General features: G+C 40.6%; 4 protein-coding genes across 5 annotated transcripts; 3 read left to right on the top strand and 1 right to left on the bottom strand.

Annotated features, from left to right (window-relative positions):
• The first annotated feature begins 18308 nt into the window (after window positions 1-18308).
• dharma lies at window positions 18309-20175 on the top strand. Its single transcript, XM_084716334.1, has 3 exons — window positions 18309-18651; window positions 18914-19122; window positions 19909-20175. Exons 1-3 carry the CDS (start codon window positions 18339-18341, stop codon window positions 20026-20028), a joined length of 642 nt encoding a protein of 213 aa, XP_084572460.1. The 5' UTR covers window positions 18309-18338; the 3' UTR covers window positions 20029-20175.
• An 8356-nt stretch (window positions 20176-28531) lies between these two features.
• On the bottom strand, window positions 28532-58170 carry clip3 (CAP-GLY domain containing linker protein 3). Of its 2 annotated transcripts, XM_084716891.1 has the most exons (15): window positions 58054-58170; window positions 48589-49038; window positions 46044-46183; window positions 39762-39855; window positions 38665-38826; window positions 38322-38440; window positions 36870-37106; window positions 35478-35528; window positions 35168-35303; window positions 33441-33596; window positions 33176-33307; window positions 32737-32860; window positions 31847-31914; window positions 31611-31683; window positions 28532-29207 (listed from the first exon to the last, which is right to left on the bottom strand). In XM_084716891.1, the coding sequence occupies exons 2-15, from the start codon at window positions 49013-49015 to the stop codon at window positions 29153-29155; spliced, it is 1974 nt and encodes a 657-aa protein (XP_084573017.1). In that variant the 5' UTR covers window positions 49016-49038; window positions 58054-58170; the 3' UTR covers window positions 28532-29152. The 2 variants fall into 2 exon arrangements, with proteins under 2 accessions (XP_084573017.1, XP_084573018.1); XM_084716892.1 differs by lacking the exon at window positions 35478-35528.
• A 5098-nt stretch (window positions 58171-63268) lies between these two features.
• timm50 (translocase of inner mitochondrial membrane 50 homolog (S. cerevisiae)) lies at window positions 63269-114695 on the top strand. The gene is made up of 11 exons (XM_084716890.1): window positions 63269-63522; window positions 66142-66298; window positions 71217-71248; window positions 78348-78369; window positions 97053-97111; window positions 98498-98617; window positions 103491-103595; window positions 105785-105883; window positions 112736-112892; window positions 113579-113685; window positions 113770-114695. The coding sequence occupies exons 1-11, from the start codon at window positions 63310-63312 to the stop codon at window positions 113866-113868; spliced, it is 1170 nt and encodes a 389-aa protein (XP_084573016.1). The 5' UTR covers window positions 63269-63309; the 3' UTR covers window positions 113869-114695.
• A 12921-nt stretch (window positions 114696-127616) lies between these two features.
• On the top strand, window positions 127617-143552 carry dlc (deltaC). The gene is made up of 10 exons (XM_084716889.1): window positions 127617-127910; window positions 128362-128607; window positions 128951-129011; window positions 129481-129738; window positions 130820-131011; window positions 132961-133130; window positions 133398-133614; window positions 140102-140843; window positions 141053-141167; window positions 142462-143552. The coding sequence occupies exons 1-10, from the start codon at window positions 127860-127862 to the stop codon at window positions 142465-142467; spliced, it is 2058 nt and encodes a 685-aa protein (XP_084573015.1). The 5' UTR covers window positions 127617-127859; the 3' UTR covers window positions 142468-143552.
• Window positions 143553-144179: the final 627 nt, after the last annotated feature.

Below are 144179 nucleotides of genomic sequence, written 5' to 3'. Positions count from 1 at the left end.
AACACAAATTCTTAGACTTACTCAAAGCAGACTATTTTATCTTTAAACATTAAAGCCACTAGAAGGAGGTTTTAACTGTTTCTAAATCAGTGTCTACATGACCTGTCTCAGTATGACCTAAATTAGACCCTCTGTGAGAAGAAACTGAAACTGAAATCAGATGAAACAAGTCTGTTTTCATGGTTAAATCACCTACACTTTTACCCACAGGTGCCTCTAAAATCAAATAAAAACAGTTTTTATAGTTGATCACATGTCAAAGTAAACATCTGAAATAACTGTAGGTCTAGAGTGTAAGTGTAAACCTCTCTGTTGAATCACCACAGAGATTAAGATCAGCAGATGAATCTGTAATAGACCCTAGTCCCCGACGATCTCTGGAAAGTTTACAAGATCTGTATGTTAGTTGTTTTTTCTGCACTTTGCCAATAGTTTTTGTCATTCATTTTTCATGGTATCCTGAGGATGAACCTCAGTTGGCTCATTGCCTTCCTTTGGGTTTTCTTTGCCGTGCCGTGAAGCAGCAGGCCTTCTCAGATAGTGGATGGTTGATTAACCTCATTTGGTTCTAAGTAGCTAAAGAGCTAAGTGGACACACTTGTGATGCGATGCTCTCTTTGCTCTCTCAGTAGCTTACTTCAGTGGATTTGCTTTAAGCAGCCATTGAGCTAAATAGAAGCAGTTCTCAGATGGGGAGAAGATGTGTTGGAGTCATTGTGGAGCTGCAGAGGATTAGCAGTCTGATGACAGATGCATCTCTTGGATTCACTGAAGATATTTTGCATGGTTCACTGAGCTAAGACCACTGAGGCTCAGGAGCACCTACGATAGCATTAGCATCACAGCTTGCTCTGGAGCTGGCTGAGTTAAACCTCAGTGGGTGGAGCTACACAACAACAGTTTTCTTCTGGATAAAGGCAGTTACAAGATGCACAATTTCTTTAGTCTGGATTTGGTTGAGTTAAACTTGAACTTGAATTGAACTTGTAGACTTTGCACACAAAGAAAGTTTCCACTTGCAGTGGAAATTATAAAAGTCTTACAAATAAAGCTACATGGTGGTGGTGGCATATTTTTTTGTCATCTCTCAAAAATGTGAAACACAAAAGCACATATGTGGTTAGTGGATTAAACTCTGTCTTCAGCTGCTCTAACATAAGCTTCAAACATTAGCATGTGTGGCTAACTAATGCTAGCTTACTATCTGCAGTAACTTTACCTCCAGACAACCTTGTTAGATCCACTGCATCTGCATTTGTTCTATGGGGGTTTGAGGAGGAGAGTATAGATAAACCTGTAGATATACCTGTTGAATTTCACCATCCAACTAGTTTTTGCTGAGATGTGAGCTAGCTTTAGCCTCTGTCTTTTAGCAGATCTCTACAGCCATCAGCACTGGAGAAATGTCCACCTCTACAAAGTATCATTCTACCCATAGTGCTGGGTGGGAATTTGTTTTGATGGAACATTTGCACGTAGGGAGGTGAATCCTGACATTGAAATGGTCAAACCTCTGCAAAAGAAAAATTAAGAGTAGCTCGCTTCCTTATGTTAGCATACCGTTAATTACCAGGTCGTAAATTGGCGTTAATTGACTTCCCTACCACATCAAAGCCATGATATGTGTTCTTCTGAACCTGAAACAAGGCAGTGATTCTGGTCCTTCAAAGAACGTTATGTCTGCTGACTTACAGAAACATGTATATCACTCAATCACAGCCGTGGCTCTGTGGTGCAGTGGGTAGTGCATCTAAACAAACAGGGCTGAAATGATTCAAAGGTTGTGGGTTTGAGTCCCACCAGAGTCGTTTAAAGGGAATATGGATGAAAAATCAATAAGTAATGCCAATACATGAGAAATAAACTCCAGACTTACAAGTTCTTTACCAAGTCAAAACAATCAAACATTGCAGAAGAACAATTCTACAACTGAAAATCTGCACAACAAACAACAACAAAAAGAAATCCTAGACAGCACCTTGGATTTCTGAAGAGACGCAGGAGAAGTGAATCGACAGTGGGTTCTGGTTCCACCACCCTTCAGCTCTTTAGGTTTACATGATTATTATAGCACAGACATCAAGGCATACCAAGCATTCAGAAAATAGTCTGAGATTAAGGTCAGCCCGACCCAGCAGGCAGGATTCACCCTTAAAAAGGTGACCAAAACCTTTTTCACTCTGTGAGCCAAACTGTCAAGTCAAGGATCAACAGGAGACTTTCTGCAAGCTTGTAGGAAGCCTGTGTTTTAATTCTGTCAGATTCAGATGTTTATTGAACATTCAGAGATAAAAACTTTTGTTTTTTCATCTTTCCATAGATCACAGAAAGCTAAGTAATATTTGATCAATCAATCAGTCCTCGGCTCGTTTGTAAGGAAATAACAGTGAAAAAAAAAAAAGGCTTTATGACCAGAAAATGTTCCAAAATATCCAGAGTCGTGCCACAAAACCACAAAATAAAAGTTTTAAATATTTTATATAGAAATCCCAATTTTTAATACACAGAATAATATTTTTCCAACATGCTGCAGAAAACAACACAATGGATTACACACACACACACACACACACACACACACTCTGACCTCCTCACCTTTCCGCCTCGATGCCTAAACAGCCTTTTGTTCTCTAAACTGACCAATGACAGCTATTGTCCAGCTGTCAGCCAATCACAGCTCCTATTGTGATACAAACCAGCCAGTCAGAGCGATGTATATGCCTACAAACTGACCAATCAGCTGGCAGTACCCCTTACCATCATTATGACACGCCCACTTCTTTCTTTAACACACACACACACACACACACACACACACACACACACACACACACACACTCTGCATAATTAAACTTGAACTCTCCACTCTTCATTCTTTCTTGTATTTAAATACACACTCATACCCGAGCTGCACACTGTGTGGACTCTCTCTCTCTCTCTCTCTCTCTCTCTCTCTCTCTCTCTCTCTCTCTGTGTGTGTGTGTGTGTGTGTTCATGTATTTCTGTATGTATTTTCTGACCTTTTCTGCAGTTCCGACCTTGTTAAATGCAGTGAGTGGGAGCGTTAACTTTAATGTGACACACTAAGGAGAGAGAAACAACAGAAACAGGGTCAGACGTTGTGTTGTGTTGTGTTGTGTTGTGTTGTGTTGTGTTGTGTTGTGTTGTGTTGTGTTGTGTTGTGTTTGTGTTGTGTTGTGTTGTGTTTGTGTTTGTGTTGTGTTTGTGTTATGTTTGTGTTGTGTTGTGTTGTGTTGTGTTTTGTTTGTGTTGTGTTGTGTTTTGTTTGTGTTGTGTTGTGTTGTGTTTGTGTTGTGTTTTGTTTGTGTTGTGTTGTGTTGTGTTTGTGTTGTGTTGTGTTGTGTTGTGTTGTGTTGTGTTGTGTTGTGTTGTGTTTGTGTTGTGTTTGTGTTGTGTTGTGTTGTGTTGTGTTTGTGTTGTGTTGTGTTTGTGTTGTGTTGTGTTGTGTTTGTGTTGTGTTGTGTTGTGTTTGTGTTGTGTTGTGTTGTGTTGTGTTGTGTTTGTGTTTGTGTTGTGTTGTGTTGTGTTGTGTTTGTGTTGTGTTGTGTTGTGTTGTGTTGTGTTTGTGTTGTGTTGTGTTGTGTTGTGTTGTGTTGTGTTGTGTTGTGTTGTGTTTGTGTTGTGTTGTGTTGTGTTTGTGTTGTGTTGTGTTGTGTTTGTGTTGTGTTTGTGTTGTGTTGTGTTGTGTTGTGTTTGTGTTGTGTTGTGTTGTGTTTGTGTTGTGTTGTGTTGTGTTGTGTTTGTGTTGTGTTGTGTTGTGTTGTGTTTGTGTTGTGTTTGTGTTGTGTTGTGTTTGTGTTGTGTTGTGTTGTGTTGTGTTGTGTTGTGTTGTGTTTGTGTTGTGTTGTGTTGTGTTTGTGTTGTGTTGTGTTGTGTTTGTGTTGTGTTTGTGTTGTGTTGTGTTGTGTTGTGTTTGTGTTGTGTTGTGTTGTGTTGTGTTTGTGTTGTGTTGTGTTGTGTTGTGTTGTGTTGTGTTGTGTTGTGTTGTGTTTGTGTTGTGTTGTGTTGTGTTTGTGTTGTGTTGTGTTGTGTTTGTGTTGTGTTGTGTTGTGTTTGTGTTGTGTTGTGTTGTGTTGTGTTTGTGTTGTGTTGTGTTGTGTTGTGTTTGTGTTGTGTTGTGTTGTCCCTGTTCATTACAGGTGACATTTTCTCATGTTGTCACTGATCAGACAGTGAAACAGGGAACCAAAACCACCAAACAAACTTCTCCAAACCTCAGACTGCCTTCAACCAAAGACAGTAAAAAGATTCAGCTGATAAAAGATGGAAGAAAATACTTGTCCTTCATAATCTTTAGAAAATGTTGTAATTTGATGTTCGTGTTTCTGCTGTGTGGGAAAAAATAGAGAGGAAAAATCTATCTAGCATCTGTCAACTGTATCCTCACAGCACTTCCACAAGGGTTTCTCACCAAAACTCTGATAGGTTTACTTTTTACTGCTGACTGCAACAGACTTCTAGTCAAAAACAGGAGATGTGAGTCAAAGGTTGTGTGATGGTTAGTGATGTCATGTACCCCTGCCTGGTTATTAGAATAATACTCTGAAGAAACACAATATGGCAATAATCATCCACAAAAAAAGCATTTTTATATTATTTTGAATGTTGTCCAGGGCTGAGTATCATCAAAATAAATTAGGATACCAGTTCACCCAAAAAAAAAAAAGTATATTCAGTCATGATCTGCTGAGCCTCATGCTGATTGAGGGCCGGGTTTACTTTGTTAGTCCATAAAACACCGCTGGACTTTCACAGGAAGACAGAATCTCCCAAACAAGGGAAGTGAATGGTGACCAGTTTTCAAAAACAGCAGAATAAAAAGCTTAAAGTGCATCCAAACCACTGGGTGAAGCAATATTTACTGAAAGTAGACTCTCCTGTTTGTGTAATGTTTGTAAAATACTACAATGAGCAGCTGTTTTTGGAAATGACTGCTCCTTTCATAAAAATGAAACTTTAACTGAAGATTTGTCTTCAGCAATAACCAATGAGCTTTGAGCTTTGAGACGAACTAACACATTTCTTTTTGACTATTTTACTGGATTTATTATGTAACAATAATTTAAATTAATACAGAATAACACCAGCTCTACACTTTAAAAGCTGTTAATAAAGGTCTGTCTGAATGTGGTGCTGAACAGTGAAAACTCATAACATGATGTTCAAAAATACTTTGGTTCTTCATTCACCTCTGTAGAACCTGAGGGTGCGTTTGATTCGTCAGAAGCAGTAAAGACGGGCTGAGCTATCTGAGCCCCGTGCAGGAGGAAGAATCCTGCAGAGCTGAGTTAAATCAAGCGCGCCTGAAGAGAGATCACATTATTCAGAGAAAGACTTTCTGTAACGCCTCAGGTGACAAACAGCGTGTGTGTGTGTGTGTGTGTGTGTGTGTGTGTATCTGTGTGTGTGTGTGTGTGTGTGTGTGTGTGTGTGTGTGTGTGTGTGTGTGTGTGTGTGTATCTGTGTGTGTGTGTGTATATATCTCTCTCTCTCTCTCTGTGTGTGTGTGTGTGTGTGTGTGTGTGTGTGTGTGTGTGTGTGTATCTATGTGTGTGTGTGTGTGTGTGTGTGTGTGTTTCAGTTGATGTTAAACGATGATGTCACAGGTGGAAACAGGTGTGAGTATGAATGAAGATCAGAGAGAATCAGACTGGAGAACAGACAGCATGGTTCCATAATGTTCTTCCTCTCTGGTCTGTTCTGTCTGCAGAGCCTCCTGCTGGTCAGACATCAAACTGCAGCTCTGAATATTCAATCAGGCTCATTATTATGTGAGTGGGCTGATAAACAGAGAGAGTGAGAGAGAGCTCAGCCTGCATGAAGTCATGTGATATACCAGGAAGAGGAGAACAGAAGAAGGTGGGGAGGGTGTGTTTAAAATGAAAACAGTGCACACTGTTCACTTTCTTTCATTTAAGATTATGAAATGTGATACATTTTCATTTAACTGTTGCCTAACTTGGCAGGAATGTAGAAGAAATATTTCTAAAAATACCATGATAATTTATATATGGCTAATTTAGGATTATAAGAATGTGATGAATAACAAGAATTTTGTGAAAGGGCAGCGACCAAAGGGATACATGTGCAATACATGTCTTACCATATTACTACATTCATATACCAGCCTGTGTGTCAACCAGCCCCACTCACGTTTGATCCACTTTTAGAATTAATTTATGTTAAACATCACTCATCACACACTTTAAAATCTTATATCAAAATGTAGGTGATTCCTATGTCTTTACCTGGAAATAAGACGTTTACAGAATCTAAAGTTAACACTTTTTAACTCTCAGATCTGTTAAACTCTGTGGTATATTAGCTTTTGAACAATATGTACAATATGTAATAGTCAAAGCCTTTAACATGACTCAAGACAACAAAAACCAACAAAAGTCACATCACATGTGAAGAACGTGGAGAACAGATGGAGAACATGGAGAACAGATGGAGAACATGTGGCTCTCTGACAGTGCATTGGACTTCTAGTTAAACACAGGAGAAGTGGTAAAAAGGTTGTGGGTTCGAGTTCCACCAGAGTCTATCTTTATAAGTTGGTCATAAACAAAAATACCTGTGATTTTTCCTCCTGCCTGACTTTTACATTTTTTTGGTCCAAATGCCTCTTTTGACTCCAGGTTGCAGACTGCTGCATTACACGATGACATCATTCCTTCATCTGTAGACGACACAGATGCAGAAACATGCTGGACAAAAGTTAATGTCTATTAATGCATGTATGCATATTCAGGTTCAGGTCAGACTATTTTGAAATGTAGTCAGTTACCAAATACAAATTGCATGACAATTTTTGTAATTAGTCATATGATCCATCTTTCTTTTTTTTTTAAGTAATCTAATTTGTATCATTTTGGATTAATTTAAAAATTAAACACAGAAAATGTTGTATCTGATAGTAAAGAAATAAACGCACATACAAAGATTTGAGTTCAACAAAGTCTTTTTTTCCCTCTAAAACAATCGAAAACATTTTCAGTGCACATAAAAATGAATTTTTGTAGAGGAGTCCCAGCAGGTCTGCTATAAACTGGACTCCATGTGTCACGTGCTTTTCATGAGTATAAAAACAGGTCACTGGTCATCATGAGAAAAGTGTAATCATTTTAAAATTGTCATATTTTAAAGATATCATGAAAAATATAAGCAAGTAACTCTTGACAACTATGACAACTATATCTATGTATTTGATTGTAGTTACTTAGTTTTTGTAATCAGATTACACAATCCAAACGACCTGTAATCTGTAACCACCAAGCCCTGTGCATATCAATGTTTTGCTCTTATGATATGAGTAATATTAGGTTAGTTATATTAGGTTAGGTTATTAGTTAGAAAAGTCATTTATTAAAATTAACCTTGATAACAAGTCAGGTAAAGACATTTTAGTGTTTTTTTAGGGGATGTACTGATGCAGCAACAAGTCTGAGACAAAATCCCGTTATAATATAAAGCTTCAAACTGTTTCAACAACATGAATCTTCAGTTGGACGCTGGTCTCAGCCAGTCATCACCCAGATAATACAAGTGAAACAACGACAACCACAACCTTCGCAGCATCAGGGCTGTTTCCACATTATGACTCAAAAGCTAATTAACACACTGAATTCAGAAGAACAACTCAGAAAATGGGACCATCCAAGGAGCAAGTGAATGCAACATTAAACCTGTCAAACTAGGCCAGTTTGAAAGATCTGAAGTGAAGCCTGAGCTCAGCATGTTCTCGTTTTAATAAAAAGAGATCCTGCTGTCAGTCAGTGAGCTCTTTAACTCTTTGTGCTCATCACAGATATCGCTGATGATTCTGAGACAGAAAACATTATAAAACCAAAACATGGAGCCTTAAATCTGCAGCTAATTAATTCTGAAAACCGTTCAGCTCCTCCAGAGTCATTATTTCCAAACGGACGTGTTCCTGCAGCAGCGAGCGGTGAGATGACTCATCATCCAGCACAGACCCAGAGAGGGTTTTCAGAGTGATGCCAGCAGCCGTTTCGTCAGACGTGTCATTCACAAACTGAACTCCTCTAATAGTTTCAGAGAGCAGAGCAGAATAATCTTCATCTTCATCATCTTCACTGAGATCTGATCAGCTGATCTGATAGGAGGGACAGCGAGATGTACAGAGGATGACAGGAGAGACAGAAAGAGGTTCACTTCTCTCTTTTTATCCACTCATCTTTATCAATAAATCATTTTTGTTACTCTGAATATTATCCCCTCTGTCCCTCTGTCTGTCTGTGTCTGTCTGCTGTCCTCAGAGCGTTCAGGTCATCACTGGGTCACAGACACAAACATCAGTCTGGATGAGACTCAAACCTCCAGCTCTCTTCTCTTTTTTCTCCTCCTCCTTTTTCAGGTCTGATCACAACCTGGAGGACTGAAATATCTTTGATCTGATGAAATGTGCTTCAGACATTCATGTTCCCCTCAGGCAGAACTGTAATAACTTCAGTGATCCTCTGACTTTTCATCAGATCATCAGTGCAAATTTGTAATTTGTTCAATTATTATAACCAAATACCTCCAGAGCTGATGACATTTCCATCAGCCTAAGCTGGACTTTGTGTTGATAATTAGCATCCTTAAAATCCAGTCTCATGGGATGGTAAATAGGTGGCACAACACTTATTTCATATAGATATTACATGTGTCATGTAGCTGCTTAGTTTGATCATTTGATCAGTTTTGGACATGGTAACAGTAGCCAGGTGACCATTGTCATGGTGATTTTCATTGTGATTAATGTTGTGAACTGGTCACAGTTTGGTTTAACCAGAAACAGCTGATTTATTGATCTCAGACTCTTTTCGATCATCAGCTTTTCAAACTTTCAAACTGTTTTTTCTTGCCACTGTTCCACTAAACACCAACTTAATTAACAGTGTAAAGGAACGAGCAGCGCAGGTGATGCTGGACAGCAGCTGGAGAGGTTTATATACTGGATCGTTGCTGATGAGCTGCAGCTGTGAGACCAGGTGAGTGGAGTGGCGTGATGAGGTGGGACTGGGAGTGTTTTAAACCAAACTAAAAACAGGTGTCTTATTGCAGAAAGATATTTTTTCTCTGTAAAAACTTGACTTACACCATCAGTATGACTCAGTGTTTCTGCTGAAAAAGACTGTAACCTCCTGGGTACTGAAGACCTGGTCATTGTTACAGAAATTATTGTAGCAATTTAAAATTGGGCAAAATCTCTGGTACAACAGCTCCACTGAGTTTATTGTTTAATCACATTTATGTGCAATAAAAGTGTCAGAAAGCTATAGGTTGTTTATTTAATCTATAACAGTCTTGTTTGGGAGCACTGCAGTAAATGTACAGTACTGTGAATAAAATAATTCATAAAAGTGTAAATGTGATCAACATTTATATGACATTTCATGAGTGTCAATATTAAAAGAAAGATTAGTTTAATCACCATTTATTACTTAGTGTCAGGTCAAAATGTTTGAATGTGTATGATCAGATTTATTCTCCTCTTATCTCACTAATGTCTCAGTGACTTGAGCATTTTGTTAAACTGTCAAACTAATGAAGCGGTTTCTGAAGCACCAGAGATATTTAAATTGTCAGATATCATTAATCATAATCCTCATTTGACTAAAGCTCTGACGTGATGTGCTGAAGACAAGAGATGGGACCAAGTCATTGTTTTTCAGGTCCCAAGTCCTAAATGTTTTGAAGTTCTGAATACTTAACAAGTCAGAAAACATGTTTTTAACAACAGAGCCTTGACTCAGAGGTCTTTGAACACCTCAGATGTTGAATGAAGTTGGAATTTGATGCATCTCTGTTAATTTAACAGATTTTTAGTAACGCAGCATTAGTTCTTCATGGTTCTCTGCTGTCTGACTGGTTCAAACAAAGTGGATCTGATGAATTTAGTGTTGACTTGCTGAGAATTAACCTTAGTTGATGACTGATTAGCGTATGGTAAACAGCAGAGTGTGCTTGGCTCTTCCGTGGGTCAGACGCTTCTGTCTGTCCTCGTCTCTGTCCCCCAAAGATCCCCGGCTCTCGGCAGCTGTCTGCTGGCTCTGTGCCTCGCTCCAGGTCCTCTCCACATTTGTATTTTCATAGCAGTAAAATATTACTTTCCCTAATTGAGTCTACCAGTAACTTAGCTTCAGGCTGCAGACGTGCTGGATTCTGCCATCGCTCAGCTGTTACAGGTGTTTCTTTGGTAATGCCCATTCACAAATTTGGGGGCGGAGCTTCTGAAGGAGCACTGAAGGGTGGGGTAATGTATGTTACATATGCTATGTATATTGTGTAACTTGATATTTTCTTAAACCTTCCTAAGTATTTTTCTTTATTTTGAAAATCTTAGTATTTTTATTGCTTGACTGAGGAGACTGATGCTGAAGGGGAACACTGGTCATTACCGGTTTAAGTGTCCAAAGACACACAGTGTCACACTGAAACCAGCCAACAGTGACTCAACAGTACTGAAACCCAGCCAGTAAACAGAGTATTAAGATCAGGCCCAAAGGCCAGTGAAATGTCTTAAAGGCAGAGCAGAGCAGACACAGTTTCGAAACGCTGCCAAAAGACACACTGACTGGACAGGAGTATGGACACCCCACCAACATGGAGGGAGAGACGAACTCGTCCAAAAAGCTCTGTGAGCGAAGTCCTGCAGTGTTTACTAATCAGACAGACCGAGGCAGAGCGAGCCAGACAGACAGTGAAGAGCCAGACAGAGAGAGAGAGAGAGAGAGAGACACTGACACACAGCAGAGACAGAGAGAGAGAGAGAGAGAGAGAGAGAGAGAGAGAGAGAGAGAGAGAGAGAGAGAGAGAGAGAGAGAGACACTGACACACAGCAGAGACACACAGAGGGAGAGAGAGAGGGAGAGAGAGAGGGAGAAAGAGAGAGACTGACACACAGCAGAGACACACACACACACACACACACACACACACACACAGAGACACTGACACACAGCAGAGACACACACAGAGAGAGAGAGAGACACTGACACACAGCAGAGACACACAGAGGGAGAGAGAGAGAGAGACTGACACACAGCAGAGACACACACACACACACACACACACACACACACACAGAGAGAGAGAGAGAGAGAGAGAAAGAGAGAGAGAGACACACATCAGAGACACACACACACACACACACACACACACAGAGAGTCTGCTGGATGTCTGCAGCTCAGTCTGGAGCTGCTCTGTGACGTTTTGCTGATTCATGCTGAGAGAGACGAGTCAGCTAGAGACGAAACACACACACACACACACTCTCTCACACACACAGCTGATGTGACACACTCAGCAGCTGGAGGAGGAATAAATACAAACACAATGTCTCAGTGAATGTGTTAAAATCATCCAATCACTGAATAGCATGTAAACAACAACAACAACAACATGACAGGGAGGGAGACGTTCAGCTGATCTTTCACCTGTTTGACTTTTATTCCGTCCTGGATGGTTTTTTTGTTGATTTAGTAACCCCCCCCCCCCCCCAGTATAAGATCACTGTGACTGTAAACTATGTGTGTCAGTCAGCTGTTACAACGTTCTAGTAACAGTTATAACAGGAGTCCACAGGTGTCTCATTCACATCACATGTGCATGTGTGTTATGGCTACAAAATGATCTGCATGAACATAATCTCAAAGTCTAGTCACATAGTCTCAAAAATGAAAGCATGGACATTCAGTCTCTGAAGACGTCCAAGCTGAAGACAGTCTTATACAGACAGTTTTATAGAGAGAGCTCTACTGCAGGAACATGTCGACCTACACAAAGTAGCTAGCATGCTAATGTTAGTGTGCAGGAAAATGTTTGTGTTGCCTGGCAACAGTCCAGTCCAGTGGTAGAACAGTTTAGGACACTGCGCTGGTCTGGCAGAGGTCCATTTAGCTAAAGTTAGCTGTCACGGCTAACGTTAGCTAGCAACAACAGCAGATGGACCTGGATTTCCAGGTGGAGTCGCTCTGTCGTCGCTCTGTGTGCAGCCATGTCACAGTCAGTCGGAGCCAGAACTGGTTTCACTGCCAACACAACTTTTTACAGTCCAGGGTTTCAAAGCCAATGTTTCTGTTTCAGCTCAGTTTTTATATTCAATGCCAAAATTTAAAGTCGCTATTCAGGATTCACTTCCTGCCACAGTTCAGCTGAACTGAACTTCATGTTCTCCAGTGTCCTGTCAGTCAGACAGAGACGGTAAGAACCACCTGTCAGTCATTATTTATATTCTTGTTAATACAAGTGCTGACAAAATAATAAAAGCAGGAGGACGACAAAAAGGAAAAAAAAACATGTAAGACTTACATCAGAAGAAGGAAGCAGCCTGCTGCACTGAAGAGAAGTGATAGAAGTTAATGATAGAAGTGTTTCATAAGAAAATACTTTTTACAGACTGAGTCTTACAGTCAGACACCTGACAACACGAAAGGATCAACAGATATGAGAATAAAATGTTCAGTATAATAAATAAAAATAAATACATACAAATTCAGGATTTAGTCGATGTTTACTCTGGACTTAAATGATATTTCCTTAAAGTAAATTCTTATTTTCCCCCAAATTATCACCAAGATCTTTCCAATTAATGTTCAATGAAATGATGAGGATATTTATTTTTATTTACTCATAAAATATATTTTTACCAAATACTCTTTACTATGTAAAGTGACGTCTGACCATCAGACTGTTTGTATAGTTTACATTTTGATCCTTCATTCATATTTAAATGTCTAAACGTTGGGTATCTGTTGTTCTCGCTGCTCTTTGATCTTCAGTCTGAGGATCTTTGATAATCTGTCATTTCATTTTATTCCTTTCATGACTGTTAACGATCGATCAGATCACAGACGGTTCAAAGAGAGGACACTGACTGATCTGTTATTGATCACTGATTGATCCTTCACACTGTGCTGACATCACATCATCACATCAAGAGAAACTGAATTAACACAAGATCACATTTATTTTGAATGCTTTTTATTTTTTTCTTCTATCTTTACACAGTTCTGTTTTAAAATTCTCTTCTTTTCTTTGTTTTAATTCCAGTGAACATTTAACATCATAAAAACACACATTTGCACAATAAAATGAAAGTTTTAGTCCAGCCAGAATATATAAATAGACAACATATGTAGTTATTTATATACATATACACCCAGGAAATAATGATGTAATGCACAATGAAAATAAATAAATAAATACATAAATAAAATCTTAAATTAAAATTTAAAAAATAAAATAAATACAACAGCAAAGGTCAATAAAACGTAATGATTTACCAAATCAAACCAGTAATATCTGTGTGATTTCTTAATATAAAACAAACTGTAAAATATTAAAAATCTCAGTGAAGTGAAAATGATAGTAGATAAGCAAATATTGTTATTTAGTTTCTTTTCAGGATCTGATGATTGTGTTCATACAGAGTGAAACAGACTTCAGTGTCACTGACATCACTGATGCAGCTGTATGATAGTAATAAGTCACATTAACAAAATATTATTGACATAATACAGTTTAATTTATGATTTAGTTTGCAGATAGTTTCAGGTTTTCAGACAGAAAAAAATGTGATAACAGCACGTTGACTTTAGTCATTTACAGGTTTGATCTTTAACAAGCTGACAGATCCTCTGCTGCGGATCAAAGCTGCATCACTTCTGATTCTCAGGAAACACACTGTGTCTGCGCTGGTTTCATAGATTTTATCTTATCAGAACAATAAGCTGCTTCACTTCCAAGAAAACATCATCACCTCCTCAAAAACTCAAACTTCATTTATCTAGTTTAGTTAATCCATCTAATTACACTTAATATGAGATACAATTACCTGACAGGTAACAATATCACTGATGTGGTTTTAGACTATTTTAACCGCATAAAAAAAAAACTTATTAACAAAAAACCCTTTTTATTTAGTTTTGAACTTATTTTTGAAGTGTAATTTTTTTCCAGTGTAACAGCCTGTTATTTTTGTCTTCATGCTGTTTGTGCAGGTTTCTGTTCAGTGCAGCAAACAGCAACGGTGACACCTGCAGGACACCAACACATACTGCAGGTTCTCCTGCTCCTGTGAGAACCTGCAGGGAACATTTCATGTCTGAATAGAAACATTTCACAGAATACAAGAAATAATTAAAGCTGCAAGCAGCTGTGACCGGGCCCGAGCACCACTGCGCCACTCGGGGGGGCCGGCCACCGCCGCCCGCCGGCCGGACCCGCCCCGGGCGGAGAGGCCACGCGTCGCCGCGACCGTCCGACGTCGCCCCGAAGCCACGGTCCGCCCCGAAAGCCAAACGGCTCTCGACACCCACTCACCCCCGTGCCGATGCAGGGACGGGTGAAGACCTCAAGTGCGCACAAATAACCCACAAACTGTCTCCGTACCGCTCCTGCGGTGTGATTTAAGTGTCTGTAAGAGGTGACAGTAAAACGTAACCCAAAAAGACACCATTTACACCGTGTTTTCAGCCTCATTGTCAACTGTAGCCTCTGAGACTGGAAATGCATGCACACAGCTGTACTGGAGATCTTCATCCCTCCTCACATCAGCACAGGAATGAGTAGATATTGAGTGAAATTTCATTCTTAGGTGAACTACTTTTGAAAGGAATTCACTGTCATTTCCTGCTCCCAGTATTATGTAGATGTGTTCAGGGCATGCCTCTTATCACACATGTTAAGTTTGATGCAGATTAGACAATTTACACTAAACTTATAGCAATTTCCTGTTTCATGGCGAAACGCCAAAATTCGCCGCCACGCTGCAGCCACAGCGTTTAACGCTGACCAAATCTTTTAATAAGTTTTAATCACACACTTGTCTAGATGGTCCACTCAAGTTTTCAAGTCAATTGAAACATTTCTGTAGGAGAAATTAGTTAAAATAGGACATGTGAAAAACGCCAAAATTGAGGACGAAATTCAAAATTGCCGACTTCCTGTTGACTTTAGCCTATGGGTCCAAGAGACTTTTTTGTTCATCTCCATGTGATACATATGTGTACCAATTTTTGTAAACATCGGCGAAACTCACTATTTGCGGCGCCGCACGTCAAAGGGCGTGGTCAAGCCATTTGGCCACGCCCATGGACAAAACTCATATCACATGTTCAGACTGGGACTGTTAATGAACATGTAAAGTTTCAGGCAGTTTTGACCAAGTACAGGGAGGCTAAAGCCACTTCCTGTGTTTTGGCGAAACGCATTAATGGGCGTGGCCACGCCATTTGGCCACGGACATGGACGAAACTCATACCATATGTTCAGACCAGGAATGTTAATAAACATGTCAAGGTTCAGGTAGATCAGAGCACGTACAGTGCAATTATAGCAACTTCTTGTGTGTTGGCGAAACATGGACCTTCGCCACGCCGCCAGGGCCACGCCGTTTCACGAGACGCCCTGATCTTCATGATGTAGCATCATCATGGTCTTAAGGCTTTTCAGACCAGATTGGAGTTTGATATGGTCAACGTGGTGGGAGCAGGACCTCAAACAGTAAAACAAGTCATTTCCTGTCACCAACAGGGGGCGCTATGAGAATTATTGAATATTTTCATATAGATGTGTTCAGGGCCAGACTATTATCAGACATGTGAAGTGTGGTGCAAATTGAACTATTTATACAGAAGTTATAGCAAAAAATTAAAAAATTGAATTTATGGCGAAACGCCAACATTCGCCGGCCCACTATGGCCACGCCCTTCAACTTGAGGAATATCTTTCAGTAACTTTTGATGAGAGTGTAGTGCAGAAGGTAGCCAGCGAATTTGAAGCCGTTCTGATCCTTCCTCTAGGAGGAGTTTGTTAAAATGCGCGACAAGTGAAACGCCAAACCTAACAGGAAATTCAAAATGGCGGACTTCCTGTGGGGTTTGGCCTATGGGTCCAAGAGACTTTTTTGTGCGTCTGGGTGTGATAGACGTGTGTACCAAGTTTCATGCACGTCGGTCAAACGTGGCGGGGGGGCTGATGTTTAAAGGGCGTGGTTAAGCCGTTTGGCCACGCCCATCGACGAAATTAATATCATACATTCAGGCCGGGACCTGTCACGCACACATGAAATTTCATGCCGATGTGAACTTGCACACAAAAGTTATTGATAAATATGTCGTTTTTTCGGGCCGTGGTCCTTCGCCGCTCTCTAGCGTCGACACCCTTCGCCGGACCGCCACGCCCTTCAAAATGTAGCATCACCCACTTGTTAAGGTCATCTTCACCAAATTTGAGCTAAAAATAATGAATGCATTTGGAGCAGCATGTCAAAACCCGGAAAAAGTCATTTTCTGTCACCACCAGGGGCCGCTATGACAGTTATGGAATATTTTCATATATTTGTGTTTAGGCCCGTACACTGATCATACACATGAAGTTTGGTGCAGATCTGACCATGTACCCCAAAATTATAGCCATTTCCTGTTTCATGGCGAGACATCAAAATTCGCCGCCACCTGGAGCGCAGGCCCTTTATCCAAAACGTAAACCTTCAATAACTTTTGATCACAATGTTGTCTAGATGGTACACAGCGATTTTGAAGTCGATACGACGAATCGTGTGGGACGAGTTCGTTCAAATACGACACGTGCGAAACGCCAAAATCGGCCGCGCCGTCCAAAATGGCCGACTTCCTGTAGGGTTTAGCCCATGGCTCCAAGAGGATTTTTTGTGCGTCCCGATGTGTTCTATCTGCGTTCCAAGTTTCGTGCACGTTGGACAAACATGCCGTCGGGGCTCGTCTATAGATGGCGCTATTGAGCCAATTCGCCGCGCCCATTTTCGAGACCCTTAAAATACGTAATTTTTCGCCGGGACTGACGCGCCCGCCAAATTTGGCGGCCCTACCTATATGGCAAGTCCCCCAAAAATGCGATTAAGTATTGTGAACGAGAATAATAATAATAATAATAATAATAATAATAATAATTCTTGCGATTCCAATAGGGTCCTCGCACCGGTTCGGTGCTCGGGCCCTAATAAAAAGCAGGAAGGAAAGACAAAACTGTGAAGTTTGTGTTTTTGGCATCAGTCAAAGAGAAAGTCTATAAAGAGAAGATAAAGTCTGTATTCATTCATGCATTAATATAAATTTGAGCACTTTTAAAATAAAGTTTCTGTTTTTGTTCCATTATGGAAGATGAACTCACAACTCTCATTATTTTTGAAGACAAATTTAATTTGTACAACACGATTGATGTATTTTCTTTTGTCTCCTGTTGGCAAAATTACACACTGGCTCTGAAAAACAAAATAAACATTAAAAAACATCATAAAAACAAGTGAAACTGCAGAGGAAATATAAAGAAATTACATTTGTTCTGACACAAGTTTGCAGACAAGAACCACATGACCGAATGACAAAATAAAATCACTAATTTTCTTTATTTTTTTCCCCGTTTTATTTCAAAATGGAAAAACATTAAACATTTTGTTTACATGACACAACTACATCTACATTAATTCACCGAGGCAATAATCACATACACACATGAACAACACAGGGTTGGACAAAGGTTGGATTTAACCTTAATTATTTTTTCATATGGTTATTCTTTACATTTTATTTATTTTATTTACAAATATATTTTATTCCATGTGACAGTGGTCTGGAATTTAATAAATTAATAGTTAAATAAATAAATACAGTGTGAATAATACAGAGAAATAATGTGAACCCAGGAGATTCCAATAGAAGCACACTGAAGTGTTAGACCCAAACCAAAACTTTTTAATTAAATTTAACTGATCAATAAAATGATTTATAACAAGATAAGATATGTAATATTTTCTGTAAAAGTGAATCTGTTTTCATATCTCTGTTTGTCTATTTTCTTGTTGTTCTTTATGTTTGTATATTTTTATTCTTGTTAAAGTACAGTTTCCCTCCAAGGATCAATAATGTGTTAAAAAAAATTAAATAATTCAGACACCAACAAAGATTTAACATATGAAAAATATTAAATTGTATAAACTGAATTCGAAGTAAACAGATACCCAATAAAATAAAAGTATTTTGAATAAATAAAATGTGAACAGACTGAGGCTGTTTGAAGAAGAGTTTTCAGTCACATCATCATCGTTCAGTTCAAAGAATCAAAGAGTTCAGGAGATCAAATCAAAGTTTCATTTCTGACTGAACTTCAGACGCTCATTAACGAGGCTCGTTAACATATTAACGAGCTGTCAGCTGTTTGATGGAGGCTGCTGTTTATAACTGGACTCTGGAGAACCCAGAGTCCAGTTCAGCTCAGAGGCCTCAGCAGCAGCTTTCTGGAACTTTTCGGATCATTCAGGTCGGATCATGGAGGGCAGCAGAGTGTCGGACTTCAGCATCGAGCGCATCCTCGGACACAAGCCGCCGCAGGTGATGGACTTCTCACCTGACGGGTATCTGCAGGGGCTCCCCGGGGGGTTCAGTCTGGACTCTGGGAGCCACATCAGACCTCCCGCACCAGTCCCAGTCCCGGTGCCGGTGCCAGGCTACCTGCAGTACCGAGGGATGGGCTTTGGAGAGGCGTTTTACCCGTACGGACCCGCGTTCCACCACGCAGACTTCAGCAGCATTTATCCAAACCCCGGAGTTTATGTGCGCCTCAGCAGCCACGAGTCTGCAGGTACTTTTAATATTTTCACTAAACGTTTTGTTTAAATTCGGATGTTTTTGTTTTAAACGAGGAAATTTTCATCAGTGTCAACCATCAGGAACTTTTTCATTTAATTTACAATGAAATAAAAAACAGATCAGTAATCTGGAAAACTATCGATTACTGTTACAAACGGTTCAAAAGTTCTGTTACAATAATAATAAAAAAACATCAGTATTTTATGTTTGCGCATTTCTTCTTACTCAACTGTTTTTCTTTCTTTTTTTTCCAGATGCTCAGCAGTTGTCAGGTTACCATAGTTACCATCAGGCCGGGCTGCCCGCGCAGTCGCAGCTACGTCAGAGGTCCCGGATGAGGACGGTGTTCACCGACAGTCAGACGAAGCGACTCGAGGCGCTGTTCGAGCTCACCGACTATCCGGCGGTGGAGGCGCGCGCTGAGGTGGCGAGGAGCACCGGGCTGAGCGAGGAGACAGTCAGGGTGAGTCCCACGTGATCATGTGATGTCAGGGTTCTTCTGGCCAGAGACAGTCGAACTGCGGCTATGTGCGTAAAACTTCTCCAGGATGCGTAAAATGTTTCCAGGTTTAAATTTACGCACTGATTTACGAAGGAACGTTTTTTTCGTTTATGTGACAAATCAAGTTTGTCGTCTTAAGGATAAATTATCATTAATGTTAAATAATTTGTATTCTTAAAAGTATACAAACTCATGCGCAAAACCAGGTAGTATTCAAACACACAAGTCAGTGAGTCTGTCTGTGCTTAGAAAACAGCGACTCTGTCACGACAGATATTTAGAGAAACTTTGTGGCTTCACGTGCAAAAAAAAATCTCTTCAAGTTGTATTTTTGAGAGCAGTGGTTCAAAGTCAACACAGAAGTTTTGCGTGTTTGTGCGTAAAACTCTTCATGCTCCTGCTGGTGTCCAGTTTGTTTATGTTTGTGTTTGAATTAAGTTTTCACTCATTACTTTTGGTATCTTACAATAATTACACACTTTGATTTGTTCTCTCTAAAAAACAAAGAATTTCTCTTTTAAAAGAGAAAAAATGCTTATTTGCTTTGAAATAAAATCAAATTTGACTCAGTGCAATAAAAGAATCCTTGTTGTGGGCAACTGTCATCACTGAGATAAAACCTTTTTTTCTTAAATGTGGAGATTTATATTATTCCTGTACTTGACAGATGACAGTGGACTTGGTTTTTGTTGTATTGCTGCTCAGAGAACCTGTAGTTAAACATCTCCTGTCTCTTTCTGTTTGTAGGTGTGGTTTAAGAACCGCAGAGCCCGCAGGAAGCGCCAGCGTAGTGGCTCAAAGGTCAAATCTCCCTCTCCTCCCCACAGCACCGGAGCAGAGAGGAAAACCTTCACCTCCTTCCTCTGAACCAACAGGGGCTCCACCCACTGCTCAGAGATCAGCCTTGTCCTGTGCAGGGACTCTCACCTTCAGAGGTCAAAGGTCAGCCAACTGCATCCTGCTCAGTGACACCTCAGCAGGGTGGATGCTGCTGCTGACTCCAGCTGATGACCCAACAACTGTGGTGATGCATTCAGGAAGTGTGGGGACATTTAATGATGAAATGTTAAAGGAGAGCTGTTTGACTCACACTCTGCAGTTAATTCTCTACAGTTTTCTAGTTTTAAGTTATTTTCTTATATTTCTATGTAATTTATTGAAACAGTGTATTAAAGCTGGTGTGTAGGCACATTTTCTAACCTTGAGTGGTTTCATGAAGAAATAAATGTATGATGATATGAATTCAGTCCTGAGTTGCTTTTTATTTTTATTTGTGTGTTTATTAAAACTTTAATCCTTCCACCTGGGGTACCTGCAGACCACAGAGGTAAACCTGTCATAAAATTCTATCATTCCAATTTTTTACAATCAATTTCTTCCTAATGACTTCATATTATTCTTTTCTGTTTTACTTTTAAAAATAACAATGAACTGGGGTCATGGGAGAACCCAATCAAAAGCACCAAATTCTGACCTTCTGATGTGGCTGCAACAGATGGAAATATTTGTTGAGTTCATATTTTCCAGGGGTTTTAACACACATTATCAGCAGAGCAGAAGCTCTCTGGTGTCATTTTGAAGACGACAGACTCAGATCGAGCAAAGTTTTCTTCATATCTTCCATCATCAATCCTAAATTCTGCTCCTCCTGAGGTCAGAAATACAATAAAGATTTCACAATAAAATGTTTTGTGACACTAAAATTAAATGTTTATGTTCTAAAAGTCTAAATTTAAATTGCATTCATTCAACCTTCATTGATGTCACATCACATGGCTTAATCTGATGCTACACATTTAATCAGGATTTTCTGCAAAGTACAAAAATTCCACTTTAGAGTGACAATCGCTACACAGTATTTTCTGTTTTCTCTGATTCTCACCGTCTTACTAACTCGCGCGAGACTTCTCTCTGACTCTACCCGTGCAGACGCTGCTTCTATTGTGCCACTGACACCTGCTGGTGATTTACTGATACTGCACCTTAGCCATGACACTGACCATAAATAACACTGTACCCTAGATTCTAACAGAAATGAACTCTTTCCCCATAAACACCTATAAAACACATGAGAAATGTATAATACTCACTCTTAACTTACATTACAGCAAGAAATAATTCTGTTTAATAAGGTACACAGGGCTTATTACTGAAGAAAATCTGAAAATCGACAAGTGGGTGTCACTGTTAAAAATAATCAGTTTTCTTTTTCAAGGCTTTAAACCAGCAGTAGTGGAATAAACATTTACAAAAAAAACCCTCAACCTTCAAAATGTCTTCAGTGACTCAAAGCAAAAGACTGGAGAGGTAGAAAAACATCAAATTCTTTATTATATTCATAGAGTTGTCACTGTTATTATTAGAAGCACTTCCATGCTGATGAGAAGAAGAAGAAGATACACATGTTGAAAAACTCAAATCATAAAATACTGAGAGAGAAAGTTACAGAGAGACAGAGCATGCAGCGAGTATCTGTTAGGATGAGGACGTCCGATGCTCCTTCTCCCCTGTTTCCCTTTTAACGTCCATCAGCTTCACACACTTTAAAACAGGAGTTACTCACACACATGGACTGTAACCGAGCTCAAAGTAACACACACACACTACAAAACTGGAGAACATAAAGTACACTTAGTGAAGTTATCAAAATATAGGCTATATACTGTATATTCTGAAGACGTATTAATGTTAAAACAACCAGTGCTGAGTTAGTTTCTATGAGAATGAGTTCAACATTATATTCTCAGACACATACACCGATCGATTATAGAGGATTTAAAGGACAAACCCTGTGATTCTCAGTGTTTTAGCTGATCAACTACAAATCAAAACCATTCCTTATGATCATATTTCAAATCATCCATCTGGTTTTGATTGATTTGAAAATCAATGTACAGAGGTCGGAAACCAACTGCAGAAAGACAATCCAAATTTAATCAACCTCTGGTTGATGTTATGTGACTATCAGGTGGAAACCAGTAACCATTTTCAAAAATCTTCTTTGTGACAAGCAATATTCAAGAGCTGGCTGCTAATGAAGGGGGAAACAAAACTTTAAGATGCAACTGCGCTGAAAATGTTTATTTCATTTGATGCTCCCATGTATGAAGTTAAATTAAAAAAAATGATGATCAAATGAGTCACGATATAAACGGTTTCACTGCCGTAATTATTAACACTAAAGCAGTGTCTGTTTGAAACTGGATGATTACTGAAGCTCCTGGTGTTTCTGCTTGAAGGGGTTATTGGTTAGATGTTAGATGATGATGCTGCAGCGCCACCTGTTGTCACTCTGGGATCACATCCTCACATGTTCACCAAGTGTGGCTACAGTGCCACCATGTGGCCAAATTTTCAGCAAATTAAACACGGCAATCCCTTGGGTCCTCAGCAATATGAGCAGTTCTCAAGAAAAGGACGTTCATACAGACAGAGAGATTTAAAATGACCACTTTTATCTTGTGGAGAGTAACAAAAATATCATCTGCTGGGATAACCCGCGGCTCTAGAGACGTCTGACTGATGTGCAGGTAACTCTACCTCGATCAGAGCTAAAGAAAAATTGCTAATATTGAAAAAAAAACTATATGTTTCTATAAACTGTAAATAATGTTGTTAATTGTTTGTGCCATGTTACTAATTTGTGTGCACACCAATGACTTTCACAAACACCACAACCCTGGACATTTCTCCTAAACCAGGGATTGTGATTTTCAAATCTCCGATACCTGTTTTCTTACAAGTTAGCTCTGGTTCTTGAACTGTCTCCGTTCCAGATTCTTGGAACTTCTATCTATGGTGAACCAGCCCACATTTCCACCAGTCTTGTGCAGAACCAGTGTAATCAAGGATGCATCATCAATTTGTGGGCAATGCACAACAGCCTGTAAAACACAATACAGAAACTTCAATTTGCAGTTCAGGCCAAAGAAAACCTGGTCTTTTTTTTTTTTTTGGTCCAGCTGGGATCCAACATTTCCGGTCCTGAACCAATTTATTTTCGGTCCAAATGTTCAGAGGGGTTCAAAATGTGCAAAGCAGAACGGAACAAGTTCTATGTTGGTGGAAAAAGGGTTGGAGTGGAGTGTAGTTGAACTACTGTAGTCAGTGCAGGTGAATGGTTGTCACTTACAGATGAATTAAAAAGTTTGTATTGATGTGAGTGTAAACCGAGGTTTGTGCAGCAAATACTATAGATATCAAACCAGCCTTGTTTTTATTGATTCATCTTGCTGCAATACTTCTGCTGTAAAAGGTTGATTCTGTGTCAAGAAGTCTGTTTTTAAAGGTAGTATGGTACGATAAACTGTTTTGATTTCTGAAACTATAGCAGCCAGCTAACAGTTCTAAGACACTGTCTTAGAATTCTTAAATATACTACCAGGTGGAGACAAATAAAATAAAACTAAATTATGACACAGATGCAAAGGTTCTGCAGTGGGTTTCATATAGAGTTTCTCAGAAATGACCAGAAACTGAAGGCTGTCTGGAAATGATGAAATTAATCTGAGAAAAACTGGCTACAATTCAGCAGAAAATATGTGTATAAACAGGAATTTGTAGTTCAAGAGCTAAAACAGGCAAAACCAGTGTAGTCCTTTAAATGGAGCAAAACAAGTAGAGAATATGTAATGAGAAATCTTATGTAACATCTTGTTTGTAGTGAGATGATTATCCAGTGAGTCACTAATGACACGTAGTGGCCAAACCAGAGAAAGCTCCACATTACACAGCAGTAAGAACACTATGTTCAACCCGACAGAGGCTTCACTGGGACATATTGACTGTACTGTACGTTTACTGTACAAAAACAAACCTCACCATCACTGTGGTCCACTGACATCTATGTTCACCTAGGATGAAGGAGTCAGCAGGTCCTGACTCTGTGGAGCTTTAGCAATGAACAGCGTGCTGTAGCAGCAAAACATTTCCTCTATTTGAAATTATGAACAGATGTAAACTACGACATGTCGAGTTACTTTAGTTCATCAGGCTCTTTTGTTCAGGATTAGATGGGACAGCAGGAGAAAGTAGCTAACAGCTTCTGTGCTGGAAGGTAAAGCAGTGAGTCATCTGCATATCATGTGACTTCATTCTGACTTTTTCAAGAAAACTGTCTTCAGAACATTTTAAACGGAGTTTCAACGACCCAGAGTCAATGCTGTGTTTCAGAAGTCTGACTTCAGTTCAACAGACGTGGAGAATCTGGACATCTTGGTCTAATAACAGCGGACATTAAGTTTGTTTAGTACTCTCAATAAACTGTGAACTCAACAAGAATGCTCAAATCCACAGTGTGTACAAATTTGCAGAGACATCTTAAAACTAAGGGTGCTCCCATCATCGATTACTGATTGTTATCGGCTGATATTTGTTCTTAATAGTTTGATTGGTGGCTTATGTATAACAATACATTTTGGGCAATTGTGAGGTCATAGCAACCTGACTGGAATTTGTTGCATATTCCACGTAATTCTGGTCATTTCTGTCATTTTTAAAGAAACCTAGAAAGTTTGCTTTCTGAATTCTAGTTTTTCCAAGAAAGGTAGGAACCCCTGATTTGTTAACCCGTCATGCCTTTTATCCAATTATTTTCCATTTCTGTTGAACTGCAGTGTCAGGCCAAAAAACACCTTCAGGTAAGTGCTACTAGATCAGGAGTTTGTGAACTGATCAGTGCTCTGTCCACTTGTCAGGACATCACACAAAACTCAAACCACAACTCACAGCAAAGCTTAAGAGTTGGTGAAGTACAACTTGCACCACTCGACCTTTCGCTGTCTCATTTAGCTGCAACACTCAGAGCCAAGCCTCGGGTTTAAGCAAGAATTGAAAGCTTTGAGCCCCGGTTAAGCTAAACTGAACACCTGATGAGTGTAAGCACTGTAGTTATCATTAGTATAATGTTGAAGCTGATTCCACGGTCACAAAAAGAACAATTATCAACAGCGGTGTGCAGGAGCAACCACAAAGTGTTTCCTGTAGCCGAGGCTGCAGAACTCAAAGACCAACTGAGAGAAATACTCAACAAACCAACAACAAAGTTCAGTTTGCTGGTTCTTTACTGTCAGTCTGAACTATGTGAATCCACACAGACACAACCAGAAACTTCACAGGGTGGTGGATTTCAAAATTCAAGAACAGATTTGTATGAAGGTAAAATTCAGGGATGTACAGATTTATCGGCCAATATTCACTGTTTTGACTGCAATCAGACTATCAGCAAATAAAATGACATTCAGCACTGGCAGTGGCCATGTTTACCTCATTAAATGTTGTGTTGGTTATTTGTGGTCAGACTCAGAGAAAGGTGGTGAGGACACTGCTGCTGTTTTGGAGTGTGACGTAAGAGGACAACATGCCGTGTTTTATATAATGAACAAAAACAAAATGAACAATCACAAAAAACAATTGTGCCTAAACTGTTATTTCAAACATTGGTGTCATCCCTCATAACATAAAAAAAGAAGCAGGAAGACATGAAATTTACCAAATGTATAAAAACCAAACCAACTAAAACCAAACATAACCTGACATTATGAAATTATGAAATCAAAACCAAAAATCCTGTCAAAAGGATTTTAACTGGTACAATTCCAGTTAAAATCCTGCAAATCACAGTTTACACTGACACAGACCACCGTGGATAGAGATTTACAAATCAGGTAATATGCAGTTCCATCTGCATAAAAAAATACAAAATTCAAGTAAAGTCAAGTCCTTCTGGAGTTGTAAAACAAAGTCAGTCTGACTGAGTAAATGTAACCTGAGGATTTGACCTATAAAACATGCAGACAACAACTTTTTATTTCCACAGTTGGATTTACCTAGTAGTTTGTGACAGTATTTTTACTTGGGGACAGTCTGCAGAAAGAAAAAGTAAAAATCCCACATGCTCTTGAACATTTGAATCCACCGTTCACTTTAAAGTGTAACTTTGACTTTTCTGGTCATTTTCTGAGCCTGAAAGCATCAGAATGTTTGCCTGTTTGTTAGTCTGCAGTGTGTCGTGTGCTGCAGCCTCGGCCATCAGAGTGTGAGTGCATTCATCTCTCTGTATTCGTGTGCTTACAGAGTGTAAAGAAACATTAACACAGGAACCATGTCCACACAGAGATAGGTACACTGTTTACATATTGCTGTTTTCAGTGATGCACATACTCAGAGAGATTTGAACATTAAAGCACACACGTTAAGTTTAGATTAGTTGTGTTTTTGTTTTGTCTTTTTGCAGATGCTCACATTCACAAAACGTACTGAAGTCTTATTCAAATGGAGAAAGAAGGATGAGAGAAGAGGGGGAGAGAAATAGAGAGGAAAACTTTTACAAAGAGTTTATCCAGGGTTTAGATTTCTATGTTTGGAAATTAAAAACCTCATGATGGACAAGATGACTGTTTGATGGAGGAACACAGAGCTGTACAACTGGTCATCGTTAACAAATCAACTACAAAATGATTCAATATGGTTGTAAAGCTCAAGTTAACTTTGAATTAAGCTTATTTTCAGACGGCAGAAACACAAAACAATAAAATCACATGTAGCGGGGCTGAAAACACTTTTTCTTTTTTTTTTTTAAGATTTAAGTTGCATCAAATAAAGTTATCGTTTTGGGTCTGTTAGCACTTTTGGTTAACAACAGATTACAACTGCAGCTCTTTATAAGATTTTTATAATATATGTATGTATTTTAACTCTAACTAGATGGACTAATGTTTGTATTGGGAAAAAGATTGAAGGCATTCAGTCACTATAATATCTAACTACAGTACTTCATCTATTAAAGACTAAATTAACTGGATCACTTTCAATGTAATGAAGGAAAAAGTCAAATCTAGCTGTTTTTCCTGCAGGTTCAGAGAGGGCGACAATTTAAAGCAAAACTTTATCAGAAGCTTACAGCTACATCAAATCCAACTTGCTGTAAGAAAATTTCAGCAGCGATGTGTTCCATTCCCTACGTGACTGTAGATATTCCACAGAGACCAAGAACCATTTTTGTTATCTCACAGTTAAGTAATACCAGCTTCATCCATCTGAAAGATAAAAAAATATAACTGACTGTAACACTGTGGTAAAATACAGTAAATTCAGTAGTTGGTTGACCCTGTTTTCAGTTTGACATCTGAGATTAAAGCATGCAGGTGATAAAAGTTCTTCACACACAGTTTAAAGTTACTAAGTGTTCTTGGATTGAGATTGGGTCAAACGTATGGACGTTTACACTTCCTGTTACATGTGTAACCCTGGTCCTCTGAGTGTAGAAACTATCTCTTGGGCTCCAGGTTGCTCAGAAACCTTCAGATCAAAGTTAATCACAGGCCATGCAAGCATGGCTCTTACAACCACCGTTGATTTGTCTTATGGAGTGTCTATGTCTCTTGTCTCAACAGGATCAGTGCTGTACTGGGTGAAGAGACAGTCTCAACACAAGAGAGAACAGTAGGCATCAAATGAAGTTCTTGGTCTCAGATGATTTTTGAGGAAGCAGCAGCCAGATCTGGGTCCTTGATATCCGAAAGGTTTTCTACAGAGGTATGCAAACGCTTTGAGCAGAATCAGTGGCCCTGTTTACACCTGGCATTAACATGTGTCTCAGGGGATCAGACCACAAGTGGAGCTGATTACTTGCTGAAGTGTTAGGGATTTACTTTGCGAGGCAACTGGATCCTTGAGATTACGTGAGAATCCCGTCTTGCCAGGCTCCAATTTATCTGTTTGTGTCTGCACCAATCAGTGTCCTAGGAGGGACTACTGGCAGCTGTGGGTGTGGTTTTAGCATCAGTTCCAACCAGGTTTGGTTCATTGGGTTGATCTGTTTGGTTCAAGTTATCCTGTGTTAGATGCGACAGATGGTTCATCCAGTCACCTGACAAGTGTTATTTGAAAGGGCTCACCCTTTTCCAAACAGTTTCTTTGGATGGCTTCCCAGATGTTTTTGTGTAACAAACCATTTGGCATATCAGGTTAGTCTGGGATGCATTTGACCACAGATCTTTTGTTGTGTAAGCACTAAGGTATCCTGGGCCACATTGAAGGAACGCCTACATAACTGATAACGCACTCGCAACAACGGTCTCATATCCTTGTGTGCAACAACAAGGTGTAGCTGGATCACCCAACATGCCTGTTAATGCCAGGTCGGAACAGGGTCAGTGTCTTTGTTGTGTTTAGAAACTGTCACTTGAAATTCTCAATGAAAGTGTGAGATGCAGTTTGAAGTGTAGCAGGTACTAAGAAGACTAATTCTTCCCGTGGCTCTGTCACAACTGTCATGGCTGCCCAGTTTGATGAGTCTCGGCCGTTTTGCCCCCCACAGGACTCAGACTAATGTATAATCAAGCCATCCGGCAAATACCTTTGCTGTTTTTGTTCGTGTACTTATGCAGAATATACTACAGAATTTCATGATACATTTATGAGCCGAGTCAAAACGAGTTAAAACATTAGCATTGTTTCCTAAGTTTATGCTAGCTCGTGCCACATCGCTGTTCATATCAAAGTTTGGTGAGACCCAAATCGAGTAGCAGCAAAAACAAAACATGTAGCAGCACAAACTAAAGTTAGATGGTTTTGTTATCGAGAAACTGAACAGCAGTTTTTCTGCCCCAAATAAAGACAACATGGAAAAACACCAAGCGGGGACAATGGGATGAGAAGTTATTAAAACAAAATGAAAAGACCAAAGAGAATATTTGGGGGGAATTGCTTTAGCAGAGCTAGATTCTCAGTTTCATTAAAGGAATGCAGGACATTTTGATCAGATACAAGGCACTATAGATTTTGCTATAGAACGGCTAAATTAGAGGGATTTGGGCTGAGAGTAAGAGAGAAAAGAAGGGACGGGGTTTCACCACAAGTAGTTTGACTGATGACAGTGAATGTCTCAAGAGACGAAGAGAGAGGGAAAAGCAAAAGAAAAAGATGAAGAGAAAGTAGAGCGGAGAGATCATTCTGGTGAAGAAGTAGAGGAGGAAGAAGGAGGGCGTGGTTAGGACTGCATCTCAGCACGCAGCATCCATGGAAACCAACAGCAGAACAGCAACCTGGAGGACGAGGAGGAGGAGGAGGAGGAGGAGGAGGAGGAGGAGGAGGTCGTAGAGTGAAGAAGAAGAGGAAGACACATGAGCGTAGAGAAGAACAAAGAAAATAATTGGGAAGGAGGAGAAAAAGAAGAAAAGCAGGAAGAGAAGAGTAAGGGTAGTTTTAGTAAAACATAAACTCCATCTAGGGCTTTTCACACTGCATATTGTTACTCCAGGGCTGTGATAACTTATAACCCCAGACTCAACTGGTTTGGTAGAACATCACATACTTTAAACGTTCATGAATCTAAACATGGAAATGCTGCATTCATGTCACGCTGAAGTTACTGTAATTATTCCTTTCCGACTTGTACATTCAAACAGTATCTACAACCAAGTTATAACTGACCCTTCACTGTGGTGGGACTCAGAGAGGGTCAGTTATTCCCAGTTTACATGTTAAATCTGCTGTCGTTATCACTGTATACTGCATAAATGCAGTACGAGGATGGAAAGTTTGGCAGGCATAGCAACAGTAACTAAGGAGGGCGGAGTTTAACAAAGGGTCAAATATGACTTGGAAATATATACAGAAGTCACAATAAAGGTGGTGTGTTATTAATATGAGATTTGGTTTGAGTCGGCAGGTCGTGACTTTGCTCTCCTGTGAAAAAAACACTTGTAACCCAGTGTGAAATATCAGTGCCTACTAAATGTCTGTTTTCAGGATCAAACATCACATTTTATTGTGACCTGTGCAATAATCCTGCTGTTTTATCTGCTTCTCTATTTGCCACAACGGTCAGGTGGATGGATTATCAAAGGTGAAGAGCTCACTAACATTGGGCCTCATTTACCAACACCTTTGTTAGTTTTTTCTCAAATTTCTTCATAAGATTATTTATTTTAAAGAGTATAATCCTTTGTGAAATATTAACAATAACTATTACAAATCTTAAATTATCATTATAAATATATATATAATATACTAGGGCTGTAATGATTCACTCATGCATCCAGTGGATCAGACTTTAATGTGTAAGATATGAGTGCATCGGTTCAGTCGGCCTTTATCAGTAAAAGGATGAAGATAAATCAGAAACAAATCGATGCAGCACTAACGTATCGATACGTCTCATTAGGACGTTCATATGTTTCATTTTTGGCATCAAGGAGCTGCAGCTGTAACTTTCCTCTGTCTTCTCTGTCCTCCTGTCTCTGCCTGCACCACTCTCACTGGACACCCGCTGCCGCAGTAACACAAAACAAGCGCTCCCTCCTCTCTCTCCTGTGTCTCCTCTTCATTTCCTCTAAACAGACGGCGTTGAAAACAGCCACAGAAGTGACATTGTGCTGCGTCGCACCACCAAACTTTCATAACGCTCAAGTGTAGAATAAGTTTGTGTTTTATGAGAAAGATGAGAAACTCTGCTGCAGATCATTGATGTAAAACATGTCTGACAGCAGAGAACAGAGACACGAGTCTGTGCACAGAGACGTCATGTGACTGTGAGAGCAGGTACACTAAACTTAACATCACTGTAGTGTCTCCTCCTCTCTGTCTCTACTGTTACTATATTTAGTCAAACTATCAGGATTTATTTTTGACACTAACATCACTCTACAGATGGAGCGTTAATTGAATCAAAATGTAAAGATTCACACGCTGCATTGTCTTGTATTGCATCATATCGTATCACGACAGAGCTGAATCATATCGAACTGAATCATTGATCATTTAAAAGTTTTAAGATATATTGTATTATTGAACATGTATCAGGATACGAATTGAGTCAGTCTCAGTCAGTGAGATACACAGCCCTATAATATACATTATGATATATAAAAATTCAAAAAATATATTTGTGATTTAGATCCTATAATATTTTTCAACCATAAGAATTGAAGAAAATGCAATTACAAATTATTTTGCAGTATGTTAGCGAACGACTGTGCCTGTGTGTTTTTAGATTCTGTTCTTACCTGAGAATAAATCCCACATAAGAAAACAGGCAGATGTCAGAATCTTTGTTTAACATGAAATCTCTTCTTAAGAACTGTTGGTAAATGAAGCCCATAGATTCTAAGAAATTTGTGAATAAAATTTGTGAGAAATAATCATTTTGTGTGCACAGAAAAAGTCTTATACTGTGTTACCATTATATTTTTGTTGGGTTCCTTTTGAAGTTTTGAAGTGGCATGAAATAGAAATACTCTGGTAAAGTACACATATCTCAATATTCGAGTAAATATACTTAGTTACGTTCCACCACTGCCAACTCTGTAAACGTCCAGCCTTCTTAAACTGTGAAATGACCTTCATCCCCCTGACATAAGTATAAACGCACACTGAAGGTCCTAACAGGATGTGAACGCAGCCTGACAGGTGATCAGTCTACCTGCCAGGTGTCTCTCTGTTCTCACCTGGATATGGAGCTCTCAGAGGTCAGGTCTTTAGGAGAACGCATTGTGTTGAAGTTACGTTTGGGCTGTGACACTGCAGGACAGATAAATGACAGTCTGTTAATGATGTTAATACAAGGAGGACATCACTGATAATTATTGATTTAGGGGTAAATATGATTTATCTCCGTGGAAGCTGTGAGTCTCATACATGTTCCTGTAAATCAGCCTGATCCAACACTGAAGGACAGACTTACTGGTGACTTGGTGGACTTTCTTCACCATGGATTTGTCGTTCTGTGAGCCGTCTTTAGGGCCTCCGATTCTGACAGAACAACAACAGTGAAAACAGTCACTTTACTGGTGACTTTAAGAATTCCTTACATCAAACAGAAGGTGTTGCTGTAGAGGAAGAAAATTTGATTGAAATAAATATATTTATTTATAATGGACCACCACAAAACTGCATGCTCGAGATATTTTGACTCTTTCCCCGCCATTGATGACATGTCCTGTTATTTAAAACACACTGCTTCCCCACCAATGACGAGATAGTCTGTCAGTGGCTGTTTTCACTGTGACGCATCATCTGACACAGAGTGCAGAGACCACTCCAGCCGCCGGGCCTCAAGGACAGCGTTTCAGGTTGGGGTGGGACACACACACACACCTAATGTTAACACACAGTGATGTCACATACATTATTTAAACTGATTTAAAAAAATAAATAAATACAATAAAAATAAAATCATGAAGTTGATATTCTGCTTAAAAATGTCTCTTTCACAGAAACAGTTTTCTCCATTTTTTTTGCCTGAAAAGTGGATTTTTTGATGAAACCAACCAACATTCAAGAGGTTATAAAAAAAAAAGAATGAATGAACTTTTGAAACAAAACTTTTGTGTCTGAAACTAAAAGATCTTTTGGTATATTTCATGGTAATGTATTTATGGAACTGAATATTCTGTGCGTGCTGAAAAATCAGTGAATTTTGTCAAATGCTGGTTCTGGCTGGCTGGTGGGGATAACACGCTGTAAACCATCAGTCTGCTTCATGCACCAACATTACATTAGTAAACAGTAACCAAACCAATGATCGGTAAATAAAACAGCAACGTTTTTGTGGTGTCTTAAACACAGTCTCACCTCTGGACGCGGGAGGGCGGAGCAAACACTCCATATTTGGGCAGGCAGCTGAAGTAGCGGACTCCAAACACCGAGCCGTCGTGTTTTCCTGTCGGCTGGTCCAACTCGATACCAAACCAGTAACCTGCAGGGACACACACAAAATGCAATAACACTCATCAGTTTTCACTTGGCTGAAGTCATGTTCAGATCAGCCAAACATGATAAGTAAAAGATGAGTTACTTCAGAAACAAAAGAAGTCAGAGAGGAGAGGAATTTTAGACAAATCTGTGGAATAAAGTTGCCTTTGAAAACTGGCATCAGAAACATCTTGATAGATTTGTGTTGAATTTTGAATTTGACTTTAATTAAAGACTGTCACATGTCACTAACAAGCCTATGGAGCCTCCAGTGTGCAGTAAACACTGTAGAGAATGAGCTGAGGACCAGCAGACGGACCTGGAGCGAAGTCGGTCTTTCCGTAGAAGCGAACAATGCCGTTTTTCTGTCCGGCCACCAGAACCTGATCTCCAACCTCTACGTTCAGTCCCTCTGGATCCAGGCTGGCTACTGACGCCTTCTTCCTCTGAGCTGATGATGCACAGTACACACAAAACAACGTCTCAATGACACTGTCTACACAGACCCACACAAACACACTGTACTATTCCAAATGTAATGGGTCCAGTTTGAAGACATTTAGACAGCATTACAGCTGAGTTACCTTTCTCTCGCTCCTTCTCCTTCTTTTCTTTCTCCTTCTTGGTCTTTCCAGCGAGGCGGGAGGCCAGGTCAATGCGGGGCGTTCGGGGGGTAGAGGTGACGGATGAAGGCGTCTGATCCACAGCTTTGGAAATCTTTGACACTGGAGCAAAAATCCCTGCAGGACAGATAAGACAAACACACTAAAACCTCAAAGCCAGCAGAGAAACACGAACATCCCACTGGAGGTGAATCTGTGTCCATCTGATGGGTCTAAGTCCAATATTCACCGTCCAATCTGTTCACCAGCTGGTAAAAGAATTATTATGTGCCTGAAGTAAAGTGACACAGTGGGCTCAGCTGCAATACACATTGATCCAACAAAGGCTTCCTCCTGATCCACTATGACACCTGTCAGGAACATGAAGGTATCTTAATGAAGACGACTGAATCAGAATCAGAAAGATCTTTATTGTCATTATACTCAGGTACAATGAGTATAATGACAATATAATGAGTATATAATGGCTGTTTTCATAAAGTTTAAGTCCCGCCCCTTTTTGCTCTGTGCTCCAATAACAGTTGTGCACGCTGGTACCTGAAGGTCAGCTTTCTCTGCTTCCTGTTCATAGATCTGTCTGTACATCTGTGCTCAGCTTGTCTATGTTGAAAAGAAACTCATTTTGAAGATGGTTAAAGACGTTGCTGGAGCACCTGTATGTTAGTAAAGTGCTAGCTAACTAGCTAGCTAACATTGATGTAGATTAGCTAGCTGTTAGCTAATCTACATCGCCACTTATCTGCATTGTTAGCTCCCTAGTTAACCAGCATTTTGCCAGAATTAGCTCACTTCAGAGGAGATTATACGTGTTAGAGCTGCAACAATTAATTGACCATTAATCATCACTAAATTAATCACCAAATATTTTGATAATTAATCTGTTTGAGTAATTGTTTAAAGAAAAAAAGACCACATTTTCTGATTCCATCCTCTTTAATGAAAATATTTTCTTGTTTCCTCCGTCCTCTCTGACGATAAATTTGGTTTGTGTACAAAACAAGACATATTGGGTTTTGGGAAACACTGATCGTAATTTTTCACCATTTTCTCATGGACCAAACAACTGATCAATCAATTAATCAACTGAAAGGTTAATCGATGATGAAAATAATACTTAGCTGCAGCCCTTATACATACATATGTGACCTTTACAGGTGCTCCAGCAACATCTTTTAATTTAGTTTAAAAATTTGTTGCTTTTCAACATAGACAAGTTGAACACAGAGCATAGCGAAGACCAGGAACCTGGAAAGTAGAAAGCTGACTGAGGTTCCACCGAGAACAGAGCGTGTTGTTATTGGAGCACAGAGCAAAAAGGGGCGGGACTTAGGAAGGATATGTGTTACCATGTTGGTACCCAGCCTTCATATTTATACACATGTAGCTCCTCAAACAATAATTAAGCCCAGCTTCACCCCAGACTGAAAAAAACTCAATGGAGCTGCCTCTGCAGGCATTCAGTGCCTAATTAAATTTAATTTCATTCATTTATTATATTTATTATATATATTATGCTGGTGTTATTTTTACTGTAAAGTGATGGTTAATATTACACATTGCCCTATTGTACAAACTTAGTGTACACAGATATAAGTATGTACGTACAAATCGAGTTAGAAGTGGTCATAAGTCTGGTTTGCCCTGAGTCACACCTTCAAATGATTCTTAAAAAGGCACCGTGCTGTTACCGAGTTTCGGAGGGCAGATGAAGTAGCGGACGCCGCCCACACTGCCGTCGTTTTTCCCCTCTGGCTCGTCGAGCTCCACACCGACCCACTGACCGCTGGCAAACTCTGTGGTCCCACAAAACCTCAGAGTGCCGGTCTGAGAGAGAGAGAGAGACAGAGAGAGAGTGAGAGAGAAACTTATTGTTAGAATCGACAGATGGATGGAAGGTGAACAGATTTTACTTTGTCATGTGACAGACAGGAAGTTGTGGTCAGACTGGTGAGTCAGTTCAGTTAGTCTGTGTTCCAGCCAGTGCCCGGTAAAACCAACCTGTTGGAGGTTTGCAGGAGGGCTGTTGTCTCCTTTCTGGTCTCTCTGGAGCTACACAGTGAAAAGACACTGTTCAGAGCTCAGACAGACCTGCTGCAGCCAGCACATAAAACAAGCCCAAACTTTAACTGTCCTCAAATAAAGCTTCCACTAATGATGCACCAGAAATGTTATTATTTATCATGTACAGATATTCATGTCATTCATTATAATATTATCTTGATTTTTTATATATTTAAGTGCCTATAGACCCTTTTACAGTTTGTAAACAATGATCAAGTCACGCACAGTTTGGTGATGTAAGCATGGCGGACCACAACAGTTTGTCAATGTTCGCTGCAAATACAAGCAGTTTTGATTATGTCCTCCGTCCAGTCAACATGTTAAACAGCTTGCAGCCACAGACACCAGAGATTGCTCTGAAACAGCTCACTCAACAGCTGGAGTTGACCGTTAGAATATCAGTCTGACGTGTCGTATACTGTTTAGTTCAACACGTGCAGCTTGTTAACTGGTCTGGACGACTGGGGGAGATCGATACTTCTGTTGCTGAAACGTGCAACAGGTGATATCAGCTGTAAAAGGGTCTACTGTTGATTGATTTAACAGCAGCTGTATTTACGTAAGTGTTTAAGTGCAGTCATATGAAGAAAAACATTTCCCTGGGCGAAATATGTTGCATTCAACTGTGTGGCGACATGCGCATCTCTCAGAACAGCACTGAAGAAAGACGCAATGATCTCCTGAAGAATCTGTCTAAAATCTTTTTGGGAGTTTCACTTTTTAACTTTGAGTGATCATCGACTTTATTAGGACTTTATTGGGTAACATTGGTCAGTGACTACAGCAGACTGAGCCCCTGAACGCTGACACAATATGAATCCATCTCAGCTTATTGGAATGACTCTGAAAATGACAAATGAATCACTTTCATGAATTTTATTTATTGAATAACTGTTAAATATCACTTTCTGTTCTCAGCAAACAGATCACAGGCAATGAATATTTTGCCAAATAACATAAAGCGTTCGGGTTGGGAAGCTATAGGTTGATGCTTATTTGTCCTTGTTGCATTTAGTGTTGCTTGAAATATAAGAGATGCATTTTGACTGTAGCTAAAGTTAAACCTTAAAGTTCAGTTTCCACAATTTCCAAGATACAAAGTGTCTCATTTTAAGGAAAGATATGAATCCCTATTTGATGTTCATACAATCCAACAACACAAAGAAAAACATCTTTTATCTTTTCATTGTATTTTGAGTTTGTTTGCTGTCAGTTTGAATGTTCTCAAACCTTCCTGACTAACATTTTCAGGCAGCTCACTGTCACCATCAGCTGCTTTAAAACACTGTTGTGTGCATGGACACAGTCTTCCCTCAGTGTGTCTCTGACCTTCATGTCGTCCAGCACCACACGCTCCCCCAGCTTCAGTCCCAGAGAGGACAGCATCAGGTTTCCTGGGATGTTGTCATAGTTAGGCAGCGTCGCCCTGGGAAGGTTACAGCTCAGAGGGACGGCGTCCAGCAGCAGCTGCTTCAGCTCTTTGGCCACCATGGCGGCCTCCGCCTTGTCCAGACTCATGTCCATCGGGTCAGGAACCACATCTGCTGGGACCAGGCCCTTATCATTCTGCAGAGAGACAGACAGGGAGAAAAGAAGAAGACAGGGGCAGATTGGACTTTAGCAAGATCAACTAATCAATCTGAAAGTCCAGATTTAGCACACAGGTGCATTCAGGTACAAGGACAGGATCATGAGCACGACGCAGTTTGTGTCTTACAGAGAAAATGACACATGAGAACTTTTCCATATGATAGTCTTGTTGTTCTCAGTGTGTTCCTGATTTCAAAACCAACTGAGCAAATCAGTGCTGTGTAGGTGGAGTCAAATTTTTGTGTGTCTGTTTTTTTTAACAATGTCAGTCCTAACTGATGGGTTAGAGCATAACACACACACACACGCACACACACACACACACACACACACACACACACACACACACACACACACACACACACACACACGTACATATACACTCCTCTTCCAAACAGAAAGCAACTATCATGAACACAATCTCAGACAGAAGAATAAAGTGAAAAAAAGATGATTATCAAAGTACAGATTAGTTTTATCTATGGCAACATTTCATCAGTAGGCTGACTGAAGGAAATTCATTTCAATTATTCAAACTAATTAACAGATATATTTAATTAGGTATGTGAAATTCATTTTTCACTCATCAGAAGTCAACAACTGGATTTCCAATATGTGCAGCTTATCAACAAACCATCTCAGATACGTCACCCTGATCAGTGTTCACTTTGGATATGTACATTAAAGATACCTACAATGAGAGTTTCACTGTTAAAGATTCCTTTCTTGATATCTAAAATTCAATTCTGACTAGTTATAAAAGGAATTGTAGATATCTAATATAGTTGTTACTAGTACAAATTTGATTTTCAGTGGTTACACTTGTATTTCAGATATGTGAAAAGAACATTAAAATATATGAAATTACAATATTACTTGCTGTAATTCCAAGCTGACATATGAATAATTTAATATTGACTAGACAGAATGTTAAATATCTGATATTCCATTGATGATATCTGTAACATAGGAACAATTGAAGATATATACAGTGAACATGAAGAACTGCACTGTTGATATCAAGAATTAACATTTTGACTTGTAGAAATCTTAAATTAGAACTGTTAAAGAAATGCAAAAAGCTGCAAAAAGCAATTGTTGATATCTACGATTGTCAGTACTGCGATTGATTAGAAGTTGGAAAAGCTCCATGCTCTAAGTAAGTAAGTACACGTTTGTACAGGTTTGTACCCGGACTGTGGGGTTCGCTCCGTGCTCCAGCAGACATTTGACTGCACCCAGACACAGGTTGGAGGCGGCGATGTGGAGAGCTGTGCCGTAGTGGAAATCACTGCAGGTTGAGTTCAACACTGTGGAGACACCAATGAAGAAGAAGGACTGAAAATAACAATAACTAACCATGCCTGAGCTTAAGCTTTGAACTGAGTTGTCACATTTTGTCCTTTTTATTTTATTTCTATGATATTGTTGGTCATCCGTCACGTCTGTCTGTGGGTTTTACAAATATTTAACCAGTGTAAACAGTTAAAAGGGTTTGTGAGCTTGACAACACATCGCTCTAATGTGTGTGTACCTCTGGGTTTAGAGGCCTTGAGCAGGACTCGGATCAGTTCTGGGACATCGAAGTACGCAGCGTAGTGCAGAGCGTTCATGTTGGTCCAGCGGCTCCTCAGACTCACGTCGGCGCCCAGAGAGATCAGCTGACTGCTGAGACGCAGCGCTGCCGCCGGGTCGCCTGCACACACAAACCAGGACCAAACTGAGAGAAACAGAACCGACCACCAGCATCACCAGCACCCATCACCCACAGATCCAACAACACACCCGGAGCACTGACTTGGATCAGTGTGAAAACCTGATGCTGGACTTTATTTACAGTCTAGTCTTCCACTGGATTGTTTTTAGTACATATTGTGTTTGACTCTATTCATTAGAAAACTATCAGACCTGATCCCACCTCTGTTCTTCTTCCTATGATTCCTCCCTTTTGTCCTGGTTAAAAAGGTCATTTTTGTGTTTTTTCTTTTGAATCGAGGGTCTAAGGACAGCAGGTGTTTTAAATTCTACAAATTGTTAAACACTAGTCAAAGTTGTGATTTTAGGTTCTAAATAAAATGGACTTGACCTGACTTGAGTATGCATGGAGGAATGCCTTTAATTTAACGTTGGCTGAACAGACAATATTTGTTCATAAAATCAGTTCATTGTTGGTTTTGGCTTTTCTGGGATTTTCTGTTAATAATTAAGAGATAAATTAACACTCGGTTATTCCTTTAACTGATTACCCTTCAATAACAAGATGAATCTGAAACCTCTGGGTACCCTCCACCTCAGACAGATTTCCAGCTATCCTGGATGTCTCCAGGCCAATCACAGCCATTTATTTAATATGAGGCGGGTTCGATGCGATGACTGACAGAGGAGGGTCAACGGGCCAGATTTGAAAAGTCAAGTCACGCATTTAGAGCTCAACACAGAAGAATCACAAATATGAATCCAGATTCATCACGTTTCATTGTTCTGATTGATTGTAGGTCTGTCGTGCTGGGAGAGACATTTTGGTCTTCATCCCAAAATCAAAAAGTGAGAGAACGATGCTGAGCTAAAACAGCTGCAGTGCAGTTGAACAGGGTCGTGTAGTGTCGGATACATTTTAAACCAGTATCTTACCAACTCCATGAGCTCCGGCCTTACAGCTGTAGTGAAGCAGAGTCATGTCGGTCAAACCATCGCGGTCGTTCACATGGCAACCACGCTTCAGGATCTGATGCACAGAGAAACACAAAAGAAGAGCAGGTCAGAGAGGCAGTTCTGTTCTTGGATCAGTGCAGCTGAACAGACAGTTCACTTTAAAACACTGACAAAAGAGTCTGATGATGTCATGAAGTAACGTGATCGTAGGAGTTGTTGTCTTCATCATTCATAAAATACAGCTGCTGAAGAAAATGAATCTGACAGAAGATGACAGAATAAACTCTTATTATTATTATGTTTGGTTATTTGCACTGACTTCCTATCCTGTGTTTAGTTATAGCAACTAGCAGCTCATAGGAAACACACCGTTACACTGAATAAATGATGATTTCTCTCTGTTTGATGAAATCACTCAGGATGGTATACTACACAACCAAATAGGTAGGTAGATATTTTAATGCAGAAATGTTATTATTATAACTTCAAGTGGTTTGTGTGAGTGATTTATGAGAATGTGATGCATTTGTTTTCTAGACTTTTGACTTTTCTCTAAGGTTGAACAGTTTATGAGAGGTCCAAGCCTGTGCAGTTAGTCTGCTGGTATCCAAACACAAGTTTTTCATTTATGATTGCATATTTCAGTCATTTTAAGCAATTTTGAGGTTCAATATCCTGTATAAATCACACCATATCATAATTATGTTGGCATTATGCTGCATTACGATGGCAAGACAGTTTTTTTTACAGTCATTTTCATTTCAAATCATTTTGTCATTATTTAAAGGTTTTAACAGGCTTAACAATTTTGAAAAAATATTGATTATTTCAACTGATATTGCAATGGTGATATTGAATCATTCTTATTTGATTGAAATGTTAAAATGACTGGTGAGATTTTCTTGCAGAAATCTGTAGAATCTGACCTGTAGGACAGGACATCTCTGCCTCACCACATTCATTTATTTTGCCTTTAACAAATATTGCGCCTCCTGTGATCTGAAAATTGTAGAAAGCCGTATTGAGATTTCAATAAAATTCCGATTAATTGTATGAGTGAAAATGAACTTCTTGTGGACAGACAGTGGAGAGAAATCAAAAATGTCAAATGATTGTGCAGGATAACAAAATATGTAAATCAGGTCATTTCATGAAGCCCAATCAGCCAACAGGATTTTTTGTTTTTATGACAGCTTATAACCCAACTTTTGACCCCTAAATTCACATCCAGCCAAATAAAAGGACACTTATCAGACACTGATGGTGATCTGACAGCTAACTACTAGCTACTGCATCAAAATTGACGCCATGAAGGCAAAAATATCCCGTGAAGAACACCAAACTGTGGACAATAAAGCACTGAAGGCCAAGTCAAATGTTTGGGAGAAACTTGGTGCGATCAGAGATTATTCCTGAGGAAACACAGACAGCTGCAGGAGCACAGCTGCTGCACTGACCGACACTTTCACAAGAACACAAATGAGTGATAAGTGAGTGTGTAGTGTGTGTGTGTTTGTTTAGTCACAGGTTGGGTCGCAGGACTTACACTAACCGGTCCAGACGGGTTTAGTACTTACAAAACAAGACTGTGACATGAGGCTTAAAATCAACTTCGTGGAAGAAGTTAATGATCAAAACACGTCTGCGACTTCACTTCCATCATCCTGCCTCGCTCTGAGTCATGTCGCTGTCGGCTCCTTGTTTTTTATTTGCCAGGCTGAGTCAGCTTCCTGCTGAGTCATGGTAGAGTCTCATTGACTTTCTATCTCTGTTTCTCTCTTGTCTCTCTCTCTCCCTCTGCACCACTTTCTCTCCACTCTCTCCTTCGTTCTATTTTTTTTCATGTGCATGCAGCCATTTTAACTGGGTCATTATCACAGAGACAGGAAGGTGGTAAACTCATACATCACAAAGTCAATACTGTGGATTAGGACTGAGCAGAGAGTAGATTTGATTAATTTGCCTCCAGGTAAAGAAAATAAACTCTGTTCACAGGACTAGCACTGCCTGAGGACCTCTAATAATATGAAATGATTATGGAGGTTGTCTGTGACTTTGATCCCATGTGGATCTGCCACGTCTGTAGATTTTAGCTGTGACCAGCACCTCTACTTTCCGCTTTGTCAGTTGATTGGTCGGTCCAGAAATTTCTGACCCTTTGGCAGTCACAGGTTTTGCCCGAGGAGGCTGAGATTTGGCATATCGCTAGTCTCACACAGACAGACATCTCAGTGCTGCAGAAAGTTCTGGCTCCATAAAAAAATGCTGTGTCTTGTTTGTTTAAAGCATTCAGAAACTTCTTGGGCGTCGCTCAGCCCAGGATGCAGCAACGGTGCTGCTGCGAAATAGTTTGGAGGGGGAATTTGTTTTGGTGGAACATTTGCACACTGGGAGGTGAGCTCTGACATTAAAATGACTACAGCACTGTAAAAGAAAAGCTAACAGCTCTTAGCTTTGTCTACATTCATACCATTAGCATCCAAGGTGCTAATTTTAGCATGTAGGTTGCAGCTAAGAGGTTGTTCTCTTGTCTCCCCAGGTCTTTGGAGAGGTAGACAGAGGACGCCGCGATGCTGCTTCAATCAAGTGACCAATGGCAGGAATGATACCAGAAGTGTGCCTCCAGTCAGTCAGACTAATATCACAAAAAGGAGCATTAACTTCCTAATCGATTCACAGAAGGCCAACTGCCAGGAAGGGGGTGTGGCCTGTAACCAATGGGAGTGGCCTGAAACAAAAGCTGCAAAATTTTTAAAAGGGTTCATATTACATAACTAAACTCATTTGTAACTTTTTCCCTGCCCTCTTTTGTAACTTATGAAGCGTTTGTCTTTGTGGCAGGTGATATTGGACTTGCCACTTCTTGCCACTAGCCACTTCACCTCACAGTCTCTGCTTCACCACCTCTTCATCACCACCACCAGTGTCTAGACCCCGGGGGATTCTCTTCTCTACAGCTTCATCACCAACATTTAAATATGTGCTTATTCTTTCATCATGATGGGGTCTAAGTGCCAAAGACTTTTCATGTTTCATATCTCAATAAACTGTTCCTTTTACTCTTACTCTCTCCTGATTGAACTAATATTAGTCTCATGCAAATTGGGAATTTTTCCCCAAGACTTTTAGTTTTGTCTTTTGAATAATTGAGGCTGGGTCAGTTAATTATAAATGAATGTTTTGACAGAATTTTGGGTGAAAGTTTGGGAGGCTCATCCTAGAGAAAGAGCAAAAGCCAATCAATGATGATCACAAAAACAGTGAAATGGACAACAGACATGTAAGAAACATTTTTCTATCTTTACTTGACACCCTAATAATCGACATGAGGGGACACTTTCTAAATCAAATAAAGTCCTTTGGCAGTCCTGTGTGAATAAGATTCCATTTAATGACAAACATGTACATGTGTGCTTTAAACAACCTGTGACAGTTATCCTGTAGGCATGATTCAGGCCTCGAAAAGAATAAAATGTGAAAAGTCGAGTCCAGCATTCAGGCTTTGTTCTTACAGCTCTGATAGCAGCTCCATGCTGCTCAGTGGGGTTTTATTGTCCATTATCTGTGTGTGTGTGTGTGTGTGTGTGTGTGTGTGCGTGTGTGTATGTGTGTGTGTGTGTGTGTGTGTGTGTGTGTGTGTGTGTGTGTGTGTGTGTGTGTGTGTGTGTGTCCAGAAGCTTGAATCTGGGTCAATGTGACAATGACAGCAGAGTGAGGATTCAGGCTCCCTGCCAGAAGAACGAGGGCAGCGATTCAGATGTGGAGTCAAACACAATGAGACAACAGAGACACACAGTGAAGCTAACCTCTGCACCAGTACTGTTAGCTTCTTAAGCTTCTTTAGCTTCTTTAGCATTAGGTCAAGAAACACTCTTTTTGTCTGTTGAGACGCTCTCCTGTCTTGTGTGTCTGACTCAGACCAGCAGACATTTCAGACAAAATCTTGACACTTTTTGTCCATTGGTTTCCATATTCATTTAGTTACATTTTAATTAAATTAAATGTGTTTACTGGTTTATGAAGCGCTACATGGTTTAAAATCAGCCTGTTTGCATGAACCTCAAAAGACTCATAGATCAGAGGCCTTTATCTGCTTTATTTTTTATTGCCTTTTCTCTATTTTTCTTTACTATTTATTATCCTTTATTATTTCTATTTCTTGTGCACATTGTAAGGCTTCACAATTAATTGCGAAATGATTGAAATCACTGAGTGCAACATTCAAATCGCAGAAACAGAACGAAATTACAAAAGAAAAATCATTATAATGAGATTCTGTAGAGCTGCAGAGACGAGCTGAAGTGAAAATCCTCTTCTCCAAAGGAAAGAAAACATGTTTGTTTGGTTCAGACCTCAATAAATATCACATCTTCATGATTTCAAATGAAAACTGTGATGCAAACATGACTGTTCCCACTAATCGTATTGCTTATCACATTTCCAGTCAAATTGATCACATTATGACTTTTTACCTGATTGTGCAGCGCTAATGCTTTACTCAGCAGTTAATTTACTGTTTGTATTTGTCCTGACTTCATATCAGCTCCTCAATCAGCTAAAAATGATCACATGATATGAGATAAAGAAAAGCTGCATAAAATATTTCAAAGAAACAAAATAGATTACAAAACTTTTCTGCAAGTTGACTCAAATTAATTATCTAACTATACTAACTACTACATTTTAGCACTGCATAGTTGCATTTTGAGATGAAATGAAATTTTTCAACCTTTTGTTGTGCACCTATTTAATAATGTATGTCAAAAAATACAAAACAAATTTTGCATTTGTTTTGTCATGACATATTTTCTTCATGTAAAACAAAATATGATGTTGCACCCATCAGTCAGTACAGAGCTCAGATTCATCAGTCACCTCGCTAGCAACAGCGTGGTATGTTAGGTTAAGACACGCCCACTTTTCAATGAACTCAAATCATATCAAATTATCAGCATGTCTGTGATTAGGGCTGATGTCATTATTTTGTTTGATTTTATTTGTTTTTTTCTGCCTCTTCTCTGATGGAGAATTATTGCAGTACTTTGGGTGAAAATTTACGACGTTCATCTTCCTTCACAGCATGAAGACTGTTGTGCCGTACAAGGATGTCCAACAAAGGCCTACACTTTCTTTGTTAACTGTTGGGGCCTACATGTAACAACCAACCACATGTTGGCGCCCAGAAGAACAAAGAAATCCGTCGACCCCCACTCTCTCTGTGTGACTCAGCATTTTAAACCCCCAACACAGGGCCCCAGCTGACCAGCAGGGGTCCTGTGAAATCCGCAGCTCCCATTGGGTGAGATCCGCCATGGCCAATGACATCACGCAGGCTATATTAACACGAAGCGTACCTGAAGGAAACGCTTCCGACTGTGACTTCCGTAGTCAATAGAAGTGACCAGTAACTGTTCCTAAAGTTTAGCAACTCGTCCCACGTGGCGACGCTTTAGAACGAGTTACTACAGTGCAGCATTAGACACGTTTTTAGGCCTACGGATTTCCCTCGCTGGTCGAGCTGATCTCCTCTCCTCTCCCTCACTCTGTGCGCGGATTGACCCTCTCGCCCGGATGCCCGCGGATGCAAAGCCTGGCAGATAACAAGGACTGCCCGCTTCAAGAAGAAGGACAAGGATCCCCTTCTTTCCTGAGTAATTCCCTGCCACGAGCCGGAATTAACTGGCCTCGCCAGAGACTTGCCCCCTCGCCGAGGGGCAAGTCTCTTACTGCAAAGTAAGAGGCTTTAGCTCTGGGCAGATACTAGCTAGTGTGTGTTTTCTTTTTAAGTTTGTAAAGGGCTTGTTGATTCGGACCGCCGCGTCCATTTTTGGCTGCATCAGTATTGTAAAATTATTGTCTGTGTTGCTTTTCATATTGTCCTTCTGCTCGTTTGTGCCTGCTTGTGTTTTACTTAGTGATCCGACCTCATCGGACCGCTATAGTGTCGCCCTGCACGCAGATTGGTCAGTACTTCGACTGTGTTGGTTCAATGTCCAGATTCACGCCGCTCACCAGCTGAGCCGAGCGCATCTCTGCGTAACACAGACGGGTTACTGCACTTCAATACCGCCTGCGTGACCACACCTCTGAGTGCTTCACCTTCCCACCTCTCTCTCTCTCTCTCTCACTACTAACCTACACTTGAAGCTGAGTAACTTGAATTTCCCTCGCTACCGACTCCCCTCCTTGGTTGTGAGTCACAGAAACAAAAAGTGACCACAGCAGCCTGGAGAGTCTCAGTTGGTAGTCTTGTGTTCTCACCTCATTCCCGATGACGTCGATCTTGTGCTGCACCTGTGGAACCCACTGACGCACGATGGCGAACAGCTCCGGGATGGTGGTCCGAGGATCCATGAGGATCTCCAGACAGGCCGGGTCGTTGGGGTCGAAGAAGGTGAACGCTGGAGACACGTGGAGGAAAGAGAAGAACCCAAAAGAGATGATGAGACCATGAAAGAGTAAAAGAGAAACAGAAGCAAAGGAAACGAGTTAGTAAAGTGTCCAAGAAAAGAGAGAAGTCAGTGATGTCAGGAAGTCTGTGTCAACGTCATCAAATGAGAAATAACCTGTGAGCTCTGCAGGTTCTCTGCAGTCTGAGCTCAGATTTCATTTCACTGAGTGACTGAAATCAGCTGCACAACAAACTTCACTTTTCATGACTGTCAGTCCTTCAGTGGATGACTAAGAGCTTTTTATAAATCCTACTGCAAACTGGGATTTAATCTGATGTTAATAAAGGGACAGTTCAGATTATCTGAAGTATTTATCCAGAGTCTGTGCCACAGACCTTTCATGGAGGAACTACTTTCTTTCTGCGGTGGAATCTACCAGAACTAATTAATTTTCTGCTAAAAAAAAAAAAAGTTCCTACATGAAACTGCTCACAACAAAGTCTGTGGATCATCTTCAGTACGCAGGTCAGTTTTTTTTGGAAAGAAACACTGGTTTTGAATTTTTCAACTGTATTTGTTGATGCTTTGAGCTCCACAAGCTGAGTGTCATTCAGTCTCATTATATTAGAGAGACATCAGACATCACTAATGTCTCTGCAGCTCACACCAAAACACTCTGCATGGACGAATACAAGCCAGGGGAAAAATATGTCATTTGGTTTTGGGGTGAACTGTCCCTTTAAAGGTAACTGAACCACCAAATCACATGAAGAATAAAAGATAAGATGGCAGCTACAGAGACGTGATGAACTAGCTGTCTTCATGAGAAGTGAACAGTTCATATGTCCACTACAACCAAATAAAGTTCTACATTAAGACAATCAGACCTGTTTAGTTTCACCTTGTGTCAAAACTTAAACAGCTTAAGGAAACAGACTTCAAATTTCTATGAAGTCGACTAATTTATTATGAGAGTGTAACTTTGATCTGTAAAGTGTCGCTCTGTGGTAGAGAGCACAGACACTTCAGGACACTGCTGGACAGCCACAGTCTCCAAGTCCATTTAGGAAGAATTACTGCTAATTTAAAAAGCTAAATGTCACAAACAGGTTCAATGTTCTTACTGTTTTTGTAGGTTGAATGATTATCAGGAATATAATTAGAGTTTCACAGAAAACAGTGTGTCAGTGTGGTGAAGAGGACGTATCTGTGTGTCCACTGCTGGAGAAAACACACACACACACACACACACACACACACACACACACACACACACACACACACACACAGAGTGTATAATGGAGTTGTCCTCTCAGAGTGTGTCTGATGAATACTAATGAGCCTGCTGTCCAATCAGCATCAGACTGTTACTGATTCTACTGTGGTCTCTAGTCTCAGGCTCTGTGTTGACCTGAGACGTGTCACAGTCACCTGGACAGAACATGAGACTATGGATGTCCACTTAAGATCAGATGGTCTCACACAGGACTCTGCAACCTTTACCATCCAAAAAATCTGTCTTAAAGGCTCTCTTTTCCCTCAAGACTTTTTTTGCCAGCTGTATCTTACGGAGACTCAAGAAGACGAGACACCGTCACAGTTTAGAGGAAAAGACACTGAGACATGGACACAGTCTTTGATATTTCAGCTGATGAAATATTAACACTTTTTTTTAATTTGGTGTACAACATACTGCAATAGATTTTTGAGTTTTGTGCCCAACTCAAACTTTTATAAACTTTCTGCAGACCTTTAGCTGAGATCATTTACTCTTCTTCCTCAGATACATTTACAGTAAAACTCAAAAAAAATGTTTTTCAAAATTTGGTCACAGTAAATTTAAATATTTATATTTAAATTTGTCTAAAGAAGAAAAGTAAATTATCTCAACAAAAGATCAGTAGTTGGTAAAAGTTTTTCATCATTTTTTGACAAAGTCACAGGAAGCTGAAGAGCCATGTGGCTCTGACAGAATGTATTTAAGGTGGTATGACAGTATGTATGTATTTAAGGTGGTCTGACAGAAGGTATTTAAGGTGGTATGACAGAAGGTATTTAAGATGGTATGACAGTATGTATTTAAGGTGGTATGACAGTATGTATGTATTTAAGGTGGTATGACAGTATGTATGTATTTAAGGTGGTATGACAGTATGTATGTATTTAAGGTGGTCTGACAGAAGGTATTTAAGGTGGTATGACAGAAGGTATTTAAGATGGTATGACAGTATGTATTTAAGGTGGTATGACAGTATGTATGTATTTAAGGTGGTATGACAGTATGTATGTATTTAAGGTGGTATGACAGTATGTATTTAAGGTGGTATGACAGTATGTATGTATTTAAGGTGGTATGACAGTATGTATGTATTTAAGGTGGTCTGACAGAATGTATTTAAGGTGGTATGACATACAGTAGTCTTTGGGCAGCGGAGCCTGGGCTGAGGGGTGCACCATGGCTCGGCGGCGCGGCTCGTGGACGGGACTCTGGTATTCGGACATGGACAGCGGCTCGGGCTCCGGCTCTGCTTCACGGTCCTGGCCGACAGCTGGACCCTCCTCTTCCTCCCGCTCCTCTCTGTCCTCCCGCTCTTCCTCCTGCTCGTCGTCCTCCTCATCATCCACTTCCGCCCTCTCCTCCCCCTCCCTCTCCTCCTCTAGCTCGTACTCCTCCTCATCTTCGTCTTCCTCTTCTTCCTCTTCATCATCTCTCTCTTCTTCTTCCTCGTCCTCCTCCTCGGTCAGCGCTTCCTCCTCCTCTCTCTGGACCCTCCCCTCCTCCTGCTCCTCCCGGTCGTGCCTCTCCTTCTCCTGCACCTCCAGGTTCTCTTCTTTAGTCATGATGAGGGATTCTGCAGCTCGGCCTGTCAGAGAAAAGAAGCAACACTTTTAAAAACTTCAATAAAAATCATGTCTCCACTAAAATCACATCTGTAAGCAGGATAATGTAACTTTATAGCATCAAAACATTTGTGCGGTTTGTATGTAATGTGTCACAGGTCGGTTCTGATCACTCGAGCTTTTGTCACATCCTGTAAGTATGCAACGAAAGATAAATGCTTTATTTATAGACTTTCATTAAAAATGAAAAAATTATAAAAGGCTAGTTGCTAACAAGTGGCTAATAAGACATATTAATGCTATTAATGCTAAAATACAATTGCAGGGACATGAGTCACCTTTTCAACTAGAGATATAAACAGTAAACCGTTCACCTGTTAACTCTGGTGATTATTTTAACCAACATGTCAGTCTACAGGTTCAGTCTGAGTTCATTCTTCCATCCAGAGCTGCTGTGACTAAAACCAGCTGACATGAGCTCTGACCACCGACTGCTGGACACGTCTCACCGGTGACCGACTGGGACATCCAGTCCACTGTGTCCTTAGTATGGCTGCACAATTAGTTGAAATTTTATCCAAACTGCCATATAGCTTTCTGCAATTTTCAAATCACAGGAGGTGCAATATTTGTTAAAGACACAGACGTCCTGTCCTACAGTTTCTACAGACTTAAAAAAAAAAGTCAGTTTAACATGTTTTTTCTATCAAAATATGAATAATGATGTAAAAATGATCATTACCTTTAATATTGCAAATTACTTACTATTGTGATACAATACAATTACTTACTTACTCTGCAAATTACTATTGCAAAAAACTGCAATTATATCATCAGTCAAAATAATTGTAATTTGATATTTTTTCAAACTTGCTCAGCCCTACTCGTTACTCTGACCCTGTCCGTCCAACAACCTGTCCAAGCAGCGTAGGAGACGTGTGGCCTTTAGCAGCTGCACTTTGGCCTGCGTCCACAATAACAGCAAAAACATGTCGGCAGCTTTGGGCGTCAGACAAAATGGAATGTGCCACTTGTAGTGTCAAGCTACCAAAAGCAGAAACAGAAACTGGTCATTTCATTCTGAACCACAACAACTGACAAGTCCTGTCACTATCCACCTGTCCTTTAAAAGACACAGACAACTTTTAGGTTTGTGCAGGTCAGACAGACAAACAATCAGGCGGCTCTGTCAGAAGCACATCCAGTCTCTGTGAAGCAGCTCTGAGACGGTGTGGAGCTCCCCTTGTTTTCTGTTTCTGTTGTGCATCACCATGTTCACCATGTTGTTCACCGTGTATGTTCAGCTCTGGAGAACGTGTGTGTGTTTTGTGTGTGTGAGAGAGAGTAGACTAATTGACCCACTGCATCATCCTGATAGCAGCAGCAGCTAAAGAGGCTAATGCTAACACTCCCTGTCCATCATGAAGCTGTCAGCGGGCCTGACTGGATTAAATCTCCTCTCCACTTTAGCAAAGATGAGATGCTGCCTGAAATCCATCCAGCAGCCGCTCCCTCCATCATCGAACCGTCACTCTGTCTCCTCCATCATTACTCATCCAGGGAGGAAAATATACAGATTGTTTTTTCTCAAATGCTTTATAAATTCAACAAAACTGTTGATGTAATCATGTGGATCATTCAGACTGACCTGCCTTCAATCTGAGGACAAAAAAACATTTAATATTTTAAATGAAGTGTTTCCTCTCATTTATCATTCTGATCTATTCACTTAGAAATACTAAATGTATTACTGTCATTTCTGATTTATTGGCATTCCATATTTAAATCAACAGAGCAATGAATCAACACATGACTGCAACCTCAACTATCTGCTTTAATGATCAATTACAAAGTATTTATTGACATATGTTAAGGTTTATTGATTGATCCCAATTATAGTGATTGAATTCAGACTCTGGTCTAAAATAAATGTCACACCATCATGATTTAAATGAAAACATTTTCAGTGAACATGAAATTTGTGATGCAAACACAGTTTCAGTTAAAATAGTTGTAATATGACGTTTTTTAAAATCAGAATGTGCAGCTCTATCCAAAATCCAAGCACTTTCCAAACCTTGAAAACTTGACATTAAAGTTCAAGTGTTTTCAAGGATTTCCAGGACCCATAAGAACCCTGAGCATGGATTGGACATTTTGCAACACAAGCCGGCAGTGAGTTGGGAATAAAGTTTTACTGTTTGTCTCAAACGGGGCTGGAACAAACTGCTGCTGAAAGCACACAACATCTGGTTGGTCAGCTCGCTCTCACTGGCTTTTGCAGGTTTTTTTCTTCATATTTCTTTCACACTACAGGATTTCAAGTCATCTGTACCAAACATGTTTGATACCAGTCAGTCTGTAAACCCTACAGGATCATTTGGGCAGATAATCTGTTCAGCCTCGAATCTAAAATTACAGACCTAATAACCACAACATGTACAGCTGGGCTCATTTCATTTTTCTGTCTCTGGCACATGAAGATCCTAATCCTGAATCTCTCTCACAATACTCTGATTGGATCACATGATTTCCCAAAAACAAAAGTCAAAAGTCTTCCTGCACTGACACTGAGTGTGTAGCACGAAAGAAAAACAGACCAGTGTCATAATATAACTGGAAAGTTAATTGTTATAACAAGATATTTTCATGGTGTTGAAGAAGATAAACTGATCGTGTTATAAGAAGAAACTTCTTGTTCACTGGCTGTACTCAACATCCCTCCAGATTTTCCAAAGAGGTTCCTGTTTTTCATCCCTCTTTCCTCCCAGGATCTAACTTCTCCTGATTTCAGTTTTTTTTGTTCTTTTCATTTTCACGACCTGTTTCTGACACTGTATAGTGTGTATGAGCTCTACACGACTTTAAAAGTCTACAGTTTCCACCAGGACAACAACACGAAAAGAACACCAAGAAGAACTCCTGTTTCTTTAGAAAAGTTTTAAAGGAGCATTTCATAAAATCTGCCATGTTCAGGGCCAAAAAATTAATGAAAGAAAACTGATGAATGTTAGTTTAAGATAAAGATTTAAACAAGTTCAGACCAGAGGGACAAACTATTCAGTTTTCTTTCCTGAGAATTAAAAGTCAAATTAAAAGCATCCAACATAAAACTGCTGTTTCAGTGTGTTTATTATTTGATGCTGAAAAGTCACCAGAACACAAGAAACAAACTATTTTTAGTATTAAAATCCTCCCTGTTGTTCTCATGTTTTGGGTCTGTTTCCTGTTTTATTTTGAGGTCCTGTTCCTCCCTCATTTGTCTTGACTCTACTTCCTGTTTTGGTCCTTTTCCCTCCCTTTTTGATGACCATTAGTTCTACCTGTGTCTGATTGGTTGCTTGTCTCTTTCTTGTGTTTCTCTGTTCTTCTGATCTTGTGTTCATGTGTTGGTTTGTTTTCTGGTCTGTAGTTTTGACCTACCTGCCCTGCAGGTCAGCTTTTTTATTTATTGATTGATTTATTGATTGATTTATTTTGTTTCTTTCTTAAAACAAGTTTTGAACTCTTCCTGTTTTGCCCCATCTGCTTTTCTGGCTCCACCATTTTGTTCAGTTTTGACACACACTCCAGCCAACGATACTATTTGAGCCCAGGCTGTAAATAACCAGTGCAGCTGGTTATACTTGCATTGCAAACTGAAAAACCACAATATTTTTCAAAAACTAACCATGAAGTTTGCTGAAACCTAAACTAAAATTAAATAATAAGTCCTTGAAATGAAAAGTCAGCACTGAGTTCTAAACTCCTGTCTTCCAGAGGACAGTCTTGTCTTTAATCCGTTCATCTACAGAGACTTCATTTTCTTTACAGCTGTAATCAGACACTGTGTCCTATTTATCTTTAAATGTTTCATGTTACACTACAACAGATTAGAAGTTTTAGTTTCTATCAATATGAGGTATTAGATGAACCCTTATGCTGACCAACAGCAGAGAAGATGATCGTTTTTCAACTTGAAATTTGATAACTGACATTAGAGAAAGTGAACCACTGCCTATATTCATATTTCCATGAAAGCTGTGGTACAGCAGGGTACAAAGATTGTCTTAAAATCACAGTTACACACAAACACAACAACCACAAAGATGAAGAGACTTGTGTCTCTGTAGTCAGACACTATAAAGATGCTGCAGATGACAGGACGTCCACCTCTCCCTGTACTGAAGACATATGAAGACAGTTCTTCATCATATCTGTTGTTGTTTATAAACTGTGTGGGAGCGATGGTTAAAAAAAGGAGAAGACTGTTGTTTTATAGCTGGATTCCTTATTGTTCAACAGTATAATATATTACTGCTGGGAGTGACTTCAATAAAATCCATTCAGAACAAATTTCTGCACATTTCTGTTAATTACTTAGACTACACAAGTACTATTCTACCTGAAGCAATAATAGCAATAATAATAATAATAATAATAATAATAATAATAATAATAATAATGAACCTCTATTTCAGGGAAATAATTGTGACAGGTGTGTTGAGTGATGTCCATTTATTAAATGCAGTGTTTCTGCACTGTGAAGAGGAAAAACTCACACAGTCACAAAGTTTCTGATGAAGAACAAGTTATTTCTTCATGCAAAACAGGTTTGAGGTTTAAAATTCAATGAAGCTGCTTTATTTTCAGGGTTTAGTGAATGCGGGTCAGTTTTGACCCAGAGGAGTATACAGAATATTAAGACACACAATGATTGAAACATTTAACATTTTATCAGGATCAATTTTGTTATAACGTGAAAAATATCTTGTCATAATAATATTTTTTCAGGTTATGATGTAATACTAATCTGTTTTCTTCCTCTGGCTGCAGTGTTACCTGCTGTGATGCAGATTCATCTGATATCAATGTAATTCCTGAAGACAGAGGAGCTTCCAGTTCACACTGATCACAAACTAGCAGCTGTGAGTCAGACTCAAGAAACTGGATCATTAATTCATCTGTACCTGCAGTGTCTGAGCTGCAGACTGAACGGTGCAGAGCAGCAGGATTCAGTCATTACAAGACACCAGTTTAACCAGTAACATCCTCCTTTATCCGTCTGCACAAGGCTTAGTGCGCACACACACACACACACACACACACACACAAACCAGTATAGGTCTGTCTCTGTAGTCTGAGCTGTACAGTTTAATCCACACAAACAGCAGCTCTGTTCTTCTTTAATCTGAGTCAGACACTATCTGCAGCAGCAGCTACATGCTAAGCTAACAGTTGCTATCAGTTGCATCAGACATTCACACAGCCTCAATTCTGAAGTGAAGAACAACACAATTGATTGAGAACAAATGTGACTCATAATTTCTGACAAATGCAGCTCAAACATTCAGTTGTTCAGTTTGTAACCGTCAGGTCTGATTCTCTGATTCTTGTTTCATCGTGCAGCACAAGTCTGAACTGCGTTGGGTCAAATGTTTCCTCCTGATCTCAGAGCTGCTATTTTATAATCACAAAAACTAAATTATGATAACAAACGATAAAAGAAGTGATCTCATGAAAACAGCACAGGTCCTCATCAGATTTAAAAAAGACTTCCTGCTGTCACATTTGGTCGTTTCAACATCTCTGTTTAATTATCTGTGTATCTGTAATTATGTAATCTGTGGTTTCAGCTGGTTCTCTCCTGCCTGAACGGAACAGAACAAAACAGTAATCAGTGGAACAGGACTCAGCTGAGGCCACGACAAAGGTTACGCAACACGACCGAATGAGTCAGCATGGACACACGCAGATATAAAACATGAAGGAAAAGGCGTGCAGAGGAGATCTGTGCATCAAACAGTGAAATATCAACACACAGACGGACTCATGCAAGACTTCTGAGGTAGATCACAGTGAAGTCAGCTCGGTGTTCTGTGGTTTATTTTGATACTTCACCTGGGATTTTCCTGTGACTGACAGCATCTGATCGCTAACACTGGCAGATCAATCAAAATCAATCAACAAAACATGGAACAGACATAAATTTTGTGTTGAGTTGTACATTAAACTACCTTGTTCATCAATAGCAAAGTCAATCTTATACAGATCTTCAGCAGATCTTTAGCAGATGTTAAGCAGATCTCTGGCAAATCTTTGCCAGATTTTTGGCAGATCTTTAGCAGATTTTCAGTAAATCTTTAGCAGAGGTTTAACAGATGTTTAGCACATCTTCAGCAGATCTTCAGCAGATCTTTAGCAGATCTTAAGCAGATCTTTAGTGGATGTTTAGCAGATCTTTAGCAGAGGTTTAGCACGTTTAGCACATGTTTAGCAGATCTTTAGCAGAGGTTTAGCAGATGTTTAGCACATGTTTAGCAGATATTTAGCAGATCTTCAGCAGATCTTAAGCAGATCTTTAGTGGATGTTTAGCAGATCTTTAGCAGATCTTTAGCAGAGGGTTTCATCTTTCTGAAACACATTCCTGATCATATATCTGAATGTTTCATTCTTTTTACAAGGATGAAGCAAGTTATTTTGTTAGCAGGTGGAAATACAGAATTGAAACTAAAGGTGCGGTGTGCTGTTCTAATCCAACATACTTTTTGTCATACTTAGTAAATATTTCCTCATGATCCTCGAGCTCTCTGTTCTTGTGTGTGCGCTGGAAAGAACACCTGATGTTTCTACACAGCCCTGACTCTTTAAATGTTTCAGGCTGAGCAACACAACGTTATTATCAGGCAAACAGTCAAAACCAGAGTATTTAACTAAGTTTAATTAGCATCAACTAATATAATATTAGAGAACCAGTGTGTAGGAGAACTTCAACTACAGAACTGATACAAAACACAAGAGAACGCATTCACTGTAGAAACACGGTGGTTCAACATGGCAGCCTCTGAGCTGCTCCCTCTGCAGATATAAAAGGCTTATTCTAAGGTAACAAAAACACAATAGTTCTTATTTTCAGGTTATTATATACTAATTAAAACAAACTGTTGCATATTATATTATATTACTGCCATAGTCTGCTAATAACCCCGCCCCCTTTCAATCACCACGTATGACCCACTGTCTGGTGTCTGTATCTGCAGCTCTCTGTCTGGAATGACTTATTTTCTCATGATTCTGCTGCTCGGGATATTTGATGAGACAGAAACATCAGTATTGGACGTCCTGGGAATGAGACTGAACAAGCCATCTTTATGGTGCGTTTATGAACAGCTCAGACAAATCTCACTGATTCTTTCTTTAAGTATTATAGCAATAATGGAGCAATATTAAAATTTTATACGTAAAATTATCATTACATTTTTGTTCTAGGCTACCACTGTTTTACCCAAATTCATTTTTCATTTGTTTTTCTCCTTGATAGTATTTTTGGAAAATTGTGATTAGAGCTGCAAGTATTAATCCATTATTTGATTATTAATCTAATATTAAATTAACCAACTATTGTGATAATCAATAATTGGTTTGAGTATTTTTTTTTAAGATTTCAGTTTCTTCAATCTGAATATTTTCTGGTTTCCTTCCTCTCTGACAGTAAACTGAATATCTTTGAGTTGTGGACAAAACAAGACATTTGAGGACGACATCTTGGACTTTGATCAACTTTTCTGACATTTTTAGGCAAACAGCTATTAATCAATTAATTGAGAAAGTAACTGACTGATTAATCAACTATGAAAATAACTGTTAGTTACGGCTCTGATTATGATGACTGATAGATAATAATATAATATACAAAGGACTGATTTCATGATGCTATCTGCATCTATATTTACATACAGATACAATATATGACTATATTTAGGAACTGATATATAGATATACAGGTTAAAGAGCTAATATATGTGAACACAGTATAAATATTATTTGTTAATGAGTATTACATTTTTACAAAAGACAAAAACGTTAATGACTTATATATAAGGTATGATGTGTGTGTGTGTGTGTGTGTGTGTGTGTGTGTGTGTGTGTGTGTGTGTGTGTGTGTGTCTATATGTAAGAGTATTTATATGTGTAAAGATGAACATGAGAGGCAGGATTAAATAAATATGTTCTTCTTCCTGCTCATTTTCAAGCATTGTATACTGTTGTTTTGGTTGTTGATTTGTTTTGTTGTTTTTTTTTTGACATTTTCTTCAGGTTTTCTGTTTTCATTTTGTTATTCTTTATGTATTTTATTGTTTGTATTGTTTACTTTGTTTTTTTCGTGGTAGAAATAAAAATCTCTGTTTGTTTTTGATAATCTGAGTGCAGTGATGCTGTAGAAGAGGGTGTAGAATTATTCTGTATATTAGATCATATGTGTGTGTGCTGTGAGTTGATAATGACCTTGTACTGAATCAGTCTGGTTCCAGACTGGACGATCTTCTCTCTCACACTGGGTCCCAGTAGGAATACTGGCCGAGCTGGAAACCAGTTCGCTCCCTTTAAACACGGAGCTCCGCAGACTGAACACAATCACATTAAATGATATTTTACCGATTGTGTGTGTGTGTGTGTCTGAGGGTTTGGAGGATGTGTGGACACCATGTGATGAGAACCAGCAGGTTGTGAGAGGCGGAGGGAGGAAGGAGGCCATGGCAGCACCCCCCACCCCCCTCCTCCTCCTCCATCAGCCTCCATTTTACAACAAACTGAACCTCACACACCAAATCCTGCAAAAACACGATCAGATGAGTCAGACAGAGACCCGCTCAGACTCAGATCAGACCCGACAGACACGTTTATGATCTGAACTCATCAAAAAACAGCTGATATAAACCCGAGACAGCTGCGGTTTGAGGTTTGTGCCAATGTGCGTAGTAAAGACAGGACAGGATGGAAAAACGCCCCGCTGACAGACAATGAAAACACGCACGCGCACCAAACACACGGAGGGTTAAATATTATAATAATTGAGATATTTAAAAAGACACGATGATGATTTAAAGAGTTCAGGGTGAAAATCAGATTTATTTCAGAGCTTTTGTTTTGAACAGCGCCTCTCCTCCTCCTCCTCCTCCTCCTCTCAGCCTCAGCATCTTCATCCTCACACACACACACACACACACACACACGCTGATAATAATCACCATCTGATAGAGAGTAAAGGTGTTTTTACCTGTAAACAAGCCGCTGGTTGTTGCTGATGTTGAGCTTCTCTCCTCTGATCTGATCAGCACAAACAACACTGATGATGCTCTCTCTCTCTCCGCTGTCTGTCTGCCTCTCTCTACCGCTCTCTCTCTCTGTTTAATTCAGCTCACGTCACTGAGGCGTCACCGGCGTCACGACGTACTGAAATCAATGGACACTACAAAGATTTTGAACAGACCAACAAAAACAAATAAAAAGCAGAAGTGATGGTCCACAGCAGGAGTCAGTCTGCAGCCTTCACGACCCACAGAGACATTCTGATCAAAAGAATAAAATAATAAATCTGTGTGGATCTTTACTCTGAAGACTTTTTAATTTGGCGTCAATAAAGTCTCGAGGAAAAGGCACAGAGTCACAGAGGCACATAACAAAATATTTAACAAGGTTTTTGTACATGTTTTTACAGTTGGAGAATATAAGAATCACTTTACACTGTAAAAATAATAGCTGGGATTACTCTAAATGTCAAGGCAACATACTGCGATAGATTTTTAATTCATCATGTGTAGCTGTCCACTGCTAATCTCACATTAGATTACTACTGGACCCATCAACCTAATATTTTTTTGTTCACATTTATATCTGTATGCTCCAGGACCTCTTGTGGTTGCAGTGGTTCCCAATGTTTGAAAATCCTTGAAAAATCCATTTTACTAACTGTTCCTCAATCCTCTTAACCAGTGAGTAGTCCATCAACAACTGCTAAGCTAAAAGCTAGGCTTACCTAGTCTGTTGCAGGCCATTTTTTGGCCTTTGTCCTGACCCAAAATCTCACATCCATAGAAAGGTTTGGTCTCATCTTCAACGGGAGCATCTGCAGATTAAATTCCATACACAATATGCCAAGAGGCTTTGCTGCCGTCTTGACCATAAGGGACGTGGGAGGTGTACGTGAGTGAGATTCAACTGTTTTGTGTTGTGTTACAACAATATGTTTGACATGGACAAAGTTGGACAAAGTTTCTTTATTAAGTTTCTGCAGTTAGCTGAATCCAGAATGCACCCTTCACTTACATTCATTCAATACCGTTACACTCTTCTGTGCATCTTAAAGAAAAGTGACTATACTATGTAAAAGTACTTTACATCTTACAAATCTCTGCTGGTTGCACCTGGCAGCTGTGGTGTCATTGCAGTAGGTGCTTCACCATCTATTTTCTGGTGAAGATCTGCGCTCTACTAAGTGACTTCTTCTCATTGTTAAAGCGATTATGCTAATTTTCTTTGTATAGCATGAGGATGATTACATATTTTATCACATACTCAAAACACATCTGACTGTGTACAAAGTTATGGGTCTGATGTTTTTGTCACGTAATGGATTAAATAAACAAAAACTGTCAGCTTCCTAAATTCTTTCAAGGAAAAAGAACAAATGAAATGAAAATGATCATTTCAGGCTGACACCTTCAAGACAGTGGAGCTTCAAGAGTTTATATTTAATTTAAAAATCATTGTTAAATATAATCTTGATTGAAGAAATGTATGTTGCCACAGTTGGCAAATGTCAAGATCTTGACCATCAGTCAGAGTCTGCTTGTACAGTTAATAGTGGGTGATGTTCACAGTTAAACATCTGTTTCTCCAAATGTCTGTGCATTAAAACTGTTAATATTAAGCTGGACATAAAGAATATGGGACCAGATGAGGAATGGAGTACTGTAGGTCATGTTTACCTGACTTCAAATACTCAAAAATATCCAATATCAGGTTCCTTTGATTCAATGTCTTGTTTCCTGCTTTTATTTTTAAATAGATAGGAAGAGTTCCATCTTAAAGTACAGAACACTCAGTTCTGATCGTTTTCAGCAGAACGTTTACTGTTGACTGCTGTTCAGTCTCTTCTTACACTGGGTGCAGTTGGTTGCCATGTTAGTGTTTTTAATAATATATCTACACTGGCCTCTGGTGGTTAAAATATGTAATGACATCTTTGCCTGTTTTGAAAAGGGTGCAGTTACACCATGTGGCCACTGGAGGACAGTGCAAACACATAATTATAAATGCTCCTATGCAATCAGCAGTACCAAAAGTTATGGAGGGAAATGGGATGGTGGTGTTCAGACTGTTCTGATACAGATCAAACACCACTGATGAACAACGTTGCCGTGACGTTTGCTGTTGTGTTTCTCTTTACATGTGCTACAGCTGATCGCAGTGAGAGTCTGTATCGTCCTCTGGAGTGTCAAGACAGTGCTGTATATCTGAAACTTTTATTCTGAAATGTTGAAATTCTGTTATAATCCAGGTAGATCCCACTAAGCCGCCTGATTGGTCAACACAACATTCAGAACATGTTCAAATCAACATGACGTCACACCGAGCTCATCACTGAAAACATTACTCTGATATTTTGAACCATTTTTATTCATGTAAATAAATCACAAGCCACAGACTGTGAGCTCCTGTAAGACTATTTCTTGTAACTGTTTAAGTAACATTTATAGAATAATTAAATAACTTTATTTCATGAGTAGAATTCATGGTGCTGTTAGATAAAGTCACAGGTGTTGCCTCCCTTGTGTGTGATGAACAGGAGAACAGTTTTGTAATTGCAGTGAAATTTGTTTTTGAGAGAATAAACAACAACAAATACGGAATGTGTTAATTTTGAAAGTCTAACTTTTTTTTAATGCATTTTTAATTTTTGAGTTTTCACTGGAAATGATTCACACACAGAAACTCTGTTCAGCTCCTCCATCAGCTGAGTTTGTGACACGGCGTTAGTAGCTTAAAAATACATGTGACGTTTCTGGACACAGCAGCTCAATCTGACCACGCTGTCCAGCAGATATTTTAGTTACAGTAAGACTGAACTAGAAAACAGTTTAGTGTTTGTGGTATTTATTCAGTTTGATCTCTAGGAAGCACTAACATTACCTCAGTGTTGGCTGCTGACCCAACAAGGACCAGAAATCATCTCTGCTGATGTTCCTTACGAAGGGTCGGACTACTTGCTGGAGGAGTAAACTAGGTTTTCTTACATGTGAGTTCTATGTGGCTGATTGTTTTCCAAACCATTTTGTTTTGTTTTTCACTTGTATGTCTTTGTTCTCATTGGCTTGTTTGTGATCAGATCACCTGATTGGCTACAAAAATGCAGATGAAAGATTTGGACATTAATTCAAACTGTACTCACTACTCAACTATGTTTCTAAAAGTAACTAGATTACATGATGAAATTAATACTGAAGTACAATTGCAAGTACAGACTTGAAAATCTACTCATAAAAGTACAAGTACCCCAAAAAACTACTTAATTACAGTAATTTGAGTATTTGTAATTTTTTGCTTCCAAACCTGCTTTTTAGTATATTGTCAAATAAAGTGTGACATGATTATTGAATATGCAGTGTCCAGGAAGACTTTCAAAATAAAGGCAGAAAAACTATTTGATTAGGTTTAGAAAAAGATCCTAGTTTTGGTTGAAATAAATGTATTGCATAATGTAACGCAATGCAACACAACACAGTGGAATGTATGTTTAGTTGCATGACTTACGTCTGCCTGAGTAAGTCACTGTTGACTTTCACACAAGACACGGCCCTGGTTTCCTGGTTGAAACTCCTGTGTTTGCCATCTATCCAGCCCACATGCTCTATATGTGGACTTTTTATTCTTTCCACTACATCACCTGTCTTTGACGGCACATCAAAAGATAATGCTAGAGGGACGCCCCGAGATGTGACGCTGGTGGGGTGCTTACAGTGTCGTGGTTTGAAGCACAGGGCCACTGACCAAGCTGCTGTATTTGATGTGTTGTAGTGAGTGTTAACGTACTCATGGCTAAACCTCAAAAAAGTAAGCATGAAGCTCACGCAAAGATGCTGAGCAGCCATACGTATCACGTGTACCCCAGAACGTGAATGCAGGGTAGACGGGTTCGGTGAATGTGCAGTGGAAGGTGTGAAGGTAGATCATTTTATTGGATACATCACAGAAAGACAGAGCGCCAGCAGGTCAGATACACTCCGACTCTGTCAGAGGCACAGGGCCCTCTAGATCTGTTCCTTTGTTATTGTGCCAGATGGAGTACTTGTCTCCAGACCTGACCAGGCTCCAGGACTTGTCAATCCCTCCAAGCCAGCAGGCGTATCCTTACCATGTCCTTTGATTCCTTTGTAAGTTACCCCTGTAGACACGCATCCTTTCCACTTGACCTCCCAGCAGCAGCAACCAGTCAGACCATTTCTACACAGTACCTGGAGCTGCCGATCTCAGTGCCATGAGCAGAGTTTTGTCCCCGTCACCATCCTGTTGTATAGGGACAGAATGAGGTCAATATGGACTGTATCTGGATCCAGTGTAAGAAACAGGCATCTGATACCAAGTGTCAAAGTGAATACATAAAAATATATATAATATTATATTTCTGTGATATGTCCACATGCGATGCATACAAATACATGGTGTTATCCATGTGAAGTAGTACCATATATCTTTTCCCCTGAAGCATGATAAACCTAATATTATATTTAATAATAATAGCTTCCGATTGCAGTAGAGGTGCTCGTCTTTATTTCAGGTACTATGAGAAGCCTCCACTCACTCCCTTGTTGTTGTTCCATGCATCTTATCTTTTAGTTGCTGTATCAGTAAGAAATGTATATGGAGGAGGATAATGCACAGAGAGTGGGTCATTATTGTGAATTAAACCCAGACTTGGTGATGATCTATAATTAGATAACTCACTTCAATACACTATCTTTTCTATTTTATTTTTTATTCTCAGTGCCCGTATATATTTTCTATTCTTGAATGGGAGCAACTGCAGTGAAACCCACCAGGGATCAATAAAATAATTCTTAATTCTAATTTTTGACCAATAAAGGTTATTCTGATAATATTATAACACTCGTATTGTGTAATGCATTGTTTAATCCAGAAATCATATTTTTACTTATATTTCATGTATTAATATTTAAGGTTGTAGCGTTTGAAATTTATTTTATTCAGTTTTTTTTTTTTTATACAGGTGATATAATTGAACAGACTTTGGGCATTTTGCCATCATCATGGCTGTGTTGCGTTGCAGCCGAAGGTCAGACTCATTCTTGTTTCTGATTGGACGGGGCACTATATGGCCCGCCCTCTTTCCGTTCCATGTGGCCTCTCACTACTCTGAGCGCTCCTCCCGCCTGCCACTCAAACCAGCCCCAGCCAATCAGCTGCTTTTGTCCTTTTCACATACGTCCGCCGGCAGCTAACGCTACAATCCAACATGTCGGCTACGTCTGTGTTCCCCATGTGTGTGCGAGCGAGCCGGGGCCTGCTGAGGCTCAGGAGCGGGGTGGTGGGTGCCTCCTCTACGGCTGTAGTGGACATAGTCCGGACACTGTCCACAGACAAGCCGCCGGCCGGAGCGGGCAGTGCGACGGGCGGGCTGGCACAAGCTATCCTCCAGGAGAGGCTCCAACAGCAGCAGCAGAGTCAGGTGAGGCAGTAGCCTGCTTATGTGCGCTTCATTTCTACAATTTATCAGCTTTCAGTGATGTTGGCAGGGAGAATACGCCTTAAGAGCGACGGTTTGTCAGTTAAACCCCGCCCACACGAGTTGTTCTTGTAAATAAAAACGGAGCCCCTTCTCTGACATTTCTCAGTTTAAGGGAACCCCAGATCCGTGAAAGATCTCGCGAGAGTGATGATTGTAACCCAAACCATAGCCTTACCTCAAAATAAGTGTCATTTGTCTTTGAACTAATCAAAGCTCCTAAACACCTCGTTGTTACATTATTAAATATAATGAATGTGTTCAACGCGCCCAATTACAAAAAAAACGTACAAATCTCGCGAGATTAGCAAACGAAAGGTTCCCATCCAGACACGACCCAATTTGTCTGAAAGCTAGCTTACTTCTAAATATTTAGTTGACAGAGTTACAAAGTATACGTCTTTACGTTGTTTTGTGTCCTTTGTCACAAGTGTCCGCTTCAGTAATGTTATGTATCTGCTCCTCACTGCGCATGCCCCGCAGTCTGCTGAATGAATGAACCTGAGATTAGGGAAGCTAACAGGTTAGCTAGCTAGTGTTAGCATGCGTCTTTACTGGGACTGTCAGGTTTTACCGTCTCTCTGTAGCGTTTGTGAGAGACACACCGAGTTAACAGTCACTGTCTGAGCTCACTCGGTACATTTTCCAACAAAGTAGTCCATGAGTGAGTGTGTGCTGTCTCTCTCTGGCTAGCTGTGACAGTTAGCATGTGATTAGCATGAGCTGTGCCTGCTGTTGTAGCTTGTGCCTCATCTCCCTGCCTGACTCCCATGTTGAGGTTATTATCAGCTCTTTACAGATTCACACACACACACAAAGGGAACCAACAGTGTATGACAAAGCTTCATTTATCGGGAGGAGCTGTTGGATAAACAGTGTTAACAGCCAAGGTTTGTTTGGTTTGAAGGTCAGAACAGACCCTCTCCCCTCCCCTCTCCTCCCTGCCTTCAGCTCAACCTTGTGTGAACCATGTGAGACTGATATGTTTCTAATTTTTAAGATATAATACTGTTTCAGTCCTTCTACAGACTGAAGCAGGAAAAAAAAAACTCACATCCACAATGACTTTCTCTGTTTCATAATAATATTAGAAAATGAGCCAATACAGAGATGTTCCCATACATGAATGTTGCATATCAGCAGATATCGAGTGCTGATCCATTATCAGTGCATTGAAATATATATTATTATTATAAGTTTAAACAGACTGGCAGATTAATTGATGACAGGGATGTTCCTGACGACTAATTTCGCTGTCGATTAAAAGTAGAATTTAATTTAGACTAGCTGAGTAGTCTAACACTAAGAAAACACTCAGAAAGCAGTTAAAGTTGGGATGATTCATTAATTTTTAATGATGAACACTGTCAGAAAAAAAAACGTATTAATAGCCATTTGAAGCTGTTAGTCAGAGTCTACAATCGCCAAATTGTACTTTAAATGCAGCTGAAATGTACGCTGCTTTATGCTATGTAATTCAAACATTACACAACATGGTGTCTGCGAGTGAACAAACCGGAGCTGGTGTTAGCTGCCATCCTGCTACATGTGTGGCTAACATTAGCAGTGCTAGCTGCAGCAGCTGCAGCAGCTGCTGTGCCTGCAGGTTAACGTCCGTGTCTGTGCTTAATGTGGACACATGTTGCACCAGTCAAATGATTATAAACCAGTTTATTTTGTCACAGTCTGTGTTCAACATTATTTCCATTTTCTAGATTAAAACACTGCCAAACTGCACTGGTTTTACAAGCCGTCATCTTTGCTGATATAAACATCCAGGGTTGACCGGTCGATCGGAGGAGAAGGCTGCCAACTGATTTGGCTGCAGCTTTAGCTAGTGGTGGACAGCTGCATAACATCTTAGAGGCAGTTAACTGGCACTGTGCATGAATGAAATACTGATAAATACTTTAAACAACTAGTATTTCTTGTACCGACTAGCGAAGATGATGATGTTTAATCATATAGTCGACTAATTGTGCACATCCTTAATTGATAATGAAAATAATCTTTAGTTGCAGCCCTACAAAGATGCTTTTTAAGTCTGAATGTGTAGGCCAGCACATCTCTGCAGCACCACAAAAATTTTACAAACAAAAACTGTGTTTTATCGAATTTTGCACCTCTTGTGATTTGACAATGGCAGTAGACCAGATTACAATTTTGATGAACTGTTCAGCCCAACTTTATTTCATAATACGAGAAAATTCTGAAAAATATTTCAGGTTTATAACTTGCAGTAGCTGTTGAGTTCTACTTGCAGGATTTTTGGCTCTCCTCCTAATAAAGCATGTGTTTCTGCTTGAGGTGGTGAAATGATTTTGTTGTTTTGCTTCCCTTTGTGGTTACAGTCTTCTTACATTATTACCACAGTTTGTTGTATCAAACCACTTCAACAACACTGAAGTCACTTCCTCCGTCAGGGAGCTGGAAGCAGAGTTACTTTCACTTTCAGTCTCGCTGAAACATGGCACACCTCTACTCACCCTTCAGTTCAGACTGAAGTCCATCATCAGCCACAAGGGAATTAATGGGGAAATTGTTCTTTTTGTTTTTGTCCAGGGCCAGCCTCCTCCTGAGGGAGGGCAGGGTGAGAAAGAGGGAGAACAGACAGAGGACAAGAAGCAGAAGGAGAACACAGCCTATGCTAAGAAGATGGTGCTACGGCTGGCAGGACTCATGGGACTTGGCGGGGCAGTCGGTGTGGTCTACATATTCGGTGAGTGTCAACTGTCACCAACTCAGCAGACAAAAGACTCCAAACTGATAATTGTGTCAGTAAAACAATATTCAGATTAGGGCTGGGCGGTATACCGGTTCGTACCGAAAACTGGTCTTTATTTTCCTTATGATATGAATTTTTCATATACCGCCATACCGGTGAATAGCCCAAACAACGTCCGGAACATGCGTGGCGGGAAAGTGTTTCAGCGGGGACCCATTTCACCGCTGCACACCAACACCACAGGCGTGCTGGCTTGAGCGTGTGCACTAGGGATTTTCCTGGCAACTAATTTCGCTGTTGATTAGATGCAAAATTTAATTTAGAATAGCCACTAAGAAAACACAAGGCAGAATTTATTAATTTATAATGTTAAACACTGTCCGAAAAAAATACCGTATGTATTAAGAGCCATTTCAAGACGTTAATCACAGTCTACAATCGCCAAATCGTACTTTAAATGCCACTGAAATGCGCACTACTTCGCACTGTGCAATACAAACCTTAAACGCTTATGCTTCACCTTTTCAGACTGAAGAGGGTCACAGTGTCTGCGGGTAAAGGACGCAGAGCTAATGTTAGCTTCCAGCCTGACACACAGCGTGGCTAACGTTAGCAGCTAGTAGTAGCAGCAGCAGCAGCTCCACCTGCAGGTTTATGTCTGTGTCTGTGCTTAATGTGGTCACATGTTTCTCCAGTTGAGTGAATATATATCAGCTTATTCTGTCACAGTCTACATTCATCTGTCCGACTTCGCTGATGTAAACATCCGGTGTTGCCATGGCAACAGGTTCATACGCGCTGGGTGAGAGGAGCTGCTGTCTGATAGCGCTGCAGCTGTGACTAGTGCCGTGCTGCAACAGATAACTGGCATCATGCATGAATGAACTATTGACCAATATTTCATTTTTAAATATTTTAAACGACTAGTATGTCTGGTGCCGACTAGCGTGGGTGGGGACGTTTAATTGTATAGTCGTCCATGTGATGGTAACCATACTTTGAAGGGGTCATGCTTTGCTGTGTCTGGACATGAAAAACACATGATACAATCCTTATGACAGTAAAATGGGCTATTTAAAGACAATCAACTGCAGTAATTCTGTTTTCAGTAGAAGAAAATGTGGGTACGAACACTGCTGCATGAAAAAAAAAAATACCGTCAAATACTTGAAACCGATATGATTTAAAAAAAAAAAAGGTGATATGAAAATTTTGTCATACCGCCCAGCCCTAATTCAGATACACTCAGATGTACCTGTTTTGTCTAAAACACTGAAGTTCTGTCTGACTCCAAAACATGCAGAATCTGAGACACTGAATTTGTCCAGACAAACAAGTCAGTGCAGGTCAAATAAACATCATGCTGTCAGTTTGTCTGTCCATTCATCGCTGTAGTTCACTGCTGACGCCTCCTGGCTGGAGTGAAGCAACAACTTGTGATTGTCATGTTGGAAACACGTTTTATCTGACTGCATGTTCACCACTTCATTTATTACAGAACAGATCTAGAAAAGGATTATTAATAAAAAGAATACACAGACTTAAAGAGACAGTTCAGATTATTTGAAGTGTGTTGGTATCAGGTTCTTGTCCACAGTCAGTGTTTTACCTGCAGTGGATGGAGGACAGTTTGGAGAAGCAACAGGAGTAATGGTGTAGGAAACTAATTGATGTCCTGCTGTGGACAGGGTCAGCAGCAACATGGATTTTAGACACTTCAAAAAATCAATCAGTTTAATTGTACACTAAATTGAGAAGATTTTCACTGCTGTCAGTGTAACAAAACACAGCGGTCTGACTCACCACTATGTGTCAGTGTCTGTCTGTGTATAATCCAGGCTTCATTCAGGTTCAGTCGTGGACATTACGGGTCCACAGCTGCCTGTACCCATCACAGACATCTTCACAGAGCGGAGGATGACTTGACTTAGTGGAATGTTTTTTGACCCAGAGAAAAAGCAAGAGGTGTTTACTCTGCAGCTACTGCTGGGAACCAACGTGTCCCCTGACCTTCCGTGCACACTGACCTGAAAACAACAACAACAACAACAAACAAACAAACATACTACTCAGCTGGAAGAGTCTCAGTTGACTGAGGAGTCTCCAACTGATGATTTGAATCTTTGCCCTTCAGGGGGTCTTATGTGATAGTAAGTTTAATATCTGTGAGTCAGACAGTTTTGTCTGAGCAACAGGCCAAACCACAAAAAATGAATTTTACTGAGATATAAAACAAGAGAAAAGCAGCAAATCCTCACAGATTTGTTTGTGTTTTTACCATAAATCAACCAATGAATGAAGACTTTCTAAAACTGTAATTGCCTTTGTTGCTTATTTCTGTCGTTTTACTGACCAAAAACAAAATAAGTGATTGAGAGAATCGTTAATGAAATTGATCATTGGTAGGGTTGTGTATTGGTAAGAAAATGGTGATAAGTTATGTATCAGGACACAGGGGTTTTGATTCAGTACATCATGTTACTGTAAGCAAGTCGATCTATTGCTATTTTTAAAATCATGTCATTAAGGACACACACAGATAAAACCTGAGTTTCAGAACTTTATCTATGCAGAAATTGGAGCAGTAAAGACAAATAAAGACACTGCTGTGTGTCCACAATGGATTACCGTGTCTCAAACTAAATATCGTGACACTTAAGCGTATGGATGTTTTCTTCCCCTCATCATGAGCTGCAGTTGAAACTCTGTGCCCCTCATGCCCACCGTCTCCATCAGTGAGGGGAAGAAGGTGTTGTAAACATGGGGTGTGATTGGTTTATCGCCTTCAGCTTCCTGTTCAGAGGGACGGCCCACAGGTGGGTGGAGCTATCAGCTGTCAGTCTGACGGTGAGCAGCTTGTCTTCAGAGAAGAGTCAGACTGGGAACAATACAGAGGCTTAATTTAACAGTTTGCCAAGTAGAAAACACATCTGTGAGTCCTGAGTGAATTTGAAACGGCTGCTCAAGTTTTAAGTCTGGGACAAAAGACAAGTTTCTGTGAAGAGAAGAAGACTGAATTTTAATTTGAACTCCCTGTGACGCAGAGCAGCCAGTGGCTCAGATTTTTGGAGTTTAACTTTTAAGCAGAGATGACCCGAATGAATTTTCAGAAAATGTCCGGTCAGTAAATGATCAGCCTGTGTGTCGTCGTTCAGCAGCAGTCAGTCAGTCTGACAAACCCCACAGGGACTTTGAGTCGACTGACTGGTTCATATTCAGGGTTCTCCACGTCTGATCTCAATCTGGAGGCTTTTCACCGACCGGGGAGTTTTTTATTTCTGGGACGAAGCCACATTTGGATTTACCTTTTTGCTGTGTGATGTCTGAGGTTAATGGAGGAACGGAAAACTCGATGATGTCGGCCCTGTTGGTTTGTCTTCCACCCTGATCAGCAGCCGATGGATGGAGCACACAGAAGATGGATTTATAGCTTTATTTTTATCATCTCAGAAACAACTCTGGATGCTTTTGAAGTGTCAGATCCCACATGTTTTTACTGGAGATTTTCCATCTTTTGAAGCATTTCTCCATCTTTTTCCTCATCTCATCCAAATCCTGGAATAATTCTGTTGCACATTTGGAATCCTGAACGGGAATATTCTCTTCATCATGTGGAATTTACTCACATCTCTGCCATGTGGATTAACCCCTTTTGAGATATTCTGGATTATAACCTGAAAATAACCAGAAAGCGTGCATGTCTTTTCTACATCTTTTGTGTGCTTTCCCTGCAGATAGGTTTGTGAAATACTTTTCTTCGCTGTCATCACAATATTCAGGTGATGTGCAGATAATAATACTTGCAGGTGTTTGTGTTGCAGAAGCCACACATTTTCTTCATGCAGGCTCTTAACACTGATACAGCTGCAGAAATACCAATTCAACTCACAAAAGATATTTTGGTGATTTGTATGACTTATATTTTCTGAAAAGTTTAGAAAAACCTCTGTAACTTCATACTCTTGGTGTCTTTATTGAGGCTGCACCTGATGATTGTTGATTGAAGTATTGAGTGTTTCTCAGTCTCTAAGGTCATAAAATTTCCAAAAAGTACTGTAAACTACAACTGTACTGTCCAGCTGAGGTCCAGGAAGCCCGAGGTGTCTTCAGATGTCCTGTGGCAAACATTTGACTTGTTTACTTGATTAAACAACATAAACAATTAATTTAATGCCTGGATTGTTGACCAGTAATTTCCTGTTGATTGACTAAACATCATCATTAACAAATAGTTTTAGTTCTCTGATCATTTGAAAACTTTCTGCTTTACTGTCAGTTAAAGCTGCAACCAATGATTGTTTTTATTATCAATTCATCTGCCAGGCATTCTCTTGATTAATCGATTAGTTGTTCCATAAAATATCAGAACATCGTGAGAAATGTTGATCCACGTTTCCTGAAGTCCAAGACGACGTCCTCAAATGTTGTTTTGTCCTCAACTCAAAGATATTCAGTTTCCTGTCAGAGACGAGGAAAGAAACCAGAAAATATTCACATTTAAGAAACTGAAATCACAGAATTTGGTCATTAAGCAGCAGCTGTCAGAAACTTTACTTTAAATAAAATCTGTTATTGGCAACATTTTGAATGAAATTGGGATCTGACTGATCAAAGTAAATGAATTTAGGAGACAGATGTTTGATGGCAGCTGTCAGAACTTCAGTTTTTTGTTTTGTTTTTTCACTTGGTGCTGTGGAGACATTTTAAGTGGTACCAAAACCAAAGGTTCCACATTCAGCTCCTCTCTTTGAATCTCACTAAAAAGTAATCAATATTTATCACCTGAAGCCTGTAGAGTCACATGACTGTAATAATGAGTGTGTGTTGTTTGTGTATTGTGTTGAACAGACTTGCAGGTTGTGACGTTTCCACATAAGTGATCATCTGTTGTGTTTCTTTTTTTTTTTTTCAGGCACCAACTCAGTGGATGAACAAGGAAATGTGGTGAGTTTTATTGTCACACACACATTCTTTATTCTGTGTGTGGTTCTGCACACACCGCCAACAGAACCTGTCAGTGTTTTAAAGCTGGACTCCACACACGTTCGTCATCTGTTCACGTGACCAGAGCTGAGCCGACGTGGGGCTCTGAGTTGGCACACTTCAGCACGCCGCTGTGAATTATGTTCCTTTTGATGTTTGGTGGTGCTTCGCTCAGGTTCCTGTTGTAAAGGACACACATCACAGGCGGCTGTGACGTGTGTCTGTCTGTCAGACGTGTCCTCATGGGAAAGGAAGGAGCACACTTATGTCACATTTGTTCGTACTGTAACAGACGGAGCAGCGGCACACTTGACAGGTAGCTGAGACATCTCGTCTGTCTGAGCTGCGAGTTTGGGAAAGTCAGGAACATCAAAGAGCCCAATTATCCCACCTCAACACCCTAATGACCATCACTTCCAGTCCTCTCATGTCCCACTGACTGATGGACAAGGACCAGTCTGCTGTCCAAACACTGTAACTGCACCATCATTTTAAAGATGGAGGTTTGACCAGATGTCTCTGCAGACTGAAATTAAATGTGAGATTGGAGAATCTAAAACAAGGACAATCATCACTAGTTATATCCCAGCTGAAAAACTCAGGTCAGAAACAAAATATGGAGCCAAGAAACATCTGTATGATACCAAAACCTCTGGAGAAAAGGCTGACTTTGTTTTTGTTTGCTGTGGTTTTATCGGTTGTTAAGAATTTGATCGATTGAGTAAAATTTTATTGGTCAATTGATTAATTTTTATGACCGTGCTACACATATTTTCAGATATTTAAGTATATGATTTTAATATGTCAGCTGTGACGTCTTCAGATGTCCTCTTCTGTCCAGTCAGCAGTCCAAAACTCATCGTACTGAAACCAGTAAATGTTTGACATCTGACAGACTGAAACAGTTTAATTTGTGATGAAAATAGTTGGCAGCAAATTTTCTTTTGATCAGTTAATCAGGTAATTATTGCAGCTCTGATGTGTTTGATGTTTCACAGTGAAGTCTGTTCAACTTGCTTTTGAAAACCGTCTGTGGTGTTGAAAGGTCTGAAAAACCTCGTAAATGAGCCTTTGAGTTGAAATGTTTTATCACTTGAGCTGTTTGTAAGATTAAACTTCTGCCAAGTGCGAGTCCAAGAATTTTATTTTCATTTATAATAACGATTAATCAATTAATCGATCATTCATTTTTACCAGTGATCCGTTAAGGAAAGTGCTTACAGTTTTCAGCCTCAGTAGGGTCATTCATATGTTTGTTGGTTTAGGAGGTGTTCAGATTTCACAGTTAGATTCAGATATTCAGGTTGTTTTTATTTGTGTTTTTTTCCACTAAAGGTGAATTTGTGAAATACTTCTACTAGAGCTGGGCGGTATGACAAAACTTTCATATCATGTTTTTTTTAAAACTCATATCGGTTTCACGGTATTTGATGGTATTTTTTTGTTATGTATGTTGGTGTGCAGCAATGAAATGGGTCCCCGCTGAAACATTTTCCCGCCGCGCACGTTCCAGACGTTGTTTGGGCTGTTCACCGGTATGGCAGTATATGAAAAATTAACATCTTAACGAAAATAAAGACCGGTTTTCAGTACGAACCGGTATACTGCACAATTTCTACTTATAAATGTGCATAAAACACCCCAAACCTTTTGGAAAGTGTTTTTTATTCAATAATAAATAACAGTCCTTAAAAAATAAACCAACTGAAAGATGTGTTGCAGCGCTGTGCAGAAGATAATTATAAACTGTATAAATTATATAATTCTGTGAACGTCTGCACTAAATTCATCAGAATGATTCCCATATTCAGACAATAGCTGACTGCAGGTTTTCATCAGTGTGAGCTCTCAGACAGGATCTGCTGTCGGAGGTGTTGCTGTGGGAAGATGAGGCTGCTTCAAAGGGCACACTTCTCTCACATTAGGATCCTTTTGTTGCTTCCTAAGAGCCAAACATGTCAGGATGGCTTCCTGCTAACGGCTCTTTGTCATGGAGGCTTTGAAGCTGTCAGCCCGAGAAAGAAGAGTCGTCCATTTTTTATTCTCTTTACTCAAACTCCAGCAGCAACAAGGCAGACGAGCGACCTCAAACTGGAGCCTTCAGTCATGGTCTTTTTTTTTTTAACTGCACAAAGATGTGTGTGATACTGTGTGATAACTCTCGGGGCACTTCATTTAGCCTGAACAAGATTTACTGCAGGGAAAATGTCTAAAAAGAAATGCAAGCATTTAATCACAATCGAAATTAAATCACAAAATGGCTAAGTGCAATATCCAAGTTGCTGAATCAGAACTAAATCGCAACTTTTCGGGAAAGGAAAAATGTGAGAAAACAGCTTTATAATGATGACCTTGTTTGGTTCAGACCTCAATAAATATCACATCTCCATGATTTGATAGTTTTCTTTTCAGTGAACATGAAAATTGTCCAAAGCTGATCATTTCCACTGATCGTATCACATATTGCAATCCCAATTTTAGTCGAAATAAATGCAATATGACTTTTTTATTTTTTTTTTACATGAAAGCATGCAGCCCTACACATAACCCTGTCTCATAACCCTGTCTCATAACCCTGTCTCATAACCCTGTCCTTCAAAGAGCACACTTATCTCACCGGGACCGTCCAGCTCCCAACAGACGACACACTTCTTGTATCGGCGGGGCGGTCATCTTGTGCCGCTCGTCAGAGCCACACTTATCTCACCTCCTCGTCGTGTGTGTGTGTGTGTGTGTGTGTGTGTGTGTGTGTGTGAGAGTGTGTGTGTGAGAGTGTGTGTGAGAGTGTGAGTGTGAGTGTTGCACCCCTAATATTGATGCATGTTATTGCAAACATAAACTCATGGTAAATCCTTTATAAATGTATTTAGTCTCAGTTAATAGGATGTTATTGTTTATATGAATTTAAATAATAAAATATAAAATGTTGCCTCCTTTATAAAATAGACAAAATAAGAGCATTTAGACATCAGGGCTGCAACTAAAAATTGTTTTCATCATCAATTAATCGATTAGTGGTTTGGTCAATAAAATGTCAAAGAATGGTGAAAAATGTTGATTACTGTTGTCCAAAGCCCAAGTGGAAGTCTCAGATGTCTTAGAGATATTCACTAGAAAATATTAACATTTGAGAGGCTGACATCAGACAATTTTTCATCAGACTTTTTTTTTAATTAAAAAATGACTCAAAACGATTAATCACTTATCAATAAATAGTTGATGATTAATCGTTGCAGCTCTAACACACATTTTAAATGCTTTACAAAAAGTTCACTGCAAATATAAAATCTTAAATTTGCTCAAATTTCTGTTCTTTCTATTCTACGTATTTGGTGACCTAAATAAAATCTCATGTGACCCACCTGTGGGTCATGACCCAGTGTTTGGAAAGAACATTGACAGCAAACAGAACCACATCCTTTTTTTTTTTTTTTTTTGTCCCCCTCATATGCATTACAATGATTGCAGCAGCCAATCACAGCCCACACAGACACATACTTGGTTTTAAATTCAAGAAGAACCGAGACTCTTTGAGTTGCAGTTTGCAGCTCGTGTCAGCGACCACGTCTGCATGTACGGACGCTTCTTCCACAAAAACACACAGAGGCAGTTGCATATTTTCTGGGTTCTTTTACGTCATTTTGCATTAATAAGACAAATAATGTGTTTCATTATGAATCGTAAACCAGGTTATAGTTTGTAGTTGCTGTGAAATCCAAAGTGTTTTTGGAGTTTTCCTCTGAAGGTGCGGGAACCAGGACTCGTCCTCTCCTCCGTGCTGTATTGTAAAGATTCTCACACATTATAAACCCTCCGGCTGTATCCTGTCTAGCCAACAGGCAGACTGAATCACTTCAAAGCAGGAGGAGGCACACTTCTCTCACCTTCAGACTCCTGTAATCCTCAGAGGGCACATGTCTCAGCTGTCAGAGCTGAAACTATGGGAAGGAATTCTTCAAAGAAAGGACACACTTCTCATCAACTCTGTTCAGACTTCTCCCTGTGGGGTGAAAGGATGGGAAATTAGGACACACATCCTGCATTACATCTAGAGGGAATACCGCAGTCTTCAAAAGCCTGTGTTAATGTGTCTTCATATGTGATGGAGGTATTATGTGTCATATGGTTTATGATAGGCTCTTTGACTTCTTCTTCTTTTACCTTACTTTAGATACTTGAGTCAGACTTGCTCATGTCTTTAGTCAGAAGGCTCATTGTAGGGGGTGCTATTGAAATGGCACACCTATCTCACCTTTCTGTCCAAACTTTTTGTGTCTGATTTGGACATTTCTTTGTCTTTTCTTGTTCAAAGTGCTTACTTGTGTCATTGAAGTGCACCAAATTGTGGACAGCAAGCTGCTGCAGGACTGGACAGGTTTTATCTGATAGTTGGATGGTGCATGTTGGCATCTGCACAATTAAGTACAGTTTCGAAATCACAGAACCAAAAAGAAAAATATGAGAAAACATCATTACAATGAGGTTCTGTAGAGCTGCAGAGATTAGCTGACGGTAACACCTTGTTCTACAGATTAAAGAACTCATGTTTGTTTGGTTCAGACCTCAATAAATATCACATCATCAGTGATCATGAAAATTGTGATGCAAATCTGATCATTTCCATTGATCATATCAAATGTCGCAATTTCTGCCAAAGAAATCACAATATGACTCTTTTACCAAATCATGCAGCCAGAGTGGTGGCTTGTGGAGTCCGTGGTCAGTGCTTGTGGTGTCCGAGGTCAGTGCTTGTGGTGTCCGAGGTCATTGCTCGTGGTGTCTGGTGTCCGAGGTCTGCGCTCGTGGTGTCTGGTGTCCGAGGTCGGCGCTCGTGGTGTCCGAGGTCGGCGCTCGTGGTGTCCGAGGTCGACGCTCGTGGTGTCTGGTGTCCGAAGTCGGCGCTCGTGGTGTCCGAGGTCGACACTCGTGGTGTCCGGTAGGGCTGCACGGTATTACACGATACATTGCGATTTTTTTTTTTAACCCTGCGATATATATTGCGATATGAAAAAATACAGGAATTTTCGCCAGATGACTTGAATAGCACTTTATGTTATGCTGCACTGCTGCCATCTTGTGCACTGATCTTGCGACTCACTCCATATGCAGGGGCGTGGTCTGCTTTGGCAAACTGATTAAGAACGATTGTGATTGGTGGATTGCTGCGCGCAGTGTGTGTCAGGTACCCTTGAAATTAGATGAGAACACGTGTGCAGCTCTAGTGTCTAGTGTCCGGTGTCCGAGGTCAGCGCTCGTGGAGTCCGATGTCCGAGGTCGGCGCTCGTGGTGTCCGAGGTCGGCGCTCGTGGTGTCCGAGGTCGGCGCTCGTGGAGTCCGAGGTCAGTGAAGAAAAATGCTGTCAGCAGCACTGATGATTATCATTGATAGGTTTATTGATTGAAGATGATTCAGTCTGAACTCCTCACATTAGGACAAAGTTACTGATGAAAAACTTTGGTTTGTGTTTCAGATCCCAGCTGTTAACTTTGGGAGATTATTACTGATAGAACTGATGGAGAAAACCATCAAAACAAGAACCAAGATGTGGAAAAAAAATCTAGTTTCTAGTTGTTTTTGAGAAGCACAACAATTTCCCTTGTAAAATAAGTAATCAGAGTAAAGTACTGCTGTATTTTATGTGCAGGCAGTGGTGCTCAATGTATATATATTTATTAAACATGAAAATAATGTAAATAAAGTAATTACCAAAGATGGAACATATTTTCTTTGTGAAGTGTCCCATCTCCACTTCAAAGTTCTGTGTTAGACAAGCTTTTTGTCAGGCTGTTTTTGTTTTGTTTTTTAATATATTCTATGAAATCAATAAAACACCAGATGTGTTTTTAGTATTCCCAGCTTGAAAACATATTTTATTTTAAGGTTATATTTTTATTTTCCTCTAACAGATGTCTTGTACATCAGATGTCTTGCAGTAACTCAGACATGGCAGAAATGCCAGTGTTGTATTTCATTTTGTAATAGTTTTGCATTTCTTGTCACACTGTGTCGTCTGTAGTTCACTTCATATTGGGATGGTTTAGTATTTTATTTCCTTGTCACAGTTTGTTTGGTGTGTGGGAACCAGTTCCCCTCCTGCTCTCCCAGGCTGCAGCTCTGCAGTTGTATCAAGGTGTCGATGAGGTTTAACGGCCTGTTCCACACCTCTGTCAACACGGCACCGCTCGGCACTGTGCAGCGCAGCGCAGCACACGGACAGCGTTGACACCTGTTTTCACATGTTTGGATCTGTTTTTCAGTTGATGAGATTGTGACAGGATCAGTTTTTCAGCATTTTCTGATGTTGTATTTATTTTGACTGGGATTGGGATATTGCACTTGGCCATATTGTGATTTTGTTGTGATTAATTGTGCAGTCTGGCTCATGATGTTGAGTCCATGAGGCAAATCCACTGCACGTCTGCTTCATGGCCACCAGGTGGAGTCCTACACCAGAGCTGTGAGCTCTGTCTCAGAGTCCTCACTGTCCCTGCACTGCTCCCTCTCCTTCATCTCCATCTGTCTTCTCCTTCCTTCTTTTCTTTTCCTTTTTACTATGTCTTCTCCTCCTCTTCCTGTTCTTCTTCTTCTTCCTCCTATCACCTCCCTTTTTCATTTGTCTGTTCTATTCCTTCCTTCCTTCCTTCCTTCCTTCCTTCTGCTCCTCTGCAGCTTCGTTTTGTTCTTTCTTGTTTTCTCTCCAACATTTTTATTTTGTTTATTATGGTGTCAACTAATGATTTTTTTGTCCTTTAATTTGCCAATTATTGATGATTATTTATTGTTCTATAAAGTATAAACAGTGTTGTTGCGACACATGACCCTCGCTCCTCTTGTCTGGGTTCTGTCATGAAGAACCACATCTGTTGTAAAGTGATTGATTCGTTTTTGTCGTCACCACAAACATAAACCCTGAGTCGTCACATCACACACACTTATTGATCCTAAAGTGATGCTGACAGGTTAACTGTCAACAAGAAACACAGATGATCGATTGATTATCAGTTGACTGTAATGTGCACAGATGTTAATGATTTTTCTCTCGTTTCTGTTTCTCTGACAGATTCCAGATGAGTTTGACAGAGGTGAGTGTCAACACAATATCACTGATGGTGTGTGTGTGTGTGTGTGTGTGTGTGTGTGTGTGTGTGTGTCTGTGTGAGTGTGTGTGTGTGTGGAACTTACCTTTTTATTTATTCATAACTTCTGTGTGTTTTCACAACATTAATCAACAGACTCTTATCTGATTTCTGAGCAGTATTTTGGTTTTAGTATTTTGTTTTTATTTAAAGGGTTTGAACAGCATTTTGTCGTCTTTAAGGATCCACTTTAAACTTCTTTTAGGGTTCGATCTTATAATTTACATTTACTTTTTCATTTTGTTCATTTCTGCTGTGTCACGTTCTTCATGACCCAATGAAGAGAGTCTCAATAAGCCTTTTTCAAAGTAAATAAGTCAAATATATCATTTTAATTTACTTTATATTCTGCAGGAATATGAGTAGAGCTGCAATATTAATTGAATAATTGACCACCTATTTTGATAATTGATTAATCAGTTAAAAAAAAGTCAAAATTCTCTGATTTCAGCTTCTTAAATGTGAATATTTTCTGGTTTCTTCACTCTTCCCTGACAGTAAACTGAATATCTTTAAGTTGTGGACAAAACAAGACATCACACAAATGTCATCTTGGACTTTGAAAATGATAGATATTTGTGTGTGTGTGTGTGTGTGTGTGTGTGTGTGTGTGTTTTGTGTTATATAGTCACATGACCTCGGTCCAGATGAGTCCTTCTCCGTCCTCTAATGAACATGTGTGTTTTTATTGACACGCTGGCAGCATTGTGTGTTTGTTTGAATGATGGATGTGTCCACAGAGCCTTGATGGCACTGCCAACTGCTACCAACCACCCATATGCCCCTGACCCGTCATTCATCCCTCCAAACTGCCTGTCTGACAGCCCAAACACACAAAGCACACACACACGCATTTACATTCTGGATATTTTACCAGAGAACTGGCAGCAGACTGAGCTTCAGGCCAACAAGAGGTCAGAGGTTGTTCATAATGCACTGACAGAATTGTCAAAATAATGATGAAAAATTTTATAAATTCTGAAAAACTCTGAGACACTCCTGGAAAAGTCACAGTGAGCAATAAAACTGCTCAGAATGTTGAAGAAAACAGTCAGAAAATGTTCCTGTCAGTCACAGGAAAGTTTGCTCTCAGGTTAATTTTACTGATCAGCAAACATTTTTTGCAAGACGAGAGACTTGATGAGATGAAACTGACTTCATCAAACAACTTGTGACTAAATCTCCAGATAATACCACTGAAGAAGAAGCAGTGTTTCCATCCCTCTATTTTTACAGGCATTTTGAAGTCGCACAGTTAAATGAATTTGATAAAACTTCCTCAACTAACAGTTCGCTAAGCCCTGCCTCCAAACAGCAACTGTCCAATCAGAGCGTTCCATTTGTCTCTGTGTTGAAGGTGTGCAGGAGGTTCAGAGAAGAGTGAGTTTCATGAGTCTGGACCGTGGCGTCTTTTTTTGTTGTGAAACACAAGAACACATGTGGTTAGTGGATCAAACTCTGTCTTCATCTGCTCTGACATAAGCTGCAAATGTTAGCATGTCCAGCTAACTAATGTTAGCTGACTATCTGCAGTAACATTGCCTCCAGACAGACTTGTTAGATCCACTGCATCTGCATTTGTTCTGTGGGGGTTTGAGGAGGAGGATGTGGGCTGATGCAAGCTGAGCTGAGATGTAAGCTAGCTCTGTTAGCATTAATGTTATATCATGTACGCAGCGCTAACTTTACATAAACACTTGTTTTACTTGTTTCTGTTTTTCAACTAGTGATCAATGTGGCACTAATCCACTAATCAGTCAGTTGTTTGGTCCAAAAAATGTCAGAAAATGTTGAAAAGCGGTGACTGATGAGCTGTAACAGCTACACAAAATCAGATCAGAGGTCAGACAATGCTGCTGTCAGTAACTTAATGACACTTCTGGGGTTTCAGATCGATCTGCTACAAGTTGACTCGGCCTCTAAACGAGTTCTGATCGCCTGCTGCTACCAATAATGACTTCATCAATAACTGTCCCTCCCAGAAGTCCAGTCTGTGTCTCCTTCCTGCACATATCCCTCCTCCTGAATCCTCCATCCCTCCATCCATCATGAAATACACCCTGAGGTCCACTTTGTCCTCCTGTGATTCCAGACCTCCATCTCTCCATCCCTCCCTCTGTGTCTGTAACTTTATGACTGTCTCTTCTCCGTCTCTTGTCTTTCATGTTTCTGTGTGTCTCTATCTGTCTGTCCATCTGTCTCCATCTCTGTCCTGGTTTCTGGCTCCCGGAGGTCCTCTGCTCATAAAGCTGATGTGGTGTTTACAGCCAGCAGCTTCACTAATGCTGATGATTTTAGACCGAGGCTGAACTGAAACTGGAGGAAGAAATTTGGTGGGGATGGACAGGAGAGGATGGATGTATGGACAGAAGGATGTATGGATTTATTCATGAGGGATGCGGGTACCATGGAACTGGGTCGCCGGGACACTGAGGTATTGATTAAGGAATTATTGGTATCAGCAGGCAGTCAGAATTCGTTTAACGGGAGAGTTTTGTCCCGGCAGATCAACCTGATGTAAAAACCTCACAGCTGTCACTCATATACTTAAACATGCACAGTATGGATTGGTTTAAGACATCAGGGTGCTCTCTTAGACGGGCTTATTGGGAGTTTGAACAGCTTCAGGAAGGTCCTTCCTCCCTGCCACACCTTTCTGACACCAGATTACTGATCAGACACTGATCGGTGACTGATCAGCAGTGCAGATGAGAAGTGAGGGTTTGGAAAGACTGAAAATGTGTGACGTTATCCTCCTATTATCTGGATCGTCCCTCCACCTTCACCTTTAAGTGTGGGTGTCAGGAATGGTTTTGATTTCTGACGTATCAGACAACAAGTCCTACCAAACTAGTTATAACCCTTCTTTAATAATAAGAGCATTGAACAATCCACATGTCATAAGGAGGCTACAAACCTATTTGCTTCATGAAACAGCAGTTAAACTAACCTCCCACCCTCCCGACGTTGGTGGTCTGTTGGAGGACAGATATTACCATTAATATGACCAAAAGTACATTGAGTGAGCACCAACTGATTAAACTGTCATTTAAGTGTCAACTGTCAGACGTAGAAGAACACACCATGACTGATGAGACTGGATCAGGAGGTGAACATGGGCGCCTCCATCATTGTTTTCAGAAGTCTCTGCTTCTTCCTGTCCAGACTAAAACACCATCCCTGAGTTTAAAAACTAACAGGAGCTTTTCCAGAAGTCTCCATGTTAGGGGTTCAAACTGCCAGAGCAGTGCGGACGCTGGGCGTTAACATAGCAAAGGTTATGTGTTTAAAATTCAAATATAATAGCGTGGATTTAGACTGAGAGCCACAGGCAGAGAGACTTGACGTAATCACTTATTTAAGTCTTTTCAAATAAAAATACCAGATGGTTATTAGTTCCCTTGTAAATATTTGGTGATGGCAAACTGAATATATTTGGGTCTTGAACAGTTTGGTTGGTCAAACAAAATGACATTCTTCACTATGTAGTAAAACTCAACAGACCAAAGAAATAATTGATTAATCAGAAAAGTGATCATTACATTGACAATAAAAATCATTTTCAGCTGCAGTCGTCATGTCATTTGCTTACAATGAGACAAAAAGTGGAGTAAATGCAGACATTTGTAGAAATGTGTGAAAATTGTGCAAAGTGTCAAAAAATGCATTTCTCAAAGCCCAAGATTATCCTCAAATGTCTTGTTTTGCCCACAACCCAACAATATTCAGAGTTTTGACTTTTTTTCTCAAAAAATACTCATACCGATTAATTGATGATCAAAATAGTTATGATTTATTTAATAATTGAATCATGGATCAATCATTGCAGCTCTACTGTCCTTCAACTGGTTAAAATGTGGAAACTGAAGTAGATCATCAGCACTCTGTGTGACTTGTGACTTGCCTGACCTGAGCAATGACTCGACTTGACTCGCTTCATTCTCAGCACAGTGACTCGGGACTCACTTAAGACTTGGAGGTTAAGATTTGATACTTGGATACTTTGGATGTTTGTCTGAACTTCAATCAACATATTTGGACCTTTGTGTCTTAAAAAGGTCATCGTAGAGACAAAGAGTGGACAAAACGTTATCAGTCTGAGCTTATTGGAAGCACATGATCATTACATCATCATATGATTATTACATAATCACATATTGATTTTTCTGAAAGGTGATAAATGATATTGATATTACCCGCTGACTTGCACACAACTCAGATCTAAAAGCTGCTCCACACTCTTCCCATCAGCCCTCTTCAGAGTAATAAGGGCCAATCATGACCTCAGGGACCTCTTAGGGACCGACAGGACCCCGGCCAAATATTCCCCAATGAGCTTAGGGACCGGGGTAAAAGTTCATGATCCCTCAGGGAGCTCCTTCATCTCCTTCATCCTCTCCTCTTCCTCCAACCCTCTCTTCACTACCTTTACCTACTTTGTTACAACCTCTCTTCTTCTTCTTCTCCTTCTTCTTCATCCCTTCTCCCTTCCTCCATCCTGTCTTCTTCCTCTGTCATTCTCCTCCTCCAGCCCATCCTCCCCCTCTGCCATCCTCTGCTCTCCTCCTCTGGGAGCAGCAGACGGTGAGCAGGGGGACGGATGATGGAGGGATGGAGCGATGGATGAATGGATGGATGGGTCTTATGGGACATGTTTGGCTACAGACTCTGTTTGTGTGCCAAGTGGCGGCATTTGTGTGCGTGACGCACAGGAGCATCAGATACCATAGCAACCAGGAAATCTGAGACCACCTCCACACACACACACACACACACACACACACACACACACACACACAAACAGAACAGTCCCTTTAGATTTCATGACATGATGATCTTTGATCCTCACAGTTCAGTAGCCTCTCCTCTGTGTGTGTTCTCCTTGTGATGACAAGATGTCCTTATTTTGCTTTTTTGGAGCACTGAGCTGGATGAATTTAGTCTGATATGAAAGATTAGCGTCAGCGTTACAGCTGCTCGACTCAAGTTAGAACACACACCTTCAAGCAGGTAGTCCTGTTATCATGGAAATGCAAACCCCTGCTGTGCTGGGCTGATGGCAGAGTCAGACAGAGTCGAGCCAGGCCAGCTCTGTGTGTGGAAAAGGGCCAACTGAGTATCATTGTTTGTGAATTTCTCAGACTAAAAATTGGAATCAGCCAAAATCAGAATCAGCAGGTTGCAAAAAAAATTTGGAAATTGAAATCGGCCAAGAAAATTGTAATCAGTGCATCTCTAATGTCCAGTATGAACATAGCGAATGATCACAGCAAACAAAACGTCAAAAAATGTCCACATGGGCAACTGACTATTGTTTTAAGACAGACTTTAAAATTGTCACCCTGTCCTAAGTATTTTGGACATGATTTCAAAACAGTCCTGCCAACAGTTGTGCAACATTCACACAAACACAAATAAAACATGCCAGACTTTTAAAAAAGTGAACTCTTGTGCACGATCATGAACTGAACTTAATGAGTTCAAACTGAGCACCACTCGTCTATCAAATTTACTCTGAGCCTGAGCTCCAAAGCAGCCAACATGCACCGAGTTTGAGTGTCTCTGCATGCATTTAATGTGTTGGAATTAATATTAAAATAATACAAAATGTAATATCTCAAAAATATCAACTGGAACAGTCTGAGTGTGTTAGTGCTGCTCTACCATGAGCACACACACACACACACACACACACACACACACACACACACACACACACACACACACTCTTGCACTGGTCCAAACATTACAGAGACCAGGCCACGCTGTCGTTTGTCACCCGGAGAGAAAACACATGGGGGGGGGGGGGGATATGAAACAGATGCTGAGCCTAACCACAGCCTTTGTTTGGGACGGAGGCCCCTCCATCCATCTCTCCACACCTCCATCTTTACCTCTTTCTTCATCCCTCTTTTTCTCTGATTTCATCCCGTGTTTCCTTCCTGTTTTCTCCTCCTTTATTTTTCTCTTTACCTTTTTCTTTCTCCTTATGTTTTCCCCTCCTACTTCCATCCTGTCTTCTTTACATTTTAACTCATCTTTCTCCTCTGTTTAATCCTCCTTTCTCCTCTTCCCCTGTTGTCTTTCATTCGTCTCTTTATGCTACATTCTATACTCTTATCCTTTTTACTTTCCTCATTCAGTCACCTCTCCCCTCCCTCCCTCCTTCCTTCTTTACTCCCCTCTTCCTCCTCTCTCCATTCACCTCCTCCCCTCTACACTACATTCCTAACCGTCTCTTTCTGTTTATCCTTCCAGCTCTTTCTTCTCTTCTCTTTTCATCTTTCCTCTCATTATTTTGGTCAACCCCTCCCTCCTTCATTCCTTCTCTCTCCCTCCTTAACTGGCTTTTGTCAACTTGTTTTCTCCTCCTCCCTCGACTCCTCCCTCTGTTTATATACACTCTTTCGTTTTGCCATCAATCCTTAAAGCTCATTACTGCTTTAAAAGGAAATATTTTCCCACACCAGCATGACAAAAAAGCACAATTTTAAAAAAATAACTGGCTTCACTTTTAAAGTATGCGTTGCTTCTTCTGTAAAGCTAATAGCATTATATGAGTTATGTTATTTAGTGTAAGTGTATTTAGTTTTTTGTCCTTTTAGTTCATAAACCAATTTCCCATGACTTTCATCATCTGCTTCTACTTCATTTGGAGCACAGAAACACTAAGAGCTGGCACTGTGAGGAATATTTGGATCTGACAAAAAGGTCGGCATCATCAAACACATCATATAACTCTGAGAAGACAAACAAATTCTGAAACGCTTCAGTTTCAGCACAAGATCAGAGCAGCAGCTGTGAACAACATGTTCTGATTGGATTAATATCAGGCTCATGTTCTCTAGTTCTGTCCTCACATTAGTAATACATTGAGTTTGGTAACCAGCCATCGATCCGTTATCTTCCATTTATCTGGGGTTGGGTCACTGTGGCAGCAGGATAAAGAGGGTATTCCTCTGCTCAGTAGTCCATACCAGCTCCTCCCTAATAATCCTGAGGTGTTCACAGGTCAGATGAGGTATGAAATCTGTCCAGCAAGTTCTGCCTCTTTCCTGGTGTCTCCTCCCTGTAGGATGAGCCCAGAAAACCTCCAAGGGGGGGGGGGGGCTCAGGAGACATCCTCATCAAACAACCTGAACCACCTCAGCTGACTCTTTTCAACGTGAAGGAGCAGTAGTTCTACTCCGAGCTCCTCACCCAGAGCCCAGACACCTTACAGAGGAAACTTGACTGCTTGTATCCATGTTCCTGTATTTTGGATATGACTCATGACTACAGATGAGGTTTGGAACGTTGATCAACAAAGACTGAAGTTTTGTCTTCAGGCTCAGCTCTCTCTTCACCATGACTGTGTGGAACGGTGCCCCACATTACTGCTTGTCGATGTCCTGCTCCGTTTTGCCGTCACTCATGAACGATATCCAAGATACTTCAACTCCTTTGCTTGAGCAAGCAAGCTTATCATCTTTCTGCCAATTTCACAGTTTTGAAACCAAAATGGGTCACCAACATGGACCTTGCATATCCAAAGAGAATTTTTCTTCAGTTGGTGGAATCGGCCTTCCATAGATGTAATACATAAACCTGACTACTCACCTTGACTTCTGTGAACACCGTGGAGGGCGAACATCAAATGCCCACAGTCAATCGAGTCACTATTCACAGTACAGCCTGAGCCCAGGCCTGACAACACTACAAGCAAACTTGCACAAAATATTGTTCATGCACTACGAGCGATGTTGCAGTGGCGCCGCATGTTTGTCCTTCTACAGAGGATTAAGCTATTTATTCATAACTAATGTTAGTTCATGACCCCGTCTTCAGTCTAGGACAGTTTACTTGTTCTTTACTCCCAGCAGCTCCCTGTGCTCTTCTCAACCTTGTTAATTAGTCTCTTGTTCTTTCTATGGGTGTAATAAGGGGAAACAGGAACACCAGCACTGGTTGTAACTAAATAAAATAGGTTGGAGTAGGCCTGTGCGGTATACCAGTTTGTACTGAAAACCAGTCTTTATTTTGGTTATGATATTCATTTTTCATATACTGCTGTACCAGTGAATAGCCCAAACAACGTCTGGAACGTGCGCAGCAGGAAAGTGTTTCAGCGGGGACCCTTTTCACTGCTGCACACCAACACCACAGGCGTGCTTGCTTGAGCGTGTGCACTAGGGATGTTCCTGGTGACTAAATTACCTGTCAGTTAAACGCAAAATTCAATTTAGATTAGTCACTAAGAAAACACAAAAGCAGTTAAAATTTAGTAAATTTATTAATTTATAATGTTAAACACTGTCCGCAAAAAATACTGTGTGTATTAAGAGTCATTTGAAGACATTAATCACAGTCAACAATCACCAAATCGTACTTTAAATGCCGCTGAAATACGCGCTGCTTTGCGCTGTGCAATACATACCTCATTAATGTACAAAACATGACAACAACTCACTAAACGCTTCACCTTTTCAGACTGAAGAGGGTCACAGTGTCTGCAGGTAAAGGATACAGAGCTAACGTTAGCTGCAGCCTGACACACAGTGTGGCTAACGTTAGCAGTGTTAGCAGCAGCAGCAGCAGCTCCACCTGCAGGTTTATGTCTGTGTCTGTGCTTAATGTGGTCATGTTTCTCCAGTCGAGTGAATATATATCAGCTTATTCTGTCACAGTCTACATTCATCGGTCTGACTTTGCTGATGTAAACATCTGGTGTTGCCATGGCGATCGGTTCATACGCGCTGGGTGAGGGGACCTCCTGTCTGACAGTGACGCAGCCCCGAGCGTACGGCTGCATAAAATCTTAGAGGCAACAGATAACTGGCATCATTCATGCATGAATGAAATATTGATAAATATTTTAAACTACTAGTATTTCTGGTGCCGACTAGTGTGTGTGGGGACGTTTAATCGTATAGTCGTCCCCGCCATGTGATGGTAACCATACTTTGAAGGGGTCATGCTTTTACCTGTCTGGACATGAAAAAAAACATGATACAATCCTTATGACAGTAAAATGGTCTGTTTAAAGACAATCAACTGCAGTAATGCTTTTCTCAGTAGAAGAAAATGTGGGTAAGAACACTGCTGCATGAAAAAAAATACCGTCAAATACCATGAAACCAATACGAGTTTTAAAAAAAAGGTGATATGAAAATTTTGTCATACCGCCCAGCTCTAGGTTGGACAATGCAAGTGTGCGAAATATCAGTTGAGATTTAGGCTAAAAACATGGTGTAAATGGTGTCTTTCTGGGTCAAATTTTAATGTCGTGGCTTACGGACACTTGGATTACACCACACGAGCAGCATGGAGACATTTTGTGGGTGTTTTTTGTGTTTTTGTTTGTTTTTTTTTTCATTTTAAAACTGGTCATCGTTCACTTCAATTGTACTGGATTTAGCTGCAACGCTGAACTGGAGATCTTCACCCATCCTCACATCAGCACAGGGGGGAGTAGATATTGAGTGAAATTTCATTTTTGGCTGAACTATCACTTTAACATCCTTGTTGCCTCTGAAGTGCCGTACACAGAAGCCATAGTATGTTAACCTCAGCCAGGATGTATTTAGCCAGATTGGCCTCAGTATCAACGTGGCAGATCAGCTTCAGGGCAGGAGAAAAATTGTTTGGCCCACATTGGCCCACCCAGGACGGTTTGGTGGAAAACACAAACAGGCCTGATCTGACAGCTCGACTGAGCGAGGCCTCTCGCACAAAGAGCCAACATTGACTATGAAAGGAAGACCGTTAGAGAGGGAGAAGAGATGAAAGGAGAGAAACAAATGAGGAGAAGAAAGGGGAGAAGGTGGCCTCTTCTTCCTTCACTCCCAGAATATGATCAGCATGACGTATCCAGGCTGGACTTCACTTTCTCCAAGACCTTTCATCACCCCAAATGGGGCTAATTTAAAACATTTCTAAGGTTCTGCAGGAATTTTAATCCTGTGTTCTCCAAACTGGTACCCAACCTAAAAATCAGCCTTCACATCAGCCTCCAAAATGTCAACTGTTAGAAACATGTAGTCAAGTTATATCCATGATTGATGTCATTTTCCTCATTTTGAAATGTTTTAAGTGGACAGAAATTAAAGCTGCTTGTCTTTTGAGAGGTGACTTTGAGCAGGAGCCCATCCCAGTTTACATTGGGTGATAGGTGGGGTACACCTGGACAGGTTGAGAAACAGACAGCTACGCCTAGAAGAAACTCTCAAGTCTCCACATGAAGTTACAGAAATGATGAATGTTAAGCTTATCCTCGGGAGTCCAAAGGCAGCGTCAGACACTTACAGGACAGCTGAAACAGCATCTCTGTTTTCAGAATGTGCAGGCTGACACAACTGCAGTTTGACTGAGCTCCTGAACGCACCTCAGACTTCATTATTACAATCAAAGATGTTTGATGATTTCACATGTGGGGGTCGAGGTGGTTGAACAGCCAAAAATTGCTTCAAAATGGAAATGACACTGAGTAATGTGACATACTGTAAGTTTTCAACAAAACATAGGATTTATTTCATTATTTCAACCATAAAAAATTTATGTTAATTAAACATTATGAAGACAGAAACAATCATCTGAAACAAAGCGCAAAGTGACATTTTCAAGTTGCTTTTTTTGTTCAAGCAAAGTTCCAAAACTGAATCTCATATTTGAGATGTTGGAATTTAATCATTTTTGCTTAAAATGCTCCAAATGTCACTGAATTATTTGGTAAAACAATTAATCCTGCTGATGGACTAATCAACTAATGGTTTCATCTCTAATATGCACACATGTACACATCTAGGGATGGGAATCAAGAACTGATTCCACTTGAGAACCAAATAATCTCATCAGAATCATATGCCTCTGATCTTCTCAGTTCCTTTTATCGATGCTCGCTTGTTCTTCTGACCGTTGGGCAAAATGGTGACGGAAACTTGCAAACACATTCTTACAGATCAGGGTGGAAACAGCAGCGATGTGTTGAAACTTCTTCCTGCACAACATGGGCATAAATTCCAGGAATGCTGTTAGCGAGGGTAAAGATTGTGTTATGATAACGTGAGCACATTGGCGCCCTGCAGCAAATAGTAGAAGTTTTGCAGACCTGAGTCTCATGCACGCCCTCGTCTTTGTTTCTACAACGTGTTTAGACTCTGAGGTGATAAAACCGTTGAATGGATGCTGAAAACTTGTGTAGGACCATCCCCCCCCCCACACACACACAAAATACTGATCAGGAATTGATCAGGTTTGATTTTGCACATGTTAAAAAAACAAAACAATATAAATTAGAAGAAGAATGTGTGAGGGAGACTAAAAGCCTACAAGGCTCATCATGAGTGTCTCTGTTATAAACGGAAGGAAATCAAAGTTCAGTTAAAAATGCTGATTATGATTTTGAGTCTAAATATTTATATTCAAAACCTAAAATCCCTTTCTAAGTCTCACACAGAGGTGATATGAAAATAAAAAATAAGAGAAGGAAAACATGATACAGAAAAAAACAAAAAAAAGGCAACAACACCTAAAAAATCTATATATGGATCCACACAAAATATTTCCTTTGTCCCGTAATAAAACCATCTGAAGTATATATCAGAGGCCCTGACACTCCCTAATAACCTGGCTGGCTACTGAAAGGATGAAAATGGCCACTAAGTTTTTAATCATCGCTGACTTCCTCCACTCTGACAGGATGACAAATACTCCTCCTACTCTCCATCCTTTTCCTGTCATCCTCTGTTCATCCAGCCATCAGCCACCCAGAGACATCACTTCTACTCCTTCATCCTCCCCCGTCATCACCTCCTCTCCTCGGCTCCACCCCCCCACCCCCGACACCCCTGTTCCCCGGCAATTAACATAATAAAAGCCTTAATCTGCCCCCCACACCCCAAACACACACACACACACACACACTCTCTCTCTCTCTCTCTCTCTCTCTCTCTCTCTCTCTCTCTCTCTCTCTCTCTCTCTCTCTCTCTCTCTCTCTCTCTCTCTCTCTCTCTCTCTCTCTCTCTCTCTCTCTCTCTCTCTCTCTCTCTCTCTCTCTCTCTCTCTCTCTCTCTCTCTCTCTCTCTCTCTCTCTCTCTCTCTCTCTCTCTCTCTCTCTCTCTCTCTCTCTCTCTCTCTCTCTCACACACACACACACACCCAGCCTGTTTAGTCCTGAGGATGGTGTCACAGAGATATTTCAGACTTGTAGATTAGTCTGTTGTAAGGCTACACAGGAGGTGTGATATTTGTTAAAGGTTAAATGTGTCAAAAACCTTTGAACTGACTGTGGTGAGGCAGAGACGTCCTGTTCTGTCCTGTTCCTGTTCCTGTCCTACACATCAGATCCTACAGACCTAAAACACAAACATCTTCATCTGGTACAGATTCTTCACACCAAAATAATCATAATTAGATCTTCTTTTTCAGAATCATTCTGCTCCAGTCTGTTGCAGGTTAGACCATTTCACAAAAATAAAGACACACCCAACTGTAAGACAAATAAATTAGACTCCTTACCCCGAGGCTGACTCATGTTACCATGGTAATGATCAGTGCCACCAACTGATCAATAACACCCAACAACAAAAAAAGAGGAGGTTGTGTGGTTTGCTAAGATTGTCTTTGTGTCTTGTACCATATTTTTTTGTTGAACATGTTTGATGCTCCTCTCAGTGGGGGGTAATGTTCTGTTCACTTCCTTCAATCTCTCAGTTCTGTTTACTCCAGCAGAAAATATGTTTCTTTTGGTCACTCAGTCGGCCATTTTTAAAATTTTACCCAGAATTCATTGTTCCACAGTGTGACTGAAGATACTCAAAGGACTAAAGTGGTTTGTGTGACAGATGTGTGTGTGTGTGTGTGTGTGTGTGTGTGTGTGTGTGTGTGTGTGTGTGTGTGTGTGTGTGTGTGGTCTGATGCAGTGAAACTGAGCTCTGAGTCTCAGTGGAGAGAATCCAGGCTGACATGAACCAGAATCCGTTGTTGGTGACTGTGATCGAACCTCAAACCTCCACCACAGCACGCCATGACAGTGATGTCATATCTCCTGAGTTATCTGCTGTACGTGCTCTTGTCCTGTTTGAGTCGGTCCCATCCATTGTTGCAGTGTGTCCACTGCATGATTCGTCTTGACTCGCTCTTTTTTTGGTTTTCTGTTGTCAGAGTTGTGGATAGTACCTTGTTTGTAACTTGTGTTGAGCTGATACTAAAAGGTGGATTCAGAGAGAATCGTCATTTCTGCACCATGGAGCAGCCAGACTTGTTTTGTCTTGTGCGCTCTGATGTTGGTTTTCCCAAACTCATTGCACTGCATTCAGCCTTTTCTGAACTGAAGTTTGTCTCCTTGTTGTGACCTTCCTCCCTCCGATATCATCTGTTGTTAGGGTTTTTATGTCGTGTTGAAGATGATGTCGCAACACTTTCACCCGACGTCACTACAACAATCAGTTGAGAATCTGGTCTATGAGGGAAAATTGTCTGCAATGGAGAACAAAATAAAGGAAAATACCAAGAATGAGTTGAGTCACCATGCAGTGGAAACATGACTTGTTTTTGTCCAAACACAGTAAGTATCATCCCACCGCTGAAGTTTGTTACCTTATTTGTCCTCAACAAACAGCTTTCAGAGGACGGCGTGGCTGTGGTTTGTTTCAGTGCCAACAAGATTTAACACCAAAACAAAAGCTGGTGGATGGTTACTGACTCCACCTGAAGAATTACTGTACGCTTCATTATTGCTGTCATTATGTTGTAAAGCAAAGCATCTTATTAACGGTGCATGAAAATTTCTAATTCAGATAATGATGTTTATCCTGTTTCTGTGAGCTATTTTAGACCTTTGAGCAGTTTTACACAATTTATAAAATGAAAAAAGGGTTTAAAGAGCTGCACACATCAGATCACTATATGAATTATATCATTTTAAAAAGTCCACACCACAACTACGACAGCAACAGAGGCAGATTCTCCAGACTCCCCTCATCTTTGAAGAAGTCTATGAACCTGTTTCTTTCTTTTTGTTGATCAGTATGTATTTTCATCCGACACAGCTGGAGCACCACTGTTTACAGAACATGTGGATGCTCATATCGTCATATTGTTATAGTTATTTTTATACTTATCTTTTTTGGTGTGGATGCTCTAAAACTGTTCATATTCTTTTTTTGCCTCAGCAGTTTTGCATCTTTTGCACTGCCTTAAAAGGTGACTTTGTTTTGCACATGAGCACATTTAGGTTTTTCTTTTTCTTTTTTTTACAGAGCTGCATCTTCACTTCAGAATTCACAACAAGTCTGAGTGTTTCTGTAAAAGTGAATCAAAAAGATTTCTCATTACAGCTAAACAATTAATAGAAGTTTTATCAACATCTCAGTTTTCAAATCACAGGAGGTGCAATATGTGTGAAATGCAAAACCTTTAAATCAAACTTTGTGCTGCAGAAATGTCCTGATCAACACATGATATTTTTACAGACGTAAGAAAATCACACCATAATGATGATTTAAATGAACATGAGAATAATGATGTAAAAAATAGCATTCTTTCTAATACTGCAAATCATATCACAATTGCAGTATCAGTCAAAATAATCACAGTTACATATCTTCAGAAGTCAAAATTGCACTAATTGTCACAATAAATCATTTTAGACTATAAAATGTAATAAAGAGAAATGAAACTGACGACGTCACGACTCCTTTTGTCCACAGCCTAAATACTCTTCATTTACTGTCTTCACTGACAAAGAGAGGCAACAAATCCTCATGTTTAAGAAGCTGGAAGCAGCAAATGTTTGACATTTTTGCTTGAAAACTGATTAAAACAATAGTTTTCCTTTGATTGAAACAGTTTATTTTGCTGACTTGCATCTTCAACCTGTAACTTTTTTGTTGCGTTTGTGTTCATCCGTCCTCTCTGCTCCACCCTGATCTTTATTTACCCCCCTAGCTACAAACACACACACACACGTGTGAGCGCGTCATCACAGCACGACTATGGCAGATGGCTTCTGCTTCCTGCTTCAGCACGCTGCTACGAACTCTGGGGTATTGAGTCCCCAGGGACCACTGCGTGCTACCTTCAGCATGTGTTTAGAGAGAGTGTGTGTGTGTGTGTGTGTGTGTGTGTGTGTGTTGTTAATGTGCTTTTATTTGCAGTAATGAGCCCGTGGCCCCATGGGAAACAGAGTCTTTCTTATTATTAGTCATTAGCGTGTTGACAGCTGGAGGTTTGCTTAGCATCGAGCTGGTTTATCAGTGGCGTCATCAGCAGGTCGAGTCTCCGCCTCTTTGTTTGCTGCAGGTCAAACCAGGTGACTCCTCTGATCACATGGCTGATAATCAGCTGTGTTCGGCTGAGTGTCATCATCTAGTCCGACCAATCAGATCCCAGCCTGCTTCGCTCTAAAACTAACATATGACTGAGCTTCCTGTGTGTTTTTCTCTGCAGGTTCACTCAGTCAGAATCATGGTCTAAAATTACAGTTTTAAGGTTTGTGGACAAATTTTAACAAGGTTGAGATGTTATCAATCATTAATTAATGAATAGGCATGATGAATTTAATTGATTAAATTGATTATTTGTCTAGAAATGTCAGTAATTGTGCCTCATTTGACTCTGTTGTGTGGTGGAGCTGTTTGTTTAATAACTTGAGGTTAAAATGAGGAGAAAAAAGTGTTTAAATTATTAATGATTGATTGATTGTTAGCATTTCAACAGTTCAATTGTTAGCAGTTAATAAAAATGCACAAAGTTTTCAGCTGTAATAGAAGTAGAGCTGGACAGTAAATCTCCATATCGTGACGCAAGACTAAATATCATCTTTATCATTATATTGTGATTTGACAGAAACAACGTCTTTTCCTGGTTTTAAAGGCTGCGTTCCTCTAAAGCAGGGGTGCCCAATACGTCGATCGCGATCGACTGGTCGATCGCAAAGGTAGTGTGGGTAGATCGCATGCCATTCAACAAGAAAATTAGATGTTAGCCTATCATCCATCCCCAGTATGGCATTTTCCACTTGACTGACGTACAGGGCAGCCAGTGTGAGACATAGCCGCGGGAACATATTCTCAGCAGGGGGGGGCTGAGAAAAAAAAAGCTCTGCGCTGCACTCGCAACTCCCTGCATTGATAATAATGATTAAAAAAAACCCGCACAGTAATTAAGACTGCAAAAATCTGTCTGTATAACTGTCCATGGTGCCGATCACCTTGTCAACCATAAACAATTTGTCACGGCTGCTGTCCATGTCACTGTGGTGCTGAACTCTGTGTGTAAAGGCGCCGTGTGCTGCGCGGCGGCAGCATTAGAAAAGAAAAGTGTCTGACCGGCGTCACACAACTCCAAATGTGGCTTTCCTCTCCGGGTTGGCGCTGATGAAGCTCCTCATTAGGCTGCCAATGTCCAGACTGTCCAAAACATCTCCATGAACATGAAACAAACAACGCGATCGCCGTCCTCAATATAATGGAGCCATCTCCATTTGCTAAACCAGCTCGCACTGAATGACCGACAAAACGTTTCTTTACCAAATGACCTTCCCGGAAATGTGAAGCAAGTTGTTTGATGCGGTGCCTCTGAAATACTAGCATTTTGACCTGGGACGTTAGCTTGAGTTGCAGGTGCACAGCTGATGTCCCGGTCCCGGGGGTCACAATCTGGGGGTGCTGCTGCTGTCTTGATCATTTTCGGGGTGGGTGGACTGGGCTGTGAGTCTGCCTCCTCATTTTTAATGTAGGTAGATCATTTTGACTTGGTCATTTTAAAAGTAGCTCGCAAGCCGAAAAAGTGTGGGCACCCCTGCTCTAAAGTGATGTTTTTTTGTGAAATGTTCCTTTATATCCACATTACTGATGATCACTGATCAAAAATCAAACATCATCCCAGTGTATGGGGTTAAAAATAATGTGATTGAGCCTACAAATTCTACACTTTACACACCATGATGATTTAATAAATAAAAATAAAATAAATACATGTTCGATGCCTAATATTAAAATGAATGTACCCCACCATATAAACAAACATAATCCAAACAAAATAAAATCTACTTTTAAGAGTCAATAGACCTTCCTGGCAGCCATATTGATCTAAAGTAGCAGAACAAACATGTATTATTAATGATAATAATTAAAGTCACATTCTATTTAGTGTAGCAGAGCCTTTCCAGTGGGCCAACATGACAGTAGCAGCACCCTGACTCTGAGCTGAATGGAACAGAGCCTTCCTCAGTATCATTGGTGCCAATTTTACTCCATGACTTCATGTGTCGGTGAACTCGGTGTGTCTCTGAGTCTGTTCAGGATTAAACTCATATAATCCACACAGACTGGGATTTATTATTCCCATTACAAGCTCCAGAAATAGAATAACAAACCTTTGAGCACTGGGCTGCTTTTAGAAATGGAATACTTTTTATTCTTTGTCAAATGAAAGAAGCAGTTTGAAGAAGATGAGGTCGATGAATTAAAATTTAGAACTAGATCCAGTCGCCTGTCATCAGTAAAAATGTTTTGGAGGAAGTGGAGATTTTTAATTTGGAGGGAAAAATGCTGAGAAATGCTGGATTAAACTGTTGGTGTGTCAACCTTCATGAAAAACCATGTTTGGCTTCGAAGAAGAAAGATCACTGCTTTTATGGATCGATTTAAACAAGAGGCCAAACAAATTTCACTTGTACTGGGAGGAGGGGACATTAGATATCCTGTTGCCTTGGAGACAGATGTATAATCTAATTTATACAGCTGTTTTAAATTCACAAAGTCACAGTATTTTCAATTAAAAATTCAAGAAAAATGCTTTTTATTTGGGGTTTGGAGGATAAAAACTGTTGTTTCTGTAAATCAGACATTGATTTATTTTGGTTCTGTTCTCATGTGACGACTTTTTGGACAATTATCAAAAGATTAAGGCATCAAGTTGAATTTGTTTTTACTCGTGTGACCTCAAACAATAGTGCTGGGTGAATTAATGAGCGCATGTCCTGGCATTATATTTTTTATTATATATTTTTAAAACATGACTTCATGGAGCGGCTGTTTGGCTCAGGTGGTAGAGCGTCCGTCTCATGTATGGAGGCTGTCAGTCCTCTGGTTCGACTCCTGTCTCTCGACCTTTGCTGTGTGTCCTCCTCTCTCTCTTCACCCCTCTGTCCTGTCCACTCTTCAGCTGTCCTATCTAATAAAGGCAAGAAAAGCCCAAAAACATAACTTAAAAAAAAAACAACTTGATGTTAGAAGACATTACTAACAGGTGGGAAATGAATGACTGAGAACAGATGTAATGTATTAGAAGAAGGACGAGGTATCAGCTTTTTAACCGACTGATGTTCTCAGTGATGGTGTCTCCTCAGGGAGTTGTAGTTTTTATGACCCATTAACACTACAGCCTGCTGTCTGTAGTTCTGTCTGTGTAACCACTTCACAGAGTGAGTTTTATTGTTGAACTCATCGTCTGTCACATTTCACTGATAGTATCTGACTTCTGTAGCTTCCAGTTGTGGATGATAGAAAGATCGTTGATTTTTGACTTTCATTCCCAGTTTTGGGTTAATAAAGTCAAGGTTAAGAATCAACTGAAGTGTCAGAGACTTTTCTTGAACATTAGTTCATCTTTGTTTCCCTCTGTGTTATTTTGTCTCTGTCTTCTAGACCCTCCAGTTGTCCAACAGTTGAAAAGAACCTATAAATACTTCAAGGACTACAGACAGGTGAGTGGTATCAGACCTGGTCCTGAACGTCAGCTGATGCATTCAGGTACTTTTATGTCACCAAACCAGGAAGATAAAATCTTTCTGTTTAAAACAAAAATCAAACAAGAAGATATCAGGACTGAGGACACACCATCAGCACCTTCAGAACTTTGAGAACATTTGGGATATTCGTTTTATATTTTGGAATATTTTAAGCCAAAAAATAACAACCACAACACATGTTTTCTGTTCCAGAAGGGATTCGTGTGTGTGTATACGGTGTATGTGAGAACTAAAAGTGAATAAAAGCCTCTGCAGGTGAGGCAGGATGCTAAAAGCTTCTACAAAAACAAAAAAAACAGGATCGTGTTGAGGCAGAAACCTCTCAGAAAAACAGATTAAATAAATAAAAAAAATGAAATAGGTTTAATTAGAAGGGAAACATGGAAAACGGTCAGTGTTTGTTTGACTTTCTTTTCAGGAACAGGCATTGAACAAAAGTGATTACTTCCTTTTTGTCTTAAAATACAAAAAAATGAAGTTGTATTTGCTTATTCATGCTCAAAAGTGATGAGTGGAATTTTTGTGTTTTATACTAAAATCAAATGAGCAAAACAAACACTAACCAATAAAATTCTTTTTTGTTTTTCTCTTTCTTGGTCTTTTTCAATATTTTCTGACATTTTATGGACTAATTGATTACTGTAAAAATTATTGGCAGATTGATCGCTAGTTGACAAATCGTATTAAACCATGTGATCGAGGTTTGTTCTTTAAAGTCTGACCTCTGTGACAGTTTCATTTTTGTGGTCGTCCACATCGTCACAGGGTCCTCATGCTTTCACTTTCACTCTCGTGGTTCTTTATTAGAAAAGCTGATTCACAGAAAAAAAAAAAAGCTAATCTGAGCACATTTTTCTTGCTATTTTATTTCGAGTTACCAGAATTAATGGTGATGATTTAAATAACTGTGGAAAGCACACAGACTCTGAGGGGAAAATGTCTTTCACACATAAACTGAAGCTTTAATGTCAGATTTCTGCAGGAAGCAGCTGAATGTAGGGCTCACATTATAGTCTGGGGTTTTCCTCACTGAAAATTGTTATGTGCATTAATATTCTGCAGGCTTATCTTAATATGGGCATGTCCACCTTCCTGTTTGGGTTTTTTATGAGCAGACTCTTGTAAACAGAGAACAAACAGAACAAATGTCTCTTAGATGTTAAAGGTACGTCGGCTGGATTCTCCCTCCTGAAATTTTTCAGACTTCCTACTTCCTCATCTGTGGAAGGTGTTTGTGTGAAATGTGTGTGTGGTTAAAAGTGCTGTGACATTTTGGGGCACCATGTGACCAGCTGTCTCTCGTGTGTTGTTTCTCACCTATGGTGATGATGTCACGGTCAGATGATCATCGAGCCGACGAGCCCGAAGCTGCTGCCTGATCCTCTGAAGGAGCCGTACTACCAGCCTCCCTACACCCTGGTGCTGGAGCTCACCGACGTCCTGCTGCACCCGGAGTGGTCGGTACGTTCCCTCACGCCCCGTGTCAGGTGTCCTCATTATTATTCACATTTAAAGGGATAGTTCACAGTATTTGAAGTGGTGTGCACGTCATGTTTTCACGTTTGGACCTGTTTTGCAATTGACAAGATCGTGACAGGATTAATTTATGATCAACCTTAATAATAATGAGACAGATTAATTGATAATGAAAATAAACGTTAGTTGCAGCCCTACAGATCTGTAGGATCTGATTTGTAGGTCAGTGCATCTCTGCAGCACCACAATAATTTTACAAACAAAAATTGGGTTTTATCAAATACGAATTATAGAGAAAAATCAATGTCGGTATAAAAGTATAAAGTGCACACTGTAATTAGAATACTTCCACAGATTTACTGGGCTGTCAGACGGACTTTGCTGTCAGGAAACGGAATGAAAATCACTAATTTCATTGCTGTCTCCCCACCACCAAACTCCATTGACAAAATCAGCAATTTTACCTCAACACAGGAGTGTCGGGTCTCCTGCTGCCTTGATCTGTAAGTTTGTGTCATTGTGCGACTTTGGTGAATCCAAACTAATCTTTAAAAGCACCAAAATCACACGATAACAAACTAAGAAATGGAGGCAACAGTAGATCAACAACTCCTGTGTTCTGTGAGCTAAAATTGTTGATTTTTTCCAGTGGAGTTTGGTTGAGAGAAATTGAGTGATATTTGACTGTCTGACAGCAAGATAAAGTGATGAAAATAGTCTAAATATAGTGTACACTTGGATTGATGCAGATTTTTAGGTGTCTAAAATAAGTGTTGCTGACTATGGCTACAACCTCACATAAAAAACATCTATCCTTTTAATTTTAATATATAAAATAATCTAATGGGGTTTTCCATGTTTTTCTCCCTGATTGGAAAGTCCAGATTATATGAATATGCAAAAGTGTTGGACACAGATGTCTCTGTAGTCCATTTTGACAGAAACTTTCCATGTTCAGCAGAAAACACGAAAACTTTGCACAGAAAATCTTAAACATCAACATGAATGAAGAAGAAGGTGAATACTGTAGAGACTCTGACTGCTGCGTTCAGCCAAGATCCACTGTTCAAAAAGTTCACAATAGATTTAGTTCTACTTAAAACATAAAGGTGACCTGATCAATGTATCAGCTTTATTAGAGACTCTAGTTTATTTATGTAAGTCAGATTACACTTACTGGTCTGAATAATTAATTAATAAGTTTTATGAATTGGTGTGTGAAATGAGCTGCGGTGATTGCAGCGCTCGCCACAGTCCATCCATTCAAAGTGCTTGTTTTTGTCACTGACACTCAAAGCAGCTGTATCTATATGGTTGATGTACAAACAATATTAAATGAAGATAAAACAAACACATTCTGGCTTAAAGTATTTGTGTTAGGAATAAAATAAAATGAATTTAAAAATGAGGATTTAGATCACTTCACTGTGGTAGTACAATAATTAATAAATATTTCTTTTTGGGATCTTAAGGAGTACATTATTTATTCCATCTGGTAAATGTCCTGCGCCTTCTCAGTCCACATATCATCTGTCGGGAGGTTGTGAATATTTGTAAAAGATATTTTAGCTCTTCCATCAGTGCCCACTGGTGTTTAACCCAATAGTGCTACCCTCCTATTCCCAAATCGTTTGTAAGATTTTGATGAAATACTATTTTAAACTGTTATTCTAAGATTAGGATATCAGATATTAACATGTAGTTTTGATCAGAATTAATCCTTTAAAACACCAGACAAGTCAGACAATAACACAAACTAAATGACTGAAGCAGCTGCAGACCAGAAACTCTGTGTTCTCTGAACTTAAATGTTTTTGTCAAAGGAGTCTGGTGACTTTAAACAGAGTGATATAACAACAAGTGTCTAACTGTGGAGCAGAAAACTTAATCTCCTCTGTAATGTTAGAATATCAGTCTGATTCTGTCTGACAGACACTGCAGCTGCAGGAGGATGTGATCTGCTGGACCAGTTCCAAACAGTTTTATATCCCAGAATATAAAAACAGTGATCTGATCAGAATGATGGATATTAACACAAACAACACAAACAGATCGTTGGTTCAACTTTATACACATTTAATAATTTGATATCACTGTGACATCAGAGAGCAAACTGAAGGAAACAGGAAACCTCCATATCCTCCACCTGTCAACTCGTCTTGTTGTCTGTGCACGCACACGCACGCACGCACGTGCACACACACACACTCACTCTGTCCACCTACCTGACAGGTGTGCAGCAGATGTGGCTCAACACCTGCTGCCTGTTAAAACAGACGAGAAGTAGCTTCACCTGCCCTCCCGCTTAACTTTACATCCTGTCACAGAAACACACACACACACACACAGAAACACACACACACACACACCTCCACACAGATAGTAACTGCTTCAACTGTCACCAACATTTTATAGCTGTAATCAGAGGTGCAGATGATCAGAGTAAAAACAGTGTAAAAACATCAGACTGGTTACTGTCACCACGCACGCACGCACGCACGCACGCACGCACACACACACACACACACACACACACACACACACACAGATGCAGATCCAACAGCCCTCAGGTTGTTGATGGTGAGAGCAAACAGGAGACGACCTGAGTGGAAAAGTTCACGACCTCTGAGCGTCTGACCGTAACTAAACAACGTCTGTCCTGCTGCTACAGTTACACACACACACACACACACACACACACACACACACACACACACACACACACACACATACACACACACACACACACACACACACACACACACACACACACACATACACACACACACACACACACACACACACACACACACACACACACACAAACACAAACAGAGACAGATGATCTGTGGACAGACAGACCCAAGTTTATGCTTCACATGAGGCAGTGATCAAAATCATGTGTATAGAATTAAAAGGAAGACTTGAAGGAAACAAAAAGACATGAAAACCTAAAATAAATGAGGCAAAACAAGTTCCAGAAATAGAAGATAAAAGAAAGGACTAACCAGCTAACAGCTAGCTTTTACACACAGACCTCTCTGTCTCTTCAGTCCTCATGACAACATCATCATGTGTCACACACACACTTTATTTTTCAGCAGGAGCCCAAGAATATTTTTCTGGCCCATCTTGGCATTTTAATGTTTTTTACATCCATCCAAAAGAACAAAACGATCTGATGTTGATTAATGGACGATGGACACTCCTCGTCATTTCCTCGTCCTCTACTCGTCATCTCCTCTCCTCGTCCTCTCCTTGTTCTCTTCTCGTCATCTCCTCGTCCTCTCCTCGTCCTCTCCTCGTCCTCTCCTCGTCCTCCCTCGTCATCTCCTCTCCTCGTCCTCTCCTTGTTCTCTCCTCGTCATCTCCTCGTCATCTCCTCGTCCTCTCCTCGTCCTCGTCCTCTCCTCGTCCTCGTCCTCTCCTCGTCATCTCCTCATCATCTCCTCGTCCTCGTCCTCTCCTCGACCTCTCCTCGTCATCTCCTGGTCATGTCCTCGTCCTCCTCCTCTCCTCGTCATCTCCTCGTCCTCGTCCTCGTCCTCTCCTCGTCCTCTTTGTCCTCTCCTCGTCCTCTCCTCTTTCTCTTCTCGTCATCTCCTCTCCTCGTCCTCTCCTCCTTCTCTTCTCGTCATCTGCTCGTCCTGTCCTCATCCTCTCCTCGTCATCTTCTTGTCATTTCTTCGTCATCTCCTCGTCATCTCCTCGTCCTCGTCCTCTCCTCGTCCTCTCCTCGTCATCTTCTCGTCATCTCCTCGTCATCTCCTTGTCCTCTCCTTGTCCTCGTCCTCTCCTCGTCCTCTCCTCGTCCTCTCCCTCTCCTCGTCCTCTCCTCGTCCTCTCCTCGTCATCTTCTTGTCATTTTTTCGTCATCTCCTCGTCATCTCCTCGTCCTCTACTCGTCATCTCCTCGTCATCTCCACGTCCTCTCCTCGTCCTCCCCTCGTCCTCTCCTCGTCCTCTCCTCGTCCTCTCCTCATCCTCTCCTCGTCCTCTCCTCGTCATCTCCTCGTCCTCGTCCTTGTCCTCTCCTCGTCATCTCCTCGTCCTTGTCATCTCCTCGTCCTCTCTTTGTCCTCATCCTCTCCTCGTCCTCGTCCTCAACCTCGTCCTCTCCTCGTCCTCTCCTTGTCCTCTCCTCGTCCTCTCCTTGTGCCACACCTGTTCACTGTGAAAAGAGTCTGACAGTTAAACTCTGCAAACCTCTAAACCACACAGTCTCCTGCTTAATGTGTAGGACAACTTATAGAGACGATGCTACAGTTAGCATCAGTTTACTGCCCATCAGGAGACTCTTTACTTGATAGGACAGCTTCACAATAAAAGTCTTTAAATAATGAAAGAACAAGGGACTTTTATTGTAAAGAATTTAAGGAAACTGTGTTTATCCAAGAACGGTGATATGAACATTTTATCCACCGATTTACAGCCGCATGACTCGAGTCTCCTCAAGCTCGTCCTCAGGTAAAAAACACACCTTTAGGTGCGTAGCTCTGTTGTCATGGAAATGCAAACCCCTGCTGTGCTGGGCTGACGAGCCGAGTCAAACCAAGTATTATAATGACAACGATGATGATGATGATATAATAATAATCACAATGTTCTGCTGTAGTTTTTATGTGATTTTTAAAACTTGAGGTTATGAAATTCAGACGATGCCTCAGACAGAATTGTACATTGATCATCCAGTTCTGGTCTGTCTGACTCGACTCGACGGTATTTTAGATTTGATGTCCCATGAAAACAGCTCTTCACTTAGTGTCCCGTCACTCAGTGTCCCGTCACTCAGTGTCCTGTCACTCAGTGTCCCGTCACTCTCATTCTTCTGAGTTGATTTTTCCATCTGTCTCTCCAGTTGTCAACAGGTTGGAGATTTAAGAAACGTCCAGGCATCGACTACCTGTTTCAGCAGCTTGCTCCACTCTACGAGATCGTCATCTTCACTGCAGAGACAGGCATGGTGAGACACACACACACACACACACACACACACACACACACACACACACACACACATACACAGACACACACACACACACACACACAGACACAGAGACGCACACACACACAGAGAGACACAGACACAGAGACACACACACAGAGACAAAGACACAGAGAGAGACACAGACACAGAGACACACACACACACACACACACACACACACACACACACACACACACACACACACAGACACAGACACAGAGACAGAGAGAGACACAGACACACACACACACACACACACACACACACAAACACACACACAGAGACAGAGAGACACAGACACAGAGAGAGACACACACACACACACACACACACACACACACACACACACACACACACACACACACACACACACACCTGTAAGTTGTGAGGTTGGGCCTCCATGGATCAGACTTGTTTGTTCAGCACATCCCACAGATGATCGACTGGATTGAGACCTGGGGAATCTGGAGGCCAAGTCAACACCTCAAACTTGTTGTTGTGCTCCTCAAATCATCCCTGAACCATTTTTGCTTTGTGGTACGGAGCATCATCCTGCTGAAAGAGTCCACAGCCATCAGAGAACACTGTTTCCATGAAAGGGTGTACATGGTCTGCAACAATGCTTAGATAGGTTGTTCGGGTCAAAGTAACATCCACATGGATGGCAGAACCCAAGGTTTCCCAGCAGAACATTGTCCAAAGCATCACACTGCCTTCACCGTCTTGCCTTCTTCCCATAGTGCATCCTGGTGACATGTGTTCCCCAGGTAAGCGACGCACACGCACCTGACCAGCCACGTGATGTAAAACAAAACGTGATTCATCAGACCAGGCCACCTTCTTCCATTGCTCCGTGGTCCAGTTCTGATGCTCACGTGCTCATTGTTGGTGCGTTCGGACCACTTTTGATAGATACTGACCACTGCAGACCAGGAACACCCCACAAGAACTGCAGTTTGGAGATGTTCTGATCCAGTCGTCTACCATCACAGTTTGGTCCTCGTCAAACTCACTCAAATCCTTACATTTACCCATTTTTTCTTCTTCTAACATCAACTCTGAGGACAAAATGTTCACTTGCTGCCTGATATATGTCAGCCACTAACAGGAGCCATGATGAACAGTCAGTGTTCTTCACTTCACGTGTCAGTGGCCATGATGTTAGGCCTGATCGACGTATTTTTGTGACAGGATTAATTATTTTATCAATTAAACATTTTGACTTGTTTTTTTAATCAAAAAAAGGCAAAATGTGAATATTTTCTGAATATGTTTTGGATGTAACAAGACATTTGAGGACATCATCATGGACTTTGGAAAACTCTGATCTGTATTTTTCACCATTTACAGATTGAATCACTGATGGATTAACAATCAATTAATTGAGAACATGATGAAAGTAATGTTAGAATCAATAAATAAACAACAATTAAGGAGAAAACATGCCATTAGAAACAATAAAATCAAAGAACAAGGTGAGGAATACCAGGAAAATAAAGATAATATAATAATTAAAATGATAAATGATGATAAAATATAAAGTAACCTGAACTGTAGCAAAACCTTGGCTGAAAATATCAATTTATATATTTATTCACTGTCAAATGTAAACAAACACCAAACAGCCTTCTGAGGCACTGAACTGTTTGTAATAAATATTTGGAGTTAGTTGTTGTTTACATGTCCTTCGACATTCAGCTGATCACTGATCTGTTTGTGTCTGAAGTGAAGGCCAAAAACACACAAACAGACACACAAACAGTGAGGGAGGTTTTCCCCCTGCAGTCCAAACTTGACTTACTCTTTAGTTACTATTGTCTATATGTTGTGTGAAAATTTCCCAGAGCCTCATGATGATGATGATGATGATGTGTTCAAAAGGAAAGAGAAAAAACAGATTTTTAATAGAGAACAAGACGTTTTAACTCTTTCCCCACCGATGATGACATATCTTGTCAACTGCTGTTTTCACTTTGAGGTGGTAGGTGGCGCTGTGACACATCATCTGACAAAATATTGTTGCTCTGTGGAGGGAACCTGCAGAAGAAGAAGGTGGTTTTATCTCCTGAATTTTAACTGTGAAGGTGGTTTCATTGATTTAGTTTTGCAGTTTTTCCAGCTGATTCTGATGATCATTTTGTTTTTGTTTGTTGCTGTGTGTCCAGACGGCATATCCTCTGATCGACAGCATCGATCCTCAGGGCTTCGTCATGTATCGACTCTTCAGAGACGCAACTCACTACATGGAGGGACACCATGTGAAGGTACAGTGTGTGTGTTTTCACTCACGACTCAAACTCAAAGACCGTCAGCATTTTTCCACTTCATCCTCAGTGACTAAAGGAAGAGTACGCATAGTTTAACTGAGTTTCTGTTGCAACTGCCACGTGAAAACATCAGAACATCTGACAGGGTTTTCACAAAGTTTAGAGAATTTTAACCATTATTTCAGTTTTCAAGGTTTGGAATATGTTTGAATTTGAAATGATAATATATTTGATAAATTCCTCCTCCAAACTCAAAATCTTGTAACATCTGAAATGGAGTTTATTACTAAAACTTCTTTATTGTTAAATCGTGTTTTCAGGCTCAAGAATTGTTTTTGTTTTAGTTGCTTAAAGAAATTAGATAAAGGTTTCAAAAAGAAAACTTTATCGATGAAATCCAGACAACAAGTTGTATCTTGATGAAACACCTGAACACAAACGTCTGTTACCCCCTGTGTCTGCCTTCTGCTCATTGATTTGTCTTCCTCCTCCTCACCACAATAGACCCCCTCCTCCTCCTCCTCCTCCTCCTCCTCCTCCTCCTCCTCCCCCTCCTCCTCCTCCCCCCCCACCTCCTCCTCCTCCTCCTCCTCCTCCTCCTCCTCCTCCTCCTCCTCCTCCTCCCCTCTCTGTCTCCCTCTCAGGCCTCATTAAACTTCTGCCTCCCTCTCTCCCCTCTTCCTCTTATCTCACCTCCCATTCACCCTCCTTCACCCCTGCCCTCCTTTCCTTTCCTCCTCTGTAATTTCCTTTGCTCCATTTCTTCTTACTCTCTCCTTCATGACCCCCCCCCCCTCCTTCTGTCTCCGTCCAACTGTCATCTCTGTGTGTTATTGACGAACAGTCTGGAGGTTGTAAGGAGCTGGTTAACCTACTTCCCAGAAAGAAGACACACTTATCATCTCATCTCCATAACGCCAAGACACGGCCCGATGCAACAGATGCTAAGAGAGAGTAATTAATGCTCCATATGCTGAGGGAGAGTCATAAACTCTGCATATGTCCAGAGAAAGTTACTTAATGTCCCATGTAATTAAAAAATGTTGTTTTTATCGCGTTTGTGAATGTGCATTTTCAGCCGTCTATAATCCAGATCCTGTCAGATCCACTTCAGTGCACATAATTCATCGTGGACAAAACCAGACATTCATGTCAGGTTTTGGGAAAACACTAAATGTTTTTCAGCATTTTGTGAACTAAACAACCAGTCGATTAATCAATAAGATAACAGGCAGATTAATCGACGCTGAGCTGCAGCCCTAAACAGAAGTAATTAAGAGTTCTACAGTGATTAATCGTGTCGCTCCTACAACGCTGTCTGTCTCACGATGGACAATCGATACAGCAGAACCAGAGACATCATCAAACCCTGGCTCCTATTATTATTATTATTATTACCCATAATGCAATTTGACCACTGGCATCACACTTCACAGAAGAGTTCATCAAAAGTTGTATTTAATGAAGACAAGAACACACAGCGTCCGTTTTAAAAATACAGACTTTCAGTCAGTGAATTTGGTCCATAAATGATGTTTCTGGATCATCATTTTCTTACAGGCAGAAGACTGTAACACGCTTTAAAATGATCACTGTTCACGTAATAAAAGAAGCTTTTTGACTTTCATCCAAACCAGTTATTCATTATATTAACTGTGGGACTTCCACTCTCCTGTAATAAATGGTATTTTCCAGAGAAGATGTACCGACATGGCCGACCTCAGGAGAAACATAGTCATTTGTTTCCTCGTTCTTGGTCATGATCTGTGCTTCATTCTCAATAAAGATTCAACATAAAGTTCTAAAGTTCACAAACACGGTTTTAATTCTTCTCCAGGGTCGAGCAGCGTGTGATCTGTCAACAGTCAAGGTTTATTTTCCGTCCATCGAGCGGTGTGGACGTTCTGTCTACCAGCTGCTTGATTTTCTGCTGTCTGACGTTGTTTCAGAAGTGTAGTAATAATCATAAATATCATTAATTCCTCATTAGTCCCTGTGTTGACCCTTCATCAGCCTCTTATAAACCTGACCAACATGCAGCTATTGTTCACTGGCCTGCATCTGAGCGTCAGCTGCAGGCCTGAAATGGATCAGACGTCTTATTGTTTATAGGCTGTTGCCGGGATAAGAAACACAACACAACAGTTGGATTAACTGTCTTCCTTAAACTTTGTTTTTATTGCAGCCTGCTATCCTCTCAGGGTCCACTGACAGGAGGTTAATGGAGACTGAGTGGCTTTCTGTGTTTCTCAACATCATCATAACGCCCACTTCCCCCGTCGCCCTCATGTTTAGTTTGTATAACAGAAGATATTTATTACCTCTGCCAGAAAGGATTTGTTTTCACTTCAGTTTGTCTTCTCAGCAGAATTACAGAAAAACTACTCGCTTGATTTTCAAAAAAGAACACAGTAAATTTTGGAGCTGATCCCAGTTACATGGAGGATACGTTCATTATTTTTCACTGGTGTCTACGGCAAGTTAAACTGAATTTGTCACACATACACAAACCTGTGCACAAACCCGTGTGCTGCAGTGAAACAGGGCTGATCTGATGCTCGGGGTTGGTATCAGTCCTATACTGGGGGGTGAATGTACCTTGAAGAGAGATGCGTCACATGAACAGTAACTAAAATGTGAGGATCATCAGTGCTGTCGTCATGTCGGCTCTCTCTGTGGCTCTGTGGACTTTCAGTATTAATAGACGGGAAAAAAAACTGCACTGCACTGGTATCAGCAATCTCCCCTCAGCCTTTGGTCCTGAAGCTGAGAAGAGTTTATTTCAGGTGGCAAAGAAAAACAACTGTGACTGAATTCTATTCTCGTCTTCGTCTTTTACTGCGGTATCGAATTGTGGAAATGTGCTAGTAATGGTATCGACTGCAGTATTTCTAAAATGGTGACATCCTTAATACTAATTATCAGGAATTTTATCATGAAACTGTTTCAGCATTTCAGCCCTGATTGAAAAATATCAAGACACATGAAGAAGTCGCATGCGCTGATTTGCATATCGTAGAATTAGGGCTGGGTACCCTTCATATTTGATCTGATACCAATATCAGTACCAGTACCTGGAAATCAGGACTAATTTTTACATTTAACATTTTACACTCACACAAAATAAAGTCCCTCCCAACTGTGATAGTCTGTGATAGTCTGTGACAGTCTGTGACAGTCTGTGGCAGTCTGTGGCAGTCTGTGGCAGCCTGTGACAGCCTGTGGCAGTCTGTGGCAGTCTGTGACAGCCTGTGACAGCCTGTGACAGTCTGTGGCAGTCTGTGATAGTCTGTGACAGTCTGTGACAGTCTGTGGCAGTCTGTGGCAGTCTGTGATAGTCTGTGACAGCCTGTGACAGTCTGTGAAAGTCTGTGACAGCCTGTGACAGTCTGTGATAGTCTGTGACAGTCTGTGACAGTCTGTGATAGTCTGTGACAGTCTGTGATAGTCTGTGACAGTCTTCTGAGTTCTGACAGTTTGTGACGGCTTTTGTCTCGCCACTGCTACACAAACATGTAGTTAAACAGAAATAATGTGACCTAAGATGAGCTCTAAAGTACTGAAATAGAGCACGATATTCAATAATACCCATGCAGATTGGGCTGTACTGATAAAAGTACCAACCTCGCTACCATTGGATCATTATCTTTGGAGGAGGTCTGTGCTCTCCGATCTTCCCCCCAACACATACACCTGCAGCCTCTTCAGACAAAGATATGTTATCTTAATGTATTTTGATAAACTAACAAAACAAATATGATCTTAAGTATTTGACATACATCGATGTAGACGAAGTAAAATTATACTGTGCTGATTACTCAGAGAAAAGTCTCAGACCATTAAAAACAAGAACCATAAGTATTTGGTTAAAAGTAAAATAAGTAAAATGTCCTTTCTGTTGATGATATAAAATCAGATTATTTAGTGTTTTGAGCTGCAGTGAAACTGAAACGCTGTGACGTCTCTGCTGGTCATTGATGCAGCGTCTGCTCTTCACAGCAGTAGATGTCATTTCTATTTCTAATCTCCAAACAGAGCCCGGCGCCACAGATGGCTCCTGCCAATAACATCACAGAGCAGATTTGATGAGCAGCATTTTCATACAAAGAACAGAGAGAGGAGTGTGTCTCCATGGATGTTGTTGGGACTGTGTGTGTGTGTGTGTGTGTGTGTGTGTGTGTGTGTGTGTGTGTGTGTGTGTGTGTGTGTGTGTGTGTGTGTGTGTGTGTGTGTGAGTGACAGCAGGACAGTTAACCAACAACTACTGAAACAAACGTCTTTAGACAGAAGTTATAGAGGCCTCAGACACTGAGAGCTGCCTGGATGTACTTGTGATAAAAATCTGTTTTTCTGGAGAGTTTGACTCTTGTCATCGTCAACACCAGAAAATATGTGTGTATGTAACACCTCAGGTGACAAAATCTGGGTCCCACGCTGCCACAGGGTTTTAAAAAGTATGAAATGTTGATCGATGTGTGCGCCAGTGGCTCAGTTGTTGTGACCATACTTCACGTGCAGAGGCTGAGTCCTCACCGGTGGCTGTGGGTTTGATCCCCCCCCCCCCCCATTCAGGGTCTATCTACAAGCTACAAGCTGTCAAATAAAGGCTAAAAAGCCCCCAAAATAATCCCAAAAAATGTTGACAAATCATTTAGTGGCAATTAAGGCCCTTAAAAGTGTTTTTAAAAGTCTTTCACGACCACTGTTGATTTAAAAAATATCCAATAACAGTATAATGTATCGGCCTGTGAACATAAGGATATAAGTCAGAAAAAAACACTTGTGATGTACAAGATAATTATTTTTTTCTGTTTTATTTTCCTGTCCTTAATTATCTGGTAAAGACGTTCATGCCACTTGTTGGTTTGTGGACTATTTAATACTTAAGGTTTAGCATTGTAGCCGTCGCCATCTTGGTTTTTTGGAGCCAGAAGTGACCATATTTGGATGAGAGTATGGAGCGAGGGGTGGACAGTCGATGGTTAACACGGACTAACAGCCAAGTGGGGCCAGGTACCGCTAGCATAGCAGACGATAACTGAGGAGCTAGTGCTAGCTAGCTTTGTTAGCAAGGTGCAAGGTGTTTTCATGTTAACTGTGACAGTAACTGGGATGTTAAGTTTGTTTAACTGGCTTTAAAGCAGAGGTGCAGTGCTGTTGAAGTACCAGAGCGTACACATGATGTACTCATGGTCCGTGTGTTACCTACAGTAGATGGAGGTTCGACACGCCCCCGTGTTGGAGAGGCAGCAGGAGTACTGGTGCAGGAATCTAAGCTCTGTACATTATATTTTTATCTCTTTATCTTTCTGTCAGACACACTTTTCTGACAGGAAACCACCGTTGTATAAGACAAATATCCCTCTCTGTAAACCAATCAAACTCCACTGACAAAATCAGTGATTTTACCTCGTAGAACACAGGGGTTACTGGTCTACTGCTGATTTGATTGACTGGTTTGTTTGTGTTATTGTGTGACTACAGTGAATCTGAACTAATCCTTTAAACACTGAAGTCACACAATCACACAGACAAGCTAACAGACCAGCAGCTCTCATGCTCTGTCAGGTAAAATTACTGATTTTGTGAAAGGAGTTTGGTTTAAGGTTTAAGGTGTCTAAATTCACCACCACACACATTTATAAATGAGGCCAGTTGACTTTTTCTTGAAATTAAGCTCATAAAACGTGTTGGTTGAGGAGGATATTGGCTAAGCGACTCAAAACCAGAGGTGTAGAGTTTTGTAAATACTGGAGCACATCTATGATGTGCACATGCACGGCTCGCTGAAATCGTGTCTTGTTTCAGGTCATATAACCATAAGTTAACATACATTAGTCAGCTACAACAGACAGCACACGGTCAAATGTTTCATCATGTTGAGAATATCACGCAGCTGTCGGCCCATATGAGCGCTCGCTCACTCTCTCTCTCTCTGCAGAAAACAGATGGAAAAAGATGAGTCTCGCTGCAAAAACTGCGACACGTGGGGAAGATTCTGTTTCCTCGCTTAGAGAAGAAAAGTTGTGTCATTCCCGTCTGATCCCACGTTTTAAAAAAAAGTGCTTAATCTAAAAATTAAGAACCAACTAGTTTTAGTAGAACGAGATGTTTTTATATGACCAAAATGTTCCAGTGAACTGGTTAGGAAGCAGTTTACTGAGGTGATAAATGGAGTGAGAGCTAGTCTCATTTTCTCATAAGCCTACATACAATCAGACTGCTTTCTGGAACCAGTGGAGTCGCCCCCTGCTGGACATTATCGGCTTCACTTCTCCAACCCTGAGGCTCTGTCCACTTCTGTCATACCACAGGAAGACAGATGCCTTTTATTTATTGGTTGTGAGGAGGATGGACGAATGTGTCCTCTGGGGTTACACACACACACACACACGAGTGCCTCAGCAGCAGGTTTTTGTTGGGGGGGGGGGGGTCCTGGGCACCAGATGAGCCTGGTGATAGAGACAACGAGCAGCGTCCCTCTCCATCTGTCTCACACACACACTGATAGTCACCAGCTGGAACTACCAGAGAAAGTGTGTGTGTCTGTGTGTTTTGTGGCTTTTAATTTGAATGTTAAGGATCATTAAGATCATAATAAAGTTGTGTATTTGATGATGCCTTAAGAAGGTCAACAGGGTCCTTCAGCTTATGTTTGGGTGGAAGATGGGGGCCAGCGATGATTTAAACAGCAGCTAACAAACACAAAGTGTCTTTTATTTCATCTGTCTGTGAGTTTCATATTTATCTGTAGTAAAATCACAATAAATCCTTATCATCTCTGAATCCTTGTCATGGTGGAGTTTTAACACGTGGACTCGTCTCTGTCTCCGTGTCTTGCCTACTCAGGATGTGTCGTGTCTGAACCGGGACACCAGTAAGGTGATCGTGGTGGACTGTAAGCGGGAGGCGTTCAGCCTGCAGCCCTTTAACGGAATGGCTCTGAAGAAATGGGACGGGAACTCGGACGACCGAACACTCTACGACCTCGCAAACTTCCTGAAGAGTGAGTCTCATGTTGCACCTCTGAATCTGCTCCTGTTCCTTTGTCTCTGTTAGTTGGTGCATTTTATTTTATTTTGGTGTTTGAGTTGAAGATTTTCCGTCTCAGAGTGTGAAGCAGCTCCTTTAAAGCTCCCAAACTAACATTTTAGACTTTGTTTAATTTATGACGGTTCAGTATTGGTAATAAAAGAGAAGTAAAACCAACCGTTTGTGGTATCAGAGGGTGTGAAAAGTGTTCAGACTACTTCTTAACAAGCGGTCCAGCATGAAATCCTTCTTCAGAACTAGTCAGATCAAGTCTGCCAACGTGAATCAGATGTAAAATGTTCTTATTTTTCTTTTATTCTGTTCTTAAAGGGACAGTTCAGATTATTTTATGATCTGCAGTGTGGTTCTATGACCACAGTCAGTGTTTTACCTGCAGTAGATGGAGGTTGACGGTTTGGAGAAGCAGCAGGAGAACCTGTGCAGGAAGTGTGTATAGGGTCAGCAGCAACATGTTTTATAGACACCTAAAAAAAATCGATACCAGCTTAAATGTACGCTACATTTCAAATATTTTCACCACTTTACCTTTCTGTCAGACAGACTTTTCTGATGAGAAACCACCGTTATATAAGACTAATATCACTCTCTGCAAATGGTTGAGGATGATTTGAAACTGTTTGACCTCCTGCTCTCTGTCAGCGATCGCTCTGAGCGGCGTGGACGACGTCCGTTCAGTGTTGGAGAACTACGCTCTGGAGGATGACCCCATCGAGGCCTTCAAACGCAGACAGGCTCAGCTGGCACAGGTGAGAGAAGAAATCAAACGCACCCAGTTTGGTCTCTTTGTATTTGATTTGATTGGTCTGATCGTCTGTCTGTCCATCCGTCAGGAGGAGGAGCAGCGTCTGGCCGAGCTCTCACAGCAGAAGAAACAGGGACTCTCTCTCGGTTCCATCGCATCAAGGTTCTGGCGCTCCAAGCAGCAGTGAGCCCTACCCCCTCTCACACTTCCCCAAATCGCAGCCTGGCTCTCCATCTGCGTCGAGGTGAGGAGAGGGGCCAGAGGACGGAGGGGTAGGGTGGGGGATACCTGCGTACTGCAGCTGAGCGTCCCAACCAATCACGTCTCAGTGGGCGGGTCTGCGGTGCTGGAACATTGGCCGGCCTCTGCACCAATGTGAGAGGCACTTCCTCTTTTCTTTGAAGATGGGGCGTCGGTGGCCCCCTCCTTTGGTCATCTTGGCGTCACCTGATGCGTCTCAAGCTGCTGATTGGTTAAAATTGAAAAAAAAAAGAAAAAAATGAAAGAGGATCCAGGTCAGGTCAGACTCTTGTTGTTGGCAGTCGGAGGCAGATCTGAGACCAGCGCTGCTATCGCCACTTCAGCTCTGGTCGGCCCCACCGCTCACAGGATCTGACCTGAGATCAGCCGTGCTCTGTCCAGAATGTGTATTTTATTTTATTTCTGTTCCTCTGTGTGTCAGACTGCTGACAGGCTGCTGGAGATGATGTGAAATAACAAATATCGTTTATAAAAAATACAAATAAATAATAAATAGCATACGCAAGAGTTTATTGAGTCTGTCCAGCTGTCCAAGTGTCCAGCGGCGGCGGAGACGAACGAACGCTTCGACTTGTGGCCACGATAAAGACTGGAACGGCAGCTGAGCCGACACTGGAGAGAAGACGAATTAAAACTTCAGATCCAGTTTCTGTCGTCCTGTGAATGTCTTTCATTTAGTTAAAGGGTCAGTCTGCTGTTATTCTTGTTTTCTTACTGTCAACAAATCCCATAAAAAAAACAGACCCAAACCAACCATGTGCGTACTTTCTGACTTCCTGTCTGTGGCTCTCAGCTTTGAACTCACTGGTTCCCTCTGAAGAAAAAAAAGATCTCACAAATATATAACAGTTTTACTTTTTATCAGACAAGCAGGAGGAAATGCATTGAGAAAGTGCATTTTTTTTGGGGACTATTTTCAGCGGCGGGTTAGTCCACCTTTGGTGCTGTAGTGAGTATTTGTGGCAGCAGGACAGTGTGTGTGTAGGATTGAGTCGGTGTGTGTTCATGGTAATAAGGAGACCTATGTCTAAGAACACAAGTGCCACAAACATACAACATTTAATATTTATACCTGCTGACAGCGTCATGGAACAGACATCACACTGAATTCTTTTTAAGTCTAACTTTGGTATTTTTAACCTGGACTGTGTTTTTCCATGTTTTTGTGTCTTAATTCTTGAATTTGGTCCATTATTGAGAAAGACATTTAATAAAACAGGCTGCAGTGTTTCCTGATTGGAACCTTTATGTGGAACCTGTTCTTTTGTTTTGCAAGTTAAGTCTGGAGTCCTAAACTTTGAGTTTTAAGTCCTAAACAAGTCTGCAGCTCTCTCCAGTCTCTCCTGGTGTGAATGTCCTGATGGTCCAGATTATCAGCAAAGTAGGACAGACGACAGCTCGTAAAAAACAGCGCAGTCTGTCGCTGTTTTGATACAGAAATCCAACTGGGGTTTCTACCAGGAACCTTTTTATATTCCACGGGTTTTTATCTAGAACCAAATCAGGGGATCAATTAAATTTGACATGAGCGATCACGTTCTTGATAACCGATTAATCAATAGTTAATGAATCATTACAGTCCCTGGTACATACATATATATGTATATAATGTCTGAGGCTAAACAAGAAGCTGTTGGTGGTGAAACGGGTATTTTTAAGACAGTTTCAAGAACTGTTGCTCTCATTAGTGACTGAGACACAAAATCATGGCAGAATAAGATCCAGGATGAAAAATCCCTCAGTTGTCCCTCTAACTGTCTGCTGTCTCCTCCCTGTATGTCCCTCAGTGGAGGACAGAGAGTCTGAGGCTCAGCTGTCCTTCTGCTTCCTGTTCTGTGACTCCTGTTGATGTGAACTCGCCATCAACGTCTTCAATAAAGGAAACAAATCAACACAGTGTGGTGAATATTTCATTGATAATTATATCACTTATTAAATGATTTTTGGACGCAGCTTCCTGATCCACAACCCACAAGTGTTTTTATTCACATTCTTGTGAAGTTGTCATTTTTTGACTCGACTGTTCCTCCTGTCAAAGCATCAAACAGTGGAAATATTTTCTCAGCAGTATAGCTGGCCTTTAAATTTCCACTTCTATAAATCACTTTAATTGTTTTTATTGCATCACGTTGCCTCAGTTTTTCCCTCTGTTTACAAGCAGTGAGTTTCCCACTTTTATACTGAATTTCCACTCATTCAGGATGAAAACCAGCCCAAATGTTTTTTCATTCAAACCGACTGCTGTTCAGTCGAGGACACACTACAACCCCGAGTCCAGAAAATGTTGGGACACTTAAAATGTAAATAAAACCAGAATGCAAACAGTTTACTGGCAACTTTTATTAAGTCTTCCTAAACTGAGTGTTGAGCCACTGAATGAGACTTTCATTCCCAGTCATGATGCTGTCACCTGTTTCTGATCTAACCTGTTTACTTTTGGAACGTTCCAAACAGGTGTTTTTGGAGCGTCCCACAACTTTCTCTTTTCAGTCATCTTTTCACCCCGTCACAACTTTTTTGAGATGTGTTGCTTCAGATCTGTTTTGTTTCAGTGTCCCAGCTTTTTTGGAATCAAGAGTTTTACATCCAAATATCAGATAATGTTCATCTAGCAGAGGTCACTCAGCAGAGTGCAGATTTCCACCAGGCCACAGATGGTGAAGCACCTGCTGCAATGCCATCACAACTGATGAATGTAGTGGAGATTTGTTAAGTTTTTATTAAGGTGTTTTTGTACAGTATAGTCTCAGTTTTCTTTAAGATGCGGAGAATAGTGTAATGGTGCTCTAACTGAGCATCCTGGGCATCAACTAACAAAAGCTGATATTCTGAATAATATATACTAGGTGTTGTCTACTCATCAGTCTGACTCACAGGTTGCACGCTACAGATCTCAGTCACAAGCACCATCGTAGCATCTGCTATCTGCATTTTCAGAGTCCCTGGGAAACAAGATCAATCTCCAAGCTGCAACCTACACACTGAAAATTAGCGCCTGGGACACTACAGTATGAACGTAAACAAGCTAACAGCTGTCAGCTTTTCTTTTGTAGTGATGTAATCATTTTAATATCAGAGCTCACCTCCCAATGTGTAAATCTTCCACCAAAACAAGTTTCCCATCAACACTATTTTGCAGCAGCACCGTCACTGCATCCCGGGCTTCACTCCGTCCAAGATGACTCTGATTAGTTTACAGAAATGCAAACAAAGCAGGGTGTTTTTTCCCCTACAGCAGAATGTGTGTGTGTGTGTGTGTGTGTGTGTGTGTGTGTGTGTGTGTGTGTGTGTGTGTGTGTGTGTGAGAATACCTATTTAGAGGTTGGAGCTGCATGTCTCAGTGGAAGCTGCAGCTACAAGCTTCAAGTGTTACTGCAGAACGTTCTGATGTCACAGTGAAGTCATCATTTTATCCCTTTGATGGATGGACAAGCTGTAAGAATAATTTCTTATTAGAGGCATAACAACTGACCAATATGTTCAGTTTCTTACATTTATATTGGACCAAAAGTCAGACATAGGCAGCTTTTTACAACTTTAAAGGATGCATTTACTCTAATTTCTTTGAGTAACTGAGTACTTGAACTTTGTGTCACACTTTTAAATTACAGGCTCTATATTTAAATTTGAGCATTACTTGATCTTATGTCTGGAGAAGAGAAGAACGGTTGATGTTTTCGTCCTCATGTTTTTGTCTCCAGGCTGCAGATGATAAAGAACATAATGAGGTTAATGAGGAACATCAGGTAGACGTCCTCCTGTATGTGTTCAGTGTGATACACAGGAAAACAAAAGCTGAAACCCGACCAAACCACAGGGATCTTTCACATTCTTGGATTTAAAGCAGAAGCCCTGCGGTGCCTTGAACCTGTACATCTGTTTTTTTCTTTTTCTCCTCCTTGTTGCTTTTGTGCTTCACCACCACCCATCTCTAAATCCTCTGACGGTGTCGGGACATTAACACCTCTTAATCGCCAGGATCTCGCCCGACTTCTCCAGCCTGGAATGGAAACAAGGGTTTGGTGGGAAGTGAGGAATCTGCTGTTGGCACTAAAGTCCTGAGTTCCATACAGAGAAGATCAGCAGGAGGGTTTTTCTCACCTCCACCAGCGGCTCTGGATCTTTACCACACCGACGTCAAGTTTGCCAACATGGAAACACACCTCTGCCAAGACAACAACAAAGACTCCAAGAGGTTAGGAACAAAAAAAAATCCTCTAAATGATATGAATTTATCTGAATTTATGAGATGCTTTTTCAATTTTGTCAATTAATTATTATTATAATCAGTTATTATTACTAAGTCTCACATTTGATGAATCCCTTCCTCTTTATTGTTGCAGCAGTTTACTGATTTTATGGTATTTGCTCATCTATGGTAATGTTCGATCATTATAACACATAATAGCATTTTTGTAATATACCATGATGGCTGACTGGAAATCAGCAGCCTTTTTTTGACCCAGTGAGTCTGAATTTTTACGATGTATTTCATAATTGTGGCTCGAGTAAGAAAAAAACAACAGCATCTACTGAAAAAAAACTTCCGTTTTGATTCATTAATTTATTGTGATTTTTAATAATAAATGTGTAATACTGTGAAACCATGATGATGGATACGGAGAAAATCTCACTCTGTTGAAACCTTATTCATTAACCCAGTTGCTCTATTTCATAATCAATCAATCAATCATGACCCCTTCATGGCCACAGGTGAGTAGGAACAAAGATTTGCCTTCTGGCTCAGTTCTCTTTTTGTCAGACCAGTGTGGTAAAGTGAAGGTAACACCGCTCCCGCTGCTCCAGTCCATCTCACGCTCCATCATCCCCTCATTCCAGAACAAGACCCCGAGATACTTGACCCCCCCTCACCTGTGGTAAGGACTTAAGTCCTGAGTAGACAGTCCATCAGTTTCCTGCTGAGAACCACAGCCTCAGATTTAGAGGTGCCGATCCTCGTCTCAGCTGCTTCACACTGGTTGTGAACCGATGCAGTGAGCGCCGGAGGTCACACACCGATGATGCATCAGAACCAAAAAGCCTCAGGCCACCAAACTGCCCCCCCCCCCCCCCCCCCCCATGACTACACCTCGAGATCCTGTCCATTACTATCAGGACACTGAGGATGTTTGACCAGCAGGCGAACTGAGTCAATCATCAATCGTCAATCATCTGGACGCCTGCTGATCGTCTGCAGATTCCTAAATGCAGGATGCCTCCATTTTATCAGAAAAGATGCTCTCCTCCTGTTCACATGATTCTGTTGCTCCTGACATGAAGGGCCACGAGACTTTGGGTTGTTTTTGTTTTCTAAACTCTGATTGTTTCCATCTAGTTTTAAGAGAAAAATCTGAGACCGTCCTCAGTCTTGACTGAAGGCGGTGTTTAGAGTGTGACTTCCTGTCTGGAGGCTCACCTTCATACCTTGTAGTTCTGATGTGCACAGACTGTCAGGGGGACATGTCGGGTGTGGGTTCATTTTTGCCCCCAGGTTGCACCATAAGAGGCAGCTGACCTGCTCAAATGTCCCTCTGGTGGTAAAGTAGGACAAAGATGAAGCATATAAGAGTCCCATTAAGACATCCTGGTAAAATGTATAAAAATAGAACAACATTTCAGTGTTCAGCGCACAAAACTGTTTACCAGCTCCACCTTCACATAAAGTGAAAAAACACACAGTCCTGCCAAAGTCTTTATTGGAAATAAATGAAAGACAATAAAAGCAGCTTATAGCCTCATAAACTGTATTTTGGAAACCAAACAGAGACGACTCTGCTCTCTGGACATTAACTGAAGCGGTGACTTCTCTGCTTCTTGTTCAGTCAGGGCTGTGGACTGATGCGGTTTAAAGCAAACAGATTTAAAGGCCTCTCAAAGTGCCTCATCCAGATCCAAAGATCTGAAACCCTGCAGGGACCAAAGAGAAGGAGAGCAGCTCAGGACGGTTTCCAGCTGGGATCCACACACTAACTGAGGCCTTGAGGAGCTTCTGTGGAGCCTCATCTTCAAGATTAAGACATGAAAGCCAGTGTCTGCACCGACTCTTGATATTCCAGATGTTAATCTGTGTGTGCAGATGTTAATACAGGCTCGTGAATGTGCACGTCCTTCGCGCCTTTTCAGTCATGTTAATGATGGCAGCGTGTGAACAACGGGTGAGAGGGGGCGGGGCTAACACCTACCTGTAACCCAAGGAAGGAGGAAGAGGAAGAAGAGGAGGAGGAGCCTCTGTGACAAAAAACAAAACAAAACAGAAGAAAAACAAAAACCAAATGCACAAATGACTCTCAGAGTTTTATCTAATAATATATGTAAAGAGCTGAAGGGGTGAAATGTAACTAAGTACATTTACTCAAGTAGTTTTTGAGCTGCTTGTAGAGGAGAGGAAACACATCGAGTTTATCCTCAGACATCAGGATCATAATTCATCATCAGTCAGACTGATCCTTCATTAATAACCATATTAAATACTTTAAATACTTTAAATACATTAAATACTTTAAATAATTTAAATACTTTAAATATTTTAAATGCTTTAAATACATTAAATACACACTCATGTTTCATATTTGGACATTAAACAACTTTGGATGGAAAAGCATCTTTTAAAAAAATATTTCACACAAATGTTTTTGTGAATAAAATCAGTGAAGTGAAAACATCAGCTGTGATTTGATGAGATGGAGGTTAAAAATATCTACAGGCTGATTCTTTGTTTGGATGTTCACCAGCTCAGTGGTTCTCAACCTGAGGGTCAGGCCCCCTTGGGGGGACACAGAGACACCGCAGGTGTTGAAAGTTGAAATGAGTTTACGTTTGTCAGAACTTTAAGTGAGCTGACTGTGTTGCTCAGTTTTGATTGTGTTGTATGTTCCAGATGTGACCTGAGATGATGAATCCTGACTGTATTTGTGTGTGTGTGTGTGTGTGTGTGTTTGTGTGTGTGTGTCTGCTGTCTGCTGTCTGCAGCTCACATGTGTTGCAGCTGTGCTCGGGCTCAAAAGTTTATTTTAGATCTAAATCTGGTTTGATTTTTGTTTGATTCCCACCCAGCAGGCAGCAGTCGGTTCTGTGTTCTGTGTTCTGTGTTCTGGAGGTGTGATCCTGGGAACACTGATGCAGTGTGGAGTTTTACGAGTCCACCATTTGTCTTCCAGCAGCTCAGGGTTGTTTAGCTGTCAGATGCTAACAGCAGGCTAACTTCAGCAGCAGACTGCAGGGACTGAAAACTCGCACCTTCACACACACACACACACACACACACACACACACAAATGCATTTGTTTCATCCAAAACTCCTAATTCAACTTTTATCTCCTACATTTAATGTTCTATTCACTAATTTTAACTTGTCATATCATAATTTTCACGTTTATCTCCTAATTTGACTTTTTACTTGTAAAACTTTCTTAAATTTCACTTTTATAAAGTAAAACATAATTTCAAACTTTTTCTTCATCTCAAATGTATTAATTTATTTAAATCTGTCTTTTTAGGAAGTGTCAAAGGTTTGTAAAATTATTTGACTTGTTTGTTAATCAGTCTTGTTCGTCAGTAAAATGTCTCTCTCTGACCTGTGCTTCTTGGCAGCCAATCAGCTTCCACCTTCTCCAAGTTCTCTGCAGGTGAGAGGAGGCGGGACAAAGACAAGCCATGACTGACAGGTAAAAATAGAAAAAGGTAACTTCGTCAACGTTTGTGATGTTTATGTTTATATACAGTCATGTCGCCCCCCCCCCCCCCCCCCCATCAGGAGGAGCCGTTTGTTCCTCTGCTGTCTTCTGCGCATGTCTGTTCAGGTGTCAGTCTTGACGCCTCCTCATGTATGAAGCTCCACCTCACACCTCAGCAGACTTTCCCACAGTTTTGTCTGTCTGAGCCTCCTCCTCCTCCTCCTCCTCCTCGTGTGTTCTCACCTCAACAAAAGCTCGCGTGCCGCCGCTTCTCCACCATTTGGGCACGTGTGGAGGACAGATGGTGATCAAAGATCTAAGATTGATTGATTGATCAGAAAAATATCAGGTTATTAGGAGTCAAAATAAATAAGAACAAGGAAATAAGTCGCTGAAAGTCAATAAACACAGATATTATATCATAATAAAGAAAAATATCTCCTTGGTGAGTCATAATTATCTCTATTTATCTCATTATTTCAACCTTTATCTCATAATTTTGACTTGAATTATTTATTTTAATCTCATAATTATGATTTAAAACTGAATAGTGTTTTATAGATGAATAAATTAATAACTAATAACTGAATCAATGAACCAACAGGTATGTTTTCTTTCAAATCAGTTGTAAACTCACTCGTGTCCAGATGAGTCTCCGCTGTTTCTGTGATATTAAAACTTCACTCTGACGCTGATGTGCGCGTGTCGGACAGTTTTGGCAGGCGCTTTGTGACATCATAAAAACTCCGATAACCATCTTGTTAGGGACGCGCGCATCTGCCCACCTAGAGGGGCGCGTGGCGTTCCTGTCTGTGTGCAGACCTGAGAGGAGGAGGAGGAGGAGGAAGAGGAGGTACGAAGGGAGCGCAGATCGATGAGCAGATGGCGCAGATCGAATTCGTGCATATTGCGGCTGATGTGTGCACGCGTCCCTCGTGCTCTCCAGGGAGCGGACGCTGCACGTGCTGAGTGAGCAGGTAGTTGCTGCAGAGTCTGTCATTATTCATGTGTGTGTGTGTGTGTGTGTGTGTGTGTGTGTGTGTGTAATGGAGAGGCGCGTGCGTCCCGTCAATGATCATTATTATAAACCAATCAGATGTGAGGAGGGAAACAGCTGCAGCACGTCAGGTCACATGGTCTCCAGCTGCAGGTTGTCAGGCTGTGATCTTTATTTCACTGTGTGCAGTAGATTTATAACAGCAGAGTCAGTGAAGCTACTTCAGGTTTAAATCAGCTGATGAAGCTACCAGTGACGTCACACCGGAGGAAGATGAACTACAGCAGACGGGCTGTCGGGAGAAATCTGGTTTGGTTTTTTAAAACTACTTTTCAAAGTACTGTATGAAAAAAGAAGATGAAGTTGTCGGTGACGTGAGATTCAGTCAGTCAGTGTAGACCTGAATACTCACATGTAACTCCTGAGTAATCAGTAACTGTAGTTTGTTGATGCCGGTGTCCTGATGATCAAACAAACAACACAAAAGTTCTTGGTTGGACGCCCCTGTGTCCTCTAACATGCTCCTGTAGTGGACAAAAGACAATGCAGAGTCATATAAGCTGTCCTAAGTCATGATGTGTCCTCTCTGTACCTTCAAATGCTTCAGTACTTCTCTGTGTGTTTGGAAGTTCACCAATAAAATAATATTCATTTAATCATCAGATGGCCTGAGTCCACCCCGCCTCCTAAAATACACAATAATAATAATAATAATAATAATAATCACAATCATACAATAATATCTTCAGTTTCAATAAACCATAAACCAAAACAGTAAAATAAAGTGCAGAATGTCATTCATTTCATTTTACAGACAAAAATAGTTTGAACTACACAAAATAATTCATCATTCTGCTAATATGAATGTAGTTAATGTTGCCTCCAAGTCACTGTTAGAATATTATATATTACACTGATGATGATGATGAAGATGAAGATGAAGATGGTGATGATGTCACATCCAGAAGACATTAAGTCATCTTTCTTAAAACTCCATCAAACACTTCAAACACACAAGATCACTTCTCTGACGCCTCACGAATGAACAATTAAAGAGGAGAGAGAGGACGATCTGTGTGTGTGTGTGTGTGTGTGTGTGTTGGGGGTCCCAGCTGTATGATAATGCCCCCCCTTCATTAACATGAAGCTCATTTCATTCAAAATGATGATGATTATCAAACTCAGCAGATTCATTCACCCACTGAGGAAGAGGAGGAGGAGTACTGCAGTACAGTTATGAAGTACTTGTACTTTATGTGAGTATTTGTATGTCTACTACACCAGCCTACATCTCAGTGGAAATTTTTAGGGGAGACCAGGGACATTTATCTCCTGGGACAATAGTAACATGTTTAATTCCTCCATTCAGAAACAAGCTAGAGTGATGACACTTCTTCTGCACATGCTCAGTAGGACTCTGTCAGTGTTTTCACTGTTTGTCTTCTGCTGTCTAAAGTTTCAATGACTGTGAATTTAAACTGACATCAATTATATCTTTAGATTGTTGGTTAAAAATGAAAACTGAACAAATAATGCTAATATAAGGGTTGTTAAGCTAGCACACAAGATTATATCATCACTGCAAGATTGGGGTCAGTTGGACCACTGTGTTCTAACTGACCCTGAGCCCCGTGCTCATTGATTAATATGTTTCTGTTAGAAAATGAACATATTTCACTAAATATAAAACTAATTTAAACTCAGTTATTTTCAGTTATATTTATTTTTTAATGTGTAGTTATTTATAATTATTCAAAAACACCAGTTCAGTTGTTGACAAATCTTTGTCACAAATGTTTGAAGACCATGACATTTGATTTTTTTCAGGGTGGAAGTAACTAATTATAAATACCTCAGTTACTGTAATTGAGTAGTTTGGGGGTATTTGTACTTTTATGAGTAGATTTTCACTTTAACTTAAGTATTCATTGCACTATGTAATCTACTTAGTTACTTTTATAATCATAGTTGAGTTCTGAGTACAATTCGAATTTAATATTCAAACCTTTCACCTTCATTTCATCAGCCAATCAGGTGATCAGATCACAGATGAGCCAATGAAAACCAGGACTAAAGACTGCAGCAGCAGCAGGTCTGGAGTAAAGATGTTACTGAGTAATCATTAATCCATTAATCAAGAATTAAACCAATTAAAAATGTATCCATGAATATTCAATCAATAGTTTCTAAATGGCAGCAGGTGCACCTCAGAGCCGTCTGTTGAATAAAAAGACTAAAAGTCAAAATGAGAAAACAAAAACATGTTTTGTATCTTACAAAGTATTAATAATTGATCACCTGTTTGCATTTTCAACTATCTGTTAATGAAAACTGAACATTTTTGAGCTCATAGTTAGTTGAGGCGACACTGAGCAGGACAGAGAGGATGCTGGGAAAAATTCAGACTGAAGATTAGTAGAAACAGAAACTGTCTGCTATTGATAATAAATTAAAATCAGCATCAAAAAGTAACTAATACTCTGAGTAGTTTTTGAGAGGATTACTTTGTACGTTCACGTGAAACTGAGTAATATTTTGAGTAATGTAACAGAACTTGTTACTAACTTCCTAATATCAATATCAATATCAATCAATATCAGCCCCCAAAATCCAGATGATACTTTTATATTTGGTACTTTAAGTTTACAGCAGGCTGCGGTGTGTGTGTGTGTATGTGTGTGTGTGTGTGTGTGTGTGTGTGTGTGAGGACTCAGGTGAGTCAGGTAACAGGTAACCCAGGTGTGTGTGTGTGTGTGTGTGCTGGTGGTGGTGGTGGGGGGGGTTAAGCTGATTAACTGTAGGTTTTTTTTTTCTCTTGGCGCTCGCGACCCACCTCGCCCCCTATTATGATTGTAATGAGGACAGCGCGTGCCTCCGCTGGCTGACTTTAACCCCCCACCCACGGCACGAGGCACGCTTCACACACACACACACACACACACACACACACACACACACACACACACACAAGCCTCCTGTTGTCAGTGTGTTTGTATCAGAAGTGTGTGTGTGTGTGTGTGTGTGTGTGTGTGTGTGTGTGTGTGTGTCCTCAGGCAGCGCGAGACAAAAGGAAGCTCACAGATGAATAATGTGATATAAACCCGCACGAGGACCATAAACACTGATTCAGACAATGAAGCGAAGTGGCCTCAGCGCGTGCGGCTTTGTGTACACCACAAACAACAACAACAACAACACCGCTTGTGTTTGTGGCTGACGGAGACATGAAGACCGAAACTTCACGTGGAAAACACCCGATAAAAAAACCCAAAACAAAACAAAAAAGACATCAAACAAACTAAAGAACGAACAAACATTTAAGCTTTGAATTCATCCTGAAATCAACCAGATTTCCCTCCGCGTGCTTCACGTTTACAGTGTGTATGAGTATGTGACGTCAGCCTGACAGAAATCATAACTTCATTAAACTTCACTCTTAAATAAATGATGCAGACCATCCAGCCGTCATATGATCTGTGTCATTTTAAATAGACATGAAAGTTTCTATGTAGTAAAAAGAATAAAGGTAATTTAATATGATGACAGAATAAATAAAATGTACATTTATATACTGTAACCTAATGTCTGAGTCGCGTCTATAAGGAACTTGATGTTTATATTAGAACACAGTTAAGTGAAAGTTTTGGCATTTTAAATGTTTTTTTTATTTATTAAAATATTTAGATTTTTTTTTTTTTCTGCCATTTCAGACCATAAGTGTTGTGATATCTGCTCTAATATGTCAATAATATCTTTACAGGAATTGATAAATGGATGCATAATTATATTAAAAGCTGTTACTCTCGTGTACAGAACAGACAAGAGTTACAGACGCAGCAGAACTCGCCTGAAAATCGTCACATTTTAAAATTTTCTTCGTTATCAGAGAAATCTGCTGATGGTTGTCTGTGCATCCATGTTTCCACTGCAAACAGGAGCTGCTGACAGAAAATTCGGCTCACTTTAAATGCCAGAATATTAATATAATACAGTGTTATAATACGTTGAATGTCACATAGAGGTTGGCTGGAGGATGATCAGAGTTTGTTTCCACGAGAATCAGAACAAATGAATACCTGAGATGTTTGTTCTTAGAGAACACAGGTAACTCCAGCCGTGTGTTAAACTCTGAGGATTATAAACTACAGTGGGGTGTGTGTGTGTGTGTGTGTGTGTGTGTGTGTGTGTGTGTGTGTGTGTGTGTGTGTGTGTGTGAGAACGCTCTCTAGCTGACCGTGAGGAGGCAGTAAAAAGGAGCGTTTGGCTGCTGCTGTCGCCTGACAGTTTGTTCTATTGCCCCGCTGTAATTGCCCCTTCGGTGGTGAAAGCGAATCAAAGCGGAGCCCCCCCCCCCCCCAAAAGGAAAAACTCCTTCCACACTGCAAGAAATGATGCCCCCCTGTCCCCCCGACTTTAGTTTGCATTAACTCACATTTTATAGTCGCATTTCAGCAGAGAGTTTACAGAGACGCCAAAATCACGCTTGATGTCGCACATTTTATTTATTTACTTGTCTGTTTGTTTGTTTGTTTGTGCCGATTTTTCAACTTAAGCTCGTGCAGCAGGAGCAGGACTTTGGCTGATCTCTGCAGCTCCACGGTTCATGTCTGTGCAGGCAAACCGAACAGAAACCAGCAGCTGCTGCCTGGAAATATGAGAAGAAAAAACAAACATGAGAGATGAAACAACAGACTTCTGTCTCCCTGCCAGCTCTGATGGGAATCCGCTGCACCTGATTTGTAGTAAAAAGTTAGTGGTAGTAATACCTGCTGCCCGCAGGCTGATGTCACTCCTGTCTGACGAGAAGTTTCGGTTTGCACGAAGCAGGTTCAGCGCGTGTCTCTGCAGCCTTCTTGTTCTGCAGGTGATATTTTTTTCAGCGCCCTACTCCTCACACCCTCCTCCTCCTCCCTCCCCCTCCTGCCCCTCATCCCCCTCCTCCCCCTCTGCCCTCGTTGGTATAAAGAGGAGGTGTAACCGCAGCAGCTACAGTCCAGAGTCCAGCAGCCGAGCGGATCCTTACCTTTATTTCTTTTTTTCTTCTTGTCTGTCCGATCCGCACCGCTCTCTCACACACTCACACTGACTGCTCCTCTGAATTTAAACTTGTGTTTGATTCTTTCCTGGAGACGTTTGATTTCTCCAGCTGAGGCGACCCGTTTCCTTTGGATTCCGTTTGGATTTTACGCACTTATTTTCCTTCTTTGGACCTGCTGCGCTTTCTGCCCTGGACGCTCCGCGGCCGACATGGCGCGTTTGTTACTGTCGTGTCTCCTGCTGTTTGTTTCAGCGCAGACGGTGAGTAGTTCTGACAGCACACTCACAGGAGTCCAGGTTACTTTTTTTTTTTACTTTCGAGCCGCTGATTTGTGTCTTTTTTGCATGTTTGTGGGAAGCGGGGAGGTTTGGAGACGTGCGCTTTTACGCGCAGCGTCCAAAGTTTCTCTTGTAGTTTTACTTCATTTCTGTGGAATCTAAATGACTTACGATTTACTTTTACATATTTATGGATATCTGACTTGTAAACGATGCAGTGCAGAGAGTCACTGCTCACACACAGTAAAGATGTTTGCAGAAATCAGATGAGAAATTGTGTAACGTTTTCCAGCGTGTGCAGCAGTGCGTGGACTGCGTGTGTGCATGCTTGTTCTTATTTTCATAATTGTGCAACTTCTTCCTCTTTATTTTCTCCTCTCAGCTGATATTTTAGTTATTGAAGCCACTCTCCCCCCTCTTTCTCCCCCTTCAGACTCTCTCCTCCGGGGTCTTCGAGCTGAAGATCGACTCCTTCACCAGCTCCCGCGGCGTCTGTCGCTCTCCGTCCTCCCGAGACTGCCAGATCTTTTTCCGCGTGTGCCTCAAGCACTCGCAGGACGTCATCAACCCGGAGCCGCCGTGCACGTACGGCACCGCGCTCACCGAGATCTTCGGTGCCGACTCCAACTCCATCTCCGAGAGCGCGCCCATTAAGGTGCCCTTCCTCTTCAAGTGGCCGGTAGGTGCCGAAAATCACACGCTTTTTCTTCAAAAGCCGGAATTTTAACACCTTTAGGTCTCCAGCAGCGTGCGAGCTTCACAGCATTTCTTAAACCTGCATCCATATTCATGAAATCAAACGCACAAAAACGACTTTAAGACACTGAATAAGCGCTTTTCCAGATTGTTATGATTTTTTTCACTTCTTGGTCGCATTTAATAACCAAAGGACCATAAGGACGAAACTGGAAGTTAAAGAAATTTAAAATGACTCTCCTGCAGGACTAAACACGTGCAAACACTGAATATCTGATCGATTTGATATTTCTGACTAGTAATCGATCATCTCTCACTCATTTCAGGGGACTTTTTCTCTGATCATTGAAGCCTGGAATGCCGAATCATCAGGACTGGAATCTACAGGTGAATAAATTACTGCTGCTGATGCAGTACCACTGATTTACCGACAGGCGGCGACAGTGGCACTGTTTCCCACTGAAAACACACACACACACACACATACACACACACACACACACACACACACACACACACACACACACACACACACACACACACACACACACAAAGTGCAGTGAAGAGTTAATGTTTAACGCAAGAGTGTGAAAAAAAACGTTTTAAATGTTGTTGGGTGTCTGTTTACATTTGTAAAAGTTATATTTTTATTTTTTTTTTTTAACACAGAGGATGTTGTGTGAAATAATATCTAATTTTTGAAAGCCACAGACTTACTTTAGTTCACCATTGGATTATCGTAAAGAGATTCAAGCACTATCAGAAAGGTTTTACGTTATTTTTCAGAAAGTTAACAAAACTCAGCTGTCAGGCACACTTAATAAAACTCTCACCATCTCATCCTTCCTTCATCCAGAGAACCAGAACAACCTCATCAGCCGTCTGGCGACCCGCCGCAGGCTGACCGTCGGTGAGGAATGGTCCCAGGACGTGCACTTCGGCAACCAGAGCGAGCTGCGCTACTCCTACCACGTGGTGTGTAATGAGCACTACCACGGCGAGGCCTGCTCCGCCTACTGCCGTCCCCGCAACGACACCTTCGGACACTACACCTGCGACAGCGAGGGTAACCGCCGCTGCCAGGAGGGCTGGATGGGCGAGTACTGCTCGGACCGTAAGTGCTGATACTGAACTTTTAGTTGTAACTGTGGCGTTTCTGCAGGTTTATTCAAACTGCAGGCAGTTTACTGTTTGATTTGGTCTTCAGACGTGGAATAAAAGGTATGAACTCTTCAAGCAAAAGGACAAAAAAACACCAGAATGGTCCTTTAAGGCATCATCATGTTGTTGTGATGTTAGTGCTAATTTGTGTCGTTGCTGCATGATAGTGAACTCTAGGTGACTTTATGATACTGAGAAGAATTTTATTCACTACAATATTCCTTTAATATTCCTGTAGTGACTCTGTGAGGAAGTTTGTCTTTTAGAAATGAGTTTGTTGAGGCTTCAACATGTTTTTCGTTTGTTCAGCTGTGATATCTGAAAACTGCAGACAGTTGTTTGAAATGTGAAAAATAGTAGAAAGTTGTGCAGCATTGTTTCAAAATGCACCAAAAATGGCTGTTTTTTTTTAACAGTAGTGTGACCCCTCCTCTTCTTCTCCTCTCCCTCCATTTTTATTGTAACGTTTCTTCAGATGGGGGGGGGGCGGGCTTCATGTTTTTTGTCCATTGGCCTTAAGTCAAGCAGTTGTCAACGGTGTCGTCGGCCCTGGTGGCTGTGGAGGATAATAAAAAAAAAAGATCTTAGGGCTTCTGTCGTTTCCAGTGTGTGTGTATTGGCTCTTTTGTTTTGAGCTCAACAATGGGCCCCCGGTTGGCCCCTGGTCGGCCCCTGGTCGGCCCCGGCCCGCCCGTTTTAACAGGGACACGCGCTGGAGCTTAATGTGCGCTGCCTTGCGTGAAAAGAGACGGCATGTGTTGCTTTTGTTGTGTGGGCCAGCTGCTTCGTTCAGTACTTAACAAGCACTTACAGGGGAGTGTGTGCGTGTGTGTGTGTGTGTGTGTGAGGCCCTGAGGGGGGAGGAGGGGAGTTGTTTTGTGATTTGAATGAAGAACATGAGACTCACACACACATGCACTCATCATAATATTCTCTCCTTCTTCCTCCCCCCTTTCTCCCTTTCCCTCTCTTTCTTTAACTTCCCTGCCTCCCTCCGCACATCTCTCTCTCTCTCTTCCTCCTCCTCCCATCAGCCATCTGTGCAGCGGGGTGCAGCAAGGACCACGGTTTCTGTGCGTCTCCCGGGGAGTGTGTGTGCCGTCAGGGCTGGCAGGGCGAGCGGTGTGACGAGTGCGCCCGACACCCCGGCTGCCTCCACGGGACCTGCCAGCAGCCCTGGCAGTGCCACTGCAAGGAGGGCTGGGGAGGCCTGTACTGTGACCAAGGTGGGTTCGACCTGCACAACAGCTCAGCCAATCAGGTTTAAGCCAAATACTCCACATGCTTTTGTCAGTTTTCTATCAGATTCAGGACAAAAAGAATCATCTACTGTCCACCAGTGTGCCTGCTGAAGCTACTGACCCACAAACGATGTCAATTTTAACTGTCGACTAATTAATGCGCCTCTTTTTACCCTTTAAATCGCCCAGATGTTGTGTGGTCTGGACTCACAATGTGCTCTGGCTCTGGTTGACTGCAGATGACATTAATTAAAGTTAATTTAAATGTTAATTAGAGGGTGGATGAAGCAGTAAAGAAGACAAAAAAACAAAAGGATCATATCTTTGTTTTTAGCTGATATATTTTACATTTTTGACCATTTTACAAATCAAATTAACAAATAAGCTATAGCTTTTACCATACATGTCTTAATAAATATTTGTCAGTTATCTTACTGTTGAACTTGTAGACTGAGAAAAAAAAAATTGTTTGTTGTTATCAGACATGTTAAAAGCAGAAAGACAAAAATTAATATTTTTTTGTCTTCTGGTTTTCCTTTGTTAAATTTCCCGCCCAACGTAGCTCATGAATGCAACATTGATCGACAATTCTCAGAAGTCGGATCTTCCCACTGGCACATAAACGCATCAAACTGTCTTGACTTCACTATCGTTTCAAATCTCTACAAGCTGTTTTTCAAACGACGATGAAATTAAATTAAACTGAAGGCTGTTTGGAAGGTCTTTAAATATTTTTAAATATGCTTCATAAACGGGACCACTGCAACTTTGTAAGAATAATGTAGTGATGATAATAATGAGAAACGGGCAACACAAGTTTTATTATTTGATTAATTAGCTTAACAACAATTATATTTTACAGAGGCCTGGTAGACAGCGCCTGCATGAATATCAGGGTAAAGGGGTATTGTGCTTGGCTGCAGTAGATGATTTTTATGAATCTGGCAAAAAATGTCAGTAGTAACAGTAAGATTAATGTGTGTCACCACATTACAGTAACATTGTTTAGTTTACAGGTTAAAAAACAGGTTTAAGTGTGCAGAACTTCTTTAATGTAGAGTAGTTTATCATCTGCATAAAAGCAAATAAGAAAAAATATTTCCACAAACCAAAATGAGTGTACAAACACTGGTGATGTTCTTACCACTAAGGCTTAAAGGTGTAATGCCTGAACCTTTTTAACTTAAAAAGCTAAATAAAATAACAACTGATCCTCAGCCATGATTGTCACTAGTCAGTCCTGTACCACTTTAATTCATCTAGAAAGAAGTCCACATTTTTTCCATATTTTTTTAATGTCTTACCACTGTTTTGCTGATAATTGCACATTTTCATCAAAAGTAGATTTTTTTAATGAGGTCTCAGTTTTAAAAGTGCTGCAATAATCAGTCTCAGTCAATGAAGCTGGAAACAGCCATGTGTTGGTTTCTACTTGGCTCGACTGTTGATGTTATTCTGTTTACCATCGTGAGTTGATTCACATTTGGTCCAAAACACTGCAAACAAACAAATAACTAAGCAGCATCTCAGTGTCAGTCCATGTCCAGCTCTGTCTTTGAGTGGAGAGTGAGATCTCTCAGGTTGTCCTGTCTTTGTTCCTTAATGCTTGGACAATAAATTCAAACAATTGTTTTAAAAGTTGATGCAGTTTTATTTTGGCAGTTAGGTATCTGACATGTTCACACAGGAAACAAAAATTGAATTTAGGTTTTTACAAAACCTTCATCAGACACCTCCAGTTCATGATACATATCATCAAAATTAAAGTTAAAATGAAGAGAGCATCATACGAGTGTGCCAGATGTTTTTTTTATGTAAGAAAGGTGCCAACATCCAAAAGTGTCCACAAATTCTCCTGTTGGACCACCGCTGTTTGTAGCTTTGAGTTAGTTCAGCACTCTAACCTTGCTGTTCCTCTCATCTCGTTTCTCCAGACTTGAACTTCTGCACCAACCACAAGCCATGCCGGAATGATGCCTCGTGCACCAACACCGGCCAGGGCAGCTACACCTGCACCTGCCGACCTGGTTTCACCGGCAAGAACTGTGAGATCGAGACCAATGAGTGCGACAGCAACCCCTGCAAGAACGGCGGCAGCTGCAAAGTAAGTCAACGCACCTGATCTGATGGATCCGCTTCACTGGGATCAAGAGCATTTTGTTGAATCAGCCTGAAAGTTTTGTAGATCAGAACTTCATCAGGTTTTAGTCATTAATCATTTGGCTTTGTGAAGATAACACCAAGAAAATTCACTTGTTACAGCAGCTCAGTCAAAGCTAAAACTAAATAAAAGTACATTACAAGAGAGCTGTGCATCAACTGAGAAATCTTCACCTCCTCACCTTGTTTTCTCCTCCCATCTTTCCTTCAGGATTTGGAGAACAATTACTCGTGTGCATGCCCTCAGGGCTTCTACGGGAAGAACTGCGAGATCAGCGCCATGACCTGTGCGGACGGGCCGTGTTTTAACGGTGGGACCTGTGTAGAGAATGTTGCTGGCGGGTATAGCTGCCGCTGCCTGCCCGGCTTCACGGGCTCCAACTGCGAGAAGAAGCTCGACAGATGCAGCAGCAACCCCTGCGCTAATGGTACGAACCATCTGTAACCTGCTGTGTTGTATATTCTCTGCCTGGTAAAGTGCTGGAGCCTGGTGCGTAGATTCAGCATTCAGCCGCCCATTCTTGCATCGCTAGCTTCACATTTAGTACAAAATGTGATGTGAGCTGAGACATTATTAAAATTAATGCTCATGAGCACTTGAAGAAGCGTTAGCGTAGCTATAGAAGACAAAATATAGAGCTGCAGATTTGACAGTGATATTAGGAATTTGTGTCTTCCTAAATATTTACTGTCTTTATTTTGAAAGAGCAAAAGAACACAGAAGTGGCAGCATGAACCAGTCGCATTTTGTGTGACTGATTTTGTGTTAAGTGAATCAATCCAATGCTCAAAATTGGTTAAAAAGAATAAAAAGATGGAACATGACCTACATGTGAAGGATCTGATTTCAAAAACACTCAGATTTTTTTGGGTCTGTCCTGTCACAACTTGCCAGTTTGATTACATTTTTACTTGAGCCACAAAACAGAAGCCAAACCTCTGATCTGTGACTGTGAAGCTCAGCGGAGACGGCAGCTGATATGTGGTGACTTTCTAGAAGTTCAGACTTGCAGGCGGCTGGTAGTCGTCATGTAATCAGTGTCTCCTTCATTCATTGGCACTGAAGCAGCTCCACATATTGATGCATCTCAAGAATCTTGGTTTTTTGCTTTGCAGCATGTGATGTTTTGTCCAAGGACATGAGAATTAGATATTCAGATTGTGTCTTCAGGTGGACGTTTTTGCTTGTGTGCAGCAGAATACGATAAGAGATATTAAGGTGATCTGAAGGCAGATATAAAAGTCCAGTCTGACTTGTTCTCTACTTTATAGAAGCTGCAAACAAATCAAACATGATGCACTTCTTTCAGTATGAAGCCTAAAATCTTTTCTGCGGTTGTAGTGTTTGTGTAGATATAAGTAGTTATACATGCACCAACTAATACATTTGTATAAGTGGTTTAAATGTTGATATTTGTAGAAGATGACTTTTTTTTAGGTTATTGCTTTTTCATCAGCAGCAAAAGTACAACAACTACAACAAGTTGCCAACAGTCTGCCACTTATTTTCTTGATTAACTGAATAATCATTTAAAACAGTAAAAAAAAAAAAGTCCATCCCAGTCCAAGGAGATGTCTTTAAATATCTTGTGTTGTCAATCCAAAACTCAAAGACATTCAGTTTAATATGATATAAAACAGAGAAAAGCAGGAAATCTCAAAGAATTTAGAGGCCATGAATAGAAATTTCTGTCATTTTTGCATGAAAACTTTATACTTGCAGGTCAAGTGTCCTGCTACTACTGACAAACAGTAAAGCTTCAAGTGTTGATCGGTTTAGATCATTTGGTATCAGATGATTCCTCTGCTCTGTGTTTGGTTGAACTAGAACTGATAGTCTTATTGGACAGTTTAAACAAACGCAGTGTCAGTCAGTCAAGGCTAAAGGTTGTTTTTTGAGTCCCACACATGTCAAGGTGGAACCTGCGCAACTTTCTACTGGTAGTTAATCTGTTTAACGATCTGAACTCTCACTGACCGGATCCACCTGCTGCAGGTTGTTCACATGCATTCAGATGTTTTTTCACAGTTCATCAGACGCACCAGCCTGTGAACAAACTCTCCCTTCTTCACACCACCATGATGCTTCAACAAGCCTTCAGTGTGGAGCCTTTTTTGTTTGTTTGCAGCTCTGTGAAACCGCAGTCGTTGTATTTCCACTCTGTGACTAAACGCCGGCTGGATTATCAGTTAGTTAATCATTTATTTATACACTGCGGTTCATACAGTGTCAATCAATATCAAAGTATTAACAAGAACACGCTGGTATAATGATTAAATGACTCCACAATGGAGGGTTATAGTCAAAGGGGACAAAAAGCAGACTGAAGTCTAATTTTCACATACACTGTACAATGCATGGTGTCTCTTCAGTGTCTCACTCCAGAACAGGTCTAACAACTAGATAAATAAAATAAAGATAAATCTAACAATTAAATATTAAAGAATCCAACAAATAAATAATATTAAATTGAGCAAAATTAAAGTTTTATCTGCTTAATGTTAAAACGATTGTTTGCCTTTTTAAACAATCAAGTTTGTAATAAGCACCTTATTTTATTTGAAACACAGATGTACAATTTTGTGTCATCTGCATAAATATAGACTCCATATTAGACGCCAAGTTAGTTAGTTATGTCATCATATTAGAGAAGTGGGCCACGGGTTGAGCCCTGCAGAACGCCGTTATTAATACTGCAGGGGCATCAGCTGATCTGTGATAGAAATTTAAGACTGACTCAGTGCAGAACCTTCACACAAACCCAGTAAACAGGTCTAAAAAAAACAGACTCATTGTTTGAAATTGTATTGTTGTTCAGGACACGTACAGTTTGGACAAGAGTGGTCTCCATTCTGACTAGAAATACACTTGGAGAGCAAAGTCTTCTCTGTCTGGATATATTAGATTTATAAAACTATTAGAATGATGAACCTCTAAACTGGAAGTACTTAAAATACGTTTGTAAAAACCAGAAAATACAACAGTAACAATGATGTGCCTGATGCAACTCATAATAACCTTTAATGGACTTATTTTGGAAAAAAACGTGAGGATAATTCAGGTATTATTTCTTACATACCTGCTGCTTTTATTCCTCCAGTAATGTTTAAGGTGGCTGTTGTTGTTTGGTTTTTATATTTTGTCGTACCTGACAAATTCAGTTCATTTTACCTGCGACACCAGTGTTACAACTGACCCATCTTGAAATGTTACGCTGCAGTTTCATCAGAATCAGGCCACTGTTTTTTCCTTAATCCTGCTGACAAACAAACAGAACCTTATCATAATCTGAGCACATCTTTTTTTTTGTGCACATATACAGTTTCAAAAGTGATGAATGATCAGTGGTCACAGCAAAAAGAAATTCTGATGAGTCACATTTTAATTTTTCAACCTGTGTTAACTGGAATTATCCCAGAATTCCTAACTAATAACTCATCAAAGTTATGTTTAACTGTGTCCTAAAGCAGTTTCTCTTCAGATTCAGGACACTTTCTGTGTGCAGTTTGTGTTGCAGGCTGCTGTCACAACCAACAAGCACATCTCCTGTTATATTAATATTTAGTGTTATGTCATCTGACATAGATAAAATAGACTGATGATTACTTTGGTTTAAAGGCCGCTGGTAATAACAAAGACTAATGTGCTGCAGTTTATCCATGCTAGATAAAATCCACTAACTGGAGTCAATGACCTGCAAGTCAAGAAAACGAGAGTGAAAGAAGAATCGCTGGCGTCTTATCTCTCCCTCTCTGTTTATCTCTTCTGTCCATCACAGGTTTTACATAAATGTCCATTTTTTTTGTCTTGTTATGAGACGGCAAAGTTGGAAACAAATCTCATGCATTTCTTATTTGAAATTCCCCAAAAGTAACGTTGCAGTATGATTGTGAGACACCCGTCTGCAAGCAGCCACACTTCCAAAATGTGCATTAACTGATAATTATTAAGAACAAGAATGCATATATTTTTGAGCAGTTTTTGTAGAAAGCAACTGTGGCGGAAGTATTCTGCACACAAATATTTACATGATATAAATTTATCATTTAGTGTGAATATCCTGAATCTTCCTTTTTACACAGAGATCCTGTAAGACTGCTGTCATTACTCACTTTGATTTTTCACACCAAACCAAACACCATCGGGAAAAGAAGTGTCCCGTCCTGCTGGCTCAACACTTTTATACTGACATCAATCCAGCTGTTCGATAGAGATAAGCTGCCAGTTTAAAGGCAGAAAAAACAATACCTCCACATTTCATATTTGTATATTTTATACATACATTTATACAGAATGGTGAGACAGAATCACGGTGCAACAGTCCTGCCTTGAACACATTTCTGTACTGCCAAAATGAAAAGAATGATAGGAGAGGATGATAAAGTTTGAGGTTATCATCAGCATATTAGCACAGATTTTTGATTTGCTGCATACATTGGAAATCTAATTGTCAGATTGAAGTTATTTCGATTGCTTCAGTACTTGTTTTGGGATGTAAAGTTAGAATTTCTGCAGAGATGTTTGAGGTTAAAGCCTCAGGTTAAACGTGTGTGTGTGAAGAGGGCAGATTAGACTCCTGGATTGTCACGTAGGAGCCTGTCAACAAGTCTTATCACTTCTGTCTGACAGCACAAACATCCCTCTCATTGTTGCCGTCAGTTTTAAACAGGCCTGTTTGTAGCAGCAGCCGTGGAGACGCTCACAGCTCTCGGTCTCTACCTGGTTGCACTCGTCCTGGTGTCTCGGGCAGGAATCCAGAGTGAGAGCAGCTGACTCTCTGGAAGTGCTGTGCCAAAAGAGCCCCACAGCAATATTTTTCAAGATAATTTAGCCCGCTGTTGCACGCAACATGTGTGTTTACCCTGTGTGTTTACCTCTTTTATTACTAATTCCATTCTCTTTACGTCACTGATGAACTTTTCTAAAACATACCACCAGTTTTTAGATTGATTTCTCTTCTGCCACGCAGCCATACTCTCATGTCTTTTATAAAAATGACCTGGCAGACACTTGAAACTTGCTGCTAAGTAATAATCCAACATAGCTGAAACAGGTTGGGTTTCACGGAAGTTACACAAGTAACCAAATTCATCTTATGCTTTGATAAATCATGCATGTTGGCTCGTTCTGTCAACTTACCTGAAGAATGCAGCCAAGTCTGGGATGTCTGATTTTCCTTCCAACTCATGAATGGAAGTTGGATTTCAGATCAGTCGGAGTGATCATGTTGTTTTTACCAAGATAAACTCGAGCAGAATGCAACAAGTTTCAAGTCTCTGCAACTGCAACAAGAGATCTGTAGTATCAGCACTTAGGAAGTTAGGAAATGTTGTTTATCAGACACATTATTAGGAAATCGTTATAAATTTATGCTTGTCTAAAACCAAATGGATTTTTAGTGAAGCAAGAAGGACACAGACGGATTCTCGGGCATTAAGTCGTCCATTCAGACTGAGAGCAGACAGATTATCAGGGACAGACGGCTCCACCGACAGAGCTGGCAACACAAAACTAAAATGTATTGCTGAATATTTCAATTAACACATAGTTATCACCGGCCTGCTGAGTGAGCCGAGTCATCTGAGGGTCTGGGTTCAGCCTGCAGTCCTCCCTCAGGTCCTCATTAGCGTGTAGAAACCACCGCCTGCTTATCTCCAATCTGCAGTCATTCCAGCCTCTCAGTGAGCCGACAGTTGTAGCTCCGCTCGGTTTGCACTGTTGCAACACAGCAGCGGCACAGGACAACCAAATAAGGAACTGATTCAACGGTTTGTTTTTACAGTGTTTTTTAGACTTCAGCAGGCTGTTAAAACAAAGTCAGGAGTCCAGTCTCTGCAGGACGAGTGTCCTCAGGTCCCCTTGTCCTTTTCTTTCTCAGTGACTGTCAAACAGTTAGCATTGGTTTGCAAGATAAAAGTTAATACTTTTCAGTAGCCTGAGCTCCACTGACGTGGAAAACATCTGCTCAGGATGTTTCTAATTACACACACATTTCTGTCCTGATGAGCGATATCTGCTGTGAGGAAATGCTCTAATAAACACATTTTTTCGCCGTCTCTCTTAAACCTGCTCTCTTTGCTCTCTTTTCTGTCTGGATGAAGTCATCTGGTATGAACTTCTTTTTCTCAGAGGAGTCTAGAAGATTGTGAGTTATTTATTTGTTTTGCCCTCAGCAACCATCTCCTCCCTGGCACTTGTACAATCTAAAGAAAAGTTACGCAACATGATTTAGCTTTTAACTTTGGTATTTTCAGACTGAAACACTGTGGGTGCAGTTGATTATAGTATACAGGACCTTTAACAGACGTGAGATGTTTTTAGACTCTCGAGCAGAATATTTAGTCTGGTCAGGCTGGTAACGGCACTCTGGCGTCCCCCAAGGCTCCATTCACGATCTTCTTTCTTTCAGTTTACATACCGGCAAACATCAGATTAAATTCTGCAGATATGCATATGATTCTCCCCTAAACATTTCTACGTCCGTCCATAATATCTGCCCATTGAACAGCACTGAAAGAAAGTGTCCAGCATCTTGTTATCCCTGAAACAAGCAATCAGCCGCACTGTATTTTTTCATTTTAGGAATATTTTCAGAGCACAGTCTTTTCTCTTGTCAGCAGCATCTTACATTGAGCCATCTTGTTTCTTTTCCACTGTCTCTCTTACTGGTCTCGGGTTTGAGGCCTGAGAGCGTTGTAATCCACTGACTTTAGTCTCCTCTTTGCATTCTGTCACAGTTTGTTAATTTATTTGGTGAATTTGCTTTATGATGTTGAACATTTTCTTCCGAAGCATTTGCATTTCTGGTGTTTGAATCTTCCAGAAAAGCAACTAAACAGTCTTGATTCTCTTTCTGTTGTTAAACTTGTCTCCTCCAGTTTTATTAACTCAAACCGTCCTCTCTCTGTCTGCAGGCGCTCAGTGTTTGGACCTCGGTAAACGGCAGGTCATGTGCCGCTGTCGGCCCGGCTTCACCGGCTCTCGCTGTGAGACCAACATTGATGACTGCGCCGGCAACCCCTGCCGCAACGCCGGGACCTGCATCGATGGTATCAACGACTTCACATGCACGTGCACGCTCGGCTTCACCAGCAAGGACTGCTCCGTGCGCACCAGCCCCTGCGACCAGTTCTCCTGTGACAACGGCGGCACGTGTTACACCCACTTCACCGGCCCCGTCTGCCGGTGTCCGCAGGGGTTCATGGGAGCACGCTGCGAGTACTCTGTTATGACGCCACCTACAAAACCACCTGTGATCAATGACGCCCCTGCTGCTCTGATTGCCGCCATTGCCCTTGGTCTTGTGACGCTGGCTCTGCTTTTGTGCGCCGCCGTCCACATTCTGCGTCAGCTCCGCCGGGGCAGAGCGCTAACAGCTTTGTCTACATCAGTGAAGAATGACCTGGAGACAGTGAACAACCGCAACGCAGTGATCGGTGGGGGTGGACCGAATAATGGGGGCCTGCCGGGAGCACCGCTGGGCAGCCTGAGAGAGAAGGAGGCCTTCCTCATCCCTGGAGGACATCTCAAAGTGTCCAATAAGGACGCAGCGCTGGCTGAGAAGGGTGGAGACAATATGGCCATGTTTAAAAACAAAATGGCCGACTGTAACCTGGCAAAGGAGGAGCAGCATCTGGCCAAGAACAAGTTTGACCTGTGAGTACCTGATTATCTTTTGATCAGTGTCTGTGAGTGTTTGATGTTTCCGTCTTTTTTATTTTTCCTTGTCTTCTTCCTTTCCTCCACCCGTCCGTTCTGTCGAGTCGCAGCATGTTTGTCATCTGTTATCTGATCACTTGTGTGTTCACACACCTTCACAAAGTATTTCTGTAATAACTCTCCCTCTGTCTCTGTGTCTCTTACAGTAAGAAATGTGACTCGTCCATCATCGTCCCTCCTTTCAGTTTTGCAAAGGACAGTCTGTATCAACCAGTGTTCATCATCCCAGAGCAGATGGAGCAGTGTGTGTTTGCTACTGAGGTGAGGACACGTCTGCTAACACAACTACACGCACGCACACACAGACACACACACACACACACACACACACACACACACACACACACACACACACACACACACACACACACACACACAAATGTCCATTCATGTATAAATGTATTTTTGTTTAGTTCATGAGAGACCAATCCGTTTAATAAACTTTATTAAGTCAGAGTCTGAAAAACTTCAGAAGGCTACAAAGATGAAAACTTTCCTGAATAACTTCTGACATCGCAAACATTTCAGTAACATTTCGGCATCCTAGAAAAAAATCATTGCAACAAAACCCTGAAGACGTCTCTCCATTTGTTTCTCGTGTCGAGGTGTCTATTTATTTATTGGCAGTTGGCAAACAACTGCTTTTGAATCTGGTTCGCAGCCTCTACTTCTACTCTCCTTATTAACGTAGCCTATACCACCAACTTCTGACAAAACTATTCTCTGTGTAGCGTCGTTTATTCGTTACAAACCCATCATTGGAACACCTACTTCAGATTCACTTGACAGTTAGATGGAGACATGATGATTGTTCACTGAAGAAATTAACTCGAAAACTCAAAACTCTGAAAGAGGTTTAAATGCTGTTCAAACTTCACATTGTGTTTATGACATTGTAGATTTGGGCGTTTTCATAATTTTGTTAAACTGATAAATGATTTAATCAGATTATTGAACACTTTAAGTAAGGAACTGGTTGCTGTGAAACTGGCAAACGCAGTCTGCACACTGAGCCATGAATTCAAAAAGTCTATTAAATGAAATGAAAATGAAATATTTAAAGATATAAAAATCTAGACAGTTATCAAAATAACTATTATTTTTTTGTCCTCCACACTGTAAACGGCTGGACTAAACTGTGTGTTGTGTAGTTGACACTGTTTGCACACTCTGGTTTGTGTTGCGAGTGTTGAGGAGTGCACAGCTCACAAGTGTTTTTATCGTTTCAATTTCTCTCTAAACACGGATTTGAAGACCAATACTGAACCAGTGATCCATGAGTCTCATGCTGCTCTGTTTGGTTTGTGTGCTTGACTGGAATAAATATGAAAGTCGAAGTTACTTGATATGCAGAAAATGCACCTGAAATATATGAAAATATATGTACATGATTGTATTTATTGAAAAAAATAAACTTCAGTTAAAAAGAAGAATAAAAGTCTTATTCCAAACATATCATCCTGTTTTAAAAATGGTGGCATGTTTTTCAAACTAATGAACATGAAGTAATCGCATACGCTGACGACTAACTGCTGTCTCTCTCTCTCGCTCTCAGGTATAACCTCCAGTTTTCAGCGAAGGAACTTTTACGCTGAAGGCCTGAAATGTTTCCTGTCCAGGACAGTTCACCCAGAGGATCTATTCTACACACATTATTTTATTTAATATTTATTACTGCTGCTCAATGGAAAGACACAAAAAGCCTTTTTTTTTTTTTTTAACCTTTTCTGCTTTGATATTGACGATGTTTGGATGACTCTGAAAAGAGAAAGAGCTGTGGAGGAGGAGAGAAAAAAAGGAGAGACTGAATGTCTGGCATCATTTGCACTATTTATCTTTTTTATATACTTTTAAATCTTAATATAATATTTCTGACTGTATATCTGAACTTTCTTTGGATCAAACGTGAATGAGAGGACATAAAAAATTGTAACTGTCCAACACAATCTTAAAGACCGGTGCCTTAGCTATGCTCCCTAATCACTGTGGCAACCGTTTCCTGTTCAATTTCACAATAAGAGTCGATCAAAGGACCTGCTTATCAGAATGGGAGATGGGACATTTTATGTTAAGTGAAACAGCCTGAACTTTCCTGCAAATATTTTTTTTATCTGAAAGCTGAACCAGACAGTTTGTGTGCGTCTCTCATATCATCCGTCCATTTTATTTTATTTTCTGGTTTCTGTGGAAGTGAAGCATCACACTGTGGACAGAAGACAGCAGCTTTACAATCACGTCCAATCCTACAAACTCTGAAGTGCCTCTTATAAAACACTGCAAAAGGACTTTAATCTGGGACTGAACAGAAATGTCTTCCTCTGGAAGTTGTTAAGCTCCTGTCTTCTGTCTAAACTATTGAACTCCACTGGAACTCGTCCTTCTTACTGGTGTGTTTGTAAATTCTTTTTTTGTAACTGCTCCAGTCCTGTCCCGTTCTAATGCGAGTCTAAACGAGGTTTCAGGTGAATCAGGGACAGTTTGTCCCTCTATCAACAATCAGATGTTTCCTACGGTTTCACGTCTTCTGCCATCGACAATTTTGAATCTAAAAGACAAGTCGAACATGTTTGTCAGAGGCTGGATGGTCCAGCCGAGCTGGATTCACCTCACTTTTTTTACGTTTGTCTTCCTGTGATTCTACTTCTTTTTTTTCCAAACTGTTTTTCTATTAATCAGAAAACAAAAAGACTAAACTTGCTGCCTTTTGTCTCTCTTGCTGCTTTCATCAACCATTGTTGTCACAGCGAGTAAACAGGAAAACAATAAAAAAAAAAGACACCCGCTGCTGTTCTGCAACATTCCCCAGACTCACTGAACACAGTCACAGCTGCGGGTGTCATTTTATATTTAAAGAAAAGACACTTTTTTACAGTGAAGGACTCCAAAGAGAGTTTTTTTTTTTAAATCTTGTTTTTTTTTACCTAATCCATTTGATACCAAAAATATATGTTGTTCCTGTGTGGTCGTTTCTTTGTACTATCTTCGTTAATTTAAGAAAACAATGCAATGTGTACATAATCCTCCAGAAGATAGTTTCCTTATTTAAGTTTCCCCTCTGTAAATAATTTGGTATTTATGAAAGAGAATTGTATATATGTCTATGTTAATGTGCCTAATGTCTCAGTCAGAATCAAGAAATATATTTTTTCATAAATAAATTAGTAAAATAACATTAATATCATTGTTTCTTCTTCTGTGTGTTGAACTTTCCCTTTGTCCTTCGTGTCACCTGTTCTTGTGAACACACCACATATATGATGATGGGCGCTGACT

The sequence above is a fragment of the Lutjanus erythropterus genome, chromosome 4 (genome assembly GCF_056507025.1).
Source record: "Lutjanus erythropterus isolate fLutEry1 chromosome 4, fLutEry1.hap2, whole genome shotgun sequence".
NCBI lineage: Eukaryota > Metazoa > Chordata > Actinopteri > Lutjaniformes > Lutjanidae > Lutjanus > Lutjanus erythropterus.
Note: the sequence above shows the minus strand (reverse complement) of the source record. Positions and strands in the feature narration are given on the sequence as shown.

Excerpts from the sequence above, each read along its gene's own strand:
- dlc (XM_084716889.1), top strand. The coding sequence starts at position 127,860 with ATGGCGCGTTTGTTACTGTCGTGTCTCCTGCTGTTTGTTTCAGCGCAG. Across the intron at positions 128,608-128,950 it reads CCTTCCTCTTCAAGTGGCCG|GGGACTTTTTCTCTGATCAT; the intron begins GTAGGTGCCGAA and ends CACTCATTTCAG. Across the intron at positions 129,012-129,480 it reads ATCAGGACTGGAATCTACAG|AGAACCAGAACAACCTCATC; the intron begins GTGAATAAATTA and ends TCCTTCATCCAG.
- dharma (XM_084716334.1), top strand. The coding sequence starts at position 18,339 with ATGGAGGGCAGCAGAGTGTCGGACTTCAGCATCGAGCGCATCCTCGGA. Across the intron at positions 18,652-18,913 it reads CAGCAGCCACGAGTCTGCAG|ATGCTCAGCAGTTGTCAGGT; the intron begins GTACTTTTAATA and ends TTTTTTTTCCAG. Across the intron at positions 19,123-19,908 it reads TGAGCGAGGAGACAGTCAGG|GTGTGGTTTAAGAACCGCAG; the intron begins GTGAGTCCCACG and ends TTCTGTTTGTAG.
- timm50 (XM_084716890.1), top strand. The coding sequence starts at position 63,310 with ATGTCGGCTACGTCTGTGTTCCCCATGTGTGTGCGAGCGAGCCGGGGC. Across the intron at positions 66,299-71,216 it reads CGGTGTGGTCTACATATTCG|GCACCAACTCAGTGGATGAA; the intron begins GTGAGTGTCAAC and ends TTTTTTTTTCAG. Across the intron at positions 97,112-98,497 it reads ACTTCAAGGACTACAGACAG|ATGATCATCGAGCCGACGAG; the intron begins GTGAGTGGTATC and ends TGTCACGGTCAG.
- clip3 (XM_084716891.1), bottom strand. The coding sequence starts at position 49,015 with ATGACTAAAGAAGAGAACCTGGAGGTGCAGGAGAAGGAGAGGCACGAC. Across the intron at positions 35,529-36,869 it reads TGGTGCTGGACGACATGAAG|CTCCAGAGAGACCAGAAAGG; the intron begins GTCAGAGACACA and ends TTCACTGTGTAG. Across the intron at positions 32,861-33,175 it reads AAAGACCGACTTCGCTCCAG|GTTACTGGTTTGGTATCGAG; the intron begins GTCCGTCTGCTG and ends GTGTCCCTGCAG.